Source organism: Corvus hawaiiensis, chromosome 4 (genome assembly GCF_020740725.1).
Source record: "Corvus hawaiiensis isolate bCorHaw1 chromosome 4, bCorHaw1.pri.cur, whole genome shotgun sequence".
In the NCBI taxonomy this organism is placed as follows: domain Eukaryota; kingdom Metazoa; phylum Chordata; class Aves; order Passeriformes; family Corvidae; genus Corvus; species Corvus hawaiiensis.
Window position 1 is genome coordinate 18,164,396 of NC_063216.1, and position 116,645 is coordinate 18,281,040.

The 116,645-nt window shown below is 46.1% G+C and overlaps 2 protein-coding genes across 16 annotated transcripts; both read left to right on the top strand.

The window, feature by feature from the left end:
• The first annotated feature begins 5,295 nt into the window (after positions 1-5,295).
• PPFIBP1 (PPFIA binding protein 1) lies at positions 5,296-107,943 on the top strand. 15 transcript variants are annotated; one of them, XM_048300524.1, is made up of 31 exons: positions 5,296-5,387; positions 34,818-34,893; positions 60,568-60,728; positions 62,578-62,783; positions 73,510-73,596; positions 74,799-74,912; positions 75,457-75,588; positions 80,102-80,194; positions 80,671-80,763; positions 82,524-82,638; positions 83,845-83,877; positions 85,190-85,251; positions 85,984-86,068; positions 87,197-87,351; positions 88,276-88,406; positions 89,725-89,778; positions 90,398-90,458; positions 91,519-91,548; positions 93,298-93,472; positions 94,853-94,885; positions 97,123-97,264; positions 97,542-97,670; positions 98,242-98,392; positions 99,624-99,735; positions 99,866-99,954; positions 101,750-101,872; positions 102,655-102,780; positions 103,587-103,775; positions 104,270-104,449; positions 105,053-105,118; positions 105,591-107,943. In XM_048300524.1, exons 3-31 carry the CDS (start codon positions 60,665-60,667, stop codon positions 105,675-105,677), a joined length of 3,117 nt encoding a protein of 1,038 aa, XP_048156481.1. In that variant the 5' UTR covers positions 5,296-5,387; positions 34,818-34,893; positions 60,568-60,664; the 3' UTR covers positions 105,678-107,943. The 15 variants fall into 15 exon arrangements, with proteins under 15 accessions (XP_048156481.1, XP_048156484.1, XP_048156485.1 ...); XM_048300527.1 differs by having other exon boundaries at positions 93,301-93,472; XM_048300528.1 differs by lacking the exon at positions 94,853-94,885.
• A 92-nt stretch (positions 107,944-108,035) lies between these two features.
• Positions 108,036-111,156, top strand: REP15 (RAB15 effector protein). Its single transcript, XM_048300540.1, has one exon. It carries the CDS (start codon positions 108,731-108,733, stop codon positions 109,286-109,288), a length of 558 nt encoding a protein of 185 aa, XP_048156497.1. The 5' UTR covers positions 108,036-108,730; the 3' UTR covers positions 109,289-111,156.
• Positions 111,157-116,645: the final 5,489 nt, after the last annotated feature.

The window sequence follows — 116,645 nt, forward strand, 5'->3', positions numbered from 1 at the left end:
TGAAGCGCGTTGTTTTCCGCTCCCGAAGGCCACTTAAAGCCTGAGCCCAGGGCCCGACTGGCCGAGCCGGCTCTGACACTGCCTCATTGTGCCGGCTGCGCTGAGAGGCTGCGGTTGTGTCGCAGCGTGCCGGGCAGCGACATCCGCGCTCAGCGAGCGGGGCTGGCACCGCTGCACGGCTGCTCCTGCAGGGGATGCACGGCGGGGGTGAACCCTTCGGCTGCTCTGCGGCATCACAGCCCCGCCCTGGTATTCGCACTGTTTGAGATTCTCTCCGGAAAGGTGCTTTATAGCTGTCCCAGTGCTGGAGGGATCTGGGGAGCGCCTGTCAGCCTGGTTCTGTCAGGACTGTGAAAAGACTGCCTTGAGCAGCACTTCGGGTGGTTCTTCATGAGCAGCTACAACTTGATGCCAAGAACAAACCAGGAGATGTGCTTGGGTATCTGAGAAACTTGAGGAAAATTTAAGGAAAGTATTCACACAATTCCCCAGGCAATTGGGATGTGAAAGTCATTTTGGAAGGAATGAAAGCAATATGTGCTCAGAATTAGTGGGAAGTGGAAAGTGAGAGCCTGGTGGTTGGGGAGCAAAGCTTAGGTGTAGGATGCCATCAGCAGCCAGGCATGGATGAAGGGTGGCAGTGAGGTCAGCCATGATTAACAGTGTGAGTTGTGCAAGGGATGAGTTTGGCTGTGGCTAGAAGGAAAGCGTCCTCCAGATTAGGCAGATGCTACAAAGGGAGTTTCTGGTAGGGTTGTTATGTCCTGCTGCCTCCAGCAAGCCTGCTTTGCTCTGATAACACTTTGCACTGCTTCACAGACTCGGGTATGTGCCTTGCTGTGCCAGCCACGTGTGTGCATTTCAGTAGAGAGGTGCTTATCTGGGACATTCCAGTGCGGGGGCTACCAGGAAAAGTTATTGCTGGCACCTCTATGCCAGTTCCTGACTCCTCTGGTGAACATTTTGTCCCATGTTTGAAGTTAAACACTTTGAGTACCCAAAGGGCTTCTCTTCAGCTCCATCAAGCTCTGACTATATCAGAAAGCCTCTCCTGAGTGTAAGCAACAATTATCTGCTGATACTGAAATTGAGAGAATGCTGTAACAAGTACATGAACGTGAACCTAATGAGGATTTCAGCCCAGTTAAGGTGCACTTATATCTAAATTAGTGAGTGTGAAACCTCCAGGGAGAGGGAAAAAAAAAAGGTTGGTAGGCCTGCAGAAATTTAAGAATGTAAAACTTTCTCGAAGTGTAACCTTTCCTTTCCTGCTTTTAATGACAGCAGTGATTCAGAGCAATGGGAAGACAATGGTCTGGAACACCCAATCTTTTCAAGCAGCTGTGCTACTGCCATGGTATGGATTCCCCCGGGTGAGCCTGAGGTGATTCCTGCTCACATCAGGAGGTTTTCTCTTGCTCACATTTTACATAAAATACACAGCATCTTCTGATTTGTAATACTGCTCTCTGTGATTTCCAGGTCCACGCTGACACATCTCTGAGGTTCACCTCAGTATTCATGCTGGACAGGTTTCTGCAGCTAATTCCTTTTTCCCCCTCTTGGGTATGTGAAATTTTATGGAAAGCTTCCTTGTCCACTCAAAAAGGAAGTAGAGTTTGCTTTTTCTTGATTTTCAGGGGCCAATTACACAAGGTTCCAGATGAAACACACAAGACTGATCACCTGAAACCGGGCACCTGAAAGAATCCCAAGTGCTGGGGCAGATTGGTCATTTCTTAAACGGCCTTGTGCTTTTTGGGGGCTTTAAACCAGAAACTCCAGGACAGAGAAACTTTAGACCAGAAACTTTGCAGCAGAGCCAAGACAGGACAGCATCTCTTTCATCAGTTCAGCAGCAGGTTCAATGTGCTTTTCTTGGTGTTCTCAAACACTGTGGGAAGAGCCAGCGATGGGACAGCCAAGGTCAGGAGTTTGACTGTTTGGGGGGTACGGTTTGGGAGCATTTTGTACTTCAGCTGCTGTGGATTATGAATCCTTTGGGCACTGAATCTCTCCTCTCCTTTTTAGGAAGGGATTGGAGGGGAATTTAAACATGAGGAGAAAGGTTCAGTTATGGATTTGACAGATAGAAATTGCTTGTGCAGTGCGTTGTTCCAGGACTGAACATGGTGTCATGCCAAAGCTCAAGGCTAAAACAGTTTGCTCTGTTGAATATTTAACAATCAGGATACTTCAGGTAGAAATCCAGGACAGCTTTGACAGCCCAGCTACAATAGTTGGTCAGAAGAGCAAACATTTCAAAGATAATGGCTTCTAGCAGTAAAACTGTGCTGCTGCTGCTGCTGCTGCTGAGAGAGCGGATTCCAGCTCCCTCACGTGAAAGAAGCTCCCAGGACAAAAGCGCCGTTTTCTCTGCTTATACCTCCATCTGCACAAGGTGCTTTTGCTGGCACAGCTCTGCTTTCAGAGGATCCTTATCTCATCACAGCCCTGACTGACACAACTGTGCCAGGAGCGTCGGTGGTGGAGCCCTGACCTGAGAACACCCTGCTTCAGCTGCGGGGTTAATACCCGGCTGGGAATAAAAAGAGGGACTCACTGAATCCACTTTCTGAGCTGTCCTGAAGTGAAAGCCATACACAGCCTGGGTGGGAAGCCATTGTTCTTTGGGAAGGAGATCCCTCAGCTCTTTCAGATGTTGTATTTTGGGGAATGGGTTTGGTCTAAGGGAAAACCTTTGGGGTGCAACAAAGTACTGAATTTATTTACCAAAAATCGTTAAAAATTGGCTGTGATGTACATGGCTTGTTATTGTTGTTTCAGCGCCCTCCCCATGAGCTAGCACTGACAGAATCATAGAATTATAGCATAGGTTGGGTTGGAAGGCACCTCAAGGATCATCCAGTTCCACTCCCTGCCATGGGCAGGGACACCTTCCATTATCCCAGCTTGCTCAGAGCCCCATCCAGCCTGGCCTTGGACACTTCCAGGGATGGGGCAGCCACAGCTTCTCTGGGCAACCTGTGCCAGGGCCTCCCCACCCTCACAGGGAAGAATTTTTTCTTAATATCACCTGCTTTGTGCCAGGGATTTTGGAGGTCGTCTGCTCACCCCACTGATCCAGCTGAAAATTACCTGCACTAGGACAATACTCCTGGCTGTACGACGCTGTGAGTGTGTGGGAGATGGGAAGTACTACCCAAAGAAAATCCTGTCAGAAAGTGCACACTGTTCCTTCACAATGCCTCTGACAGCTCTTGAAATACTGGGCTTAATGCCATTTATTGATTTGTAACCACGGAGACGGTGCGTATTCCCAGTGCAAAGTGAGGGAAAAGCTCTTTTCCTTCACCTCCTCGAGGAGTGAACAATGCTGGAAAATGCTCTTACCCCTCATAACCTCCCCAAGCCTTCACAGGAGCGACGAGCAAGTTGTTTGCCTTCTCAGAGGCTGCTGCATTTTCACAAAGGTGAAGAAAATCAACCATTTCTTGCAAACCAGCCTGGAGCAAAAAGAGCTAAGCTATTCTGGGAGATGAGAGATAAGCACACCAGAAGGCCTTATCAGAGATTTGTCTTAACTTGCAAAGGTATTTTCTTTGATGAAAGAATCCAAACAGTTGTTTGAAATGTTCTGTCTGCTCAGATTTGTTTTCAGAGATCTCTCTCACGCCATCCTGACAAATGAAGGCCTTCTGCATTAGGTTTTTAAATAAAGATCTTCGCTTTCTGAATTAAAATTTCAAAGTGCAAAAAAAGCAATCAACAGAAAACTCAATTCAAAAAACAAAGGCTGAAGAATAGTGGATCCATATTTGTTCCAAGTGCTTGTTACTGGGCAAGCCCAAGTCCAGCCATTTCAGGAAGGATGGAGTGCTGGAGTGGGATCCCCGTGATTCAGCCTGGTGTGACCTGGAGTGTGATCAGCACTTACCCATCAGCTGACAGCACACTGGTAACATTTGCTGGAAAACTGATGAAGATTTGAGAAAAATGGACAAAAAGACCAACTGCAGAGCATCAGAACCATAGGTAGGCACCAAAGTTTTGAAACAGAGGTACTAGAAGATACCAAAGAAACCTAGGTATTTTTTAAACTGCCTTTCTTTTCTCATAGCCTAAAACTCAGTCCTGTTGTTTAACCTGAGACACCCTGGAGCTGTGTGGCCAACATGACAGTCTGGTAACTTGCCAGAAAAAAAAGTGGTTTGGATTGACTTGTGCTCTTTGCAAATTGTGCTTAAAAAGCAAATTATACATTCCCATTTTTGTTGGGAATTCAAAATGTTTGCTTTCAACATGGCACCAATACTTTCCATTTTGAATGGAAACTTCCACTTTTTTGCATGTTATGGTCAGAAACAGAGTACAACCGAATTGTCTTTTCCATGTACAGAACATCAAAAGTGTTCTCTAACCCAGCCCTTGGAGAAGAGATGGAAGGAAGAGCTTTGAGTTAACTCCAAACAAGAGTTAGCTGGCTGAACCTGCCTGAACCCCTTGGTCTGTTATTTGTGTGGCTCCACTCCTGAAAGAGCAGCATCTCAGGCCTCTGAAGACCTTTCTGCCATGGAGCTGGTAAAGCTAAGGTTATTTTTTGGCGTGGCTGCGAGGCTGTTGGTGGAGTGCACTGAGTCCCTTACTCTGTATAAATGAGAGAGTAATGCTCGTGCGAATATAGCAATGATCGCTGCATTAAAACCTGCACGATGTTTATCCTCAGCACTGAGGCAAACGCCTGGCATGGGTGCACTGCAGATTTAACCAGGGTGTCACTCCCTGCTGCGGTGCTTGGCGGTAGGGGTGATGCCTCCTGCCAGCTGCAGCCCCGGGCTCGCTGCTCGGGGGCCGCGGCCAGACCCGACCCCTTCCCTTCCCGAGCAGCGATTCGGGGAGATCTCGGGCTGCTTCAGCCCAGCGCAGACCTGGGACACTCGTCGGGATCCCGAGGTGGGCAGGGAAGGCCCGGGGAGAGCACCCCGGGCTGTTCCCAGGGAGGTGGCAGAGCCACCGTCCCTGGCGGTGTTTTAAGCCTGGACGTGTCCCTCGGTACCAGGGTGAGGCCGGCGCGGTGGCGCTCGGTCACAGGCTGCACTCCATGATCTCTGAGGTCTCTTCCAGCCTCAGCGATGCTGGGATTCCGCGTGAGGGGCACTGGGAACTCGGGGGCTCGCAGACCCACGCCGGCTCCCCCACGGCCAGCCCCGGCAGCGGCGGCGGGCGGTGCCTCGGCCGGGCGGGGCAGAGCGGCGGCTCGGGGCCGGTCCCGGGGCCGCGGGCGGGGCGGGGCGGAGCGGGGCCGGTCCCGGGGCGGAGCGGGGCGGGCCCCGAGCGGAGCGGCGCGGGCGGGACGGCGGCGGGGGCTGCCCGGAGCCGGCGGAGGCGCTGCCGCCCCGGGAGGGCTCTGCGCGGTTCGGCCGCAGGTAAGCCAAGTTCCCGGGACGCGCTCCGAGACCGCTCGGAGCCGACTGCGGCAACTTCGTGTCCCGGCGGGATGAGCCCCGCCGTGCCCTGCCCCGGCGGCTCCTCCTCTGCCGCCGCCATGGCCCGGGGCCCCCCGGCAGCGGGGCCGGGAGCCGCCCCGAGCCCGGGCCCGGGAACGGGAGCGCCGCGTGTGCCCGGAGCCGGGGGCAGCGGGGAGCCTGCCCCGCCACATCCCGCCAGCCTCTTGTCCCCGCTTGGTGTCCTTGTTCCCGTGCCGTGTCCCAGCCCGCCAGCCTCTGTCCCCCCTGCGTGCCCGTGTTCCCCGCTGCGTGTCCCTGTTCCCGTGCCGCCTCGCAGTGCTTTCGGCACTCCCGATCTTCTGTGCCTTGTTTCTGTACTGGACCCGACATAACTTTTCGGGAAGTTTTGGGGAGAGGTTGGCGGTCTCCGGTTTAATCTTTTCAGGCTCTAGTAGGACGCTTCAGGCACTGATGCTGTGAAACTGCAGTTATGGGTTTTATCTGGAGCTGACAAATGTGGTTTGATTTAAGGCCTGGGGTTCTTACATCCTGTAATTACTTTTTCGAGGTCTGTTTCTGTTCGAGCCGCGACTTCTAAAAGCTGGAATAGCTGTGCTTGCTCACACCGTGGCTGGGGTGCAGCTGGAGCTGTAAAAAGGTGCTTTACACCTCCGTGGCTGTTTCTGGGGGGAAGGGAAGCTTTGGCATTAAACGCTTGGCTGTGGTGTAACACGTGTGTGCTCCCTCGTGTGAGTGAGGAACACAGAGGAAGAGTTTCAGGCTGGGGCTTGGCTGTGCCTGAGCCTTCAGAGACTCTGCTGGCTCTCCTTATTCTGGCCCGAGCACAGCCACTACAGCAGCACCGCGTGTAGGCTCTGTGTGGATTGCACTGGCAGCATATTGAGCAATACAAGTGTCGCTGCATTCCAAAAAGTAAACAGCAGAAATGGGGCACGGAGTGGGAATATTCTCCGTGATTACACCGTGGAGCTTCGAAGAGGAAGATGTCCCAGTGTGTCAGCTTGGGATTTATTGCCTCTATTAAAGGTAGCAGCTGTATCCTGAGGATTTACATTTCTGAAGGCATGTAAGTAGAGGTTTCAGTCAAACTGGTGCTCTCAGTGAGGCAGCATGACAGGTTGGTTTGAGAGGCATTCAGGAAAGTAGGAAAGCAGAAATCTGCTTAAACTCTCTGTTTCAAGTGCAGCAAAGATTTTGGCCTCTTAACTTCTTCGCATCGGTAAGAAACAAAGAGCCAGGGCACTCCCTACTTCAGCTTAGTACTCACCCAGTGGAGTTTGGATTTAGCACAGCTTCTTGAAAAGCTGTATTGGAGAGATCATCTCCTGGCAGTGACAGTGACTGTCAGTGGCTGTTGTGTTGCTCACACATTAAGATCAATGTTCCCATGCCAGGAGAGTGAAGTTGGTGTTTCTCTCCTCCCCAAAGGCAGCGGGAGCCCCACCTCTTTGCCTGGCTGTGAGGGGGCCCTGAGGAGCAAGTTCCCTCTTCGGCAGCCCATGTCTTGCTTTGAGCCCTGGGATTTCATCCATTTGCTGCATCTGGGTGTAAGAGTTGTGCTGAGGAAGGTTTAAGTTGGTTTGTCCTGTGCACATGTGTCTGCAGCAGATCCGGGCTCTGGAAGAAACTCGGTGAGTAACATTTCTGCTTGTCCCTGAAATGTAGGGTGGAGTGCCTTGAAATCAGGGATGTCACATGGGGCAGGGAACCGTGGTGAAAATCATCTTTTTTCCTACTTAGATGTGAGTCCTGTTTCCTTTCTGGGCTGTGCTGACACACCTTGCAGGAAGGAGAGAGGTGCCAGTGAAGATATCTGTGGAGGTATATGGGGAGGCTTTACCTGTGACCCGTGGCAACACGAGGATAATTGTTAACATTCCTGAAATGACAGCCATTCCCAGGAGACTGAGGTTCCCAGGTGGTGCTGCCGGCCTGTCTGGTCCCATTGCTCCCTGGTGATGAGCAGGACAAAGTCTGGTCACTGCTCACTGGCCGGGTCAGGGTGGCCTGAGGACAGGCAGTGCTGTGTGTGATGAGGTGCTGGGTGCAGTGTCCTTCAGGAGGTTTTGTCTCTTTAATCCATCCGAGTGGGGGTTCTCTGATGTTTCTTTCACCACTTAAAGGAACACTTTCAGTGAAGTGGAAATCCTTCCCCTGAAGAGCTTTGAAACCAACGAAGGTTTAGTCACTTTCTTGTCGGTGGTGCGATTGCATCAAACCCGGCCTTTGGCTTACTGAGCACAAGGGAGTGTTGCTGTCAACTGCTTTGAGGAGCTGCCTGATTTTCTGTGTTGTGCTTTGCATTATGTGTTTTTCTGTGAAGGTGGAGGGAGCACAGAGAGGGTGCCAGATCCTAAATCTGGTACAGATGGTCCAAAAACATATCCCTGGCTCCTGAGGTGGTTCAAAAGGAGTGCAAAAACCCCAAAGTGCCTCTGATGGGGGAGTCTGTTGTTTTGCAGTAGTTTTCAACAGAGAAAGTAGGAGCCCAAATATTAGGCAGGATTTAGGGGGCTGATAAAACATCCTGTGGTGTTAGGGGTGGTCAGTAAAGCCCCTGTCCCACTGCTGAATTTGCATGCCCTTAAGGAGGTGCTGGTAACTTCTGCCTCAGCTACTGAATGGTGATGTACAAGTTAGGTTGGTATATCTGAGACAGCTTCTTCTCATACTTTCCTTGGTTGCTGTCAGGGCTTCAAAGCAAAACTGAAGTGATGTGGCTGCTTTAAAGCGTACAATTATGATCTGACTTATTTCTGCCTGGCCAAACCACATCTGTAAACTTACAAAAGCAAGGAACAGGTTTATTGGAAGGTTCAGGCAGGTTTTGTTGTTCACTCCTCTTGTGTGGAACGTGTGCATACAGCTGTGCATTGAGGATACATAAAAACACTTAATACCTTCATAACTAAAGCCACTTAATACCTTCCTGTACTTAGGCTGAATAGTGAACCCCTTCCCCCATTAGTAATTGTGAGATCCCATTAGTCATCCCATTAGTCATCCCATTAGTGACTTTGCTTTCGGATCCAGCCCAGCAGAGGTGAACTACATTGCCTTGCCTCATGCTTACTGCTGGTGTTTATGCCCACATGTTTATTTAGCATTTACTATAAACTCCTGCCCTGGCTTGAGTGAAGACAGAGTGGTCATTTAATGACAGCTTCAGAAATCACAGGCAGCTCCTCAGAGATGTCTGGTTTGCAAGCATTAACCTTTGCATCACACAGAAAAGGCTCCATGCTATTCCCCAGAGATTACATCTCTTGCCCTGTGTTTGGAAAAGTCAGCATCTAATCCAGAATGAAACCTTGGTCCTCTTGGAGGTCAGTGTTTCTCTTGCCGTGGGTTTGTTACCTGCACTTGTTGTATGTTTCCAATTTGAGGCAACTTCAGCAGGAGATCACGGTAAATCCTGACATCTCTCGGTGGGTTTCTGGTGGGATCTTTGCTTTGGATCTCCCTTCCCTAGGGAGGGTGTTCAGCTGGGAACATACCTTGAGATGTAGGGAATGATGCATTTTTCTTTTCTCTCCTTTTTATTCCCCCACCTCTTTCTCACAATTTGACCTGTGTGTTGGCTCAGCTCATACTGAAGACAGTGGCTGTTTGTTACTTTTCTAGTAGTGTTTGCTGCCAAAATAGTACTTTATTTGTGCTTAAAGGATGGAATTTTCCATTAATAATTCAGTCATCACATTGAATTCACAGTTGGTTGCCCATGCTGTGTATTGCCCTTGCTATGGGCACATAAAATTTCCTGGTGTCCTTTAGCTTCCAGAGCACTTTGTTCCTCTGTGACTTCTGCTGTACACGAGGAAAGTGTGCTGGGTTAAAGCTTTCTCCTTTTTCCATTGGCCATACTTCTGGTTCTGTTAAAAGGCCAAGATAAACCAATTGTGTTAAAATCTGATTTCTTTCCTCAGTGGAACTATATTTAGACACAGGTTTTGCAGCCCATTGTAGGTAAAGCCTTTCTGTTCCCTGCCCCTGCCTGGGTCATGTTTGTCATTAATCATAGAATCACAGCATCTGTTAGGTTGGAAAAGTCCTCCAAGGTCAATGAGCCCAACCTTTGACCAATCCCCACCTTGACAACCAGCCCAGAGCACTGAGTGCCACATCCAGGCCTTCCTTGGACACCTCCAGGGATGGGGGCTCCAAACCTCCCTGGGCAGCCCCTGCCAAGGCCTGACCACCTTTTCCATGAAGAAATTCCTCCTGATGTCCAACCTGACCTTCCCCTGGCACAACTCCAGGCCGTTCCCTCTCCTCCTGTCCCTTGTTCCCTGGGAGCAGGGCCTGAGTTCCCCTGGCTGCCCCCTCCTGTCAGGGAGTTGGGCAGAGCCAGAAGGTCCCGTCTGAGCCTTCTTTTCTCCTGGCTGAGCCCCCCTAGTTCCCTCAGCCACTTGCTGCTCCAGCCCCTTCCCCAGCTCCGTTCCCTTCCCCAGACTCACTCCAGCCCCTCAGTGTCCATCTTGCAGTGACAGGCCCAGAACAGGACACAGCACTTGGGGTGAGGCCTCACCAGTGCCCATGACAGGGGGACAGCCACTGCCCTGGTCCTGCTGGCCACACTGTTGCTGACCCAGCCCAGGAGCCATTGACCTTCTTGTCCACCTGAGCAGGTGTTGGCTCATGTTCAGCTGCTGTTGATCAGCACCTCCAGGTCCTTTTCTGCTGGGCACTTTCCAGACACTCTGCCCTAGCCTTGAGCGATGCAATGGGGGAAGCAGGTGGAGAACTTGGGAGAGGTTGGGCTGTGTAGTCCAGCCTTGCCAAACCAACATATCTGCTGGCTGTGAGTCCTGTGAGCTCTTGCCATGGAGTGCTTGGTCCCTTTGTGCTGACAGAGCTGATACTTTGGGAGAGTGCTCCTCACTAGAGGTGCTGGCTGGGAGGAATTGTTTGTGGTAAGGTGAAGATGCTTCTGTTCCTTTCTGTGGCTCTGCATCATTAAGCAGAGCAAGTTGTGTTAAGGAACAGGACCAGAGGCCACTTCAGCACTTTCTGGCTTGTGGTGTTTGAGGGGAGATAAAAATAACAAAACCAGTGACTTTAAGCAGCCCTCTGCATACATTTTGATGGTAATCCCTGTTCCAGTAGGCACAGTGTTGTAACTCTTGCATGAATAAAATCCCCTTGCCAAATGGTACCTGTGCATAAAAGGCTCCAAGGTCAGGTATGCTGATCCAAAAGTTAGTTTGCACTTGCATTTTTCTTTATAGGCTTTTTCCCTAAATATGAGGGGAGAACTGAAGGCTGAGACTTGAGCCGGCTGTTGCAGCATCTGAACTCCAAAGTGGAGACTCTCTTTGCTGCCAGACAGCTGTCAAATTGTGTCACAGATGGGAAAAATCTGATAACCACTAGCATGAATCAGCATCTTTTAAATCCAACAGTTCTCACGGCTCCAAATGTGATGGATTTGGGAGAATAGCTTTACTTTCTTGCTCCGTTACAGACACATCAAAATAAGAGGAAATGATAATGGTCTGGTCTTCCCTGCCTTGTCTCAGACTGATCAGCTCTGAAGCAAAAACATAGGGTAAAACAGGGTATGTTTTATATGTCAGTGTAGAATATAACCCCAGATAGTTCACAGGCACTGCAATGGTTGCAAAGGGATGTACAACACACACAATTCGTAGTTGGTAACAGAAAAATAACTGTGAAAGCAAACAAACTGCCAAACAAACAACCCCCCAACCTCCTCATTCTCAAATCTTCCCTTGTGGTGCTCTGTTATGGAGGACAGAAACAAGAACACATATGCATTTACCCAATCAGCACCAGGATGTGTTTTGAGGACAAGGAAGGGTAGTTCCTTTCCTTGGTGCTGTGACAGCTGTGCACACAGCTGCCCATCTTCTGTTAGCAGGTGTGGCCATGGGGGTCTGGTTCTCTCCCAGCTTTGTGGTTGCTGGACTGAGTCTGTTCAAAGAGTCCATAGTTATCCAGAAAGGCTGTTTTACTGAATCTTGGCTTGATATTTTCTCTCTAAAGTGTTTGTACTCACTAGCTACAGCTGCATAAGAAGTTTTGACAGAAATACAGCCCTTGCGAAACATGAGAAAGGTCTGAGCACTGTTGAAGGAAATTAGCTACTTAGACTAGCCCAGGTCTTGCAGAGTGTGAGGGATGGGGAGAAGAACCCACAGCCCATTTGAAGGCTGGCCTTCATGTTTTTGGGTGTCGTGAGGTTGGCATGTGAAGATGTCTGTAGGATCAAATTAAGGTTCTGCAAAGTGTAATGCTGCTAATTAATGTCTGTCTTGAAGAGCAGGTGAGAAGAGTATCTTTTTTGTGAAAACACCCTGAGCTGTTGGTGTGTTTCTGAAAATAGTTATGATCTCACATGGTTGTAGTCCTTGTGATCCTGGGTTCTGTACAGCTTTGCTGTGTTCTTACACACTTGCCATGGGTTGGTAGAAACCCCTCTGGCCGTATGGAGACTGGCAGAGTCTGTTCTCTGTTAGGCTTGGATCAGGTGGACTACTCCTATAGAAGGAGTGCTGTGGAGACAGGGAAAGGGAGCAAATGCCTTGGGATCTTCTCAGCATGAGCGGGTATTCATAGATGTCAGCTGTGCAGTTGTGTTTTGCATGATTTTGGAACGTTCTCTTGTGGCTTTGAAGCATCTCCTCTACTCTCCTGGTTTAGGTTTTAGACTTGTGCTAAAAGTAGGATGGATTCGTCTTTGTCCATCCCCAGCCTCGGGGGGGGGGAGTGTGCTGTCTCTGAGAGCTGCTGTGTGCAGGATGCAGGGGCAGGCAGGGGCTGAGTTGTGGGTGAGGCTGTGGCTATGTGGGATCAGGGAACATTCCTGGTGCTGGAACCTGCATTCCAAACTGGAAAACACGTGGGAGGTGGTGGTTTGATGGCCATGATGCTCAACCTTTTCGCTCTTCTTGTGCACTGGAAGCATTTCTGGTAGACTTTGTTAAATGGTTGGGGAAGGATGGTACCCAGAGCTCCCTTTGGAAGAACCAGACAGAAATTTCATCCTCCCCAGGAAAAGCAAGGTGCTCCATCCCACAGCTGACAAATACTTTGTGTGATCTACACCCTGGGGACCTCTGTGCTGCGAGGGGAACCTCCACATTGCAGCTGGAGGCTGAAGTAGCCGTCCCTGGTGGCTTTCCTCAAGATCCAAGTTGAAATGTCTGTTCTCCTGGACCTGGGTGTGCATCACAGGCAGTGTCATTGGGTTGGTGGCCTACAGAGAGTGAGGGGAGGATGTGCTGAGTGTTCCCCATTCCTGCCCACAGCTGTTGGCACAGTGGAGCAGGGGTCTTGCTGAGGAAGAGGTGGGTGTGTTGAGCAGCTAATCTCCAGGAAAGACTTGTGGCAGCTGGATGGCTCCTGGTGGGTTCAGGTGCTGGCTTTGTTGTAGTATCCTCTGTCCTGCTTCCAAACCAGGATTAAGCCAAGGAAAATATTTCTTTACTCTTAATTTAAATCCCTGGGAAGTTGGTTTTGCATCAGAGCAGACTTGAAAAGGCTTGTCAGTTGGATCTCAGAGCCATCAGCATTTTTTTCCCCTCCACTTAACCAAAGCTCGTTTAATTTGTGACAGCACTTTTAATTTGTTACGTTTGTAAAGGAAACATCACAGAGGAAAGTTCAGAAATGCATATTTATATTTCTTGCTTGCCTAAGCTTAAATTGGCTCTAAGAATTTGTTTTTGTATTTTTATAAAGAAAGGTTGAATTTTTTTTTTCTATATCACACGATTTTTTATTTGGTTTATTGTTTGTTCTCTTCCAGAAGAAGCATATAGTGGCTTACCTTGGTGTACACCTTCTCTTGGATGTGAAACATGTAACTAGCAGGTCCTAACCAAAAGCATCTTCTCAGAGGTTTCCACACTCGTGGTGGAGCTGGTGTTGGACCTCCTGTGCTGGGCAGGGCCACTGCAATCTCTGGTGGTGCTGAGCAGAACTGTATTTTCTGGAATATTTTTAGGATGTGCAGCAGGAATTTGGATGCTGTGGGGGAGTTGCACCATGCCCTGCCTCCCTTCTTGGTGAGGGGTCCCAGGGAGGCGTGTGCCCTGCTCTGGGTGAGTGGGAGGACTGCTGCTGGGTTTGGGGTGCAGATGTGCCCCCTTCCCTCCCCAGTCCCCTGTTGTGGCATGTAGCCATCCAGCAGCAGTAGCTGAGTCTGGCCTGTGCCCCTGTGACACTGCAATCTCATGGCTTGCCTCTGGCAGCTGGTGGGTAGTGCAGCCTGATTTGTGGTACTGCTCTAAAGCTGGGATGCTGCTGGCAGTGTTGGGGTGGTGGAAACATCTGGGAGCACCTGGCTGCGAGATGGGGCGAGTCCAGGGGCTGCCCCATGGCATTGCCTGTCCTCAGCCAGTTTCTTGGGGAGCTTAGAGGATGATTAATTATTCTCCCCTTTCAAGCCTTCCCACAGGTTAAAATAGCAGCATTGAAGATGTGGCTGCATATCTGGATGGACATTAGGTGGACAGAACAGACACGGATTTGTTCTGCAGCAGCAACATCTCACTCACTTTCCATTTGCAGTAGACCTTGAGAGTGTCCTTTTGGTGAGCAGTCATGAGGCTGTAAACACAGCATGGAGATGAGAAGATTGAGATTTGCTTTCAGGGTGGTGCCGGTAAACTTCCTGCAGTTTGTGGTAGAGATAATTCTGTGGGTTCTGGCTCCATTGTTGTGACTGGGTCTAAGGTGAATTTAAGAAAAATGTTTTGGTTGAACAGGCTTTCCTTTCTGTTTTATCCAAAGGGAAGTATCTGTTCAGAGCCTGTCTGTTGTTCTCATTACCAAGGGAGTTTCTGAATGAGGCCTAAATCCATGATCATTTGTATGTCCTTATCTGTGTGACACAGAGTTTTCCAGGTCGGTATCTCATGTTTCAGACTCTCTTGTCGTGGTGATCGGTCTTAAATCTGCATATGCAGGAATGATTTATCTTAAAGGGTCAATAAGGTGAAAGGCATTTCTCTCAGCATCGTTTTTGGCAGAATCAGCTGCTGAGGACCAGCAGTGCTGAGCTCACAGCAAGCTCTTGGGCTATTGTTGGAAGGAGAGTGAAATGCAGAGTTGTCCATCACAAAGCTGTAATGCCTGGTGGGGGTGCAGAGGAGGCACTGATTACCTGCAAGGCCTGTCCGGGATGAGACTTCATGTAACCTGCTTAGAGGGAGAGGGAAACATCTTGCAGCCCAGCATGACTGCGAGGACAGAGTCCTACCATGCCTCCAGAGAGAGTGTTGGAGCAAAACCACAGCCTGGCCTTGGGGAGGGCCTCCTTTTGTGCAGGGTGATGGCAGTGGGAGCTGGAAATGTTTTTCCTTTTGGAGCTTGTTGGAAGACAATCCCTGTTACATGTGTGTATGTTTACCTTCTTTCTTGCAGAAGTACCAAAGCAGGACCAGGTTCAAGGCTATCTTTTGCAAGGAGCCTCCGTGCTGACTCTCCATCTGAAATCTGTTCCCATTTTCTTCAGCTTGTTGCTCTCAGACCTCACGGTGCTTGAAACTCCCCCTCCCTTCCCCACTCTTTCAAGGAATTTTGCAAAGAAATCAATAGCTGTCTAGTTATGACAGCAAAATGAAAAAGGCTGTAACATCTCCATAGCTACCTAAGAAGTACTTGTAAAATGCCGGTGGAAGAGAGTGCCCTGGAATTATCCCATGCATTCCTTGCACGCAGACTGAAAATCGTTTGCATTAGTTAAGTAATCGCTGCACGCTTGTCCGGTGAGCAATGTTTGGTTACTGCAATAAATTTTTGTTCCTTAAACCCTGTAAAGCTGAAAACAGGAATTTGTTTTACAGAGAAAACGAACTGACCTGAACTCTCAGTAGATGAACTGATTGTAAACGGACCAGCTTAATCCAGCTTGGTTTTTTTCTTGTGTTTCATGTAGCATCTGAAAAGAGACAGCTTGTGGCAAATTAGCCAGGGTGAGACTACAAAAAGATTGAATTATTCCTGTTTGAACAGTTCCCAGCATGCGAGCACTTGCTGCTTGGCTTGTGCATCATCTAGCTTGCCAGGGCTGCTGTGATTGAGGTGAAAGTAAATAACCTCCAACTGGAAATCTCGCTTTTGCTGTAAATGATATTTTATTCATTCACCAGTGAAAATACCACAGAGAGATGATGAACAAAAACTGTAATTGCTGTGTGTTTGGCTTTCTTGCAACAAATGTCTCTCCCTGTTGCGTTTCTGTGCAGAGAAGCTGTTTGACACTGTCTTGTGCTGTCCTAGGAAGTCATTTTGCTCCTGGTGGAACCTGGTGCTGGTGTGGAAATGCAGCTGTCAGAACACAGGTGTTGTGCTTGGTGTGTATGCATGCTTCACTCTGTAGCATGGCAGCAGAAAAACAGGCAGCAGAGTTGGGCCCTGTTTAGGCAGGGCTGAGCTGACTGTGGGCCACCTGGAAATGCAGAAGGAGTTGTAACAAGGGGATGTTTCTGTAGGGGCTTGCCTTGATACGCTGGTGTATCTCCATGCCTCTTTCAGAGGGGAAGGACTCTGCAGTTTTGAGAGCTGCAATGTAAGAAGGATGTAAAGCTCTCAGAGAATGTCCAAAGGAGAGACATGAAGATGGTGAAGGGCCTGGAGGGGAAGCCACACGAGGAGCAGCTGAGGGCACTGGGTCTGTTCAGCTGGAGAGGAGGAGACTGAGGTCAGAGCTCACAGCAGTTCTGCAGCTTCCTCACCTGGGGAAGAGGAGGGGCAGGCCCTGATCTCTGCTCTGTGTGACCAGGGACAGGACCTGAGGGAACGGCTGGAGCTGTGTCAGGGGAGGGTTAGGCTGGATATCGGGAAAAGGTTCTTCCCCCAGAGGCACTGAACAGGCTCTCCAAGGAACGGTGACAGCCCCAAGGCTGCCAGAGCTCCAGGAGCATTTGGACAACAAGCTCAGGTGTGGGGAGGATTCTTGGGGCTGTCCTGTGCAGGCCAGGAATTGGACTTTAATGGTCCTTGTGGGTCCCTTCCTACTCAGCTCATTCTATGACTAAAAAGGGTAAGGAAGCTACAGCACACGTGGCAGTAGTTTGGGATCGGCTTCCCACTTGTTTAGGACAGTGTATCCAGCTGGACTGCTGATGATAAATTGGAATTTGGCTGTGATATTGCAGTTAATTTCTCTTCTTACTAAAAATGTTCCATATAATTTTCCTATGGCTGTGGTAATTAGGCCTGGCTTTACTGTTGCACATGGTGAGGAACAACATTTCCGTTCCTCAGATCCAGCTGTGTTCATGTAGTTCCTGCAGAGTGTGCATTTAGGAGCAAAACAGGGCGTCTGTCTCTGTTTGTGTTAAAAGGAAGGAATGGGGAAGGAACCACATTCCCTCTGAGCCTTACTTTGTTCTCTCTTTGCCCTAAGACTTGGAGCCCTTTGTGGGAGAGGTGTTATTTGCTGTAAGCAGAGTGAGAAGTAAGAGTGCTGTCCATAAAATACCTGCTAGACCCAATGAAAGTACCACTTCTGCTTCTAGTGAGAGTTCCACTTGGCGTTGTTTGACCTGCCATGTGGTTTTGGAAGAGAGAGGTTGTTGGGGATGGAGACCTAGTGATGGTCTAAATGGAGATGCCTTTGCTCATGTCCTTTTTGTTGGGGCAAGCTGTTAGGGTCATGGTTGGGAAGGGAGGAGGACACCCTGGTACTGAAAGGGCGGTGGGGTCTCTGCTGCTGAAGTCCTTGGGCGTGGAAGTGAGGGGCAAGGAAACAGGTCCCCCAGGGAACGTAGAGGGTCTGGGCTGGGCTTGTTGGGTGGTGAGAGCGCAACCTGAGCTGCTGCAGAGCAGGGGACCCTGCTGGCTTTTGGAGTTGGCAGTGCCACCTGCCATGGGGTCCATCCTCCCAGTGCGTGTCCCTACCCTCCCATGGGCACACAGGGAAATTCAGAGTGCTGTAATTTGCAGTGTCCTTCCTTCAATCCTTCCTGTCTTGCCTGTGCTGCAAAGTTTTGAGGCAGACATTTTCCTCCGGTATCTAGATCCTCATGCCTGGATTTTGTTGATGTTTATACAGAAGCGTGAGGGCAGCCAGAGGTTCTGCCGGGTCTGATAGAAGCCATACGTGAAATTAATCCAAATTAAACTGTTAGTCGTTCCCTGATAAACAGGAGGTTACAGCACAGACTCAACATGTTGCATAGCTTTGAGACTATGAAAAATGAAACGTGAATCCTCCTCTAAAAGTTGGCCGTCCCTGTTTGGGGCCTGATGAGGTTTTGAGACAAGCCAGTACGCCAAGCTCGCCGTGTAGGCGTTTGTGGGAAATGAGGCAGATTTCTGGGAGAGGACTGTGGGTATAGGGAGGCAGAGGAGTACTGGAGATGAACTAAAGTAACTAAAAACCCATGGGGCTGCTCAGGGTGAATCTGCGGACCTGCACACTCCTCCCTGTGGAGGAGGGAGAGGTCAGGTTGTGTGTCCTGCTGGTGTGGGCCAAACTGGAGCTGCTTTGCCTACCTGGTGGGATTTTGCATGCCAGTGTGTATGCCAGCTTCCTCGTGGTGCTCCAGAGCAGTGGAGCATGTGGCAGGGATGTGGAAGGCAGGGGAGAACAGTCTGGTCAGGGCAGCTTTCCAGGGGGTGGGTGAGAGCACTGTTCTTGTTGCAGAGCCTCTGGTCAGGCTCAGGAAGTGCTGGAGGTTGGTTGATGGCCAGACTCTCAGCAGGAAGCTTGGCATTCCCCAGGACAGTGGGAAAGTGCGTTGCTGGGACTGGCTCTGGCTGTTGCCTCCTTTTCCAAGCACTGTGGTGAGGGTGTATTGGGCTTCCCAGCAGTGGTGGCATTAAGGAGCCATTGTAGGCTGGAATGGTTTTCCCTGGATGGAGTCAGAGACAGCTCCCAGAAGCATGGGGCTTTGCTGGTTCATGTTTTTGGAGTGGGCAGATTTCTCCCAATGAGGTTTTTAGGCTTCTCCAGGAGCAAAAAGTGTACAAAAATGTGCATGTTCAGGAAGGTGTGCTGGGAGCAGTGGAGGCAAGAGCTGGAGCAGTGTAATTTTGCAGATGAGTTCATTCTGGCCTTGAACTGTGCTGCTCTGGAAGGTTTGCAATGCCACCTGCTTCTTGTAGGGCTGGGAGTGGGGGGGGCTGGATGCTGCCGAGGAGTCTGAAACTGCAGGCCAGCCCAGGAATGCAGCAGTGCTTCTCCAAGGGAAGGAGCTGTCTCTCCTGCCCACATGGAGCTTGTGTTGGTCTGGTGGCTGTAAACAGACCTGCAGCCTTTCTGCAGAGCTGTGATGGCCAAGGAGAGGCAGCTTCTGAGTGGGACACTGATTCCTAGCTGTGCTCCTGTGTGCAAATGGAGCCTGGAGAAAAGGAGCTATTCTGTATTTCAGTCTTTAAGCCATGCATATTGATCTTTTTTAACACTGCTTAGTAATAAAGGATCGAGGGGATACTGCTGGTGGCAAGGAAGGAACTTTCTAACTCTGCGCTCATGGGTCCCTCCTTCCCATGGGCTGTATGCTTGGCGCTTGGACCATGTTAACTACATGTGTTTGGAATTCCAGAGAAGAGGCTTCCCCTCCTCAAGACTTCCTATTGTAATTCACATCTGTGAAGCTGAATGCAGATGCTGCTGGCCAGGCTGTGGGGATTCATGTCCAGCTGTGTATGTACAGAGGGGGAGAGATGTTCTTTTGGCATCTGCAAAGGCAGCTTACTAAAAATAGGCTAAAACTCATGAACCCGGGAGTGAAAGTATTTGTCCATAAGTCTCACTTGATGCATCTTTGTTTTTTTTTCTCCCCTAAGGAATATTTGTTTGGAATATGCTCCATGTCTCAGCGTTTGCAGAAAAGCCAGTTAATGCTCATGCTGGAGCTGCTGCTGTGTGGACGAGGCCAGACTGAGCTCTTAGCTTCACCACTCATTCCCTTTGAGGCTGGGATAAGTTGCCTTCCTTGTTTTCACTGCTTCCCTGCTATCAGGGCTTTTGTCTGGCTTCCTGAAGCCCTTGTGCTGTATGAGGGCAGACAGAACTCCTGTCAGAGCAGGAGCAACACTTTTTGGGAAGGCACTTCCAGTCAAGTGGCATGTGAAGAGGTCGGTGTGTCACAGCAAGGCCTTTCCTGTGGCTTGGGCTGCTGGCCCTGGCCATGTTTTATGGGGTTGGTAGGGGCAATTCCTCACACACACATAGTACCCTTTGTCCCTGAGCTACTTTGTGGTTTCGAGTCCTTTCCATACCTTGATGCTGTCTTTCCCTGCATCTCTTCCTCTTGTGTGTGTATCCTGTGAGCTGACCTGTGCTGAGGAGTCCCTGCCAAGACCTCGTGCAGGTTTTGGGAGTGGAACCGCCAGGCTCCCTCCTACGCGAGGCTGGGGCCTCTGGCAGTGCAGAGCTGGCTTCATTTTCAGGGAAACAGAATGAAGCAGGTCCGTATTAGCGTGTCTTCACAGAGCTGATCCTGGCTGCAGCTCAGTTGGGTTGTAGCTGGGAGAGAGACTTCCAGATTTTAATGCTGTGAAGAGAGAGCATGTGCTTGGCTGTGTCTCATAACTGTTTTCTGTCATTGACTGCACGCCTGGAATAGTAGGAGGTAGTGTTACATTTCTGGACAAGGCTTTGAACAAGATCTGCTGTCAGAACAGCTTGATAAACTGCTTACTGTGATGCAGAATGCTGGTCTGTCATTTTGCAAATTGAATTGCTGGAAAGCTTTTATGATTATTAAAAGATACTTTGTGTTAATTTAATTTCCTGTAAAAGACACAAGCTGGGTAATTTAAAGAAACAAAACAAATGCTCAATCAAGGTAAAAGCAAAAATTTCATATCTGTGCATATGCAATGCTTAAATATTGCGTACTTCCAATGGCATCCTGTGCAGGGACAAAGTAAAAAATTATACATAAAACCCCTGATACTTTAAAATTTGTCAGTTTTAAAGAAAGCTGGAAAATGAATAATGAAATCCAGGCAAAGCAGGAATGAAGAAAACATTGGTTTAATATCTTCTCTGAGTGATGAGAAGCAGGAAATTTCCCCCCCCGTTATATTTTAAATGAGTTTAAAACTGTGTTCCAGACAGCTTGTGAACAATCAAGATTCAGGGGTGGTTTTGTGAGCAGAAGGGCTATTATTTGGGCTTTCTGGCTGGGTTCCAGCTCAAGGGATCTCAGTTGGGGTGAAATGCCTCCTTGTTATAAGCAAGCATAACTGTTGCCTCCCCCTCCTGTTCCTCAGGGACCAGCAGCCTCTCCTCCCATTTTTTTCATGCTGATGTCCTTCAGAACTGAGTTAAGCTCGAGTGATCTCGTCCACATATATTGAACTTGACTCCTGCTAGCAGTGAAGGGCTTGTGTGCCCAAAATGCTTAATGATTGTCTTGCCACTCTTCCAGTGGTGCGGGGCAGAGGAGACATGTTCCAGCTGTGTGTCCCTCTCAAATGAATCAAACATGAGCGATCTTGGGCATCCTTTGAAGGAAGGATGCTGCTCTGGATAGCAGTAACTGTGCTTTTAAGGATGCCAAGGGGTTTGAAAGTTCTGCTGTAATTATATATAGCACTAAACTTTTAAAACAAATATATATAAATACGTGTACGTATGTTGTGTTGCTTTCTGAGTTTGTCCACAGGGTATGATGGAGTTGTGTTGAAAATAGTGGGGAATACTTGGAGGGCTTTGGGGTCCCTGAGTGTTGCCTGCCTGCAGCAGTGCTTAGGCACTGCTTAAATGTGCTTAATCAAATATTTGCCTGTGTCTCCTGCCAACTAAAGTTAAGCGCTGTGCTCTAATTCAAGATGTAGATGGGAGGGCAAGTCAGGGACAGTGCTTGAGTTAATTCCTCAGTGTGGACAAACTCTCGGGTAATTGGTCTGTTTATCTAAGTCCTGCAGCAGTTTAGCATTCCTGTTCTGTTGTTCCCTTCGCTTGTACTCTCCCCTCCTGCTGCAGTGCTGTTCAAAGTCTGTGCCGCCTCAGAAGTGGCTCTGCCTATCAATAATACATCAAGCAATGTTCCTGGGGCTGTGTGTGCTTTATAAAGTGTATTGTGTCATTTCCAAATGTTTTTCCTTGCAAGAAGCCTGCTAATGTGGCCTGGTTCATTGTGGGCTGAATTTATCACTTAGTGATATTTCTCTTACAAATACCCAACTTGCCTGACCGTGGGAGCGAGGTTGGTGTGTTGTATCCAGGTGGTGTTTTATTAACTGTGTGTTGTTAGCGAGCTTTGCTGTCTCCTGTTGCTGCTGACTCTGCTCTAAAGGAGTCCTAGAATGGCCTGGGTTAGAAGGGACCTTAAACATCCCCCAGTTCCAACCTTCCTGCCAAGTGGACACCTTCCACTATCCCAGGTTGTTCCAAGCCCCATCCAACCTGGCCTTGGACACTTCCAGGGGTGGGGCAGCCACAGCTTCTCTGGGCAGCCTGTGCCAGGGCCTCCCCACCCTCCCAGGGAACAATTTCTTCCTAATTTCTGGTGTAACCCCATACTCTTTCAGTTTAAAGCCATTCTCCCTTGCCCTGTCACTACATGCCTGTGTCAAAAGTCCCTCTCCAGCTCTCTCATAGCCCATGAAGGTGCTATAAGGTCTCCCTGGAGCCTTCTTTTCTGCAGGGTGAGCAACCCCAGCTCTGAGTCCTGAGAGAATCCTGCTGCCATGTGTGACTTGAGCGGGTCCCCTTTGCAGGCCAGCTCCAAAGCTGTGCAGTTCCCTGCCCCTGCAGCCCAGCATGTCTCAGCTGGTGTGAGGTGTTCCCGTGCTGGGCGCTCTGTGTGTGCAGCGTGGCTGTACCGAGCTGTCCCCAGGCCGTGACCCTCCTTGTGTTCCCAAATGGAACGCTGCAGGTCACAGGAAGTACAGCTGCATTGCTTGGAGTCTCCTCAATTCTTTAAAAGGATTTCCTGGGAACAAAGGCTCTTATTGCTCTTTTTCTTCAATTTGGTTTGGTTTGGGTTTTTTTTTCCTTCTTCTGGCTGCTAATAATCTTGGCTTCTTGTTCACTGTTCTGTCCCTTTTTAAGGAGGCTGGGGAAATAATGATTTCCTTGTTTTTTTTTAATTCTGAACTAAGTTTGCCGTGGTATCTGTAGGGCAAATAAATCTCCTTTTTGCCTCTTCCTGGCATAAGAATACCTTTCATTTAAGAGAAACTATAAATCTTAAATAACAAAAATTACGGTTTGATCTTTATTAGTTAGGAAAATAGTGATGTAATGAAATGACTACTGAGAAGGATCAGTGGGAACAATCATATAGGCATTTACTTGTTGTTTTCCTGGCTCTGCCTTCCAGAAAGCCCCATGCTTTGCCAAAATGGGTTCTTAACCATTGCAGATGTAATGCAATGTGGGGCTTTAAGTTTGCTTTGACGTCTGTACGCACCCAAATGATCAGTTCCATCAAATTTAGATGCAGCAAAGGTGGAGGGGATGACTGGTGAGGGCTTGCAGCAGAGTTCCCTGCTGCCCCATCTGTCCCAGAGCAATATCACCCTACTGGAGCTAGTGGCTGCCCATGGGAGCTGCCTGCCAGATGTGCCTGCCTGCAGCACAGCCCTTCCTCCCCCTGGCCAGGCACTCTGGAGCATGGATGCCATGCCATGGGGAGAATCTCTCCCTGCAGCCCAGGTTAAGGGCAGCATCCTCAGGGAGGGCTCTCAGATAGCCAAACAGCCACCTTGCTTCCTTTTCCCATCCCACCCTGCCCCTTCACATCATCTTGGGGATAATTGCAGCTGTTTGGGGGAGCAGAGAGCTCCAGCTGCTGAATCAGTGGGCACACACATGTCTGGATCATTCTCCCTCAGGGTTTGGGACTAGACTGCATCTTCACAACGCTGACTATAAAGGATCTGTGACTGACATGAAAGGACTTGGAAAATATTAAAAATTGGTTTAGCCCTGCCCTGGCACCTTCTCCCTCTGCTTTCATGACATGCAAGTGTGAGCATCAGAACTTGGCTTTCTGGGACTAATCCAGCCTTGGCTCGAGGAAATGGATATTTAGGTGGTCCTCCATGAAGTCAGTGCTCTAACTTTGTAAAAAGTGCCCTTTGAATCAAACCTGGTTCCTTTATGCTCAGACAGAGAGAATGGTCGGTGTTGGCCTGGGTTAGCAGACTCCCCTGCTTATCTTGTTCAATGCTCTCTTCCCTCCCTGACTTTACAGTGCTGTTGGGTCTTACCTCACTTGGGTCCTGGGGTTTGCATGGCTGCCATGTGGGAAATCAGCTGCAGTCCTCAAATCTGCTGCAAATCTGATGGAAAACTTTGTTGTTCAGCTTAAACAAGGAGTTGAGGAGACTTGTAGTGGCTCATTGACCCTTTGAAAACATACTGAGGATGGATTGTGCAAAGTTCAGCCTTCAAAACCATATCCTGCACTCTGGTGTGTTTGTTTGGTTATATCTGTACTAACAAAGCTTATTTTAAACTCTGTTTCAGGATCCTTGTATGGAGGCTCCAGTATTACCTCTGGATTTATTAGAGCCAACTTCACAGTGTTGGATTTGCATAGGCTTAACAAGGTTACAACGTACAAGTTTAATTAAAAGTAGTAGAGCCCTTGGATAGGAAGTCAAAACCTCAGTTGTTAATACAGTACAATTAAGTTTCTCAGTACCTAGCTAGTAATTACACAAAATTCGTTGCAGTATGGAAAGACTGTTTGGAAACAGAAGCATAGAGGTATGTAGAAGGAGGCTTTTGCAAATACCAACTGCCTGAATTGTTCTACTCTTAGAAAACCATTTTCTCCCTTTTGTCTTGAGTAGTACTATTTTTGCTGTTTGGAGTTTGTAACTACAGCCTGTTCCTTTGCTCGGTGTGGGTGGTTTTAAGCAGCTAAAGCTTTGAGGTTTGTGTGTCATGAGGTGCTGCAATCCAATCATTCATTTTCTCTTCCTTGGTGAGTGTTTACGGAAATTTTGAGGGCTCAGCAAGGACTCATCCAGAAGCAAAATAATCTGTCGTGAACACTCTTGGATTACAGGGAAGGCTGGATATAAATCTGTATTCCCTGTTTTCAGCTAATGTGTAAGGAGTGGTAGTCAGTGCAAGACAGTGATTATTTCAGCAGTGACCTTTTCAGCATCCAGCATATTTATTGTCCCAAAACTGTTGGAAAAGCTATAGTGAGATGGGCCTTTAAAGTCTGGATTGCACGCACAGGACTGGAGTCTAAGCACAGAAAACCAGCTCTGGGTTTAGACTGTCTTTTGTTGCTTTCTCTGAGGGAAGCCTGGAACAACGAGGTGAAGAGATGTGCTGGAGCCCCCAAATGGGTTGGCAGCAGAGCCCTGAACCCGAAGCCAGACCCTGCTGTAGTGTGATCACCAGACAGTAATTCCGGAGCCACAGCTCTGGGCAGACACACAAGTGCATCGCTCTCGTGCTGCATGTGGTGCAGGTATCTGTCCTGCTCTCCTGTCCTGTGCTCATTCTGCACGGGTACAGCTCCTTCTGAGCGTTAGGTAGACTCCATTTACCCTGCTCTGCGTGGAGAGTTGAATTCTTCAGTGCTGCAGTGGTGGTTGTTTTTTTTTAAGGAAGAAGTTCATGGATTTCTTTTGGCAAGCAACTCGAAGTAAACTCGGAGATGTAAAGCTTCCTAAATTACTCATCTTTTCCACACAAAACTGGGTGAAACGTAGGGCTTGTCTCAGACATTTTCTAATGATCAAATGTATCTGGCTTCAGACTGAACATCTGAAAGAAACTTCTGGGAAGGAGAGCCTTGGAATAAACAGCAAATGAAATCACTTTACAGCCCTCTTTTGTATTACCGGAGGAGGAAGAGAGTGATTACTTCTTAGCAAATTAGGCTACATAAACGAACTCTATATAAGGATTATAAGTGCCCTAATGAGTAATAATCAGTGATGCAAGCAGAAAGGGGAAATGCATTATCACCAGCTGCATTGCTGTCATGGCTGTGAGGATTACTGGGGTTTAATGAGGACCTGCGGGAAGCTCTTTTAGTAATTCCATCTTGCAGATGATCTCTCAGCCTGCAGGTCCTCAGCTTGCATGAAGAGCAGGGGGAAATCCTGAATTAAAAAAGAATGTGGTGTGTTGCATGTTGGGAGCCCTGTGCTTGAGATGTCTTCTCTGCAGAAGAGAGCTAGCAGGCATCTCCACATGGCAAGCTGTGCAGTGCTGCACACACAGCTCGTACAGGTCTTCCCAGTTTGTCCTTCTCTTCCCTGCACGTCATTTCTTGTGTTCTCCTGGTTCATCTAGACCACCCTCTGTAGAGCACTGCATTGATGTAGTCCTCTCTTACACTCGTCTTGACCTGCAGAGCCCCAGATTTAGAAGAGGATGCCAGTTCAGTGTCTCCTAGACCTTGTCTTTGCTGGGTTAGAAAGATGCTAGGTACCTAAGGATGGTAAACAAGGAATGTGTGGGAAGTGAAGGTTGTGTTGCAGCTCAGCAGCTAGGGGCTTTCATAGAAATCAAAATTTTTGCAAGTGATGACTTGCCCTCTAGATAGAGCAGGAGCTGTGTTTTATTATTTGGTCAGGTACAGAATGCTGTTTTCTCCCCCCATAATTTTATAGGATTCTTAGAGGAAATTTCAGGATAAAAGGAGCTGAGACAGAAGCCCCATCATTGAATCAGTCTCTCATGTTGTGTGTGGAGGGGTCTCTGACAGACTAAATGACTGTACAGTAATGAGGGTGGGTTTGGATTGCAGGAGGTGAGAGATATGGTGGTGACTTTCCCTGAAAAGACCTCTTGGAAAGACCTTCTCCCATCTCCATTGCTTCCACCATCCCCTCCATGGGACAGCAGCACATGCTCCTGGGTACAGCTCAAAGGGACAGACCCTGCAGCCTTCCAGTGAGAGGCTTAGGTTTCGCCCAGCCCTTCTGCACAGGGGATGGATCTCCCTGTGCTTCACTACCTCTCCTGAAGATGGTCCCTTCCCCAGTTTCCCTGGTGGGAAATAATTAATTTAAGTGATATTGAAGTCTTTTTTGCTGTCTCCCAAATTTTACACAGGAGTTAAAAATCTGTTTGGCTGAATTATTGGATTCTAGGAACATCTGTTTGTAGGATGTTTAATAGAAACATCCTTGTTTGGGATGTATCCTGCTTCTAATATTAGCTCTTCCCTGTGGGAAAGATGGTTATTAGGTGATTTCTAAATGAAGATATAACACAACAAATACTTAATGGTGCACTTGTTGACCCTCAGCATCTTCTAAATAGTTCTTTCATGCCTGACCTTTCATTTTGGAGTCTAAACAAAGTTTGCCTCTTTCCTTAAAAAAAAAACAAAACCAACTGCTCTTCCACAAAACAAACCAACCAGTTAAGTATGAAATATTTATTTATCCATATTTCATGTGAAATATGAAAGTGGCTCTCACTGAGCTGGTTTCTGCCTGGCTGCTATGGTGGCTGGGGCTTGTTCTTCCATGAGAGGGAAAACTGGGTGGGTGAAGTAGGAGAGTTTATTGGACTAAGTTGAGTGGAAAGCTCATAGGTGAAGATGCTGCCTTCTGGGGTCAGATATACAATCACAGACTGGTTTGGGTTGGAAGAGACCTCAAAGCCCATCCAGTTCCAACACCCTGTTGTGGGCAGGGACACCTCTCACTATCCCAGCTTGCTCAGAGCCCCATCCAGCCTGGTCTTGATATCCCCACCTGACTCTGTTTCGGGATGTGGTACAATGAATTTTGTTGGTTGAAATTCATTGTGATTTAAGGCTTATTGTTTTTGTGGGGTAACTTTACTTTTATGCCCAGGCTGTGTCTTCTTGTTCCCAGGTGCAGTGTTGAAAAGCTCTTTTCCATAAACCTCACCACCTTGCTCCTGACACACTGCAGTGCTTGGTTCAGAGCCCTGGGCTGTGGATGCCAGCACCTGCTATTAATAAGTGGAGCCAGACTATCCCAACTGGAAAGAGGTCCTCTCATCACAGGACACATCTGTGCTCCTGGCAGGACCAGCATTTCCTCTATGCTGCCTTCAGGACACATGTTGCTCTTGACCTGGAGTGTTTGCAGGAGCAATGGAACTGTTGTGGCTGTCCTCCTGTCTGGAGGCTGGCTAAAGTGCCCTCTGACAAGTGGCTGACATAGTTTTGCATATTATGACCCTGGAGAGCTTGAGGGGAAGCTGCTGCTGGTGACTTTTTAACTCGCTGTGTAATTGGTCTGCACTTGAAGTGGTGGTCTAGAAGTGGAAAATGATTTTGCATCTTGTTTAGCCCCTGAGTCTTGTACTCTGCCTGCATCTTTTCTGTGTCATGAACTGCCTCCTTGCTATTTTCCCTGAGAGAAAAGCTGTTTCTCCGTTGTTACAAGACACTGACCCCTTTAAAAAAGGGCAGACTGAAAGCTAATGAAGTTTTTCCTCTGAGAATAATGCTAATTGTTAGTGAAAGGGTTTTTAATATTGGTGGCAACATCCTTGTTTGTTCCTTAACTAAAGTGCTGTAACAGGTTAATTATAAAGCAAATTCCTGAATAATATTAGGAAGTGGGACTAACTGTGTTTGCTGCTGGTGGCTGTGGGACTTGCCCTGAGGTTGCTGATGGAGCAGCTGCTGGGCCAGCCAAAGGAGGGAATCGCTGCGTTCCTGCAGCAGAATATGATCCTGTGAGAGGCTGATTTGGATGTGTCTCCTCTACCTGCATAATAATTTCCCCCAAAGGTGCAGGAATGTGACAACTGTTTGGATCTCTTCATTTTCTGCCAAATGTGGTCAAAACTGACAAGCAAGTTGAAAATTTAATGGGGTGAGGACTGACAAACAACACTACCACATAAACTTAATTTCCTTAAGAATCTAGGCCAGAAATATGTGCTGAGGGTTTTGTTCTGCAATCATGTGCTTTAAAACTGGGTGGAACAATGTGATTGGTAGAAATGGTATTTTCAGGATTATTTGCAGTGCGTATGAAAGCATGACAGCTGAATCCTGTTGTGTGCATGTGTATTAGCATGTAACCAACTTAAATGGGCTGAAACAACCCAAGTGTCCTCATGGAGAAAAAGCAAAGTACATGTATAAAACTTACTTGTGAAGCTGGCAAGACATCTAATTATCTTGATCCTAATTTCTAGGGTTTTCAACTCTAATCCTTTGGCTGCCTCTTCTTTACAGCTGCAAAAAGGATGTTATTTTGTTCCTTTTCCTGGAAAGTGCTTTTGAGTTTTGCTTCTTGCAAAGCTTCCTCCTCACTTCCCAGCTCTGGAAACAGAGTTGGGCTGTGTGTGCTTCAGTAATAGGATTCTGTAAGTTTGTGGTGATTGGAGCGACTTAAGTTCCTTCGAGGAATGTCAAAGTATTGCTGCGAATGAACTTCAATGTGAAGGATGCCTAGAACAATTAAGGGTAATTGAAGGGCAAGCATGTTCCTGGAAAGTGTTATGGGAAACCTTATGTGAGAGCCTGATGCCTTTTTGTCAAGGAATATCTTGTGCTTATTTTGAGCAGAGTTGGGAAGGAAGACAGGAAACAGCGTGTGGCAACACCAGTGAGGTTTAGGAGATGAGCACCACTGATAGAGCAGTGCCTTTTGCATTTGATGGAGCGTGCCAGGGTTGAAGGGATGAGGGACAGGGAGGCTTTTCCTGGCTCTTTTGCATATGTAGTAGAATAAAACCAAAGCGGTGCCTGAGAGAAAGCACTTTGATAATCTTCCCGTGTTAATTCAGTGATAACAGTGCTTCACTGTGGTAGCTTGCCCTAAAAAAAAGCAGTCTCCTCTAACAGAACTCTTGCAGCTTCTGTGTGCTTTGGGTTGCTGTCTGATTAACAGGACCCATGGATTTAGTCACTTCAGTGTCAGCAAATGTGACACAGCTATGAAGGGAGAACACTGGCAGCACCAGCACTTGGTGCTCTCAGGTCTGTCATTCTCTCATACCTGATTCCACAGGTTTATCATCACCCTGCTTCAATAACATGGGTTTTGGGGCATGAGCTCTTCAGTTGAATTGATGCAGTAGTCATCCATATCTTTCAGTCACTTCTGCATCTTCCATCGACTGACATCTGCATTTTCACAGATAATGAACTGCATAATCTGTTGCTTTGGCTTTGGCTTGTAGAATTAAAACAAAGCGCTGGCTGACAGAAACTGCATACAGTGGCACTCCAATTCAGAGATGGACACAGTGATTAATATAAAATTAGTCACAGATTAGTCATATTTTTTCTTTGTGTAAATCATGTCTAGTTTCACTCAATATCTGATAAGTTACTGATTTGAAGGCTTTTATTTAAACCTTCTGCAGTTTGTTCTTGCTGCTGGTCTTACAAATACTTCATTGAATGGTCTGTCTCATGTTATTCATCTCTGACTCATGAGATTATTCAGAATATTTTATTATGCTTCCAGAAAGTGTTTCTTTGCTGTGGTGATTGGCTATGTTGTCTGTATCCTCCTGTGCTGTTGTGTTGATTCAGTGACTTCTGTACATGTACATTGTTCAAATGTGCTGTTTTGTGGTAGGAAATGTTGTGTGAGCTATCAGCTGCTTGGGTCACTGGAGTTAATGATGTGGTTAGTTTTGTTCAGGCCCCTTTAGTTGTGCCAGACCTCTAGGTTTGGATTGAAACTTGTTTTTTAAGCTCAAGGCTGGCACTTGCAATGCACAAGTTTTGGGTTTCAGCTGTGGGTGCAGTAAGACCCCAAACCAGACTGACTTGTTACCGTGGATGCTGTGTGATTTTTGTCTGTGTCAAAATGTCTGCAGCCTTCTAGAAACCAAAAATAAAGATAAGGGCTGAAGCATCTGTGTTCTCTGTTCTTGTCTAGTTTGTCTGAGTGTAGCTAGCCTGTCCCAGCATAAATAAGAGGTCTGCTACATGGTCTGCAGCATCCTGAAAAATGCATCCTGGGAAGGGGTGATTTAAAGGTGAAAGTGGCTGGTGGGTGGGAAGGGGTGATTTAAAGGTGAAAGTGGCTGTGTTGGCGGCTGGTGCTTGGCATGGATGGATAGTGTATACAGATGTGAGGAAACCATTCAAGCTGCAGTCCTGATTGCTTCCATTCAGATTCAAACCAGCCTTTGCCCAAAGGCCTTTTACAAAAAACTGTGCCATTCGTGTTCCAAAATAAGACATGCATCAATGGCTTTTTCTGTGGAAAACCATTAGCTCTCCAGATCATTGAAACTGTTAGTGTTTCTTCATTGCTTTGCTTCTTGGCTTTAAATCCTCCTCCCAACCTTTCCAAGGCAAGATAGCTGGACACAATCAGTTTGCATCAGTGACTTCCTTGGAAGTGTATATGTGAATAATTTTTCCTTAGTAATTTTGAATCCTGTTGCCTGTGGAAATTTCTTTTAAAAACATAGGAAGAATGTCAAAGTAGCTTTTTAACTGAAACACAAACAGGCACACATGAAGCAAGTGTGTGGGAAGGAGCAGTAATTGGAACTGTGCTGTGACTACCTGGGTCCCATGTTACAGAGTCATTTTTTAGCTTTTAGTAGAGAGGAGGGGCTCTTTCAGATCTTGTATCTCAAAGCCCTGCTTTTCTTGATCAGAAATTATTAGGCAAAGCAGATCTTTATTTTTGTCTAGTAAAGAACAGACATGAATCAGACTATTTGCTTGCAGTGCTCTTGCATTCGTCTGAAAATTTTCCTGAAACAAAGCTCGTAGGAGTCAGAAAGCAAAGAAATAGTGCTGCACCTTTCATGTTAAGATGTGCCCCTAAACACGGTGCAACATGTGAATTTTTCAGGTCTTTGAACACAGGGCTGTGTCCTGTTTAAATTCACACAGTGTGTAATTAATTGCATGCAGTTATGCATCTTGAATTTGAAAAAAAAATGGGTGGCTATTGCAGAAAACATTTGATTGGCAAGGTAAAATATTACTGCTGAATGTGCAAGGTTGTGAGATTAGGATTTGCATTTTCTTCCTGGTTAAGAAATTAGAGTCTGGAAAAGAAAAAGAAAATCATATCGTGCACCTTTCTTTCCTGGGGTTACTGGAGAGGTTCTCCCAGGGCATTCATACATGGTGATGTTCTCTCTATGAAAGCAAAAACCCAATTAACTCTCACCTGGTTTGCCTAGTCCTGCTCTTCTTAAATGATCATTCCTAATGACTGGCTCTTGGTTATGAGTGTGGTTTTCTGGGAGGTTGTTTTCGTGATCCTGAAAGTGAACTTGGATTGAACTCGTTGGAGAGCTCTGCTCTTGCTGTCGAGACTGGAGAGCCCCTGGCCGCCTGTGTGCCCTCAGGTCGGGGCTGTGTGTGTGACATGGGGGCGGCTATTCCCTCAGCTGTGTTCTTGGATGATAAATTACCCTTCCAGTTAAACCAGAAAAGCCCCACCCTTTCCCAGAAGTCCTGACAAGTCCCATATTTCACTCATCGTCCTGAGCTCCAGACTTTCTCTGGGAGCTGTCAGCCTTCCTGGCATCCCAATGCAGGGCACGGGGTGAAACCCCCTGATGTCCATGTCCTGTGCCCTGTTCAAGCTGGAGAAATGCTGGGATGAATATCACTGCCAGTCCTATAGGAAATACTTCTGTAACCAGTCTTCAGAGGTGAGGCTGTGCGAGGGAGGTTTCTTTAGCTTAGGGTTAGAGGGTGTCTGGTGGGGGTAGTGTCTGAGTTTAACCCTAGCCAGCAACTAAATCCCAAAAAGTCACTTGTTCACTCCTTTTCCTGGTGGGATTGGGGAGATGATTGGAAGGGTAAAAGTGAGAAAGCTCATGGGTTGGGATAAAGATGGTATAATAGGGAGAGCAAAAGCTGTGCACACAAGCAAAGCAAAGCAAAGCAAGGAATTCATTCCCCACTTTCTATGGGCAGGCAGGGGTTCAGCCATCCCCAGCAGTGCAGGGCCCCATCACAGGTAACAGTGACTTGAAAAGACAAATGCCAGCACTCTGAACATCCTCCCCCAGCTTTATATACTGAGCATGATGCCACATACTGTCTGGAATGTCCCTTTGGTCAGTTGGGGTCAGCAGTCCCAGCCGTGTCCCCTCCCAACTCCCTGTGCACCTCCAGCCCCTCACTGGGGTGGGGTGAGAGACAGAAAAGGCCTTGGCTGTGTGCAAGCCCTGCTCAGCAAGAACTAAACCATCCCTGTGTTATCCCCACTGTTCCCAGCACAAATCCAAAATTTAGCCCACACTACCTGCTGTGAAGAAAATTAACTCTATCCCAGCCAAAACCAGCACCGGAAGTTTATTCGTCAAAACTAAATTGAGTTTGAGGATGGAAGGAAGCGGGGGAATGGGAAATGAAGCCCACTTCCCTAGCAGCCTTGGGAACAAACTGAATCCTTGTGTTGCCAGGGTGTGAGGCAGTTAGTTCCCTTCTGAGGAATGCAGGGACATGTTCCCTTCCTCATCAGCCAGCCAGTGGCCGTACAGCTTGCCCGAGGTGTGGGCTGTGTGTGTGTAACTGACTCTGTCGAGAAGGAAATGACTAAACTTGCTGTCAAACCACGGTAACAAAGAACATCTTTGATTTACCAAAATAGTGGTGGTGGAGAGGCTTGGGAGTAGCTGTGGTGCTGCCACCCATGCTGGGAATAGCAAATCAGTCTGGAGAATGGCCCTCGTGGGGAGTGTGAGCCTCCTGCAGTGATGGAGGGAGACAGGCCCTGCAGGTTCTGAACAGCTGCTGGGGCTTCCCTGTGCCGCAGAGGATGCTGAGGGAGCTGGGGCAGGATTGGTGGCTGCAGCAGGAGGCCCAGGCCAGCTGAGACAGGCAGTGGTGGCCAGTCCCACGCAGCAAAGGTGCAGCAGCAGAATCCCGCCGCGTTCCGCGTCTCCTTCCCCCTGCCCGGCTGCTGTCTGTGTGTCCTGGCAGCCCGGGCAATGGGAATCCCAAAGGTCCTGTCAATCTGTGAGCCTCAGTTCCAGTCAGATATTTGTAATGAAGGGGAGAAGCTCCATCTAATTATAGGTTTTCCATTTCGGCCCTTCATATTACTTTAGGCAGGCTTAAAATAACACCGTTAACTAACTTCTTTCCCCTGGCTTTGCAGTTTCATACATGGCATTCTGCAGTGCCCTTTATAGAAACCTCAAATATTTTTTTTTCCCCGCCTACCACATTTTGTGTCTTTTTCCATCTGGCAGATGTTTTTTTCCTGCATTGCACAGGGCTCAGTACATAATTATTCTGTTGCAATAGCCTGGAGCCCCAGTCCTGTGACAGAGTCTGCTTGTACAGGCTCCTGTGTCCTGCTCAGTTCTGTGTCATTTTTTTTCCCCTGGTGGTTTTGTTCAACCTATTCTAAAAAACTGTTCTGAGAAGTAATGAGCTCCCAATCATGTGTTTGCCTTGAGATCATCTATTACAGCTTTATAGTGTATAGCCCTGAAAATGTATGGGGTTTTTTTCCCTCCCAGTCATACAAGGGTTGGATTCTCTCTCTTCCAGTTTACAACCTCTGGATATTTGCAGTTTGTTGCCACAAGTCAACGACTAGTTAGCCAGTGTGCCTTTATTCCTACATTTTTGAGCTGATTCTTTGCTTTCCAGTCACGTTACTTGCTTGTCTTAAACTCCTGCTCTTGCTCTTGGCATGATTTTTGTTTGGAGAGCAGTGTCTCAGTGTGCCAGTGAAGTGTCCCAGGTGGGGGTGCACTGGGGTGTTCCCGGTTGTTTCCATCCTTCTACCAACCATATTTCACTGAGCACTTGTATTTGAGTCACTGATTCTTAAGCCTCTTCTAAAGGGAGCTCATATAACTGCATAGGTTTGGAAGTTTTTAGTTATTAGGCTGAAGTTTTATTCCCCAAACTTCCCTTTTGCATTTCAAATTCAAAGCTTACTCAGAACCTTCTCCTGGAACAGTTTTGTCAAACTTCCCATACCAAATAGCTCTTCTTTTGTCCACAGTCTGTAGATGGGAGTATCTGAGACTAAAACTTCCTGTCAAGCCACAGTAACAGAGAACATCTTTGATTTGCCAAAATAGTCATAGTAAAGAGACTCATGAATAGTTGTTGGGAGTTGTGGGGTTGGTTCAGTTCTATGGGCTACTCTGACTTCCACTGGCTTTACTTCACACACTGATTTTCAGATGTTCAGCAACATTGGGTGCTTGTTTGGGGTTTGTTTAGGTCGCAGTAGTGAGAAGGAAGCCTTGCCAGGCATTATTCACCGTTGTTTTGTGCTGTATGTGTGTGATCAGCTGGGGAGGTCAAGGGCAGGCACAGGCCAACTATGTAATGTAGAGATACTGAGAAATAATGTTGCTGGGAATTATTTGGAATTAACAAGCTCATTTTCTTTTTGTACATCTGTTGTCATCCTTTAATCTCTTGGTATTAGCTTTTTTTAAATGGTATTATGTATCTCATCCACAGTGCTTCCTGTATCCTGTGTCTCTTGATAATAAACTTTTACAAGATATCACTTTTAAGTCATCTCAGACTTTGAGTGATTAATCAAAATCTCTGTTTCTCTTTTTCTCAGTGTTGGAAGTTTATATGGATCAGTGGTACTTGCTCAAGAGTGACAGTGGAGATCAACACTAAGTCTGCTCCTGTGGGTGAGTAATCTAAACCCACTGCATTGCTGATGTGTATTATCTACTATCTGCTGGTTTTTTGCTTTTTGATATCTTACACAACAGCTCCTTTGGGCTTTCATTTCAAATGTCATTAAAATGATGCTGTATATGACTTCTAGTAAGAGTTGTAGAAGAATGTCAGCGTGCTCCTGCAGATATCCATTCATTTTGTATCTTTTAAAGGATGGTCCTCACTTAACGCAGTCTAAGCTGTGTTTAGAGTCAGGGAAATGTAAAAACTGTGTTTCCATGTATTAATGACAGTGAATTTAGGGTTTACATGTGGACTGTGGCAGAGTAATGAAGTATATTTGGATTATCCAAGAACCAAAACTGAAATGAGCACTGGAGCTGTTCTCTGGCATATGAAGGGTTCAAGCAGTGCCAGTGCACCCCAGTTTGAAGGGTTCAGCTCCAGCACAAGATCCCCCTGGACATGCTGTGAGTGTGTGATGCAGTTGTGCATGTGCAGTAAATCCGACTCAGCAAGTCTATGGCAACATGCAGAGAAACTGCCAAGAGCTTTCAGATTACCGGGGCAAGTTCATGAGAAAATGCATTCAGCAAAACAGAGTATGTGTTGTGAGATCCTTTGGAAATGGCCCAGTTCTGGTGGCTTCAAGGAGCAGCATTTTGCATTCGGTCTAGACTGATTTGATCCAGGTAGCCTCGTGCATGTCAGAGCTGGCAGTCTTGTTTTGGGAATGGTTATCCCTCATCTACTTTGTTTTGGATGTTATGGTATGATTTAACATCCTAAATTCCAGCTGGAGAGCTGGGTCAGATTGCTGAGCCTGCACTTGATCCGTGCACCCTGTGGCTGGGATGTGCTCATCCCATAACTGCACAGCTGGGCTCCCAGTCCCACAGGATGTGAGGACTGGTGTCTCATTTGAAATACCATTTCCCTTCTTTTACTCCCTTACTCTCTCCATAGCCCTTGGAGTGCTTCTTTGTGGCTCTCCGAGCCTTCTCACACTAAATCACTGTGCCTGAGCTCTCTCTGGGATTCACAGCTGCCCAAGGTCTTGCACCAGACCTGGCAAGAAGTGGGTGGGTGTTGCTCCTTGTTTGTCAGAAGCCCTAAATTCCACTGCCAAAAGCTTTTATTCCCTGGGTTTTTAATCAGAGGTCTGATGGCTCCAGGAGTGGTTGTCACCCATTGTCTCCCATCCTGGTCACATTTGTTCAGTTTTATCACTGCTTATCAGGATTGGTGGGATTACACTCCAGCTGGATTTGTGTCCATCGTGGCTGTAAAAACATTGTTGAAAGTCTGATGCTGGCTGGCAGCCACGTTCTGCTGGATGTGTGTTTGGAGACTTTCAAGCTGCTGGCATCACCGTGTGAATGTCTTGCCTTTGCTGGAAGTCTCTCCCTCTTTGCTCCCCAGATTCTGTGCTAATTCCCCATCCCCAGGAGCCGCAGAAGGCCTGGGACATAAATCTGCCTGGTTTTCTCTGTCACTTGTGCTGCTGCTCCCTGGGAGGGGATGTGTGTATCCAAGGCTGTAGTAGCAGGTGCTCAGTCCTCCCTTCTCTGTTCCTGTGGCTCCAGTGCTGGCAGGTCTCTGGCATTTGGAGGAGTCAGACCTGTTGCCCTCAGCAATCGGTCTGAAAAGCCTGATTTCTCCAGCTGCTGCTTGCTTTCCCCATTAAACAGATAAATAAGAGCCTCTCCTAACGAGATGGCAGGAAATTCCTGTGCCTGAGTCAGTGCTGACAGGGGCAAGGGGCTGTTTTGGGCTTCCGGCTGCTTCTCCCACATGGGGAGGAACATGGCTTCTTTGCTGGGTTACCACAGCAATACCACATGATGTCTGATGACCTCCTCCAATCTCACCACACAGAATACTCACATGTGTTCACAGTGGAGTCTCAGTGCCTCTGCCCACGGCCTCTATTTGTCCCTAAAAGCATGGATTTCCATCCCGTTGTTCCCTCCCTGGCTTGCTCCGTGTTAAACATGCTGCTGCCAGTTGAGCCTTGCCCCACAGTAGGGGCAAAAGCTAAATAAGCTAAATAAAAGCTAAATAAGGCTTTTAAAATAAGCCTTAGCAGAGACAGCTGCTTCAGTGTGTTGCCATGAAGCACAGAAACCTGGCTAAGTCCATGTAGCCAGAGTCAGTCCCTGCAGCTCCTGCTCTTTCCTAGCAAAACCCTGCAGGTTTGCAGGTGTGTCTTCACCCTGCTCCACCAGCTCTGAGTTAGGTGCTTGGTGGCAGCAGATTTTTGGTGTGTCTAAAGCTGAGACAGAGCATCACACACAGCACTGAAATAGTGCCCAGCCCGCCCTCTTACAGTGCCTGTGTGCAAAAGGCAAAAATCAGTATTTGTTGGGTTTTCCCCCGTCAGTGTCACATTGAATACAGGAGGGAAAGAAGCACAAGGCTACTTCTATGTATTCCATTTATTGGCACTTGATGACTTGTCCTGTAGGGCCCACCCCACATGCAGCTTTTCTTGGGCTTTTAATAGTTGTGCTAAACCAAATTGTGCTCAAAATAGTAATAATTTCAAACATTTCCCCAGAGCCTGTGGCTGCTCTGCGTGTTTATGGGAGGTGCAGCACTGCCTGTGGTTGGGGCACGGGAGGGTCCCCAGGCAGGCTATGATGGGGATTTTCTGGTGTCTTTTTCCTCCCCCTCTTCTGAGAGGAAATAATGCTGCTTGCAGAAAAGAGGCGTGTTATTGTGCTTTTGCTCCTCACATGTTACGTGATGTGGTTTGGGTAACGTTAATGTAACTTAAAATTCTGCTCACCCACAGTTCAGATGGTGGCTCTTGAATACCCATAAGTCTCTGCAGAGAGGGGAGATGTATTTATCTCTAAACAGTGAGCAGCCTGCCCTGTTTATCCAGCATGTGTCCCCTCTGCTGCCCATGGCATTTTCCTGCCTCCCTCCCATCCAGTTCTTCCTATTTTATTGACTTTCCTAGTCCTGGAAATTGCTTTATATTCAGAAAACATTAATTCATCCCTCACAAAGCTTGCAAACCTGATTTCAGTTCTTCCCTTTTTCTTTGAAAAACTCTTTTTGCTCTCTTTAAGACCGAAAATGTACATTTCCCCTATTTGTTTAGACAAGCTTATTTTGTCTGCAGAAATCTTGTCAAAAGCTAAGTTTCTTTGCTTGCATTTATAATCCTCTGAGGTTTATGTATTGGGAATAATCTTTGCGAGCTGGAAAAAGATTGTCCAATCAGTTTTAAGATGTCCCACTTTTTGAGTATTGCATCTCATTAGAAATACAGTTGGCTGTTTGCATGGCTTTTTTCTTCCTCTGTGTAGCTTGGGGGAGAAAATACATCATTTCTTCATCCAGTAATAATGCTTGGCACTTTGCATCTTCAAAGAGCTCTATGGCTATGGATTGAATAATTCCCATAACCTTGTGTTGTAGTTTCTCATCATTTCCCCCATTTTACAGATGGGCAAAGCGAACAAGAAGTCAAGTGACCTTAGGCCATGGAAAGAGAAACAAGGGCAAGTTGAGTCCTCGCCTTCCTGACTTGTACTAGAGCAAAAGAAAGTTTGATTCAGGTTGACACAAAGGGAAATGTAATGATCTTTCCTAACCTTCTTAACTACTTATTTAGGTGCATTTGCTGGTGGTGGTTTTTGGTGGTTTTATTTTTTTTTCCCCCTAAATAAGTTTTCTCATTGAGGTGGTTGTCCCTTCCCTGTGAGTGGTTGGAGGTGTGCAAGGAATTGTCTGAAGTTTTCTTAAGATGAAGCGGCATGTTAATGGGGTTAGGTTTGTGGGGTGTCATTCACTGCTGTCTGGGGGATCTCTCTGCTCCTTCCCTCCTCTTTCCTCTCAAACCAGAGGCAGGGGAGACCTTTTCTGTATTATTTGGGAATGTTTTTTTCCCCATCTCGTTTTCCATCTGAGACTAAAATGGGAAAAGTGAGCCATCTCAAAATGTGGAAGCTGATCTTTCTTGCCCTCATCCACCACATGCCATGCTAAGATATTTTTTTTTCCCTCCCTTGGAATGTAGTGGAAGTTGTTAGCTCAGAGTGGTGTCTGGAATGATGTCATTGCAGAAATAATTTCATACAACTGCGCTAGGCTATAGGCCTTGATTTACAGCTACTAAAGGAACTGACAAGACCCCCAAATGTGTTGCATGGCTTATAGAAAAGGTGAGTGCTCTTGGCAGTGAACAGTGGAATTAGGCACTCTGTTACAGAGGAAGTTGTGGTAACAATTTTGTTGCCTACTTGCTAGAATTTAGTTAAAACTTCTTTTTTTTCAGGAATTCTGGCTTCTTACAAAGTTGCTTCGGAGCACTGGGCGGTGTTAGGGCAGTTTAGTCCTCCTGGGGAGAACAGATGATCTGCTAGGTGCAGAGGAGCATGGAAATCACATGAGGAATTCTTTCATCTTCCTTAGGAAAATCTCGTGGCTGCTTCTCTGCAGGCTCTCAAAGGTTCCCTGGCCACCTTCTGACTGGCTTCAGATGCCTTGCTTGATAAACTTTCGGGCAAAAAGCCTTGCATGGCTTAACACAACTTTATTCTGGGCATGCCCTGCTAATGAAGGCAGTGGAGAAAGCAGCTGTCTCCAGCCACATGCTCGTTTTGGGCATGCAAAACTTTGCAGAGCCTTTTTTAGGGGCTCAAGATTTAGTTCCAAGACTATATTTAGTTTTCTGTTCCTGATGGGTAGGACAGATATCCTGATGTCTTAGATGAGACCTTCAGCGATGGACAGCAGCACCAAGGTATCAGAGACAGTATTTTTATTTTCATTTTTCTTTGACTTTCTTATATAGCTGATACCTCATTTGTGTGTGCTCCTTCCCAGTGTTGGGCAGAGCTGTCCTGAACTACTCCATACTCCCAGGGCTCTGGTTTCATCCTCTGGTTTTCATGATATCCAAATTGCTCGTTACTTGCCTGCTGACTTTTTAAGGATTCGAATGTGGCTTTTTATGAATCTGGATGTTTTCCTCGCTGGGCTTGGGAAGCCCTCAGGGCTGAGCTGGGACCTGGAGTTTGCAGCAGTGAGTGCAGACCAACTTTCATGCCTTGCTTTTGCAGGGTGTGAGTACTTGTGGTGGGGTCTTGGTGTCTCTCCTTTGTCATCTGACAGCTTCTCTCACTAGGTTTTGATTTCAGCTGCTTAGGAAAAATGTCAGCAGCTCAATGTGTGGGGAACTGCATGCGCATCTTGGGCTCTTCTGTTGTGTTTGTTTTAATTTTGTGTTCTGGATTTTTTTTGAGGCATTGCATCCAAAAGTGGTGAGTGGCTCCAAGAATGTGTCCAGGGTGAATTGCTCGGATCATGCTGATACCAAAGGAATTTTGTTGAGATCCTTTAGGATCTCTGAGTGCTACTTAGATATTTGAGATTGAGAGGAAGGGACTAACTGGGGCATCCCTGGGCTGGAAGGTGATTGCACAGAAAGGGTTGGATGGGGCTTTTTTTTTTTCCTGGGGCATCAAACCACTGTCAGAAAGCACTGAGGTCTTCAGTGGAAAACCAGCTGTTGTTATCTTTTCAGCTCTCCTCACAGCAAATTGGCGAGCTCCCCATTTCTCCTGTGTTTGAAAGGCTGAGGTGGCGTGGCCCAAGTCTGACAAGTGATACCCAGGGAGCCTGGCTGTGTTCTCTGGGGGGATTCCAGTTGTAAGCTGGCTCTCTGAAATGAGCAAGGAAGTGGCTTCCAGGCTGAGGTATCTGGAAAATATCAAGGGGTAGGTGATGAGGTGTGAAAGGCAAGGGCCGCTCTGAGCAGTGAGAGCGCTCCAGAAACCTGGCAGTGAAGGCAGTAGGAGCGGTGCTGGATGCAGCTGGAGATGGGCTGGAGCAGGAGCTCTGTGTCCAATCCTTCCCCTCTTTCTAAAGGAGGCTCAGACCCACTCTGCATTAAAATGGTGTTTGTCTGAGCCTGCTTATCTGCTGGCCAGCCCATACACTCACTCCAGATGTTCTGTTATCTCAAAACTGGAGATGCACCTGAAATTGTCCTTCCAGGATTTGGAAGGTTTTTTGATAAAGCTGTCTGCCTGCCAGTGTTTTCAAGGACATGTCACACTTTGAAATCATGGTATTAAAATAATTGCCTTTGAAATGAAGGGGGGGTCATGTGCCCTACATCAGAAATTCCTTTTAGTGCTTATTAATCCGGTATATAAATGTCATGGCTTACATCCACAGGGTGTTTATATTGAATTTTTAGCTGCATCAGTATCTCTTGCTCCTCAGAATAAATGCCATATAATCTGGTAATGAGCAATATTCTTAATTTAGAAACCAAAAATAGGACATAGACAAATCTGAGTTACTGGAAGAAAGTAGGAAATAGCCTTACCTCATGAGGGGAGAGCAAATTCAGTTGAATCATCTAGTGTTTAGTGTAATGGTAAGGCCAGAGATTTCCATCTGTTTCCGTAGGATGGCACAATGATTGCCATATTCCAAAGGCCTGATCCTCCTCTGGTACACCTGTTCTGAGGTGTGTAACAAGGGGTAGTTGGGAAACACCCTTCTTTCCTCACCCTGAGTAGGTCAGTGCCCACCAATTGGAGGTACATTAAGCAGTAGGGATTTAGGCTTATGCCCTCCAACACCCTGTTTGAGGGATATGAAGTTGTTCTTCTGAGACCTACAGTGAGCAGCACTGGCCAGGACAAGATGAGAATTTGGGAGTAGAATCATTCTTGCTGTGGCAGGTGGGCATCATCTAAGAACTCTAATGTCTGGAGCACCTTCCAAGCCAATAGTCCTACACCTGGAGGAGGTGCTTTTTCTCATGCTCTTAGCAACTGTTCTTAAGGAACAGCAGTGGGACCAATAGCTGTATAAGCATCAGTGGCTAATAACAGTCAGTGCCTGATACACTGAGCATAGTAATACTGCAGGCTGTCCCCATGGGGTGATGACTCAATGGACAGTGTTTGTTTTCTCCTCACCATGAGGGGCACAGGCTGTTAACTTTTAGCTCGGGTGCTGTCTGTGTGCTGGGCAGATGGCTGAACTTTGTTCAGTGGAGGCTTGCCCTGACTCATTCCCTTTCCCAGACACAGCCTGCTCTCCCACCCTGTGAACTCTCTCAGTGCAACAGAGCAGCACTTGTTTTCCCTGATTCACTGAGTGATTTTTGGTTTGTGTTCTGTATGCAGTAACAGTGTCTCTATGTCACCCTATGTAAATTTTGCCTTGAAACGTCTTTGTGAAGAAGTTACTTTCTATGTGATGGTGGTGTCATATTGAACCAGAGTGATGTGGAGCAAGATCCATTTTGGAAGTGAACATGTCTTTGTTGCAGACTTGATGTGAGTTTTGTAGCTTCAGTGTTTCCCTTGGTCCCAACCAAACACACACAGACCTGTGCTCTGGTGGTGCCTCTAAGTGGAGAAGGAAGGCAGATTGTGGCCACAATGATCAGGATGTTTGTGGCAGAGGCCACATCTGGCAGCAGACGGTCTAAAGTCAGTCAAGGTGAGGAGAGCTGGTGTTTTAGTGGGGGACCTTACATAGAGGGCTGCTGTTTATTACTGATAGCAGCCACAGGTTGCACAAAGCTGCCAGGAACTATATTTTGAGGTCCTGTTTTGGTCACTTGGTCAAACAGGCAGCCAGCGTTAAGCACGTTCTCAGTACCATTGACTTCAGTGGCATTAGAAACATGCTTGACATCAAGTGTGGGCTTTTGCAACTTGCTGATCTCAGGCTGGGTGGGTCTTGCTGAAAAGCTCCTGTGCCAACAGAGAGACTGTCACTATTTCAGGCTGTGGTTCTGCTCGGTTGTCAATCCAATTTAAGGGGACCAGATTATAAACACTCTGAAATGCTGAGCTGGTGGAAAGCTGCTTTGCTGATAAGGAGCTGTTCAAAATATTTGGGAAGTTCAACTCTGCTGCGGGACTGGGCAAACATTCCTGGCTCCACTCCCAGGGCTCAGTGCCAGCAGTGTTTTGGCTGGTTTGCCCGCTTGGCTGGATGCCGAGTGGCCGAGGCTTGATGTGCCCTGGGTGTCACTGTGCCTGAGGGACACTGGGGGATGGCAGTGGTAAAGCAGCCATCCTGCTTCTGCCATCTGCACAGTGAACAGCTGTCTGTCCCTGTGGGGACAGAAAACAGAGTGGTGCATCCCATCAGGTGATGCAGCATTGCTGGGAATACCAAAACGGAGCTGACGGCAGCTCTGGTCCCCTTGTATCTGTTCCCAGCTCCTAACAGGAGATGAAAATCTGATAGGTGGGAATGCCACATCTCTGTCTGGGGAAGAGCTTTTTTGACTGTCAGTATTTCAGCCCCAGAACAGTCTGGCAACAGAGCAAATTGCCAGCTTGCAACTGCTTGCAGGAGCCTCTTTGTGGATTTGATTGCCTTTTGCTCCAAGACCTCAGCAGAGATTTCCACGGTTCCTCCCTTGCCCTGGCCCTGGCCCTTGCCCTTTCCCCCCCATCCTTCGCAGTGCAACAATGTGCTAGTGTTTATTGCTTCCCTTGCAGATTTGGGCACTGATGGAATTCACAGAATCATAGAATGGTTTGGGTTAGAAAGGGCTTCAAAGATCATTTCATTCCAACCCTCTGCCATGGGCAGGGACACCTTCCACTATCCCTGCTTGCTCAGAGCCCCATCCAACCTGGCCTTGGACACTGCCAGGGCTGCGGCAGCCACAGCTTCTCTGGGCAGCCTGTGCCTCAACACCCTCACAGGGAACAATTTCTTCATATCCAATCTAAACCTGCTCTCTGTCAGTGTGAAGCCATTCCTCCTTGTGTCTCACTCCAGTTCCTAATGAAGACTCCCTCTCCAGTTTTCTTGTAGGCCCCCTTCAGATACTGGAAGGCTGCTATGAGATATGTATGAAACCTTCTCTTCTCATATTTTTGTTATCAAAGGGTTGTGTCATGCATAAACTTAACACCTTTGCATCCTGTTAGTATCTAGAGTAGCTCCACTTGCATTTTCCCACTCCTCTGTAGCCTATCTCAGTAATTTCCCTTAGGGACCTTCTTTGCAGCTGTGCTGCTGTTCACAGAATCTCTGCCAGCTGTGCTGCAGTGCTCTGGGCAGGGAATTAGGAGGAGTGATGTGCACAGTCCAGCATGAACGTGGTATTGCATGCTCTGGATAGTTCATGCAAGCGCTCACCTGGATCAGATGCCTGGAGCCAAGGGGTTTCTTGGTGTCTGGGTGTGATATTAAGGTGTGTTTTCCTGTTGAGCAGGGTGTTGTCAGCCAGTGATAATCCTCCTGTCACTAAAGGTAGGGGCAGTGCTGCTTTGAGCAACTGAAATAGCTGCCTGTTGGGAGGATGGGAAAGGGAAGCCCAACAACATTGCTGCATCAGGAGAAACTATGAGTGCAGTCTGACAGCAGGAAACTGTGTAGGTACACAACCAACAGTAGTAATGGGCTGCATCTGTCTCCTCTAATGCTTCCCCTATCTGATCAGTTGTCAACATCTGTTAATCTCTGCTGCCACAGAACAAGGAGACAGCTCTGAGGTTTGTGTTGTTAAGGGTGTGGGCTGTGTATAATTTACAGTGTTGTGACAGCCGTAGTGAATGCCGTGATCCATGCCGGGGAGCGCTGAGATATGGCTGCGTTATCTCCTGTTATCCAGGAGGAGTTTGGAGCCTTGCTGGTGTTACAGCAGGAGAGGGAACGTGTGTGGTCATGTTACCCTCATTAGACATTTGCATGTGGCTCCTTGGAGCACCAGGTTGCTGGCCCGCAGCCACACCAGCATCTTGAGATCTTGTCAGATCTTGCAAGCAAAGGAGCACCAGGCTGGGTCACAGTTCTTGGACAAGAAGCTTCCAAGGAACAGGCTGCTGATGCAGAGATACCACCAATGTCTTTGTGGTGCCCTGTGTGTTCTGACATGCATGCTGGGTGTGTTTCTCTTTTTCTGTTGTTACTTGGTATTTTCTGACTTCAGAAGAACACTACAAATTCTAGTGTCAGTGAGAAATAAGTTGATTCTCCTCTCCCCCATACTGTGGCCAGTTGTAAAGGATTTGAAATGAGTGTTTTGAAATCTGCAGAGGGGTATAGCGGTGGTTGTTTATGAGATAAAAATTGCTCCGGCAAAAATTGAATATCCACTTGCACTGAGCTTGGTTTTAGCAGCACTGTGGAGCCGTGCTTCAGATTCCTGGATGCTATTGCCCTGTGGAGTGCTCTTTTTTCCACACTGGTGCAAAGCTCCCACGAGTGACAAGTTCCTGTTGGTGAGAATTTTGCACTAAGTTGAATGTGTGTTCTACCTGCATAGGCTCACCCCTTAAAATAGCCATGAGGACCAGAGTAACAGGAGCCCCAGCTCAGGTGAGCAATTTTTAACAAGCCCTTCAGGGTGACTTGTTTAGGTAAGCTGGTTTTTTTTGATTTAATGCTCAGTTTACTTTACCTTCATGTCTGTCTTCAGTCAGGTTAGCTCTCTTGAGTTTGGCAGCTGGACTTAGGAAAAGAATGGCTGTTTTACAGCATATTATTGGCACACTGCTGTGTACAAGTTCAAAATTGTTGACCCCACCTAAGATGGAAGTTTCCTACCTTGGCCCGCAGTGCTGCAGTGCCAGGAGAGCCTCTTGGGCAGGGTTGCCACAGGTTGAGGTGTTGTGTGAGTACAGAGCAGGTGGTCTCAGCTGCCAGAACCACTGCTGAGTACAAACTGAGGAGTGCCTGTGGCATGGGAACTCACCAGCAACCATGTGGAATTGTTTCCTGTGGCTGGAAGGAAGATCACAGCTGTCTGGCCGTGGCCTGGCTTCTCAGTATTGGTTTCAGGCCTGAAGAAGTCCTCTATCCCACAATCTGTTGGGTTTCCTCCTTCCCCCTGCAGGCTCCCTGAGCAGCCCAGGTAGCCAGAGTGCTGCCCTCTGGGCACTAGTCACTGGTCACTCACTGTAAGGCCGGTAGTAAATATCTCCTCCTGAAACCCTCAGATGCATGGTCGGATCAGGTTGGCTGTTTAGGCAGCAGGCTGCCTTTGGAGACATCCCAGGTACCTTACTCACACCTCTTTCTTCCTTGACAAATGCACACTTGTGCTAAATCGCTTCCTTCCACTCCTCATCAATGGTTAGGAGTGTGACTGGGCATCAGCTCTTGTTTCGTTGATACTGAGACTTAGTTTAGAAAAACAGGATGCCATGGAAGTAATTGTTTTGTTCATGTTATTTTCCTAAGTCTTGATTTTTTAGACACAATAGTGTGACAGGGAATTAAACCCTTACTTTCTGGAAGGTTTTTAATCAGCTGACAGTATTAATTAAGATCTTGCAATCTGTAAAATACAGCACATCATGCTACTATCTCTTGGCCAACACTCCATTTTCTTTTTAAAGACAATTTAAATAGAATATTAGAGGAGAGGAAAAAAAAACCCCACCCCTAGCCAGAGCACAGAAATGGCAATTTAGTATTCTTGGCATTTCTCAGAAAGCTGCTTAAGATTATCTCCTTAAAATGGCAGATTTTGCCTGCAAGTCAAGTAGAGGAACAGGAACTGGTATTTCATTAAAATACTAGGAGAGGCCTGAATGCATTTATGATCTTTGAGACATTTGCAGGAAACACAAACTTGCTCTTTAGAACTGCCGAAAGTTTTAATAAAGGGCAAAACACAAATCCCAAAATCCAACAGCATGATTCGGATACTTCCTCTGCCAGAGAGCTCTGCTTGTTACCACACAGAGATACCTGTTCTGGCTTTTTTTCCCCTTCTTTTTCTGTGTATACTTGTAAAATTTCCTAGCCTAAACTTCCCAACACAGGTCCGTGCTGCTCCCTCAGGTCCTGTCCCTGGTCACCAGAGAAGAGATCAGTGTCTGAAACACACAAAATAGCATTTCAGTGGCCCAGGATTTCGAAGGTAATTTAGTACTTGCAAAGCTGTAGTGAATACCAGGAGTGAGCACACTCATGTTGAGGGATGCATCCTGGGCAGAGCCCAGAGCCCCAGCGTGGGCAGCAGGGGAGGGGGGATTCTGCCCCTCTGCCCCGCTCTGCTGAGACCCCCCTGCAGGGCTGCATCCAGCCCTGGGATCCCAGCACAGGAAGGACAGGGAGCTGCTGGAGCCAGTCCAGAGCAGGGACACCAAGGGGAGCAGAGGGATGGAGCAGCTCTGCTGGGAGGAGAGGCTGAGGGAACTGGGATTGTTGTGCCTGGAGAAGAGAAGGCTTTGGGGTGACCTCACTGTGGCCTTGCAGTGCCTGAAGGGAGCCCACAGGAAAGATGGAGAGAGACTCTTCGCAAGGGCCTGGATTGACAGGACAAGGGGGAATGGCTTCACACTGACAGAGAGCAGGTTTAGATTGGATATGAGGAAGAAATTTTTCCCAGTGAGGGTGGGGAGGCCCTGGTGCACGTTGCCCAGAGAAGCTGTGGCTGCCCCATTCCTGGCAGTGTCCAAGGCCAGGTTGGATGGGGCTCTGAGACACCTGGGATAGTGGAAGGTGTCCCTGCCCATGGCAGGGGGTTGGAACTGAATGGGCTTTCATGTCCCTTCTAACCCAAACCATTCCCTGATTCTGTGATAGGAGTTGATTTGCAATAATAACAGAGTTTATCAACAAGACCTGAACCTCTCTGAGGTAAATCACCATGGTAGCTGTGTCTTACCAGCAAAACCTTGAAGTGGATGAATCCATGTAGGCAAGTGGCGGCTTGGTGCTGTAAGGAGGGTGGTGACCGAAGGGGTTTTGTAGCACTGCTGGAGGGGTGGGTGCAGCAATGGAAACTTGTGAGCAGTTCTATGTGCTTGTGATGTAGAGCTGTCCCCATTTCTGTCCAGTGACTGAAGTGGCAGCTGTGCAGAGCTGCCAAAATGCCCTTGCTGCAGCCTGTTTCCATGGAGTGGTGAACAAACATTGAGCTGTCCCCGAGGGGAGCTGTATTTTGCCACGAGCTCTGCGTGAAGATGTGACAATTTCCAACCTGAAATAAGTGATGTTTCTTTTCCTAAATAGGGATGAAATTGTAGTTCTATTGTATATGTAAAGCAAACATTCGTGCCAGTTTTGGATTTACTTTTCCCATTTTAAGCAACAGGATCATCATGGCTGAGGCCTTGGCATCACCGGTGCCTTCTGCAAGCCCAGACTAGACTTGTTTCAGTGCTTTTTTATGTGCAGCAGAGTTAGTGTAAGATCCTCCTCTAAGGGAGGATCTCTTCCTAACTTTAGCCAGGGAAAAAACATCTTTAGTCCTTCCGAGCTAAATATAATGTCCCAGAAACCATCCCTCCAATGATGGCTCAGTAAAGACATGGAAAAATACTCAGCCCGAAAAAGGGAAGCACAGGAGGCAATAGTTAGAAATAGTTTTTTGTATAGATCTGTTATATATGAGGCAAGAACCAACATTTTAAAACTTATTTAGTGCTTGAGAACATGCAAGATTATCTCCAGTGTCTCCTTGTATATCACAAAGGATGTTCACATGGTTGCTGAGGAAGCTGCTAGTTCATAATGACAAAATGCAATGATTTCTTTACTTCTTTTATTTGAGGTGGGGTTTTGCATACTTCTGGTTGGTTTGTTTTCTGTGGGTTCTTCTGGCATGGTAGTAGAGGACAGTTCTAGGATCATCCTTTTTTTTCAATCCTTCCAAAAAGGTCTTCAATTGAAGCGCAGAACCTGGTACATCTTGCCAGCCACCCCGTATCCCTTTCCCTGGCAACTTTTGCAGTGTTTGGGAGTCGGGTTGAGTTTTTCCCTTTGCCTCTTAAGAAAACCATTAAAGATGAGCAGCTCACCCCAATTAAACCACTTTTTTTTTTTTTTTATTTTTTGCCAATGCTGGTGTACCTTGGTTTTGTCCCTGGCACAGCCTCTTCCCTCCTGTTGCCTTCATGCACTGGGCACTTCTATTAGTCACAAATTCCCACCTGATGGCAGCAAATCAGTTTGCATTCTACAGCTTAACACAGGTTACTACATCCTGTGTTGTTCTTTGGGATCAGGATCTTCAGCCACAGGTGGGGACTGGAGGTGTACCCTGGTTCTGTTTGACCTTTAATACATGAAGAACTCCTCTTTGGCCAGCTACTATAGTGAAAATCAACCTATGGTTAGTATATACCTTTCTTTCTATGAGACTGAGTCTTGCCCCACCACCCCCAAAGGTTGGGAAAGTGAGAAGCAGCTTTTAGTGTCTGCTTCTTTTAGCAGCAGATGTCTTATTTGATTTGTATGTAAGTAGGAAAACTTTGAAGCGTGGTCAAAATACAAAGGGAAAAGTACTTCAAAGAGATGTAACACTGTAAGTGTATCTGATCCCTCGAGGTTTTTGAAGTTTTATTGTGAGATTATGTATTCAGAGGAAGATTTGTATGGAAATACTGAAGGTCATTAATGCATCGAAGCCTTTATGAGTGTTGGCCTTGAACTATTCTGTGCTAGTTTTGCTTTCACATGGTGGCAGGCGAGTGGTCCTTCACCCGTCTGTCTGCACTGCCAGTGTGCCCAACACAACAAAAGTTAGCATGGTCACTGAGGGGAAAACCAAAGCAAAAGGCTCTTACAGAGTGAGACGTGTTCAGCAAAGTTATCCCATGATCAGCAGAGATCTGTGGTATGGCTGAACAAAACCACAGTGAGTTAAACTCCCCAAACTTCTGATTTGCATCTCTCGCTCTGCTGGAGTGGAGTCCAAGGTGGTCCTTGGTGCTGGATTACAGGTTTCTAATAAATACCTTGAACTTTGGGAGAGTTCACATCTTGGAGCTGAGCTTTGTTTTAGGGTTGGGCATCCACTCCTGTACAAACATGCCCAGCTGTGCTGGAGGAGAGTGGTTGTTGTTTTTCCTTTTGGCAGACAAGGATTCTGGCATTGAAGTTTTTAATTGCAGGAATTATATTAGCAGTTCCCAGTGCTCAAGGCGGGGGGTGTGTGTGTGTGTATTTGTGTGCCGGAGGAGCTAATTAGATGTGTATAAATAATGGGCTTGGGAGCTTTTAATCCTAGATGTATTGTTTCGTCCTTGCTATCATCTCTTGCAGTGGAACGGTGGAAAGTCAGAAAACTATAAAGTTACACAAGAGCCACTTTTTCCCAATATAACTTTGAAACAGCAGTGAGGTTACTTTTGGTCTTTTTATGTCATAAAAACATCTTTGAATTTATTCAGTGTTTTAATAAAAACATCTTAAAATATTATTACATTTTTTATATTTTTGAAGGTTTATTTTAATTAGAGCTGTAGGTCGAGGGAGGGGAAACAGTTAAGCAGTCTAGGATTTCTTTGCTCTATTACAGACTTAAAAAAAAAAGTCAGGTGATCCTGCTTCCCCATGTCTTCCTTCCTTCCTTTCTATGCCTTACTGTATTTCATGTCAAATAAGGGCCTTTCTGTGTTCAAACCTTCAGGATATTTGTAGATCACGAAACTTCCTGCAGCAACTATGTGCCTCAATAATGCTGTTCTTTCTTAATGAAAACTAATATCCTAGTGAAGTTACTTCTGTGGAAGACCTCGAGTTTTGAGAGATTATGTGGGGTAAAACTGGCTTTGCAGAAGAGTCTGTAAACCTGACTGGCTTAAACATGTGGCAGATACTTAATAATGGAGAGGGGCAGTTCAGCTCTTGCATGTGATGATATTTCTACATTATTGTTGTTGTCGTGTGATTTAGCCACACCTAAGTTTGCTTCAGACTTGTTGACTTGGATCGTGGCTCCACTGGTGGTGTGTGCTAACCCATCCACTGCTGATCCTTGCCTACAAAGAAAGTTTTGTAGCCCCTTGTTTCAATTAGACTGCTATGGATACCCAAACGAGGTGATTTATAGGTGTATTCACACTGAACTGCTGCAATTGGGCTGTAAACTTCCTTGCAGACTGCTCTTAAAAGTTATCTTCTTCTCCATTTTAATGTGTTATAGCCCTGTCTGATAAAGGCAGCCCACTATTGGTAAGGTCAGTAATAAACCAGTTCATTGCTGTATCTAAAGAAACAGGCATTTTTCATTGTTCTGTATAATAAAAAAAATTGTTTCACGCTTACAATATCTGTAGTGAGTAACCTCAGTCTCAGTGCCTTGTTATCCCACAGAAATCCAGGTGGATTTGCAGCAGCTGCAGTTCTGCCCCAGCTGGGCATCAGACATGTCTTGATGCAAGCATGTCTTAGTTTTCTGAGTGCTAAGATTTGTCTTCGTCTCCTGGGCTGCATCTTCCTCACTTGCAAAGCCAGCACTTTCTGCTCATCTTGCTGATGGGGCGAGGGGGTGAGATATTCCCCACTCCTGCACATGCCCAGAGGCTTGGCCATGGCAGGGAGAGTGGCTGCTCCCTTCCATCCCTAGACCTTTCTCTCTTACAGGGGAAGTGGCAGAAAGAAGACAGTCTCTTCTCTTCTGCCCCTTCCCCCCCTGCCAGTTTCTCTCCTCTTCCTGCTGCAGAAGAAAGGAGAGAGTGTAGGGCTGGGACCTTGTGTTGTGTTTAAAGCTCTGTTCCTGCAGAGGCCACAGCTCTGGCTTGCTGCTGATCTGCTGCCTCCCTCTGCCTTGCTGGTGAAGCCGTCCTACCCTTCAATATCAACCAAGAACATTTTATCCTTACCCATGTAGCCCTCCAGCCCACCCCAGCATTGTTTCCATTCCTCTAGCACTGCTGATGTCTTTGTCTTGTGAGCTCCTCTGAGCCCCAGGTACAGCTCAGCCACTGCTCTGCCTGAGTTTTTTAGCCTTGGGTGATGCTGGAAGCTGCAGGGCACCAGGACTGAAACCATCTCTCTGCAAAGGATGGTGAGGAGGTGTCAGTTGTGCAAGAGGAGGAGGGGTTGAGATGGGATGGAGAGGACAACATCTCTACCCCGAAGAACCATCTGTAGGCTTTCAGGAGAAAGGAATGAGCAGCGAAAGAGCTGTGTCCTGGCTGCTAAGTTGTCTCTGTGCTGAGGAGCAAAGCTGGCACAAGGGTAGGCAGGACACACGGCTCCCCAGCCAAGCAATGGTGTGGGCAGCATATGGTTCCTTAAAGCTGCACTGTAGTAGTATTGGGGCTTTTGGGATTTGTTTGCTTGCTACTCACCAGTGCAGCATTCAGAAGAGAAAGGCCCTCTCTTGGAGCTGAGAGCACATAGCTTTTGTCCTTCATCTCTTAGCACTGGGACTTTGGTGTTGAAAAAGCAAGACAAAATCAACAGCACTCTGCTCCCTGGCTGAAAATAAAAAAGAATAAAATCTTTGCTTACTCCAGCGTTACTGAAATCCCTGGGGCTGTGCTTTCCCTAGGGATTGGAGAAAGGGTGTGGGGAAGAGAAGTGGATGAGAGAAAGTGTGGGAAGGGCAGCGCTGGGAAAACACCCTGTGTGTGCCTCTTCTTCACCCTGACATCAACGAGTGACTCTGGAGTTGAGCAGTCAGCACAGGCTGTGTCCCAGAGCAAGGAGAGGATGGTCCTGAGGGGATGAGGGAGAGCATCCCAGCAGAGCCACGCTGCCTGGGCAAGAGAAATCCCCTCGTTCTGCAGCCGGGCAGTGCCTTGCTCTGCAGGGCCTGTGGCAGCTCTGGCTGGCTGTGGGATAGTGCACTCCACAGTTATCAAACATCAGAGCTCACTGTTTGAGGAGAACAAGCACACATTTCAGAGTGTTTTGCCCATGAACCACTTGTACCTTTTCAAAGCTGAGAACTAATGCAAAATTTGAACTCTGCATTTTGAACTCACATCTACTATTTCAGGAATGTCAAAGGTCGAGCGTCCATTTTCAATAGTGATTCAAGTCCATGTGCTGCCTCAAGCAGCTTGTCTTGACGTGGACTCTCTCAGATTCCCAGTTGTGCTACCTAAACAAAGGCTGTTGGCAAAACTCCAGTGTGAGTTATTGGCAAAGGGCTTTAGTTTAGGAGAAGATGAAGAGGTCCACAAGCTTTTGAGGAGAAAAAGAGAAAATCAGAGGGAAAGCTGGCTTACAATTTGTGGTTTTTCACTTTTCCCGTACTTTTTACTCATTGAAATTCAGTCCCGCTCTATTACATGGCAAAAAAAAGATTCCTTAACCAAGTTGAATTTTACCCTGCTTCATTTTTAAAATGCCAGGAGAGTTGAGATGGCAAATCATGTGTCAGTGGTGCAGTGGTGGTACTGGCAGCCTCACATTCTGAGAGATCATGAGTCTTTGAGAAACAAAAGTATCCTCACGCACAAATGTGTGCTTCAGATGTCGCACTCTTGTTTTACATATTGCTCCTGAAAGGTAAATCTTAACACAGCAAATTCAGAGGCAGATAGAAGGGGAAGGATGCAGTATATACACAGATTTTCCATATGTAACAGTTGGTGCTGCAAAATTACAAGGCATAGGATTTTTTGTTGTTTTCTGCAGACACTTACTAAGACACTGTTCAAGCTAAATATATTTTATTTATTTATGGACTTTTTATGGGTGGTGCCCTCTACTTCTGCTCTATGCGGTGTCAGCACTGAAGGTGTGCATCTGGAAACTCTTAGACCTGAAGGTGCAAAATCTAGAGCCAAATCCTTTTTGGTTCTGGAGGGTTGTGAACCTTTGGATCCAGCTCATTGAAAGACAGTGGCACGAGCTATGAAATGGTATCTAAATGTGGGTCAGTGCTCAGGACTCGGTGGGTTTTAAGGTATTTTTAAGAACTACCTTTTGGCCTGTCACCCAACAGTGCCCCTTTTGTTTTGTAGCCTGTGTGGCCACAGCGTGTCAGTAACATGTTGCTGGGGAATGTGAGGCATTTCCTTGCTTGCATTAGCAGTCTTGGAGTCAGGGATGAATATCTCATTTGTTTTTCTAATCAGTGGACCCAAGCAAAACAAGTGAGAAAACAATGTATTGGTTCTCAGGCTCTCTGAGGTGAGAAGTTGAATACTATTAAATGGTTAACCAGTAAAACAGGAACAGCCTGAAGGGGTCTGTAGGGGGTTTTTTTGGTTTGTTTGTTTTTTTTTTTACAAGACTTCATTTGACCTTGGATTGCTTGTGAGAAAAGAGTGAAAGTGAGTGAGTCTGAACAGGGTGTGCAGACAGGTATTAGCATCACACAGCTGCTGGGCAGGTAAGGAGCTGCCTCCCTGTCACCCAGCACTCGCAGAGCCCACAAAACAACATCACCTGTCAGCGTCAAACCCGGGTTTTTAAATTTCCTTTCGGTTGCAACAACAACGACAAAAGAGCTGCTGGAGAGCAGGGTAGCAGAGATAAGCAGCCAGAGTGATTTCAGTGCTAGAGACCCAAATAAAGGGTTTGTTTAGTAACTGGATATGAATCTAAGCCATAAACCTTGACTCAGAGACTTTGGATGTTTAGATAAGCTGTTTGCTGTGTATGCATCTCTGTCAAAGGATCTCAAGGATGCTTATCTTGTCGAGGCTTAGCTTTTGATTTACGACCAGAGTGTTTAACAAATTTTAAGGCAAAGTGCGGAATGCGACTCAGCTGGTTGGTAGTAAAGGTTGTGTGAATTGAGGTAAGTTTTTCCCAGGTATAAACATTTATATTTTGGAAGGACTTCTGTGTTTTGTGCTCTTAAAGTACTTTAAAGTAATTTCTACAGCTTGAAACCTTTGATCTCGAGATGTTTCTTACGTTCTGTGGGATGGGCTTTTATCCTCAGTGTGCTTCCATTCATTTTTATCAGTTAAAGGAAATAAATAGTGCTTGTTGTATAATAAAGAAATAATGAAATTCAGGGAACAAAGAAAGGATCTAGACTTAGGGAACAAAGGGACATTTGTTGATTTTTTTGTAGTCCTGCGTAATAGGAGAGCAGTATTGCTTTGATGTCATTGACTAGAGCTCAGCAAATTCAAAAAGAATTTTATTTATAGATACAAAAATAAATAGACATTATGAGTTTAAAGTAAGCCTTTGCCAACATTTGGGTTGTTTTTATCCGTAATAATGTTATGGATACACCTGGTTCCACATGGTGACATCAGATAAGGGGGGCAATGTCTGAATTACTTGGCCAAAAGCATATCTGGGACCTTACTAGATGGCCATCCCTGCCTCAAACTAAGATATTTCACTATATTATTCTCATTAAGGTATTTCTGGCATTTCCTAATTTGACTTTTTAAATTTAATTTGTTGTTTTCTTGCAAAACACCAGAGCAATATATTCAACTAGGATCCATTTTCTTTTTTAGTTTCTTCTTCCAGGCCTGGAAGGAATGAAATGGAGTCGTCATTTACATTAGAAGAAATGTTAATGACTCCAAGTGTAAATTACCCGAATATATTCATTAGTATGTGTAAAACTGCTACTGACTGGTGGCACTGTAGTTGAGCATCTTCAAAACATCCCATGAGAAACTGTGCCAGGGATTTGGATTGAATTCATTTGAAACTGTTTGTAATTGTGATTGAAATGTATTTTGTAAATAAGTCTCTGTGTGTTTGTGTTTCTCTTCTGGCCTGCCAGAAAAAGCAGAAATAGATGTGTCTGAAATGACATTTGTCTTCATGAAATAGAGCTTCATTTTGTAAAAATTAATTGCTAAGGATGTGTTGTTTTAGTGTAGTGAGGCAAGAGAGATGAATTCAGAAGCTGCTTTAGACCTCTCATGCAGTCATCTGGTACATGCAGGACTGAGAATGCAGGACATGGATTTTGACAGCATTTAGGGTCTTACTTTTGCTGTGGAACAGGTTCTTTCCCTCCACCCTCCCCGGAAAAGATGACTGCAACTTCTTTTTCATTTTACTTTCATGGTAGGCTGCTCTGGGGTGACAGCCAGCTCTTGGGGGTCCTTTTTTACTCTCAACAGCTCTCAGAAACAAGCCCTAATCAAGGTTTTTAATTTCTGTGTATCAAAATTTCCTGGCTTAAGGAGTGTTACATGTGAATGGGAGAGCTGGGAAACCTAAGTCATCCATCTTATTGCATCATGTTATAAAAATAATCTGTAGCTGATGCTTTATTTCCCAGAACTGAGCATTTGCAGCCCATGTGCACAAAGGGGAAGGCGAGTGGGACAAAAGGCCAGCCCTCCCTTCCTCAGAGCGGTGACATCCAGGGCACGGTGTGTCCTCTGGGCCTCCAGACCTGCCAGCAGGCAGCTGATTCCCTTTAACTCTGCAAACCTCTGGGCTTTAAAGCGTGGTGTGTTTTGCAGGTGGAGATCCAAAATGAGACCACCCCCAAAACAACAAAAAAATGGGCTCAAAGATGTTGCCCCTCGATGCCTCTGTGTGTGCTGTTTGATCTAGGAAAGAGGCAGCCTCTGGGTGGGAAAACTATCACTTCCTACATATGTAAAATGCTTAAGCACTTTTTTTTCCCCCTTCTTTTTTGAAGTCTGCCATCTTAATTAAATATCAGATTTTGAAATCTATATCCAGGCAGCTTTCCTGTTTGTATCCAACAGACTACAGTTCCGTTCACAGAGCCCCTTGTTGGGGTTTTTTTTCCAGCTTTCCTTGTGTTTGTTTGCAGGGCAGCATTTTGTTTTCTCTGTAAGCCGTTCGGAATACGTCTTCACCAGCGCTGTAGCCAGAGGGTTTGTATGTCATTCAAAAATAAAAATAAAAAATCTCCACCTACTGAAAAGTGAACAGCACAGCCCTAGCAACCGGCTGGTGCGTTCGAACCAGAGGAAGGGACATTAAACAAGTAAGACCAAATTATGTCTTCTCTGTTATAGCCAGGGATGTGGTAGAAATGACAGCTAGTGATAAGATTAATCATAAATTATAGTGGAGAGAGCTGCATTTGTATTTTATTTTTGTTTTGTTTAATGGTGGGCTGTAAACACGGGCTTGATGAAGCAATGCTTGTTCTTGTCGGCATGAGCAAGGTATTCAGCTGGGAGCTCTAAAAGGGGGATCTGCCTCTGTCAAAACAGCCCCCCACACCCCACCTGGCACTGGTTGTGCACACAGGAAGGTAAGTGTTGTCATTTTCTTGGAGAGCAAGAGAAAACTTATTTTAAATAGTCTGTCAGGCAGGGCACTGCCAGTGCTTTCCTCTCAGGTGTGTTGTCGGTGACGTTATGCCAGGGGTGGATTTCATTCATCTGCCTCTCTGTCTCCTGTGTGCACGTTGATATCTCATTTATCTGCCATGCCATAGATCCATCTGTGTTAAAATGATGATTTTTCCCCTTCCTGTTTCTGTGGATGAAGGGAATTTAAACTGCTTGTCATCATTAGCTATGCATTCTTTTCCTAAGGAGCTCCATTGCACCCCTCCAAGATGGATTTCTGTTCATGTTACCTGCATGGTTTTCCTTAATCACTGCCAAGAAACAAAACCCAAAGCCTTGAGTTTTCCCTTAGGTTTTATTTGTATTAGACAAAAGCCATAAAGAGGAAAGAGTGGAACATACATATTGGAAAAGCTCTGCTGCGTCAGTGGCCCACTGAGCTTCTCTCAAAGTTTGTGAAGTCAGAGGGTGCCCTTCAGGAGGCACAGGGATTAATCTGCTGGTGCCTTATTGTTGTCCCCTTTCCTTTAGTCCAGAGAGAGCTGTTGATTGCTGATTCGTGTTTCTTTGGCTCCCTCTGCACCTCCCTTTTCCATCCTCTTCCTCCTGGGGTTTGTTGTCTTTTCTGGTTCCATGGTTCCATGCAGTTTGGTCCTTTGCTCCCCTGGCATATGAGGTCCTCTTTGCCCTCTTCCCACCTCTTTCCTGCATGCTGGTGATGGTTGTGCAAAGCCCAAACCAATTCTACTCCTTTGCTAGGGAAGGATACTTCCAATATTATTTTTCTATCACAGCAATTTTACTTCCTGACTGCTGGATGTGCTGCACTGTGCTGGGAAGGTGGCCAGAGCAGGATGTGCTGTTCCAGGCAAGTTTTCAATGACCACTTTTAGGACCAAATAACCAGGGAAGTGGGATTTTGTTGCATCATCCCCAGCTGTTCGGCTCAGGGGCTTTTTGTTCTTTTTGATTTCACCTCTTCCAAGTTTCTCAGCTGTGGGCTTGGTGAGGCTGCTAACAGATGCTCCATGAGTGGTGGAAGGGTTTTTGGAGGTCTGTGTGTTTGCGGGGTCTTGCTTCAGTAAGTTTTATCTTAAAATTTCTCCCTGCTGCTCTCATCAGCACAGCTCCTTTGAGAGTAGCAGTGGAGGAAGCTCTGTGCAAACCTGCGTGTCTTTCCTTGGAGGCAGAGCCAGGTAACCTGGATGCTGTTGGTAGCACTGTCTGCTCCTATCAGCAGACCTGTCTTAGGGATTTCTGACAACCACGGACAAGCCCCTTGTTTAGGGAAAGCAAGGAGTGCTTTTGGAAACATGAGGGGTGGTTGTGCCTGGATGAAGCGCAAGGATAGTGATTTTTCTGTGCCTATGAGCCATGGCTATATTGCACAAGTACAAATTAGCAGTTCCTTGTACCCATTTCATGCATTTCCTAGCCACAAGGTGAGAATCAAGGGGTGCACTGTAAACAAATGTGGTTAGGGAGCACTCTGCTCCTTTGTGTATTTTTAGCCTACATAGACTTTTCCTACCAGCCTCCAGTACTGTGTTTAATGCTTGATCGTGAGCTGCACTGAGCTCGCTGATGGTGAGGTGGGAGGGCACCACTGGAAGTCTCCAGCCCAGCCCCTGCCCAAAGCAGGGATGCCCAGGACAGGCTGTGCCATGTAGGGTCCAGTTGGGCTGTGAGTAGCTCCAAGGTTGGTGACCCCAAAAGGGCAATCCTTTCTATTGCTTGCCGTCCTCATAGCAAAAAAGCTTTTAAAAATGATTTCTTTTTATTTAGGCATTTTTTTCTCCCCCTTTTTTAATTCTAAAGTGAACTTCCCTGTGTTTTTATGTGTGCCCAATGCCTCTTGCCATGTCACTGGGCACCACTGAGAAGAGCCTGGCTCTGTCTTCTTTACTTGCCCCGTGAGGTGTTTATGCGCTTTGAAAAGCTCATGTGCACTTCTGATTCCCAAACACTGATTGGCTGCTGTGGGTTTGTGGTTGCTTTGTGCTGTTGGTCTTTTTCCACTTAGAGCTGTGAGGAATCAGTGTTTTGCCTGGGGCTACAGAAGCCCCGGGCTTTCTCGTGTGTTCTTTGCCCTTTGAGGGAAATCCACAGCAGATTGTTCACACTCTGCCTTCATAGATACCCATATTTGAGCAGGACCTGATATCAGAGCCAGGAAATCTTAAGCAGAAAAAAAAAAGGAGACTGTCTTCAGTGTTGTCCAAGTGAATGTGTATGCAAAAGCTGCATTATCTGCTCATTTTTATCAGATGTGAAGGCACCAAACCAATTGTCTTGTAGTGTCTGCGTATTCTGGCAGGTCTTATACTGATTGAAGCTGAATATTTGTGTTGTGTTTAAAACTGCGGTCTTTCTCCTTGAAGGCTGAAAGTCTTCAGTTATGATGCTACTGCATTTTTTAAGATTTGCAGCATCTTCACTTACAGGTATTTTGACTGTTTAAAGTTCTCTTGGTTTTTCTGACTCCGATAACCATGTAATAAAACCAGGCATTTGCCAAAAGCGCAGCAGTCTTTGTGCTGTCGTTAAGAGGTTACCTTAGGGTTTGGACCTACTTCATAAATAAAACTGTTGTTGTGGAAGATGAAATGTTTATTGGCATTTAAAGGATAACATTTCAGCAAAGCTGGCTGGCAGCCTCCAATAAGAGCTACTTCCCAGCTAGGTCAGACCAATAAGGTGACTCGTAGGAGGGAAAAATCAGTCTATAATGGGGATTTTTGTTTAGGTTTGTTTTTTAGTAGAGTCTCTTCCAGGACTTATGCCAGAGATACTGTGAACTACTTTCTTAATTGGTCTTGTCGGGGCAAATGTCAGCAGTGGTGCAGCCTAATACAAAACCCAAATGGCAGGGTATGCAAAGGTTAAAGCGAGTTTTCCTTCCTGGTGTTTGTTTAGTTCTGTTCCCTAGCTGTATTTATAACAGAGGCAGTCTCATGTGTATTAGATTAAAGCCAAGGCAATCTGGGCTGTGTAGGTGGTTTGTGTGTCCACTGTGCTGGGCTGGAGGGATTGGGAATGCCTCTGACCCCTGCAGATCCACTTCAGCCAAGTTCCTAAGCACCTGCTTAAATTAACTTGTAGCCTATCAGGATTTCTGGTCTGCTAGTTCACCTATGGGCAGCATGTTGGGCAGGCTTACTTTTCCAGCCTGGTGGAAATATTCCTTTGGGAACCACTTCTGGTTTGTAGAAGTTTGAAAGTGAGATCAGATTGCATTGTTACCATGTGAATCTGCTAAACTCAGAGCAGGGATAGTCCGTGCATGCACACTACATCCAGTGAGTTGTGGGCATCTGAGAGATCCTGCCTGTAGGCAGAAAGTTCCATGCCTGAAACTTCTGGATTGTCAGACATCCAAAATCTCAGACAAGTGAGTCAGACTTCTTCTATTTCTTGGGGAGAAAATTACAGCAGACACGCACATGGTTTATTGCTGAATTGCAGCTCCCTTTCAGTGGTAGAAGGCCTATGTCTTCCCTGTGAGCTTCCTGGAAGTGCCATGTGGGATTTCTGAGGTGTTCTGTGGGATGCCCTGTCAGTAGCATGGACCTGTGGGCAGAGCAGGCCATGGGCCACTAGAAACTGGGTCATCAGGCTGGTGCTTTGATTCCTCGATCCCAGTCCATGCCTGGTGGTGAGCACCTCTGAGTTTTGTTGTGGCCAGCAAATGGCCCCAGTCTTCTTGCTGATCTGACAACAGTGATGCCTGAATTCAGAGAACACACAGTGAAATTAAATTCTCTTTTGCAGATTAAATTGCAGAATTGAGACTCTGGACCAACTCACACCGTCAGCGTTTTACTGCTCCTTATGGTGTAGCTGGTGATTGTTCCTGAGAAGAGAGAAGATGATGAGTGATGCAAGTGACATGCTCGCTGCAGCCCTGGAGCAGATGGATGGCATTATAGCAGGTAAACACCTGGGGCAGGGGTTTATTTTGCTTTTTGGGTCCTCCTTTCTCGCACTGGGAGGACAGAGTTCCAGGCGGAGAAGGGAGTATGCTGAGAATTGCTTTTGGTGCCTTCCATTATAGCTTAGAGTTAACAAATAACCATAATGGAGGGATTGCACAGACTCTCACAGGCTCCATGGATTGGGTTTTCTCCTGCCCTCTCTCAAAGGGCTGATGGAAGTGGCTGAGTGGTGCAGTTCAGCTTCTGCATGGAGCACCAGGAGAGTCAAGGACAATAGTGGCTACTCTGAACTTCCCTCAACTTGGAAGAGTTATAACATGAATTTTCTTTTCTTTTTTTTTTCTTTTCAAAATTGGAATGCTTTGGGTCCAAACACTTGGTTTGGAGCTGCCTTGAACATCTGGATTTTTTATAAGTACCTGTAAATTGTAAGTTGCCCAGGGAGAGGCATCACAAAGAATACAACCTCTGCTTTTAAGCAGAGGCTAGTAAGTTAGAAAATAATGTAAATACCCAACACATAGGAGGGAAAGAGCAAGAAGTCAATAGTCAAAAACACCCTTGCAAGTATAGCAACACAGTTATAAAGTTTTTAGTAGTTCCACTTAAACAATTTTCCTTAGAGAAATATACAGTGTGTGCTTTGTTTGAACAATGACTCTTCTCTGCTTAAAGATATTAAGGACACATAGCAGGAGCACATGTAAAGGGGATTCAGTTTGATCATGATGATCTCTAAAAATACATGTAAGCTGTGACTTCAGTAATTTCCATAAGTAGACACTGGTATTTGGATCCGATCATGTATTTGTGTTTCCAAGAGCCCAAGCTGGTTATGGCAGGATGAGGTTTAATATAAAAACAAAATGCGATGTTGGAAGATTTAAATCACCACAGACTTCATTTACCCCTGTCTGTGAATGGATCTATAAAGGAATATAACAAAGGGATATCAGCTCCTGTGCTTTTGAGGTTATTTTTCTCTTTATTGTTTTCAGTGGGAATTTAGCAGAATACTTGGATTTTTGTGGCTTTCCAGATGGGGTGAATAAAAGTTCATGGAAGTGCATATATGGCATATCCTTATGGTTTCTAAAAGTTGACAGCACAAATGAAGGTCTGTCATGAACACGTCTCATTGTGCCAAGGTATTACAGAATTAAGGTCAAAAATCAGTGTACTGGAATTACAGTTGGAATTAGCTAGGTTGACTTAAATCAACCTTAATCCTAAATTGATGGTTTCCTTTCTTAATATATAGCAACTTCTAATGTAGGTCAAATATGCATCCTGTGAGTTTATGCAAATGAGAGATTTTTCTCTTTATTAACATGCAAATGTCAGTGCTACCGTGTCAAATTGCTGGGTTTAAAATTTATTCCCTTGCAGAAGCGATTTGGTCTTTTAATTTATCTTCATCTTTTTCTTCATTATTTTAAAAAATTTCCGGTACCTTGGAGCAGCATAACATATTCCTGCATGGAAAACTCAGGGCATGCTTTTCTCTGGACGCCATCACTGGAATGTGACTTGGATCATTCAGTGCCTGCAGGGTGACTCAGGGCCTTGGCAGAGGATGTTCCATCCCTGGCAGCACCTTCTGCCTTGGGAATTCATCCCGGGGAGCAGAAGCCCAGCCCACACCTCGACCCCATGGGCAGGTTGTGGCATTCCCATTCCCTGTGGACCAGCCCACCTCCTCCCTGCTGGAGCTTCCCTCTCCGAGCACCAGCGCTGAGTCTGGCTGGGATAAATCCTGCCAGGAACAACCCTTGCCCTTTCCCAGCCTCGGGGTGCGCCCGACCCACAGCCCGTGCCTCACCCCGTGCGGTTTTGCTCCCTGCAGGTTCCAAGGCACTGGAATACTCCAATGGCATCTTTGACTGCCAGTCCCCCACCTCCCCCTTCATGGGGGGCCTGCGGGCACTGCACCTCGTGGAGGACTTGCGGGGCCTGCTGGAGATGATGGAAGCGGACGAGAGGGAGGGGCTGCGCTGCCAGGTCCCGGACTCCACGGCGGAGGCTCTCATCGAATGGCTCCAAAGTCAAATGGTACAGTCTCACCTTGTTTTACCTGCACCAGGCTCATTTTGGATGTTGGCTAGACTGACTCCATTTTACACAGCTATTTATAAAGCTTGGATTGGGTATCAGGGAAGAGATTTTGGTTTGGAGATACTGCTGTGGAGTCTTGGAAAGGCTGTTGCTCAAATGCCTCGTGCAGTGGGTTGGCCTCTGCTGTCTTTGATGTACCACTGTGCCTCAATCTAGGGAGCAAACAATACTTGGTAACTGCAGTTTCATCTCAGAAAAAGATGGGCAGAGACTTTCTTTTAAGAATCAGATGCTTAGGTGGGGGGAAAATAGTTGGTTTGAATACTTTTCAGTAAAAAGTGGTTTTGGCAGCGTTTTTTCTATGGGGACCACTGTTACTGCTGAGCTTCCTTACCTGATTTATAACATAAATGAGTGGTGTAAGCTCTGCATCCCTTTAATCTGGATACCAAACCAAACTTTTATTTTCTGTGTTTGAGAATTGGCCAGTTTTTGTCACCTTACTTTAAAAATACACAGAAATATAAATGACAAGGCAGTTCTTTCCCCAAGACTTGGTTTTCCCAAAAAATCAGTTATATGAGTGTAGGTTACCCAAAGACTGCCCTGGGAAATAAAATGTTGTACTCACCAAAAGGTGAGTCAAAACAGCATCATTTTTGAAGGAGCTGCTGATTTTGCCTCCAGGTGCCCTGTGACTGGTGAGTTCCAAGCAGGGCCAAGGAAGAGTCCTTGTGCATATGGTGTGTGGCGGGGTTGTGTGGTGGAGGTCTAGGTATGTGCAGGTTTTGGGGAAGCTCCAGCAGTGGAATTCAAGACTTGCTCCCAGAGGCCAAGCTTTGGGTTTTAAGCCAGCCTTGCAGCAGCTGTCACAGCGACAGCGGCGGGTGGGCACTTCTGCATATTCTGTCAAATCCATCCTGCAGCCATGGCCAGGTCCTGCTGTCTCACACACTGGGTGTTGGCCAGGGTGACACCGTGCTGCTGAAATTGGGGTGCCAGCCCTGGTGAAGGCTGGGGCTGCTGCAGGGCTGTGGTGGCTCTGTGTTCCATGTGCCCCGTGTGCTGCTGCCGTTGGGACAGATGGCCACCATCGCCTGCTCCCTTCCCAGGATGGGCACTGCATCCCCTGGGAAGGACTCAATCTCCCTGGAGCCATGGCTGATCTTGCAGAAAGTGTTCTTATCTCGACGAATGGATTTGTCTCAGTGCTCAGTTGCAGCCCAGAGGACTGCTGTGTGCAGGGCCGTGTTTGCTGTGGCTGGCGCTGGGCAGCCCTTTGTGCCATCTGCTGTCGTGGGGGCTGAGCACAGCAATGCAGGGACAGATGGGCATCTTGGACTTGCTACTGTAGCCCTTGCAGAAAGATCTGAAGGGAGAGCCTTCTTTTTTCCTTTTTCTTAATCTTTGCTTTGAACTACTCATTTGGAAATGCCTGAAACTTAATGAAGCACGTGGGAGCTCTCCCACTGCCTCCAGTGGGATTTGGATCTCGTCCCCACTGTCAAAGTGTGGCAGCCAACGCTGAGATCAGGAGGAGGAGACAGGAGTGACATTGAAGTCAGATCTTTAAAACAGGCAGAGTTCCTGCTAACATCAGCATTCCCTGCCTGTGTAACATACAGCCGTGAACATCGCTGTAACTACTCACTGCTCTCTGGACATAACAGGTTTCATGCAACTATGGCCTTTATAAACAAAAAAAATATGCCAAGTAAACAGTCTTGGAAACTGCACTCTCCCATGGTGTTCACAGTCATCTGTAGTCCATGTTTAGTGGTGCTGATCCCCTGCAGGTTGTTGTGGAGTAAAGGGGCCCAGCAGCATGGCTGAGGCTGCAGTGCCTGCTCAGATGCATGAGGTAGAGACCAGTCATTGCCCCTTATGATGGCAAATGTGTGATTTAGGGGTACCTGGCTGGCGGGGTCTGGAGTGGGGTCCTTCAGACGTGCACGCTGTGGATCACCTAATGGCAGTGAGGCAGCAGTGGGTTTTTATTGCATCCATGGGCTCCGTGGGAGAGGAGGGGCTGTGTTGTGCCATTCGGTTTAGTGCCTCCCAACCACTGGAAAAGATGTGCAGGGGTTGTGAGTACCAAAGATTGCAGAAAATAGCTACTCCACCTATGCCTCAATTACTCCTTGTTCTGCTTCAAATTACTCCCCTGTACCCTCTGTCATCCTTGAAGCCCCTCGTAGGAAAGACTTAACATTCCATTTAGAGTGTGCTACAGCCACGGGATTTGCAGGTGTCACCAGTGTCACCAGTCCCTGTCTGAGCAGGGAGGTGTCACATTAAGTGCCTGGATGATTTGCAGGAAGGTTTTTTGCAACTTTGCCCCTCCTTGCAGGGGAGGGGCATACACCTTCTTTGTTTGAAACTGGTTTAATCCTCTGTGTGTGAAGTTGGGTCCAGCAGGATGCTGGATCTGGTGTGTGACATCCCATGCGGGGCTGTAAGGAAGCCTCTTGTGTCTCAGAGGAAAACAAAAATAGTGTTTGCTGCTGCCAGACAGTGCGTCACAGGAGAAAAATCCTCCCCTGGCTCCTGCAGCCAAACCACTGGTGCCCACATTGGGAAAAGGGGATGACAGCAGTCTCCCAAAGTTTCTGTAAAATAGGGCAGAGCATTCAGTCCTGCCATGCCAGAATGGGCTGCCACACGTCCTTGATCCTCTTCCTTTCTGCTCCTCTCAATGGGTCTGTGCACGCACTCAAAAAGGGCCAGTGGGTTAAAACACCTCGTGCTGCTTTTTGATTTTTTAACGGGTGGGTGCCAGATGGCCGCGTGACACCAGAGCGCACGTACGGTGCCCGGACATCTGGCACAGCTCTTCCAAGAGAATCCATCGTGTGGTCCCCATGGGGAGCTGGGAAAACTTGTACATGCAGCTCTGCTGCACAAGGAAGTCAATTTAACTATAACATGTCATTGCAGCTCAAAGCTGATCTCTGCTGCTGAAACCCTGCTCATGTCTCCTTGTGCAAATGGAGGGCAGGTGAATGTCATGGGTGAAATTACAAATGAGGACATTTGTTCCAAGTCTGGAAAAGGACTGAGACCTTTCTGAGCTCAAACATGTTTGGATTCCGTGCTTTCACTGGGAACCAGGCCTGAAATCCATAACCAGGTTAGAACTATTCCAAAGTCCTGGAGTTTTTTCGGAATACTCTTGATCAGCAGAGATGTTTAGTGTATTCCAGTGTGTGCCTTAATAAAGCATGTGCTGTACTCTGTGAAAATGGAGCTTCTGGCTTCGGTACAGGCAGTCTGTGAGTAATCTCTAACATCAGCACCGGTAGCAAAACCATTTTAAATGAAACTCCACATTTTGCAAGACCAAGGCATCCCCGTTGTGTCCAGCTGGAAGCTGGTAGATCCGTGTCTTGAAGAGTAGTTCTCGTAAACCTTGCTCCCAGCCATGAGCACTGCTCCAATTTTTCTTCAGTTGAAACAAACAAGAGACAGTTTTCCTTCTGGTTATTACTTTTCTTGAAAGTGGTTGGGAGTTTTTTTGCATTTTTTTAAAAATACATCTTATGCAACAACTTTCCCAGAAAAAAGAAACCAACTGTGTCTTGTTAAAAAGAGGAGTGAAGGGTAGGAGTGGGTGGACAGTGCCTTCCCACACCTCAGAGCCATTTTCCCCATGCTCCTGATCTGAACTTGTGTATATGGGTCCTGGTGTGTGCCTTCTCCTCTTTAAAGGGTGTGCCCCTGAAGTGAAAAATCCAGGATAATACAATATTTTTTCTTTAAAATCCTCAGCAAGTGCAGCTGTGGCTTTGGCTTTGGAAGTGACTTTCCCTCCATAAGTGAATTTCTGAAACTGACTTTCAGATCAAGCAAAACTTTATGGCCTCCAAAGGTTTCTTGAATCATATAGAAAAATAGAATCATTAAGGTTGGAAAAGACCTTTAAGATCATCATCAGGTCCAACCACAGAACATTTTCAGCTCATCTGAGAATGATGGTTGAGCTGTGATATCCATAGTGGCTTGTGCAATCCAGTGTGTTGCTGCTGTCTCACAGACCAGCTTCAGATTTTGACATTTTAAGTTGGTTCTTCCAGAGAGTAGCTGGGAGTAAAGAGCGTTAATATGAGGGGATATTAGCGTTCAGAGAGAAATTTTCCTTGCTGGATAGACATAGCTTGTAATCTTACAGAGATATATGCTGACCTGTTTGGACAAGAGCGTGATTCCCAAGTGGGGGAAGCGGTTTGGTTAGCCAGAAATCATCTCTTATTCATGGGAAAAAAAAAATCTTGTCTTCAAACCCAAGTTTGTTGTTTGATTATCCTGGTGTGGGTGTACAGTGCAGTCATTTGATTCAGCTTCTGCTTATGTTGAGTTTAGGTATCAAAAGGTCCTATGCTAATGTGTGGCACCAGGGTGTTACCACCAAGCAGTTTGAGATCTCTCCTCAAGTTGCAATGTGAAAGGAGTCTTGTGATACCGTGTCAGCCTGTCATCATCCACTCCCTGCTGGCAATGCTTTTGTCCCTGAGAGATCCGCCTCCCAAAGTTCTGGAAACACAGGACCCTGCTTCTTGCTAAAGGTGATCATCCAGATTGCTGTGTTTTTAACACTGGGAGATAATACGGGCTTGTTTATGGTACGCCTTGGCGTGGCATCCTCATATATCTGGGATGAGTTCTTTGGCAGTAAGAACAACCCATCAAAAATCCCCATTCTCAATGCAAAATGAATCGGTTTGGCTTTAAAAGCCCAGCTTCTGATCATCCTTTGCTCTCATGATGTCTCCTGGGTTATTCAGCATTCATGGTTTTGAGATTTTTCTCTATCAGTAGTAGTTGTAGATAATCACAGGACTCTCGGAGCTGGGCTCTGTGGTCAAAAATACTAAGAATTTGTCATGCTACTGCTGGTAGTGGGTCAATTAAAACTTGAACCCGAGGACAGAGGTTGGTTGTTAATGTTGCTTGTTGCATCATTTTGAAGTATGACGTAAACTTGGGACAAGCCACTTGAGAGACCTGGGACAGCTGAGTCAATTTTTTCTTCCATTTTCTCTTGGTGTCTGCAAGTGAATTAATTACTTGTGTTCCTGCAGCTTTTACAATTAATAGGAAAGACCCTCCTGTTTACTTTGTGGTCAGGTGAAGGGGTGGGAGTTGCTTTTTTCTCCTGTGTTGTTGGGTCAGATGCTTTCTGGGAGGGTCCAGAGGAGGGGGCTGCGCTAGTGACAAGAGGGAGGGTGGAGATGCCCGGGCGCCACCTGCGTGGGGCTGTCCTTGCTCCCGGTCAGGTTTATGCTGCTCTGCACCTCCCTGCCTGCATCCTTCTCCTGTGTGTGCTGGGTTGGAGGAGTTTCTTGCCGGGCTTTGATGTGTTAATTCCCCAGAGCTGCTTGCTCCGCCTGAGGAGCGCTGCTGCTCCACGGGCTCCGCTTCCCACATCTCCCACTCTGCTCGCCTCCATCCTGGCTGGGTGAGGGGACCTGCTGTCACTTAACCTCGGCTCAGAGGAGCCCGGAGCACTCAGCCTCGGCTTCTGGCGTCCGTGAATGCATGAAAATAGTCATGACCAGCATGGAGTATAGCTGGGACATTCACGGGCACTGCGTCTGGCTAAATAAGGTAAGGAGATCTCTGCTTATGCTGGCTCCTGCGTTTCTCCCAGTGACAAGCCATAGCTGGGCAACGCTGGGAACGAGCCTCTCATCCTTCTCTTGTACCAGGCACCAGCTGGGCTGCTGTTAGGAAACGGAATATTGTGGAAAGGTTGCATCTTCCCTGTTCAGCAGCGTGTTATTTATGATTACAAAATGCTTCAGGTAAATGCCTCAGAGTGAAGGGCTGTGTTCAGCTGCTTTTTTTTCAGAATTCACTTTTATTGTAATGAAGCCTTTAAAATACAATGTGGGGGCTTGGAGTGGGTTTGTGGTTGGGTTTTTTTTCCCCCTTCTCATTCTGTGAGGAGGAAGTAACCTGTAAACTTTAGGAAAAGATTAGCAGCAGGTCTGCTGCTGGAGTGTGTGGAGCAGGCTGCAAATATTCCGAGCAGGGAAGCGGGAAATGCAGGAGAGGCTGGTTTGGGAGGGCAGAGGGGAGCTGCCACACAAACTGGTTACACACCAGCTCAGACAGTATGACCAGTAGGAATTTGGAATGGGATCGATGCTGACAGAGGGTAAAGCTGTCATGGGTCTGTATCACAGGTGGTGGATACTTGGCTTGGGAAACCCGGAGGCTCTGCCCAAAGCACACCAAATGATGCTGAGGTAGCTGAGGCTGGAGGAACCCTCTTGCAAGGGACTCTAAAGCTGAGGGAACAAGCAGAACAGCAGCAGCTTTGTTTAACTGAGCATAGGTAATGTGTATTGTAATGATCTGAACCATGTAAGCATGTTGATGAGCTCTAATTTAACTCCAGATGGTCAGGAAAGAGGTGTTGGGAAAGGCTCACTTGCCCAACTGTTGACTTGACTGTGGTGGTCAAAACAGTCAATGTTTCCCTGCTGTACAGGGAGATGATGCTGTGGAGTGGCAGCTCCTTCTATACAAACCAAACTGCACATACAGCAAGAGCAGTGTGATTTGTGCTGCTTATTTCATCTCCAAAGCAGAAGAGAAAATGAAGGAAAATGAGGGTATCAGCTGTGGTAGGCTAAAAATGAGGTTTATTTTTGAAAGGAGAATTCAGCAACTGAGAGGAAACAGATTTTTTAAATAATTTTTTTTTATTATTAGGAGGTTTAAACCAGCAGCTATTAGAAACTTTCCTGCTGTTTGGAATGCTAACTCACTTCCAGGGAAAAGGGATTAAAGACTGAAGGCAGGCAAGCTGTGAAAGTTTGGTGATGCATCTACTTACTACAGGAATAATTCCCTCCAGAGCAGCATGGATTTTTACACTTAGATGATTGCAGACAAAGCTATACACATGTGTATAGATTAGCTGTGGATTGATCTTGCAGAGTTTATAAGTGCACTGGGTCTGATCTTACAAGGCGTTTTAAGTAAATGCTTGACCTCAAACTTTTGTGAAGCCTCAGTGGCATTGTGACAGTTGTTCTTTTGTTTTTAGGATTAAAATCGGTGTTGGAAAATCTGCACTCTCTTCCCATAGAGCGTTTCGCAATTAATCCCTAAAATTGAAAACACATATAAAATCTAATTAATTGAAGATAGATTTTAAGTTGCTGATGAAAAGGGCCTTCACTGGAAAATGGAAAGCCTTTCTTTCACAGCTAGTAAAATACGTTAATCCTTTATTGGCTTAAATCATACAAATTTGATCCAGAACTACCAAGTGCTCTTAATATGCTTGCAGTTGTTGTTCAGTCAAGTATTTGCTTTTCTTTTTTGCTCCTCTATTTGTTTTATTTCTTTCCTTTTCCCCCCAAAGAGCAGCTGTTGCTCTGCAGGGTGAGTAGTTGTTGGGCTCAGTCTCAGGGGAGGTTGCAGGTTCCCAGGTGGAGAGATGCTCCTGAGGAACACACCGAGTGTTGCTCACCCAGGTTTTGCACACACCAGGTCTGCTGGCATTTTTCAGACCTCCCTGCAGCCCATTCCTTCCCGTTGGGGCTTCCTCCACCCCGGGTCCTGATGCACTGCTTTCCTTAATCCGGTGTTTGAGCATATTCCCTCTCCATTTCTCTCTCTTCAGTGCTGCCCACTACCATCATTGCTCTGTTCTTTTCATATGTTTCACCTCCCCTCTTCCTTCCTCATCTCTCTGGGAAGAATATCATGCCCAGAATGAACTTTTTACCTTTGAAGACAGTCCAGAGCAAAGATCTGGGAAGGTGGTGTGTGTCCAGTGCCTGCACATCCTGCGTCTCTGCACCACTGTAAGCAGTGCTTAGGCTGCTGCTCTTGGAAATAGCTGCCATGGTCTTTCTCTATCATCCATTCTCCAGCTATCATCATTTTTTCCACTGAAACCAAAGTCAGGGGCTTTCTTGCCTTTTTGTGCCTCATATTAAGAGTCCGTCCCAGGTATTATACAGAAGTTACAACACTTCAGGCAAAAAAGTAAACAATTCTTGTGTTGCACACAGAATTTTCTGGGTTTGGTGGGCTACAGGAGGTCTGGTTTTATGCAGATTTTAGAAAATATTTCTGGCAATAGCCAGAAAAGAGATCTTTGCACCCCAGTACACACAGCTTGCAAAACTAAGACATCTCTGCAAGGTTTCTCCCAAAGAATAGATGGACTGCCCTAAGTGTTTGACAGGATGAGAGGAAATGGCCTCAGGTTGTGCCAGGGGTGGGATTAGGTCAGATATTATGAAAACTTTCTTTCCTAAAGGGGTTATTAAACATTGGAACAGGCTGTCTAGGGATGTGGTGGAGTCACCCTCCCTGGAGGGATTTAGAAATGTGTGGATATGGCACTTGAGGACATGGTTTAGTGATGAACATGGTGGTGGTGCTGAGTTGATGGTTGGGCTTGATGATTTTAGAGGTGTTTTCCAACCTTAACCAGTCTGTGATTCTGTTTGCACTAATTTTTGTTTTGTGGGAGAGCAGGCTTTGCCCTTGTCCTGTCTGGGGTTCCCATCACCTCTCTGTGATGGCAGTGTGCAGCTGCAGCCTGAGCTCTCCCTCTCTAAATGCTCCTATTTTAAAGCCAAGGCTGACGTGCTGAGCCAAGTGCATTTTTCCTGAGAAATGTGAACGGAGTTTAACAACAAAGGTGCCTTGGCAAGATGCTGTGCACAATGACTAACGTTCTGCTTTCACACCTCGTTGGTTTTCACAGCATCCTAAAGACATTTTCATCGTGCTGTGAGACCAAGACTTCCCTCCCCACATTTTCTTCCTGCAGTCTTTGGTTTTAGTTAATTTGTGTCTGGTTTCGCTGACCGGAGCTATCAGGATGGTCAGTGGTTCGGGTGTTGATGAGGTGGCCGGGAGGCAGGGAGTGGAGTCTGTGCTTTGGCAAGGAATTCCATGTTAGCCCCAGCAGCATGGAGGGGTGTCTTTGCAGCTCTGGTGCCTGTAGTGAGGGATGGATACCACTTTCCTACATCAGACACATGCACTGGATTGATAAATGTGTTGTATATTACAAAATACGGATGCTGTTCTTATGGAGGCTGAGAAAGTGCTTGAGATGTGCTGGAGGACTTAAAGGACAAGGGAGCTGCAGAGCAGCAAAAGTAGACAAAACCTTCAGTTCTGTTTTCACATACAACTCAGGTCACAAAATCTGAGGCATAATCCAGTAGTTGAACTGCTAAAAGGTTTATTTCATTTTGAATTCTTTCACCTAAATTAAAGTGTTACAAAATGGAAGATCTCACTAATCTTGAGTGGCATGAGCTAAATTCTGGTAGAGGTCAAGGGGAAGATATGGCATACTCAGAAGTTTAGAAGAATTTTGCCCTGGGGCTTAGTGTCTGGTGGTCAGGGGCTTAGTGCTGTGCTGCTAAATAGTTCAGATACAGGGTTGTAATTCAGATCATTGTGATGAGGTACTGGTACAAATTACGGGAGAGCATCCTTTCTTAGTCTGCTGGAGCAAATTTTGGGGGAGATACTATGGTCACCAAGTGAAATTTAATGCTTGGGAGACACTTCTGGTACTGCTTAGTGATTCAAGACTTGCCAGGACACAGCCTGATTTCGAGAGCACTGAGGTGAGGTCAAACACTTTTATCTCCTCCTGTTTGCTTTAGGTTGGATCTTTAAGTGATGCTGGGGGCAGTTTTATTCTTTCAGGCTCAAACAAGGCAGCTTCTCCCACCACCCAAGGTCAGACATGTAACTTAGAAAAGGAGTTTTAGCCAGGAGGTTTCCTGAAGTATGCTCTGTAATAAGGGGAGATTCAAAGCAGGAGCTGGAGCCTTGGAGCTCCTGAGTGGTGGTGGCCTCTCAAGGCAGGGTTGTGCTGCAAGCTCACAGGGGCACGAGGATCAGTCACCCAGTTTCTTTTCATCACATATTCAGGAGGAAATCAGGCCCCCTCAACCTTGTTGGGTGTCTCTGCTGAGCACCCAGGATTTCAGAGCAGTTTCTCAGACTCCTCTAAGCGATTTATGCCATGATTGGAACAAGACTTGCTTTTCTGAGCCGAGATCTGATTGTGGCATGGATCACAAAGTGCTTTGAGACAGCTTTGAATATGGATAGAATAAAATCCTTCCTGCTGCTCAAGAGCATTGAGGTTATTATGAGGAAAGTTGCTGATTCCTCTGAACTCTCCGATAGCATTAACATGTATTCTTGTTTCTCTTTAGCCTCAGGCAGCTTTACAAAGAGATGTGTTTAGAGTGCAGACGTTCACCCATACCCAGTAAAATGTGCCTGATGTTAAAGGATGTCTCTGACTGTGTGTATGACTTGCATGAGGCATAATACACATTTTGTAGATTGTATGTTTGGCTTTTTTCACTTGCTGAATGTCTCAGGGTATTTGTCTCTTTGCAAGTATGGCTTAGTGTTGTATAGCAATGAGTCCAAGTTTTGTTAGCAAAATGCTGAATGCACAGTAAGTGAATTTTGCAGAACTGGGTCACCAGAAGGTTCTTCCTTTCTCATCTTTAAGCCCCTGAACAATCGTCTCCTGAATGGTGGTCGTGTGTCCTTTGTTGACAGTTTATTTGATTTGTAACCCTTAGGGGGCTGGAGAATACATTGAATCTGTTCTTAAACAGTGCAGACTGAAAATGCTCATTAAGGGTGTTGATAACGTTTCATGACACTGTGGTACAATAGCTGACTATGCAATATTTGTTGTCTTTTCCAGACTAATGGGCACATATCTGGGAATGGAGATGTTTATCAAGAAAGGCTGGCTCGTCTGGAAAATGATAAGGAATCTCTTGTTCTGCAAGTGAGTTGTCACCCAAATTATTTTTTTCTACTCTTGCATTCACAAGACTTTCTGATAGTATGTGATAAGACCTCTGAGAATTTGTTTGCAGTTGTGATGTGTTGGACAGTGTTCAGAAGACTTGCTGGTACCTGAGAACTAACCCACATTAGGGAGAGGTGTGAATTTAGATTGCAGGGAAAATCTAAAGGCCCTTCTGTCTGTGTATCTGTTCTCTTTGAATTTTGTTAGCGGAGCAGGTCTGTTGAGCAGCCACCTACTTACATCCATGTGTATCCTTAAGATCACCATTTCCCAGAACCATTCACAGGATGTCTGCATCAGGACACAGTTGTCCTGTCCTTAGGAAAGGTGACAAAAGCTGCAGGACTGGCCAGCGGGCAGGAGACAAGCGGCTCCCTGGCAGTCCTGCTCATGTGCTGCTGGGCTGGACGGGGTCGGCCCTGGCTGTTCTGGCAGCTGGTTTCCTCTTGCTGTTGGAGCTGGGAATACCTGGCGCCCCTTGCACTGCACAGGGGGCATTCTGTATGTGGAGCCAGCCTAGGGGCTGTGACAGCACTGAGCTCTGCTTCAGGCAGCTCACCCTCCTCCCCAGCAGTACTGCAGGAAGAGCCTGTTGACAACGAAAAAATGCATTCAGAAAAGGCAGAATGGGAATCTGTCTGCAGTCTCAAAGGTGTTGTCTTGGTCTTGCCCAGCCTCTGGCTGTGTGTTTTAACCACCTTTGCTTTTGTTGTTCTGAAAAGGGGAAAGTGCTTGTTATGGTACACTGTGTGCAATCACTTGGGAAGGAGAATAAATTACAAGCAGCGAGGTTTATGTGGTGGTTAAGGTAGGAGCTAATGGGTTGAGTTAATGTATTGTCACAGCAAAGGCATAATAATTGGTAGTAAAATGCAGCAGCAACCCCTCGTGAAAACTTCCAGGCAGGAGGGGAGCTGCAGAATTGCAATGTATCTGCCAGAAGTTTGGCTGAAATTCTGGTGTGAGGGGAGAGCTTTCCCTTCTCTCCTGTTTCCTTTGCCAAGTGTTGTGTCCACTGCAGAGCTCTGCTCCTCCTCCTCCTCCTCTTCCTCCTCCCTGCACAGTCCCAGCTAATCTTTGGCCTGAGCAGCACTGTTGCTCACCTACAGTTCTTCAGCTGACACATATGGCACAGGGGCAAGGCGCTAAACATGCATCCCTTTTTCCCTGCTGTCCAGGTAAGCGTGCTTACGGACCAGGTGGAGGCCCAAGGAGAAAAGATCCGGGATCTGGAGTTCTGCCTGGAGGAGCACAGGGAGAAGCTGAATGCCACGGAGGAGATGCTGCAGCAGGTATTTCACAGCTCCACGTCTGTCTTGCTGTCTTGTCTTCCTTCTGTCTTAAACTTTGGTGAGAGCAGTGCCCTTCCAGGTGTTGCAGCCCTTGATGTCTCTTCACTAAGGGGTAATTTTCTACCGTATTGGCTTTAAAGCCTTTGTACGTAGTAATGTCAGTGCTGCTTTATGCTGCAGGAATCCCGTTCTGCTCTCCTTTGAGTCCTTCCCCACTGAACTTCAAAGAGCCTTAGATTAAAGCCTCTGGCAGGATGGGTGGATTCCCCTCACAGCTCCATGCTGCCCAGAGCAACTGTGATGACAGACAGGCTTTTTTCTCATCCTGGCAGCCAGCCCGAGATAGTGCCCCTGTGATCCCAGATGCATCCTAGGTGCCTGGAATCTGTCAGGTGGATAATAGCTGTGTCTCAGGGCTTCAGATAGTGCAAGGAAAAGGGTGATGCTATTCCCCGTGAAGGAGACCTTTAGCTGTCAAAATAAATCACTGATTTCTTCCCCTTGGGTAAATAATTCCGTTCTCTTCCTCTTTATCTTGAATCAGGAGCTTTTAAGCAGAACAACCCTTGAAACTCAGAAACTGGATCTTATGGCAGAGATTTCCACTCTGAAATTAAAGCTTACATCTGTAGAGAAGGATAGATTGGACTATGAGGACAGGTTCAGAGACACAGAGGTGAGTAAACCCCAACAGAATAAATTGTGAAAGCTGTGTGTGTCTTCACATTACCTGAACATTTTTTGGGATTTTTTTTTGTCGGGCAAGAAGGGGACTCCTCTTTAAGGTTAGAACATGTGCCTTTTAAAGCAGAAAGTATCCTCTTTGTTAAACTCTGGTTTTACAAAGGAAGATTTCCAAAGGCAGTTTTTGATTCTGGCTGCCAGGTCTCGGGAGGGATGGATTTAGGTTGGAGTTAAATAAAATCATGAACATACTGCATTCTCCTGACCCCACATGAAACTGTCACCTTCTGAGTAAGGCATGTCTGAGGCAAGTGTTTCAGCCCAGTGCAGGTGCAAAAAGCATCCGTGTGCAGAGACACAGCACCGTAAAAGACAGAACTTTTGGAGCTGGTAACAGAGAATGAGGTGACTCGGTGTGGGGCTGTTGTGAAGCCTGACTTCAGAGCACAGCCTTCAGGGAGCCCAGGACCAGAGGCCAGGGGGGAACACTGCTAGGCAGAGCTGCCATCATCCCTGGCAGTGCTCTCCCGAGGCATTTCCCTCTGTGCTGTAGGTCTGTGTAGATGAACCTTGGTCATGTTGGAAGCCAGAAAGCCTCAAAGCAGGTGGGCAAACCCAGGAAACCCCAAGTATCAGCTGAGCTGTGCTGACAGGATGATAGAGCTCCTATGAGAAATACCTTGGAGTCTGCCTATGAAGCAGAACGAAATTTCCAGTTCTGGATTTGTAAATGAGCTGAAATGTCAGGTGTTTGTATGATTGTGGATGTTCCAGATGTCATTTCCTAGAAGGAAAGAAGCCATATTGCCATGACAGGAGACAAAATTGCCCTTTCCACTTCTGTTAGTGGTTTCCCAACTCCTCAGTTTCCAGTGAAGCACCATTCCTCACTTGTATTGCAAGCACAGGAACAAAAGTCAGTCTTCCTTTTGAATTGCTCTTTGGGCCTGTCTGAAGTAATCGGCAGACCCAAAGAAGTCCACAGGTTGAAAACTAATGACTTGGATCATTTTCAGATTTGAAAGTGATTCTTTAGGTAGTGACAGTAGTGTTTATTCCCTCAGTGCTGCACATTTCCTTGGGTGCTGCCAAGCTGTGGGATGGACTCATGTTGCTTCCTGTTACTTTTCCCTCTAGTTTGGTAACAGGTGTTATGTGAAGGATCACAGCACGGCCTTCAAGGCAGCTGATTTTGCAGTGCAGACGAGCTCTGTGCTTGGCATTGCTGCAGAAATTGGCAGGGGAAGGGGTGGAGGGAATCACTGGAGGTCTCCTGCATCCGTGGGAGGTGTGTGAAAGAGCTGGCTGCTCTCACAGCTCCCCTGGGACTCTGCCCACACGGAGCTCGGCTCTTTCATGAATTACAGCACACAGCAGGCAGGTCTCTGTGGACTGACACTCCAAGCAGCCCAAATGAGGGATAAACGAGCTGGCACCAGCAGTAAATGGCCTTGGGGAGGCAAGGTTTGGTCCAGACGAGCACAGGGAGCAAGTGCTCTCCGACCTGGGTTCTGTTGTATCTTCATTTGCAAACACCCTGTGGTTTCTTGTGCTTTCCAGAACTGGTAGCAAAAGTGATTGGGCTTTGGGATTTGCTTCCTCCATTTCTATCCTTATATTTACTGAATACTGTAGAGTTCTCCTGGACTCCTCCTTTCTTTGTTTCCCCCTGAACTGCAGTCTCTCCATAACTTCATAGCAGAGCTCAGCATACCAAGAAGGTGCACATGGAGCTACCAGAAAAATGGTTCTGGTGTGGGGAGTACACCACAAACTGCAAATCTATAACCTCTGTGCAAGAGGCTTATCCGCTATGAAGACCATTCTATTTGCAATACTTTGAAATACACTAAATGCCTTTGATAAAAATAACCTAAATTATATTTAAAAAGTAGTTACCGTAATTAGCGACTATATGGATTTATATCATGCGTATTTATGCCAGAACTAATGAACTACTACTAAAATGTTTCTCCCTCCATTTGAAATCCAGAATGATGTAGTTTAGTGTGATATATATTATTATATTGTTTCTTCTTTATTTCGACACTTTATAGCTGTAAAAATGCTTAGGCTTAAACCCTGGAAGGGATAGTATATCTTGATTTCCATTTGGTTCAGTGAAAATATGAATGTCTAATTAGTTGTAAGGGTCTCAGCCCTTACAAAATTTCTAAGAGATATTTTGGAGGCAGTACTTATTCAGAAGTGCACAGTATTTTATTCAGTGTTGATCTAATTATATTACTGTTTATCAATTACTTTAGAAGAGCTGAGTATTTAAATGAATGTTTTAAATATTTGACCCTAAAACACGTTATGACTCGAAATGGAAAAAGATTCCTATCCAAACAAGGAAAGAAAAAGTGTGAATATTGCTTCTGGTTTCATTTAGGGAAAAGAAAGGGAAAAGAAAAAAACTGATGTCTGACAACTTGTGGAGCTACTGTCTCCTACAGAATTACCATTCTGATTCAATCCTTCATATTATCCATTTGTTACTTATGTCTGTCGCTGCAACTTCCCATCATTCCAGCTTGGTTGGTTACTCATATTCCCCATTCTCTGTCTAAACAGATGCCTCACTAGATCTTTGTGCTCTAGGATTTGCTGTCTAGATGTTCACAAACACACAGCTTTTTCAAAGCTAATTGTGTACTTAATAGAGATTTGTAATTGTTCTGTTCTTTGAATCATTCCAGTATTTCCACTTTCTCAGCAGACACTAGCATTATTTTCCTTGAGGAACACGGGTGGTCTGAGTTGGGCTGAGTTTATGTAAGAAAATACCCTGCAAGGGAGTTTATTTAGGGAGGAGTCCGTAGCCAGACAGGGCCTTTGAAGCAGCAGCCAGAGGGTAAAACTGGCTCGCTCACAGGGAATTCTTTGTGATTTATCCACCACCACCTCCAATCTGGTTGCAAGATTGCTCTGTTTTCTGTGTCACACTGAGCATTTTAAAAGTCACGTGGTTCAAGTGACAAATATGTGGACAACAGCCTCAGCAGTGTTACTCAGAGTACCACACAGCAAATTTTGACTTTGGATCATGCTGCAGGAGAGAAAAGCCCCAAACAAATCAATTGTCAAGGAATTTCAGGTGTACCTGAATTAGAAGGTCATAGATTAGAAGTAGTAATTACTAAAAGCATTAAAATGTTCTGTATTTTCACTTTCCTCGTAGTTCTGATAATTGAACTTGGATCTTTCTGAAGAAATACAGATGCTGCTCTGTTAGCATCAGGTTCATTAAGCACAAAATAATAACCAGAGGCTTGTAAGCTTAGCAAGTGTGGTGTGGGGCTGGAAGGCAGGTGTTACCAGGGACCCATGAATACCCTCTAAATGTCAGCTACTGACTTGTTAATTTATAAATATAAATCTCTATTAATTTTATTATTAGCTCTGAAAAATTGTGCTTAGAGCTGTTAGCTCAACGTACCACACTGCTTGACATGGATTGGGTTTGCCTCAGATGTAGGAAGGAAAGCAAACACAAGGATCATACAAGTGCCTTATTTGAGGGTGCTGAGGTCCTGGCACAGGCTGCCCAGAGAAGCTGTGGCTGCCCCATCCCTGGCAGTGTCCAAGGCTAGGTTGGATGGGGCTCTGAGCAAGCAGGGATAGTGGAAGGTGTCCCTGCCCATGGCAGGGGGTGGAACTGCATGGGCTTTAAGGCCCCTCCCAACCCAAACCATTCTCTGACCTAGAGGATGAGGAGGCTTGGAGAAAGAGTGCCTTGCACCTTGGTGCACCAGTCAAACTCAGGGTTTGTTTGACCAAGGGGGCTGGGGGCGCTCAGGTCTGACCCCCAAACCTGGCAGGATCCATCGGTATGGCCAGGAGGTCGAGCTGGTCTCCTGAAGAGCTCAGATGTGAGTTGGTGATGGCTCCGAGTTTCTTCCAAGTCAGGCTGTATCTGCAAAGCCCAGATGCAGTGGTGCCATTGATGCTTAAACACAGGTGCCTTTGCCTGTAGAAACCTGTGATAGCTCCTCTGTTGAGCCCTCAGTGAGAGGGCTCTTTTAAGTGGTGGGAACATGGACTTTTACACTGCAATCACTTCATATTTTGAAAATTCAGGTGATGGCTGCTGAGCCTGGGGTGGGAGGGACTGCAGCAGGGAGGATGTGGCTGCTACGTATTGAGGGATGTGTGCCACTGTTTTCCATTGCCCATCCTTAGTACTGGGCATCCAGGAAGCTGAACAGACGAGTAGGAGGCCTTTCCTGGCTCTCAGCACAGGGAACACAACTTCAATTTATGTCTCCCTTTGTCCTCTGCCGTCTTACATTTGGTGCAGTAACACAGAAACTGAGAAACTCAGTCCCTGGATGTTAGGAAGCTCTGAGTTGCTTGACTTAGTGATGGATTTGGGTGGTGTGGTTTTGTGTGCTGAGTCCCTTTTCTGCCTGCTTTTCTTGTTGTTACAGTCCTAGCTATTGTTCTGTTTTGTTTACTGAATTTCTTTGTTGTTTCTGGTTGTCTTTTTCCCCTCCACTCAGGATTTGATCCAGGAAATAAACGAATTGCGGTTGAGGGTGGGAGAAATGGACAATGAAAGACTCCAGTATGAGAAAAAGCTGAAAACAACTAAAGTAAGTGAGGCTGAGGGGAAGAGGCAGGGATGGGCGTAAATCAGGCTTTAGGAATTCATTCTTTTCCCTACTTCTTGCCTGCACCCTGCAAAATCCTGAGTACTCTCAGGCCCTGGGGTTTCATGGCTCTTACTTAGCAGCAGAGGCTATTCCCAAATTTCATGCTGTGGTTTTCAGCTTGAGCATTGTTTTTTATGCAGGGTAACTTACCATGCTGTTAACAGTAAATTTGTTACCTGTTTAGACTTTTGTTTCACATGTGTGTCAAGAAACACCAGTTGCAATATGTAAGGTGTATGCCATAGGTTAAAAACAGCATTTATTTTCTCCTAACTGTGCTAAAAATAAACCACTTCTGAAGAGAAGGCATTCACCTAAGTATTTCTAGCAGCCTGTTTCTCTAACTTCTCTTTGCCATTTAGCCTTGTCTCTTTTCTACCTTTAGTTTTCTCTCACTCCTCTGTCTCTGTTACCAGTCTTTAATGGCCAAACTTTCTAGCATGAAAATCAAAGTGGGTCAGATGCAGTATGAAAAGCAGCGGATGGAGCAAAAAAGCCAGATGCTAAAGGTGTGGTGGTTTCTGGGTAACGCCGGGCCTGTTTTGAATCCTTCATGTTCCACCCTTCACTGGTGTGTCCTGCATTGTGCTGTCATGCTCTGTCCTTCATTAATTGCTGTGTGTTGATATGCAGTGTGCCCTTCCTCATTAGATGTGGAAAGCTCTTTATGTAGATGTTCCTTGTAAACAGCTTTTCTATTGCAGGGGAGAGGATTTTCGTGCTCCTAATGGCACATAATGGCATTAGACTTGGGTTAAAATCACTCCCCTTCCAAGGGAGGATTGCCTTGTCTGTAGCTTACATCCATTATTCAAACAGAACTTTTTATCACCCTTTTAGAGAAAATGTATTCATGAAAACTAGCTGGGAAATAGTGATTCTTTTATGCTGTCCCCTCTCCCACATGTAAATTTGCATATCGTGTTTCTAATTCAGGGGAAGAAATACACATTGACAGCCACATGCAGCTCTAGTTGCCTGTGGGTATAACAGCAGCTTCTCAAGTGACCAAGAAATGGTCTTGTTTTGGAGTAGCATGGATCCTACACTGGCAGGAATCCCATCATAATCAGTGCCAACTTGGAGCACTGGAGAATTGTAATTATTGCCCAGCCACTGTTGTGGAAAAAGCTTTGATTTCTTGACAATTTTAAGATTGATCTATTTTTCTGATGATGCTTTAGGGCAAACAGGAACCAGTTTCAGGAGATTCCATAGCTGGGGCATAGTTTGGGTTGCAGACATGACTATGTATTTGCAACAGATCTTCTGAGGGTAGCTCAGGAAAATACCTAAGCCACAGTATTCCAGTTTGGTTTATTCCATTACGGATTTAAAACGTCATTTAGAAGCTGTAAATGCCAAAATGATGAGTCTTGCCTTGTTTTGCTTTGTTTACAAACTGAACAAATTAAATTTTCAGTGTTGGGTACAGTTGCAGTGAGGGTCCTGTCTTGATGATGCTGTTGCACAAGATATCCTCGGACATCAAAGAAACATGTTACTAAACTGGGTAGGATTTGACTCAAATTTTAAAAAGTTAAATGCATGGATCTGTGCCAGTCACTTGCTAGTGCAGATGGTTAGATCTAAGTTAAAACTTGACAGCATTTTTCTAATACACCCCAACTCCCCCAAACACCATCTGTCTTATTCTCAAGAATCTCAGCTCCAAGCTTTCTTTCCTAATGCTTGATCAGCAAACCCAAACTGTGGCAGAGGTACCACGTTTTTGTCTGAACTGCTTTCCAGTATGTGTCCATGTGCTTGCTGGTGTTGTGAGTGATTTTTCTTCCATAGAAGCAGTGGTTATTTCTGAAACTCTCCTCAGCCTGCTATAAGCACAGTTTCGGAATTGTTCGGCTTCGAACATGCAAAATGCCAAAAGAAATGTGTGGAAATGTTAGCATTCAGCTTTGTCACCTGCACTTTTTTCTATCTCTGCAAGGTCAAATAAATAAGAAAACTGCCTTTTTTTTTTTCCCTTTTGCTCTTCTTTATATTTTGATGTGAAATTTCTTTGCAATTACACACAAGACAACAATTTCAGACCACAGGCCCCCTGATTTTGCTCTGTTATGGGCTCAGAGGTCTGTTGGGATGTTCAGAGTCACTTTGGTGGGCGCATCCTCAGGCAATGTTAAATGTCAGGGGACCTCAGTCATTTCCACCAGCTGAGGACGTGTCCACTGTGCTTCCTAGGAGGGAATTGTGGAAACGTCTCAGCTGCCTGTGGAAGCTGTCACTGAGTGGCTCTGTGTCTTTACAGGATGAACTGTCAGCTCTGAAAGACAAACTAGAGCAGAAGGAAGCCGAGGTGAAAAGGTTGCACGAAAAGTTGGTTTGCAAGCTGAAAGGAGAAGGAATTGAAATACTGGACAGAGGTAAGAAAAAGGGAGGCTCTGTCACCGTGTCCTCCTCAGTCGCCTCATCTGAGGTCGTGTTTCCTCATACAGGAAATAACTGATAAAAGCCTCACTTTTTCTAAACTTTGTCTTCATGTTTACCTCTTGAAATATATTTAGAGGGTGTTGACGATGCAAGTGCTGAACTTACTGTCACAGCAAGCTCTTGATCAAATTTAAACAAGACAAAAAATCCCGAATTAGCTCCCTATGTAGCTTATGGGGCCTCAAAAAAACCAGGTTATACTGGCTGAGGAATTTTTAAACTAATTTCAACAAATGCCCCAAAACCGTTGTGTTGAAAAGGAAGCTTCCGGCAAGCTAGGGGAAAAACCATACTAGAGACCAAAGTATGATATGGACCTAGCTGTGAGTAGGTGAAATCAAGGATTGATTCTGGATTTGTGTACTGGTTAAGTCTAAATCTTAATTAAGCTTGAATTAGCACAAAATTTTTACATGCTGGGTAAATTCTTTTATTGGTTTGTAAAGAAGAAACTGAATTAGTATTTATTAGAGGGAAACTTAGATTGAGGATTTATCTTACTTAAAACCAGAAATTTTTGGTTAAAACATCATAGAAGTTTTCCACAGCCTTTTTCGACCTGATGCCATTTCAATTCTAAATATATCTTACTGATAGTTATTGCTGATTTTAAGATTGTGCTTTTAAAGTATGATTTTTAGAAAAAGAAATGCACAAGAGATTAGTCTCCTCCCCTGACCTGAGGAGGAAAATGCTGTGTGTAGATTATCACATTTTATTTCATGAAATGGTGTTTTCAAAACCACTGCCCAAGATCACTGAAAGTGACCACAATGAACTGTGATTCCATTTTTTTGAAAGAACATTTGAATGTGAACAGGGTCTGACTTTATTGCAGTCATGACTACTTATATAGGGCTTCTTTCCCTGGGGAACTACTTGAACTCTCATTACCCTCTGGTCCTCAGCTTTATGGTTTTCAGTATAGCTCAGCAGCAGATCTTTTGCTGTGATGAAACATGTTTTATCTGCCTTGGACTGATACTAAAAAATGCTGTTTGCAGATAACAAGTTATCTGCCTCATTAGCTGAATGAAGTGAGGATGAGTTGATTCCTTAAGTATCAGTAATGTCTTAAAAGTTATTTCATGTCATAACCTTCATGCTAATTTCCAATCCAATGGATTTTCCCTGCACAGATGAAAATTGTAAAAAGAAGCTCAAAGATAAAAGTAAGGTTCCTGGTGTCTTTCCATGAGCATTTACATTCCAGAAGTGCTTTCCAGAATAGCTTTCTGCATGTGTGTGCAAAACTGCTTTAACAAACATTGTTAGGTTGCATCATCTATAACCCTTAGTTACACTTACAGTAAAACTGGAGAGCAAGGGTGGGTACATCACACTGGAAACACAAAGTTTCCTGAAGAAAGTCTGATTGATAAAGGAAGATTGGGTCTCAGGAAGGCTCACAAAGCAGTTGCCTCTCGGTGAAATGCAGCTGCAATCCAGTAGACCAGATTTTCAGCCAGCATAACTGAGGGAAAATCACTAGAACTGGATCAGTTGCTGGTTTAGCCTGATGTGTCTAAACATCTTTCATCTAGAAAGCCAGCCAGGCAGCTTCTTTTCTTCTTGCATTTCATTAAGGAGGAGAATGTTCTTCCTGCTCTGTTTGCTTTCCATTAATTTTTAGGAAGCTGAAACAAGGCTTTTTTGCCTGTGAGTTTGGACACCTGCCTACATTTGTACTAAATTTGAATTTTACTTCATTTATGCAAGGTAGATCTTTAGGAAAAAATGGAGAATATTTCCATTCTTTTTGAATTCCTAGTCCAGAACACCTCCAGAATATACATGTTCCCATGTATTTGTACTTCCTGATAAATAAGGATTATAGATGAAGCACAGAACACTGTTGTCTGTGTTAGGAACCTTTCCCAGGTCTGAACTGCAATGTAATATTCCAGCATGACTGCTCATCACAGCAAGTACCTGTATCATTCCACTGTGCCCTCCTCATTCCTCCATCCATGCTGGATTAGGGCTGAGCATCACTGCACGGTGCTTCCTTCATCACATCCATTAATCCCATGGCTTTGTTGAGTGGGTTTGTGAGATGCCATTTGGGGTGGTTGTTGAGTCTTGTAATGAGGATGTGTTTCACTGCATTCCAAATGTAGTATTTATTTTATGTTGAACTTCTTGTTTTGCAGATATTTGGTTATTTGAAAGATGGAGATAGTGGAAGTCAAGCAGTAGTTTTACTCTCGAGTTTTCCATTCTTCTAAGGCTTGGAGAGGGGTGGGGGGAGGAAGGAAATTTCCTGAATTTCATCATTTCCTTGATAAAAATGTCAGAGAAGAGGTTTTGAAGAAAAATAGCTTTCCTCTTTGTGTTTGCATCTAAAATAGAATTCAAGTGGGTTATGTTTTGTCTGTAAACTTGTAAATCTACTTTCAGATATTACTGAGTTGCTTCTAGGTATTTTATTTTTCTTATTTCCTTACACTTAAATTGACTTGGAGAACTGTATTGTGTTTTTAGATATAGAGGTACAGAAAATGAAGAAGGCGGTAGAATCTCTAATGGCAGCAAATGAAGAGAAGGTAGCAAAGTCATTATTTTTTTCAGTAATCATTCATCAGATTGATTTAAATCTCCAAGGAAACCTTCATGTGTGAGCTTTTCATAATTCAGTTAAAAATCAGACTTGTAAGAATCAATGATTTTCTGCAGTCAGAAAAATCAGGTCTGTACAAATCGATGATTTTCTGCAGTCAGAAGCACTGCAGTGCCTTTAAGGGGCTATGAGCATTTATGAGCTCTGTGCATGTGCACAGGATCTGTACAGAGTCCTTACACTGTTGTTTTGTTGAATTCAGTGTGATTAATTTTGCACTGTGTTCTGCAAATGCAAAGAGCTCCATACAAGTGCCAAATCACAGGCTGCATTTCCAAAAGAGCTTTTCTGTGAAGTATGAATTATTTTCATACATGGTTGTGTTCTTTCATATGCATGTGCATTTTGTAGGATGTTTTCTTTTGATCACCAAAGCCCTAAATCCTTTTGTACATGGCAAATTTATTATGCTCTGCCTTTGACTTAACAGGGGAGCTGAAATCCACTTTCAAGGCTAGGACAGTTCTGGTGGTTAATCAGATGACAGTTTTTGCTAAATACAATTTTTGGTATTTCAAAGCCTCTCAGCATTCTGAGTCCTGTCCCATCCACACTTCCCATTTCTTTTAGTCTCACAGCCAGTTAAACTAAAGGATCTAGTATTTGTACTTCTTATTTCTGGGGGAGGAAGCACAGTCACAACTTCCTTTTATTTTAGGATCGGAAGATAGAAGAGCTTCGGCAATCTCTGAATAGGTACAAGAAAGTCCAAGACATGGTGATACTGGCTCAAGGTAAAAAAGGTATTGTACAACCAAAAAAAAAAAATGAAGCTCTTCTGTCATTGAAACTCCAGGTGTGTTGTGGTGCTGAGCTTAACTGTGTGGCTGAAGCAGAAGCTGTATCTGTACCACAACATGTAATGGCCCATTCCATGTATTCTAAGACTGGTGGAGGTTTCCAGACCCCTTCAGAGAGGGAAGATTGTCAATAGCCCAACTAGAGGGAAGAAGCAAAATATGTATTTCCGTGGTGTTGGGTTCTCACCGCGCTGAGTGTTGAAGGGAGAGCAATTTTTAAATGGGTATTGCCTTTTCTTGCAGTGCTGTGGCTTCAAGAACAAGAGGGTGTTAGAACAGACCTTGATTCTCTGGGAACTGTGCTCCATGGCCACTTCCTGGAGCATGGACAGAGATTTCAGGCAGTGAAAAATGGCCAAGAGAGGTTTTTGCTGTGAACAGACTTTGGTTTGTGTTTGCCTCAGGCCTTTGGCAATGAGCACTGGATTTCTGGTCACCTTTTCAAAAGTACTGTCTTTCACAACCAGTCCAAGCCTTTTGGTAGCACTGAGGCAGTTCAGGAGCATCCAGGGTGGACAGGGTGGAAGGAGCAGAGGATACCAGTGGTGGTGTGGGCTTCAGCAGTACCTAAATGAGACACACTGAGTTTGTGGCAGGCTGCAGACCTGATGTGGTCACTTCTAGGCTGGTGATAGACTCCTGAGCAGTGAGCTGCATTTTTCCTCAGGGTACCTTGAAGATACCACAGAGACATCTTAAATTTCAGGCAGACTCGACCATCAGGTCTTTTCCTTAGTGAATAAGGGAAACAAAGTATTTAGAATGAAATTCCAGAACAGACAGGAAAGAAGTACTCCAGTTTATTCAGCTTGTTGAAACTGATGCCACTAAATGCCCTGAGGGTGGTTGCTGGGCTTTTTGGCCTCCCTCGGTTCCAACCCTGCTGTGTTGTGGTGGTTGAATTGGGAAGTGACACTTGGCCATGACTCCCTTTCTCCTACTGTAGTCTGTCCTAAAAAACCCCAGCAATCAAATCCTTCCATTTTTGGCCCATAACTGAGCACACTGGCTGCACCTTGTGTGGGAGCAAGGGTTGTAAAACCAACAAGGTTCCATGTTCTCTCCCTTCAGGCAAGGAAAGTGAAAGTGAAGACTTGAATTCAGGGTCTGTTTCCATGGGTGTATTGGACACACCAAGTCTGACTGACCCAGAGAAAAGCCCATCCCCAACCCCGGTAACAGCATCTCCAATCCACGATGAGTTCAACATGAATATTCACGAAGAGGTACCTTTTTTTCTTCTTTTTATTTAATGCCATTGTTCCTTGAAAACACTGCTTGGGCTGGATTCATACTGCAGATGACAAAACTCGAGCTCCTGAAGAGATTTTTTGCTGGGTTGCACAGTTTTTTGTAATGTCTCATATCCTTTTGGAGAAAGTAGTTTTCTTGTGAAAGCTGCTGAGGAATTCAATTAAACTTCTTTTTCTTAATGCTCAAATGGAATCAGAAGGCAGCAAATAGCTGTGTTCATCATGAGAACAGATCTAAATGACTTTCTATTAGACATAGAAATTATTTTTCTTATCAAACATAGCTGCTTTAGGAGCTACATTTAATTTGTCACAAACTTGAAGTAAATATGTTGGAACTTATTAAATGCATCTTGTCATATTTAAAAGGATGCAATCATAATTGCATCTATTCAGATAAATGATAAGTAGGTTGTAGTCCAGTCTCTGATTTTTGCAATCAGATTTTCCAGTAATAAAATTATAGACCTCTTCTCTAAGCTCCCAGTCAAGGCAGGGTCTTGACTTAATTAAACAGCATGAACATGCTATGAAGAAAATGAAATTAAATTAAATGTTTAGCAGCTTTTTGGTCTTCTCTGGGTGTCTGAGGACAGGATTAAACCTGAAAAGTGAGCTACCCTTCATGGTGTCTGTGGTAGAGACAGATTTAGCAGGAAGCCTTGGGAGACTTGTGAGATTTTTGTCTATGCTATAGCTTAACTGTGCAATGATTCATGTTTTATCTGCAGTGCCATCTTTCAAGGAGTAAATCATTCTATTACAACAGGGAAAAAATCACTTTTGAAACCTTATTTCAGATCCTTCTTTTCAGGGTTTATCTGTTACTCTTTTTTCATTTATGATTGCTTCATTTCAGCTCAGAAGATTGTAACACATATTCTTCATTCTTTTCAGAATTCCTTACAGATCCACACCAGCATTTTACAGATTTCAATCCCTTCCCTTTCATCAACTTCCAAGAGCTCAGAAACTGTTGCAGAGAGACTGAAAATACACCCTAGGCCAGAGCCTGCCAGTGAAATGGGGTATTATGGTTTCCATGTATTTTTCAATTGTAAATCAAATCTTCTGTGATGTTTAAGGAGGGCAATAATTTGTCAGTCACTGAATTATCAAGTCATTAGCCAGGTAAACAAGGCCAGAAGTCCCTTGGCTAGCTGCAGCAAGCTAAGCTAATGTTCCTCAAGTGCATTGATTAAATCCTGCGTAAGCAAGGGCCGGTTTGGTTGCTGTTGTAGCAGCGCTCATGGTCTGTACCAGCTGCTTCACAAGGAATGAACAGAAGGAGAGGGAAGCTGATCTAATGCAATGAAAGCCACAGAATCATTATTTTGGCCTAGGTTTGCATCATCGAGGCCTGGCTGGGCTGGCATTGGCTGTGCCAGCCCTGGTGATTTGCACTCAGACATTTTTCACAGCTGCTAAAGATGGTTGTAAGGCACTGCCAGAACTAAAGGGCTTCCAGCTCTAACCTGAGGAGGGTGGGAAACTCAAGGGATATGTGGCTGCACCCTGGGGCTGTGGCTGAGCTGTGGCACCCAGGGGTGTCCCCGTGCTGGGAACCAGTGGCAGCTCCTTGGTGAGGAGTAGCTGTCACCTTCCACCACCATTTCTAATCCTGCACCCTCCTTGTCCTGGGAGGAAACCAAATCCCTGCAGACCTGCACTGGCACTGCAGGGAGTACAGAAAAGCACCCCAGAGTCACAGCTAAACAAAGGCTGTGCTTGGGTTTTTTTCTTCTGGGTCCAAATCCCTGGCTTTATCTTAAAGAGTACCAAATACTAAGAATCCAGAGGCAAGGAAATGTTGTTGACTTAAAACAATCATCAATCTCAATGTGAAACATCAGTGCAAGCACAATTTGATGTGTGATTTTTCCAGTTCCAATTGAGGAAAGCATCCTATCCAGAAGCCCAGTTTTGCTGGGTTTGTGTTGTACATGTTCCTCCTGCAGCTCAAGCCATCACCAGCAGGGATTTCACCTGTGTCTCCTCTTGGAAAAAACCAAAGCAAGCACTGAACTGCAGCAAAGTGCCCTGTGCATTGGTGGTGACAGGGAAATGGTGACCTCCACTCCTTGTGCTGCTGCAGATCCTGCTGGAATCTCTGCATTTATTTAAGCTGAATAGTTCAGTATTGTCATCATCTTACAGTGAGAGTTGGCTTTCCTGGGGCTCTTGAGCTCACCTTTGTCCTTTATCTTTTACAAGACATGCTGCCATAGAGGGGAAAATTTGCCATGTGTTAGTACCATAAGAGCTGAAGTGAAAACAGAATTAAAGCAGGCTGAGATCATAGGATTTCTGTCTCAGCCTTTTTTCATAATTTTTTTGTTTTTACAGCGAAGGAAGATCAACAGGTTCTTCCCCTGAAACTCATCTGTGTGATAGTCCAGTGTAAGTGTCATGATCAAAACTGTTCAGGGGAGATATTGAAATGTGATGGTCAATTTGAAACCCCCCAAGGCACTCCCCATATTTTACATACACATGGAAATAGGTCAGTTAATTCTAGCCAAGATGGTTTTTGCTGATGGTTGGTTTCTGCTCATGTCCCATGCTTTCATGATCATTATTTTCATATTAATGCTTATCTGGGCACAGGGTACTTCCTGTTGCATTGTGAAGCATCTCTAATTTGATGGTAGTCAATATACTTTGAAATTTGTAGTTTTCCGTAGTGCATGCTTGATTTGCTTTTTTCTTGTGACAGTGGGGGGAAGATGATCAGCTGACTACAATGAGAAAATAATTTTCGTTTCTGCCACATATCCATATTCCCTAAAGCAGCAGTTATTACAGTGTGGAAGTTCTTACAGTGTCTCATTAAATTGGATGGGCTCTGATGACTGCATTTACTGCACTGATTACTGCATCTTAATTCAAAATATCACTGGGTTTAGTACATCTCATCATGTATTATAATGCTTTCTGTAAAGCTGATTCCTGTGAGTGTCTTTATCTTAGCAAGTTTAATTCTAATAACTGAGCTTGGTTTTTATGTTGTTTTTTTCAGAACTTCCTCGCTGCAGAAGTCCTGCAGTCTGAGCAGTTTGAGGAAAGAGGCATCTGAAATGGTATGTTTGGTCTCTTCTTCCCATCTCCTTGCAGATAGGGGTGACATCTCTGTTGTGACCCTGTGGCTGTTGTGTTGCCTTCTGAGAAATTCAGAGTCAAAGCAGGGCTCCTTGTGGCATGTGTTGGCAGTGGTCACACACATGTGACATCTTCCACATTTTATTAAAGGAGAAAATCTGTCCTTGAAAACAGAGGTGCTTTTTTTGTCCTCTTTGTATGAGGCTTTTACCTGAGACTCTCTTGCTGTGTTTTTCCTCAGATAATGAGGTGAGATTTTTTTACTGGATATGCTTTTCTGATTTAAGACAAGAAAAAGATAACTCCCACCACCACTTCCTACCTGTGTTTAAGGTGAATAATATTGGAAGGCCATGTAATTAATGCACTGTAAAATACAGTCTGGGCTGACTATATTTTGGATAGTCAGGAACAAAATACTGAGCTGTTGGATGTCTGGGGATAGCTTCAGTGTAGGTTTCTGTGGAAGTGACCAAAAGCAGCTAATCTCTAGTGATGCCATCAAATCAGGGCAATTTGTGGGCTCTTTTGTGACAGCCTGAACTCCTCGAAACTCCTGAATCCCCGATACCTCCTGTGCCTTACAGGGGGAGGCTGACAGGACTGAAAATGTCCCCAGAATCTGATAAGAGCTGGAGTTCATGGGTTGGGGGTCTTTGGTTTTTTGTTTGTTTGGACAGACAAGGAGTAGAGGCTGTGGGTGTTTTATCTACTTGGCTTCTACCCTGTCTGGTTCCAGCTTAGGGTCCCCTCAGGCAGCTCTGCCCGTGAGTGCCTTAATGTTCTGTGCGTCACTAATCATGTGCACAGCTAACCCTTCACAAAGTGAACCAAAGCAACCCTATTTCCATGTCAGCTCACTGACCTCAAAGCAAGCAAGGATTAATCTATGTGAAGTACAGCTCTGAAGAGATTTATTTTGGGGGAAGGAAGCAGTCAGGGAAGGGTATTTGAGTCAGAACTTTACTCAGGGTAACAATAATGAATTGAACCCTGGCTATAAACCATGACTTTTTAAACATCTTAATCTTTCCCAAACAGGACAGAGACTGTGCACAGAAGCCAGCAGAGGTAATGTGTGTGTGTGGTGATGTGTGTCCTTGGAGAAACATGGGCAGGTTTTGGAGGAGGAGGTGCTGGGAGGTGTGGAACTGCGCACGGTTCCGGAGGGGGAATAGCAGTCCTGCAGGCAGGATGGTGAGGAGTCTCTGGTGGGTGTCCCCATCAGTGCCACTGCTCAGTGCTCAGCCTCCTCACACATGGATTATCTTCCAGTCTAATTGAGCATAAGGTCACCAGCTAAGATAATGTTTTTCCCCCACTAGAAAATTAGCAAAGCTAACCATTAAGTATTTTACTGACTCTGTAATTATCTTTGATTAGTGTCTCTTTAAAAACCTTCGGGTTTCTCAATTGTTGTCTGTGAGTAGCAAGTGTGTTTCTGAAAAGGCTGTCACTGCAGAACAGTCACCCTGTGGTACCTTAAGGCCACAGCTTGCAGTTCTTACCTCTAGGAACACCTGACAGAGGTGACAGACCTCAGTTACCACTCGTAGGATGAATGCTGTATTGATTCAGCAAAAGCCAAAGGATTATATTTGGGCTGTGAATGGTTTTACTTCCATCTTCTTTCAAAGCGACAGTGAAACAGCTGACAAGGTTAAAGTACTGCTTTAAATTGGCTAACTGGAGTGTCTGATATCTCTCTTGGCATTTATACTCCTTGCTTGGTATGTAATTTCCTCTTTGCTTTGGCAGTGGACACAGTCAATTAATCCATTAATTAAGAAATTGCAGAGCTGTGACGGACAGAAAGAGCTCTCTGACATTCAGCAGAGAACCAATGTACTGTGGGGCCTTGTCTCTCTGCTTTCCACTTACTGCCCCTACAGCTGCCAGTGGGGGAGACCGAGACCCTGGAAAGCTTTCCAGGACTGTATTTTTACCTTTTCCATACCTCTAAGTCAGCCTTACAGAAACTGAGGAACATCTTAAAGAATAAAATTTACTCTTAGCAGGTAGTGATAGTAATCCTGGATCCTGAACATAGGTCAGGGTTTAATCCCAGCTGACAACAAAGGTCTCACAGCTGGTCCCCCTTGCTGCTCCAGTGGGATGGGGAGGAGAATCAGCAAAAAAAAAGACAGAACTTGGGGGTTGAGATATGAACAGTTTAATAATTGAAACAAAGTAAAATCAGAATAACAATAATACAATAATAATAACAAAACTAATAGTAAAATGGAGAAGAAGACAGAGAGAAAACACAAAAAAGATGAGTAATGCACCACAGGATTATTGCTCATCCCCCACTGACCAATGCCCAGCCCATTCCCAAGCTACGATTGGCTCCCCTTCCCAGTAACCCCCCCAGTTTATACACTGGGCATGGTATCCTGTGGTGTGGAATATTCCTTTGGTAGCTCAGGTCAGCTGTCCTGGACATGCTCCATCCCAGCTTCCTGTGCACTTCCTCTCTGGCAGAGCATGGGAAAATGGGAAGTCCTTGACTCACGGCTCAGCAACAACCCAAACATCCCAGTGTTATCCGCATTATTCCCTACTAAATCCAAAACACAGCACTGCACCATTTCACCGTGCTGAGCAAAGAAAAAATTAACTCCATCCCAGCCCAAACCAGGACAACATGTTCAAATGAAGATCTTGTTTATGTTTTTCTTTATGGTTTTCACATTCTGTATTCTTGTAGTGACAGATGAGAAGGACTTCCCAGATCATCTGCCAGCAGTCACTTTGCGGTCTCTCTCGAAAGGCTTTCTGCAATTCCCTTACACTGACTCTTTATTTCCCTAATTCAAGCAGGTGAAACCTCCTCTGGAAGGCAATAATTTCGCAACCCTCCCTCCCAAGTCTCCGTCTCACGGTGCCACAGGCGACGAGGACAGTTTCGGCACCCGCAAAGCCAGATCTTCCTTTGGCCGAGGCTTTTTCAAGATCAAAAATAATAAGAGGACTGCCAGTGCCCCCAATCTGGGTAGGTACTGTGCCTCTGCATTCAGATTCTTTGTATTTTGAAGCATCTTCACAACAGCTGTAACAGCCCCAAGAAGCAGCAAGGCCAGCCTTAATCTCACCATGACTCGGTGGCACTTTTGTCAGTAGAATGTTTGGAAAAGATCAAACAGCAAGAAAAAAAAAAAAAAATCAGTGATGTAATGAAGTATTTGATGTGGTTCAGACCCTGCTGTGGTATCTCCCCTGGGACCTTGCAGGGGCTTGCTGCTGTATGAAATGCTGGCTGTCTGGCAGTAGTTCACACATGGGATTTGTGGGCTTTTTTTCCCCTGGCTCCATCCTCAGTTTATCTTTTTTCAGATACACAAAAATAGGGCAGCAGCACTCAGTCTTCCTCTTTATTTATATTTTTCACAAGCAGCCTTGCAAAAGAGATGGTGACAACAGGAACAGGATTGGCAAGTCATTCAAGCCCACATTTATTTTTTACCTGTGCGGGGGGTAATTAGGTATTGAAAATGTTCTGCTTAATGCAGAAGTCGCTGTTGCCACCAGCTGGAATCCTGCTTACATTTATTGCTCTGCTCTAGTAGTCTTTCCACTGATCCAGTTCAAGCATCCAGTGAGTCTGCATCAGATCTACTGCCAGTCATCTGAGGTTTTTGTTTTTCTCTTGCACGAGGTTTAGGAATTTAACTCTTTATTTCAGAAGCCTGAAGGGGGATAGCTTCTGCTTTGTTACTTAGTCCAAGACAGTTTTAAACTTTTGTTCAAAACAAGTAACATACCTACACATTGATGATACACTGCCCGTATTTGCCTGTGATATATAGCCTGGGCACTTCCTAGCTTACGTGGAATAGATGTACAGTCTGTTCTGAGGGTTGGACTCTTTGTTTTGGTTTATTTCATGTGTGCTTTTGTGTAATCCCCTGTTTTGTCCTGAAATTAACTTGTCTAACAAAGCGCAGTACTTGTGGCTTTCATAAAGGAGTGGAAGATGGGCCATCAGAATCAGGGTGCTGTGACTTTGAGTAAGTTGTGATGTTACCCAGATTTCAGTGCTTCCACCTGTACAGCTGCTGGCCAGCTATTTGCCACCTCACAGGAGCAGTGGGTCCTGGAGCAGGTGACCTCCTTGCACCAAAGCGACTGCGGTGCTGTTCTTCCCTCCCCACCACAGAGCTCTACTCCATTCCTTTGTTGTGAAAGGGCGTTTCCCAGTGATCCGAACCCTGTGTGAATTCAGCGTTTGCGTGGTGCTTGTGTCTCACGTCCCTCCCTCCTTTTGTCCCCTACTTTGTTGCCGTGACTTTGGAATTGTGTTTGACCTTGTACCTCTGCGTGTTCTCTCCCGTTGTGCTGCGTGTGGGTTTGTGCCTTGTGTGGATATCTGAAGATCGCAGTCGAAGTGCCAGTGCACCTACTTTAGGTACAGTAATCCTGCATGTCTGCCCATGCCAGCCCTGTGCCCTGACTGCTGCTAACAGCTGGCTGTGGCCACACACTTCCCAAACCACAGCCAGGCACCAGAGCTCTGCAGCAGAACTTCTGCCCATCGCTAAAAGGAGTTTTCACGTAACATCTGCCCTCGCTAAAAGTCACCTGTGCTGTTCTGAGTAGCTGCTACTAATGAGAGAGATTGCGGGTCAATTTGCAGAGACCTTTGCTGTAACTTTGAGCACAAAGTTACCACAGACTGAGGTACCAGGTGAGAATTGGTGATGCTTAGTTACCTTTGTGCTGCCACCTGTCCTGCATCCACTGGAAGAGTTTAAAGGGTGGTGACATAGGGAATGAGCTGTATTTCCCAGGCATTCATTTCAGGGAGTTCTGAGGGAAAGCATGTGTAATTCCTCTTCTAGATGTAGTTGTATTTATGATATAATAAAACAAATGAGAAATAATTGGGGCAGATGGGGAAGGAGCCATTCACATAGTAAATAAAAACCAGTTTTGTGATGTGAGCATTCCCTGGGTGGTTCTGGCAAGGGCAGGTGAGCCCTGCCTTAGGAATCAGAGCTGTGTCAGTGGGGTGGTGGTACAGCCACCTAGGGTGACAAAGAGACCAAGTGCTCTGGGCCCTTTCTTTTTCCCACATGGCCCCCTAAATGTTTTCTGTTCTGCAGGATAGTGTCAGTGCATGAAAAGGAGCCAGCTATGAGGAGCAAACAGCGCAATTCCCACAAATCTCTGCTTCTAATGCACCCAGCCTTGTCCTGGTGTTCTCTCTCTAGAATGCCATTTACATGTTTTTGGGTTTTTTCTAAGCTAGCACTTTACCTTCTACAAGTTAAGCAAAAACCACGAATGCCACAGCCTGGTTCGATGTTAGTGCTGTCTCTCTCACTGGCAGGATCCCCGTGCTCAATAGTGGCCAAACCAAAGTGCCAGGAAATGATCTTTTGTGTGACCTGGTTGCTTCACTGCAAGGTTTGACAAGGTGGAAGATGGGACATGTTCATAGGTGTTCTGGCTGAATCATCTAAAGGTTGCCCAGCAGAAGGACACACTGGCAAAGTTTACAGTTTCTTGCTGGTCATGGCACTTTTGTGGCCATCTCAGCATTAACTCTGTGGCTTGAGACCGCATGTCCCAGCAATATAAGCTCTGCCTTAGTGCTTTCTTTACTTTTCTCCTGGAAGTCTGAAAGTCCATTTCAAACACAAGTGATGGTCATTTAATTACAGAGCTATATTAAAAGATGCTGCAAGTGATTCCAGGCCTGACTGCCTTGCCACGGCTGCTTCAGCTGAACAAGCTCATGCTCTCCCTCTTCCCCAGCAAGCAACTGGCATAATCTCCACGTGGTAGTTTTATTCAGCTATCTGGCACTTGCTGGCACATCTCTGCTTATGTAGTTTAGTAGATACTGCAATTCTATTAGTTTTCTTTTTAAATGATCTTAAAATTGTTTTTTCCTTTAATAGTTTAGCTTTTGTGACAACTTCCCCTTTGGGGACAAGAACCCTCAGGTTCATTGTCATGGAAAACAGCTACAGATCAAGGATTTAATGCTTTTAGAGTGGGTGGTAACGTTGAGGGTCTCTGATCAGAGGTGTTTTGTTCATCACTCAGAAGATACTGTTCAGACAGAGCCTAAACTCCGTGGTGTTCCTCTGAGGAGGAACAAAATACTCCACAGTTTGCAGAAGTGAGCGGAAGAGGGCCCTCCTGCTGGGGCAGGAGTTTTGTTGCTGGAATTTCCTGGCCAGGGAATGAAATACTACAGGTTATTGGGAAGGGTATCTGCAGGGAAGTTATTTGTTTTTTCTGTGCTTTGGGGACTCCTGGTTTAGTTCCCTTCCACTGCACTGAATTGTTTCTGGGCACCCACGTGCCTTGGCTCTGTCTGGGGAAGCACTGTAGGAGCACTCCCTGAGGAGGAGTAAATTTGGGATTTAATTCACTGCTTGATTCATAAGGTGGATTTTCCCACCTTGGATGCAAGGCACTTAACCAGAGCAGAGCATTACCTTGGAGCGTTACCAGCCAGGCCCATGAAGAAGGAACATGTGGCACTTCTCACGGATTTTCCCATCCGTCCTTGCCCCATTTTCTTGGCATGGTGGCTGTCAATAATTTTAGCAGGAGTTATTCCCAAGGTCAGGAGCACGTCTGTACAGTCCTGCACAGGAAGGTCTTGACAGAACTTACATTTTCTAACAGCTGAAACGGAGAAGGGATCTGCAGACCACTTGGATCTGGCTGGCTTGCCCCCCCGCCCAAAAGAAGCAGATAGTCTGCAGATGGCACCACCTTCTCCAGATTCCAGGAAAAAGGCCAGGGGAATCAAGAAGTTGTTTGGAAGGTAAGTAAAAGATGAGAGATGACCATTCTCCAGAGCTGGGGCTTGGGTGAGGTTTGCTAGGAACACACCTTCCCTTTCTCCCCCGCCAGCGGTTGGCTCGATAGTTTAATATCCCAGGAGCAGGAGCCTGTGTGGTATTTGGGAGAGATAACACTAGGCTGGGGGCAGGTGGAAGAGGAGCTACAAGCCCTGGGAGAGATCTTGCCTGTGTTGCTTGCAGTGGCAGCAGCAACGTGCCTTTTCCTTAGCCAAATGTGAATGTGCTTTCTTCCTGTAGGCTTAAAAGAAGTCAGTCCACCACCTTCAACCCAGACGACATGTCCGAGACGGAGTTCAAGAGAGGAGGGACGAGAGCGACTGCGGGGCCCCGGCTGGGCTGGTCACGGGACCTGGGGCAGTCCCACAAGTAAGACACGAGTGGGGCTCCTGTGGTGGTGCTTGGATCCCGATGGCTCCAGCCGAGCAGGAGGGCAGTGCCTAAATGGAACATCCCCTCTCCTGGCTAAGCAAAACCAGGCAGATCCAGGCCACTTCCTCCTGTGAGAGAGGGTCTCTGCAGGGTTGAGGCGGGCTGGGTGGTGGAGTCATGCTGCTGAGCTCTCGCCCTCGCAGGATGAGGCCATGAAGCAGCACGTGAGCCCTCATGTGGCAGCGACAGATACTCCTCCTGTGCCTTTCCTGCTGCACTTCCAGGGATTAAAGGAGAAAATGAAACATTATGGTCTCGGTCCAGAGCTGTAGCCACACTAGGCAGCAGAGGTTCTTTTCAGTAGGATTAGTAGGCCGTGTTTATTGTGGCAGTGGCAACAGATCAGCAGCACCCAGAACTTCATCGTGCTTATGGTTCCCCCTCAGAGATTGTCCCAGCTCCCACAAGATGTGAATTAGGCTTAACTTTTGGCTTTCTTATTATTTATGAGAAAAGGAGATTGGAAGCACGGGATTTATCAGGGTTTTTTGGGTAAAATCTCCTGCAGTGAGCTGGACATGCCATTCGCAAAGTGGACCAAGGAGCAGGTTTGCAACTGGCTCCAGGACCAAGGGCTTGGCTCTTACATCAATAATGGCAGGCACTGGATACTGTCTGGGCAAACACTTCTGCAGGCTTCTCAGCAGGATCTGGAAAAGGTGAGGAATACTGGAAACACTCCTTTCAAATAAAGGTACAAAAAAATCACTGTTTCTGTGCATGTAGATTAGGTCTGTAAAGTGCACCTGGCAAAAAAATGTAAACAAGATGAGTTTTCAAAATACTGTCACCTGCAGTGATGCCACATCTATTTCTTTTTAGGTGAAGTTTTGTAGAAATTTAATGCTCTGTAATGAAGCTAATAATTACAAATATGTGATTTAACTTCATTAAGCATGGACACATAAATTGACGATGGCACCTTCTAAAAATATGCATGTGAGAGTGCCTCATTATCATACGGGTTTGTAGCCCTGCTTCATTAGCACTCGTATGTGCCACAGTTGTTTTATGCCTGTGTGAGAAGGGTGTAAAAAGGTGCTGTTTTGGTCTGATTGTATTTTCTGTCCATTTTATACAAAGAGGAACGAGGATTTGTTACACACAGCTTGATCAGTCTGTCTTTAATTGTTGCAGAATTGTTTGTCTCTTTTTTTAAAATGGGAAACACAGAAGAAATTGATTCAATTTATACTTTTAATCCATAGTATTTGCTAAAGTTTGAATTTTCAGCTTTTAAAAAACCACTCTCCTCACCAAATAGTAAGCCTGTTTTCTCAGTTGGGTAGTTACACTACAACTGGAATAAGAGAAGTGTATTATGAACATAATGGCTTGCAGTAGTGTTATCAGAGGTAACATTAACCAGCAGGCACTGGTGAAAGTGAAAATGGGATTAAAGAGATCCTGGAATGGCTGCACTTGCAACTAAACTGGGGAATAATGTTATGCATTTGGAAGCATTAATGAATTTCAGTAATTCCTGGGACATTCCTGTGCTCTTAATTAAATAAGTATTTTAACTTTACCTGCCTAAGTGGGAGGGGTGGAATTAATCCCAGCAAGTATTATTTTGAATGCTAACATTTTTATTATGTTGTGGGATTTTTTTAAACCTGGTATGAGAGTATTGTGGCCGACACTTCCATACAATTTGGAGTCCATCACTCCTTTAAATGAATCTACCACACTGTGAAACTAACCCACCACAGCAAGTGGGCCTTTGGTGCTGAACATGTGCTAACACGACGCTGAAATTCAACAAATAAAAAATGCACCTGCCAGGTCTCCAGCAATGCTGTGAAAGTGTGACTCTCAGAAACCCTTTGTCATTCAGCAGAGGGAAGAATAAAATTGTCTCTAGATTTACTGCTTTTCTTCCTTTCACAGGAGCTTGGGATAAAGCACCCTTTGCATCGGAAGAAGCTCCAGCTTGCTCTGCAGGCACTGGGATCTGAAGAGGAAAACAACCATGGAAAACTGGATTACCACTGGGTTACCAGTAAGCTTTTATTGCATGCTTGAAGCAGTGACTTTGGACAGTGGCTCATTTGGGGCTCTGAGGATGGGAGCAGGAAGTGGTGCTGGGTAACTTGGCCGCCACTCTAACAGGAGTGTCTGTCCTGCCCTAGGGTGGCTGGATGACATTGGCCTGCCCCAGTATAAGACCCAGTTTGATGAGGGGAAGGTGGACGGCCGCATGCTCCATTACATGAGTGTGGTGAGTAAATGGTTTCCTTCTTTCCTGACAACTTTTCCATGTTCTTGGCTTCTCAGTGTTTAGAGGACCCCTTGAAACTCTAGTGGGTGTCCTGGGTTAATGCTAACAGCTGTAACCTATAGAAATCAGATAGTACTGCTCACCTGCAAGTATTTCCAAAGTTCTTTCCGTCTTTAGAGCTGCTAGATTCAGGTGGAAGAGCAAACACAGTAAGCAAGAACTTGGACTCATGCATGAGAAATGGGCAATCCCGAGCTTAACAGCTGTGTGTGACACTGGTGTGCTCAGGCAGGGCTGGTACACAAAGGTGTGCAAATGCTGTGGTGGCCATTCCTGCTTTTGCTGTTCATGTTGTTATTAATTAATAGAAGCGGGTGGAATCTTTTTCTTCAGTGAGCAAGCATTCTGTCAGCTTGCTTATTCATGTGGATGCTTAGGTGAAGAAAACCCAAACAATTTCCTTGGAAGAAAACTGCAGTTTTAAGAGCCAGCTTGTTTGAAAGCAGGCTACACTTAACAGCTTTTGCATTTCAAAGTGCTCAGCACAGGCATCACCTCCCCACTTCACAGCCAGTCAGGTGAAGGCAACCCAGCAGGTTTCCTTTGTGTAAGGGCTCAGGTGAGATGAGATAAGACCTTCCTTCTCTGGGGACACAAATGCAAACTGAACATGGCTAATATTAATTATTTCTGTACAACAAAGAAGAAATCAATCATAGCCCTGCTCTCTCATGAGCCATGAGTTACCTTTTCATGCCGCACTTACATGTGTTTTGCATAGGCTTCATGTCATGGTTTGCAATTTTATTCATTATAAGATTGTTTCTTCTCCTTCTTAACCCTTGGAAGTGTGATGCCAGCAGCCTCCACTGAGCTTGATGTTGTGTTGGGAGACTACTACCATTGTCACTGCCCTGTAATTGTAGATCACTGGGGATATTTTTAGAGCAAGGTTAACCATCAAATTATGACAACAGATTCGCCGTAAAACCAACAAAATACGCAAAGTATTAAGCTAATACTTATGATCTTTTGAAGTTACTCTGACTCCAAATAAACAATAGTGAATATTATTATTTTATAATAAATGAAATAGCAAACCATGACATAGTAACCTACTGTTAGATTCATCACAAAGTTAGCTGAATACAGTGGGATGTTTGGGTAAGCAAAGAATCTTGTCTTAAATATCTGACAAAATAGATTCCAGTGTTCATAACATATAAGTAATACTGAAACATTAGGCCAGGCTAACCCTGGGACAAGGGTGCATAAATTTGTTTAAGTTAGCTAAATTGCACTTGGACTTTTAGACACTTTTCTTCTTCCCTCTTTTTTTTTTTTTTTTAATTCTAATAATAGAGAATGCCCCAGTTTTCAGGGTAATTTATTGTTTTCAGTTGAACTTCTAGCTGGACATTTGAGGTATTAAAACTTCTGGCAGGATTAAATGCCAGGTGGGTCTAGTGTAGTGTGTCAGTGCTGCCCTGGCTCTAATCCTGTCCCTGAGGTTGTGTCATCTCACCCTTTTTCCCTCCTTGTTACCTCAGGTTTCTTGTACTCTGTATCCTATGTGAGAAACATCCCCTAAGAGCTAGTATAGTGCAACACAGGAAGTTTTTATTTTGGGGTAGATGGTTTGATGTTAATTCCCTGTCTGGCACACTAAAGTCTTCCCCCAGAAGTGTCAGATGTGCCATTTTAAGCCAGGGGCCAAAGCAGTCTCTTCCAGGAGGATGCTGGTGCCATGAATAAGCACGACCGTGTTTATTGACTCCCTCTTGCTCTTTGACAGGATGACCTGCTGTCCTTGAAGGTTGTCAGTGTCCTTCACCACCTCAGCATCAAAAGAGCCATTCAGGTTTTGAGAATAAACAACTTTGAGCCCAATTGCCTGCGCAGGAGGCCGTCTGATGAGGTATTGCTTTACAAGGAAGCTGTGAAGAGGAATCCTCTAGAGTTTTATCCCTGGTGTTTCTGATTATTCCTGCTCTGCTGTCTCCTCCTGTCTCCTCGTTCTGCTTCATTTTTAGTTTCCTTTTTCTCATGCTGTTCTTTTAACCTCAAGCTCTGACATCATTTTCTTTCCTCTACGTGCCATGACCCCAAACTCATGTCCCCTTTTCCAAGTCTCCCGCTTCTCCTCCAAGCCAACTGCTGGCTGTTTAGGCCCAGTCTCTGATGTGTGATCATCTTGAACTCAGTGCACTGTTGCCACGAGTCTTGTGCAACTCTCTGGAAAACTGATGGCTGTGTCAAAATTTCCTGTGTAAAAGGAGTTTGGCCCCAGTGCCAGGTGGGACACTGCCATCATTGTGTTTTGGAAGCAGCAAATGCTGGACAGGGCAATAGATGACAAAACGACCCAGACTCTTGGATTTAGATTCACAATGTGTATCTGCAAGAACAGCACAGCAGCTCAAGGAACCAGCTGAATTTTCAGCTCTACTGGTAGAAATGGCAAATAATGCTAATGCACAGCACGATAATCAAATGACCTAACACACCCCTGCCCCCTGCCCAGACCCATCTCCAGGCTGCTCTTGCTGCAAGGTAGCAATCCAGGAAGAGATCTTTTTCTCAAGTGCAAAGTAGGATTATATTCCTTAAGGGCAGGAGAGGTTTGTTTCAGTTAAGATTGGGGCTGGGATTTGGCTGATTTGGGATGTGTCCTTACCTGCCTGTTCCTCCTGTTGGCAGAATAATGTGACACCTTCTGAGGTCACCCAGTGGACCAACCACCGCGTGATGGAGTGGCTGCGCTCCGTGGATCTGGCAGAGTACGCACCCAACCTGCGGGGCAGCGGAGTGCACGGGGGGCTGATGGTGAGCTTTTGGGGTGGCTTCTTCCATTTTATTCAAAAGAAGATGTCTGGGAACCACTAGGTCAATGTTCTGGCATTATCTTTGCTGCACACGCCTTGTCTGCTTATTCTGCTTAATAAGAAGTTTCTTACCTTATGGTTTAAAGGATATGAATGTCCTGAGGGGAAGGACTGTGGTTTAATACTCTGTATTCCCCTCACAATGCTATTTTGGTACGGCATTCTCCACCTCCTGTCCACCTCCTGTCCTCCAATGCTGCTGTGCTGTTAACAGCCATGTTCTGCCTTCCTAGACCTGGATATGGTTTTATTTTGTGAGGGAAGCTTGTTACTTTCGTAGAATTTGGGATTACACTGTCAAACCAGGATTGTTTTTAATTGCTCTAGCATCACATACTCCAGACAAGAGATTTATACCTGCAGAGGTTTGTTGTGGTGATTAGGAGTTATATCCCTGCTCCAAACATTTTATGTCTGTTTATTTTCCAGAATTGGAAGAAGATGCTGGGTAAACATTTTGTGGCAGCTTTGCACAAGTAGTTCAGTTAAGGGTGGATTTATCTGTTCATTTCTTCTTACCTGCCAATTTGTTCCTGTTTATAACTCCAGAAGGAAATCCTGGAGGTAGCATTTTAGGAATCCTTTAACTAGTTAACTCTCTTTCCTCCTTCTTTGTTGTATATTTCCTCTAAAATACAAACAAAAATCCCAAAGGGGCCTTAGGGAGTGACCAAGATAGGCCTGGATGTCTTTGAGATCTCATCAGACTGTACTGGCTTCAGCTGGATTCTCTGGTTGGATTCCCAGGTTTTGGAGCCGCGTTTCAATGTAGAAACCATGGCACAGCTGCTGAACATCCCACCCAACAAGACGCTGCTGAGGCGGCACTTGGCCACTCATTTCAACCTCCTGGTGGGGCAGGAGGCCCAGCAGCAGAAACGTGAAGCCATGGAGTCCCCAGACTACGTCCTCCTGACAGCAACTGCCAAAGTCAAGGTAGGCCACTTGTTCTGGGAGGGGTGTGAGGTTCCAGGGAGGCATTTGGATCTCCAGTTTTATCCATGCTGGGAGGGTGCTTCAGTAAGGTCTGAGAAAAGGGGTTGGTTCACAAAGCAAGAAGCATGAGAGCAGGACCTGGCAGATCTGCGTTTGACACTTGTGTCTACCATGAACAGGCCACTTCTCAGCCTCTCTAACGTGCACAGACAAGAGGTAGCACTCGTGTTGTCCTTCTGTCTGTACTGAGAGATGTTTGGGGGAAGACTGTCCCTTACTCATGGTTTAATGTGGAATTTTGACCTCATTTGGGATCTGTTAAATGGTGGTGTCTTAACAGTGGTGGAATGAGAGGACACATTGTCCTTTCAGATCTGTGTAGGAGAGCACTGAGGTTTTGACCCTTCAACATGGAAACACCAGAGGGCACGAGTAGGCCTCTTAATTATTTGCTGATTCTCTAACTCCTTGGCAAATTTCTCTTCACTTTTAAGCCAAAGAAACTTACCTTCAGCAATTTTGGGAGCCTGAGGAAGAAGAAGCAGGATGATGTGGAGGAGTATGTGTGTCCTATGGAGCTGGGGCGGGCATCTGGCAGTGGATCAAAGAAGGGCTTTAAGCCTGGCCTGGATATCCGAGTATATGATGATGATGATTTGGACAGGCTGGAGCAGGTAAGCCAGTTCTAACAATTCCAAGTCTTTGTGCTGTCAGGTTTGGTGGGAAAACCTTCCATTTCCCAGGGAAGCCTCCCTTTTGTTTTGGCCCCTGACTTCTTGCTGTCACACAGCTTTACTGACAAAAGGGTCTGCTCCTGAGGAGGTTGAAGCTGTGAATGCAGCACCTTTAGGGCCTGCTCTGGAGTTACTCTCCTCTCCTGACAGGCCACGCTTCTCCCTTGGTCTGAACATCTCAGTAAATTGTGTTGCCACTCTGTGGTAGCAGGGCAAGGGGGAATGGCTTCACACTGACAGAGAGTGGGTTTAGATATTAGTAGGTTTAGGATATTAGAAAAAGGTTCTTCCCTGTGACGATGGTGAGGCCCTGGCACAGGTTGCCCAGAGAAGCTGTGGCTGCCCCTGGATCCCTGGAAGTGTCCAAGGCCAGGCTGGATAGGGCTTGGAGCAACCTGGGATAGTGGAAGGTGACCCTGCCCATGGCAGGGAGGTTGGACCAAGGTGATTTTTAAGGTCTTTTCCAACCCAATCCATTCTGTGATTCCACTCTATGATACAAAGAAGTTATTATTAATTCATGATGCATTCTGGTTTTTTAAGATGGAAGATTCAGAAGGGACGGTGAGGCAAATAGGAGCATTTTCTGAAGGCATCAACAACTTGACAGTAAGTGTGTAAATGGGTCTGTGCAGTAAGATCTCTGCTTCTGCAGGATGGGTGTAGGCCCCTTGGCAGTCGCTTGCGATAAACAGGGTCAGTGAGGTCCTTTGAGTCTTCTACTGGGACAGAGGGCACAACTGAATGGTTCAGGAAGGTACCTGCCCATGCTGGTGGAGAGGTTTGGTGGCCTGTGCTGGCTTCCCACACACTGGGGAGGGCAGGGGACATGGCCCCCATTGCCCATGGTAAGTGGGTTTCCAGCTGGGGGTCAGGCTGCATTTTCTGGGTGGAAGCCCCGAGCCACTGGGGCCAGCGCCAGCAGTGAGCTGGTTTTGCAGGAGGGTGGGTGAAAACTTCCCTCAGCAGAACAAAGCAGTGGCTGGCAGTCAGTGTTTGCTGCCCAGCACGGGCCAGGACCGTGCCAGATGACTGCTGCCAGTTGTGAGAAACCTTGACTCTGCCCTCCTTTCCTTTCCAGCACATGTTGAAGGAAGATGAAATGTTTAAAGACTTTGCCACTCGCTCTCCTAGCACCAGTATAACAGATGAGGACTCCAACGTGTGACAGTCACCACCAGGCACTGACAAAGGCTCGCTCTCCTGTGTGCAAGGACATCCCCGTTCCACATGACAGGCAGCAGATCATGTACTTTACATTGCTCTTGCTTCTGTTTGTTAGAAGTAACACTGAGGGGTGGAGAATTTTAAAGAGAAAAGGAGAAAAAACAAGGTGCCTCTACTCTAAGTTGCCATAAAAACCACCCAGACACTGGTGAATGGTAATCATTTTAACTCTATTTAATGTACAAACTGGTGATGTGTTTCAGAGTGTTGCATTTAAATTGATGTGGTATGATAGTGCTCCTTGTGCTTCTTCATGGCCTCAGATAATCCTTTATACTGTTTGAAAAGAACAGAAGATGTTAGGTGAAAGTGTTGCGTCTGTAGATACCGCGCATCAGCTCTCTCTGCACTCTCAGCTGAAAGATAGAAGTTACTGCTCTTTTTTAAGTGCTTTTCTTTGGCACAAACACCAGTTCAGCCCTATCCAATGTAGGATTTTAGTCATCTGTGCCCTGCATAAGCTCCCCCATAGCTCTTGACTGTTGCTCCTATTTTTATACTGTTTTATAAAAAAAAAAAAGAAAAAAATAAAAGAAAAAAGAAGTATATGAAGTACATATAAAAGCAAAAATTTAAATTTTGTGAGATAGAGTGATGGAAAGTTGCAGGTGTGTGAGGGAAGGGGAGAAGGTTGTAAAAAAATTATGCCAGTTTGCAAACCAGCTGGTTACTGGGAAAGGCAGGCTGACCTTTGGAACTGTTTGCTTTCGTTGCTTTTTATTGAGTGCACAGTTTAATGATCTTCCATTTGAGATGAAACAATTCTAAAGCACGTTCCTTCTGGCAGTGGCTCATACAGAAACTGCACATTTTAAAATGTCTTCTTTCTTGTCCCCCCAGCAGTAGTTAGTGCATTCAACAAGGTTATTAACACTTCCATGACTTAAAAAATTTCCTTAAAGTTGAGAGTACTCCCTGCATATGGAAGGGACATTTCTGTGCTGTGACTAACGTGAAGATGGTGTAGTTGCAAAAAAACAAATAAAGTTATATAGAGAAATGTATAGGAAATATATTATTTCATATTATTAAGCCTAAGGTTGGACTTTTCCTCCAAAATTCAGATATCAAATGTGTTGTTCATCATTTTACCTTCTTAAAGCATAGCTCCTCTGCTCTTGAGCATCATCAGGTTTTAAAACTCCTAACTAGCCAGTGGAAATCTTATGTCAGACTTTGGGTATTGCGAGGTGTCCTAGCCGAAAGCAAACAAACAAAAGTAGCTTTTTATTCCAGTGGTCATTTGTATGGTGTTGAACGTTGCATGTATTTTAGCACAATGGCATGAAGCTGCTTTGCTCTGTAAAGGCAAACCAAAATCCAGCTGGAATTGTTCCTTGCAGTGGTGTTGCTTTGCCAAGCGTTTTGTCGCTCGTTTTGTCGCTCTCCTTGCTGGAAGTGAGACCATTCCTGGTGTCCCGCAGGGGATTTGGGGTTTGTGCTGACTTTGTGGGTGTTTCTAAAACACTCTTAACAAAGCTAGGAAAGGAAGAAAGGTTCTTCCCAGGATTTTCAGGGAACTCCCCTCAGATCAGAGGCATATTCCAGCATTATAATGATGTAGCCTGATAACCTGGACCTTTGAAGGGTGTACAGTGTGGGTGATTATTAATGTACCAAGATGCAAAATTTAATGTGGGCAGGTTTAGGGTGCAGATGCTTGGGATGTGGATTCAGGCCTCCCTTTCTGTGAATACTCTGCAATATTGTTATTATTTACATGGAAGTTGAACGTGAAACCCTGTGGAAGCACTGGGAAATGTGGTGCAGGCTTCCAAACAAAAGTTTTCGTCCGGATGGCTCTCGCTAGTCACCGGCTACTGGACAGGACTGGATATTCACAGGAGGGAAAAAAGGGAGCTAGTGACACAATACTGTGTGCTGAAATAGCCACAAACACTCTCCAGTTTCTCTGGAGTGTTACCAGTGAGGGCAGTGATAGTTTATTTAAGTGCAGTGTAAGCAGCATTCTGCTCCAAACAATCCTTTCCTGGCAGCCAGGTCATCCCCTCGGAGCTGCCACCTGAACCCTGGTTCTCTTACGGGGTGGGGACACAAGAGAGGTGATGAAGTCAGGAGGTTTTTATGTGTGCGTGTGCACACCGTCGATACCGTCGGGGTGTTTTAATTGGTGCCTGTTTGGAGAGGGCAACGTAACTGCTGTGTATTGCCATGTGAAATCCAATAAAGTCTGTGGAAAATGCCAAGTGTTTCTGGAAGCCAGCTCCCTTTTTCACACATCCTCTGGTTTTTTTTCCTTTTAATTTTCCTAGGAAGCTTATTTTGTTCTATTTAAAAAGCAAAGGAGGGAAAGGGGACAAAATCACACATCTTTTTGTTGACTTGTTAGTTCATTTGTCAGTAGTGCCTGCAGCAGGGCTTGACTAACAACTAAGAAATCAACTATATCAAGATTTTTTAGTTATTTCTGGGATCCAGATTTGAACAATCTTGGGTTGTTTGGTGTGGTGAGAAGTGGCATCATCATTGCTCAGTGTGTGCTCCACTGGGAGCCCTCTCAGGGTGCTCTGTTCCTTCTTGCTGTGAAAAGGACTCTCTGCTCCCAGGTGTCTTTCCCTTCTCTAGGAGATTAAAAGAAAATGGTGGTTTCATCTCTGGGCAACACCCTGTGCGAAAAAATGGTTCCTCTGCAATAGTCCTAGAAAGGAGATCCAAGGAGATAAGATCAGACTGGAATGAGATAACATCAGCCAAAGAAATGGTGCCGGAATTAACAATAAGGAAAACAAGCACAGATGAATTCAGTAGGTGTGAAAGCTACAGGGCCTGTTGGGCTGGTCCCTGCTCAGTCAGCTGTGGAGAAACACACCCAGGAGAAAGCCTGGCTGCCTCACAGGCTCACAGAGCTCAGCTCTGCCGTCACCTTCACCAGGTAGGCTGCAGGTATCCATGTGCAGCTGAATAGGTCTGGCTGAGCCCGGCACCTGCAGAGCTTCCGCTGGAAAATAAAGATTCTTCCCCGAGGCAGTCTGCATGTGGAAACGACCTCCTCCGGCACAGAAAATGGGCCAGAAGGTCTCCCAGGAGGACAACCAGGAGAACAAGGCTGAAACTCTGGTCATCTGTGAAGTCTTCAGCCAGGGCGTGCTCCATGCATCTCAAAGGCTGAAGGACTATCTCGGTTTTGTGGATCCTCAGAGCAAATTCCAGCCAGCCACGAATACACTGAGCGAGATCTTCCTGGTCAACTTCATCAGCTTCTGCATAGGAAAGGGCGTGGAGGAGCGGATCATGACCAGCAAAATGACCAAGCAGCAGTCCTCCCTCTTCGGGGTGGACTGGGTCTGGACTCTGTGTGGGTCTGACAAGGAGATCAAGCTCCAGCTCGCCGTGCAGGCTCTGCAGCCGGCCGAGCTGTTCCACAGCGAGGGCCCTGCCGAGGATTGCTGCCGGGAGGCCGCGCTGGCTGACGAGTGCTTCCAGAACATGAGCAGGTTTGAGAAGCTGGCCGAGTTCTGCCGCCTGGTGGGACGGGACTGCCTGGGCTTGTTCGTCATGTTCGGCGTGCCAGGGAAGCCCAAGGACATCTGAGGAGTCCTGCTGGACAGCGTTGCCAAGGAGGAGCAAAAATGCCGCCTGTCGGGCAGGAATGCGCTGCGGCAATTTGTCACCAGCACTGACAGCTTTCTGCCCACAAAAGACATGCTGGAAAATTGCCTGGGCACCAAAAATGGGCTGAAGGATGTGGGCAATGTGTACATAAACTTTGTGTGAGCAGCTGAGCAGGAGCAGTGGCTCCATGCAGCACCAGGGCCTGCACGGGGCTTGGCTCTGCCCCTGTCTTTCCTCCCCACACTCCGTTTCCTCCACCTTCCCCTCAACCTGTCGTGTTCCCTTAGCTCCTGCAGAAGCCAGGCTGAGTCAGCCTCTCCAGGTTTTAAAACAACTGGATGGACCTGCCAGAAAAATGTGTTTATAGAAGGCCCAGCGTTTTTCCAGAACATTTTGTTCGCCAGACATTAAGTCTTGGCTGGAGCTGCTGGAAGCTTTATCAGCCAGAGCTCTGGGGAGGTCCTGGTAGATTTGACTCACTGCCTTTGTTTGCTGTGTGGCAGATTTTTTTCTGTCCTAGGAGGGTGAGTCTGTAAAAATGAAAATGTGCTGGTGCTGGTCAGAAGAGTTGCAGTGAGCTTGAAAGGCCTTAAAATGACTGATTTGGAGGAGTGAGCTGGTTTCAGTTAAGAGGAAAAGCTCTTCCAAGTGCTAGAAATGGGATCTGCGAGACACTTACTAATTACCTGTCCCCTAACTGGTGCCAGGCTCCACAGGGCCTTGGAGCTGTGAACAAAAGGCAGGGCCGGGACCAACTGCAAACTTTTCTCGCTGAGTGGCTGTGTCAGAGCAAGGTGTGGCAAAAGCTAGGGGCAGGTGTTCAAGAAAAATTGGGAAAAATCGAGCAATGGGGACAAAAACCAGGCCTGATGTGGGTGGGACCTTTTCCTCTTCGTAGCAACAGAGGCAGCTCCTGACCACTCACAGCAGAGAGCAAATCTGGAGGAGGCAAGATTATTTCACTTGGAATTTCTTTTCAGTAGCTTAGCAGCTGATGGCATTTATGGGCTTGATTTATTCTATTTCTCTCAGCTTTTACTGCACTAAGTGGGGCTTTTGGGTTATACAATTACAATTACTTTCTTTACTGTTAATCAGTGAAGGAGGACCTGATCCATAGTCAAACTGGTAAAATCACTTTGGTTATAGCTGTCTGAATAGTCTTGTCAGTGCAAAACTCATCTGCCTCTAGTTTTTGTATAAATTTAGTCATTTAACAGAACAAAAATAATTTTGAAAACTCATTCATCTTTCACTATTTACTATTTGAATTGTAAGATGGGGGCAGCTGTGAGAGTTGAGAATCAGAGGCTGTTACTTAAAGAGCCATTAAAAAAGAGCCCAAAAAGGCTGAGACATCAGTGCCATGAGTGTTTGCAGCATTCCATGGCAGAGGCAGGGAGTCTGAAAGGGGAACTGAAATAAACACAGAGAACTCTGACATTTTTGCTGAGTCACAAATGTAGCTGGGTTTGGAGAAGGGTGGCCTTTCAGTACTGAAACAGTTCATTGAGACAGAATTGTTTTTAAAGAGCTGCTGTCACTGTATTCTCTGTGTGGCTGGGTTTGGTGGGACAGAGGGGACAGTTCTGGTGTGTTGCATAGAGCACCTGCACAGCTGTGGGGGATTGGGGTTTTTTTTGCCTGTTTGAGCTAACAAAATAATCAATACTGCAGCAGGATTGATAACGGTTTATAAAAGAGCTGCAGAAAACTTTAATTTTGCATTAAATTGGTATGTTACAACTAGTGTGACTTCAGCTATCCCGTTCTGTAGAAAAGCTCACTTGAAAACTGGGCTTTTTTTCCTTTGGATGCTTTCTCAATAATAGAAGGGGAATATCAAAGTGTCTTGACTGTACAGAGTTCGAACTATGAGAGTTACACACTGGGGCAGTTGTTGATTTGTGTCCTTCAAAGGGCTCTGGTACCTCAGAGATGTCACATAGGCTTGGTAAGTTGGGAGCTGGGTCATGTTGCCCAGCCTGCACCACACTCTGGCCCGTTCCCTTGTGGGCTTTAGCTCAGGCCCCTGGGCCCTCAGCCATGGTGGGAATTGGCCAAGGCTCTGGATTCTGGCTAACAACAGTGAAAAGTATTTAACCATGTAAATCTGACCATGTTCATCCACTCAGCCAAGCTGGAGCCTCAGCTCAGGTGACTCACAGCCATCCCCAGGCTTCTGTGACTGCACGTGCTGATGGACCAGGTAAGGTGCAGCCCTCTGCCAGTGAAATCCCAGGGCAATTTGTGTAGTAACATGACAAAAGGTTTGTCCTGGGTTCTGAGGAACCTGGAATTCACACCTTTGTCCCTTGGCAGTGTTTTCTGCTCGAATTTCCCTCTAAGCACTCACTGCTGGGATACACGGGGAAAAGCCCTGTCCCTGCATGGGATGGAAACTCCTCCATGTCTTACCAAGGAGTTAAAAGCCCGTTGGGTTTTCTGGAAGCAGTCGATGAACTCGGCCTCGCTCGGGGGTCTTGCTCGGAGGGTCAGCATTCCCTCTGCCCGGAGAAGGGGCAGAGAAGGACACGGCCCGTTAGTGAGAGCATCCCTTTGGGAAGGTTCCATCTGCCTGCCGTGCAGAAGGCACAGCAGAAGTGGGTGTTGGCACCAGAACTACCGAGAATCAGGGCTTCAGGGCAAGGCAAACTCCCTGTGTGTGCCCGAGGCTCCGTGTGCTCTACCAGAGGTGCCCCCGGAGCAGCGGCACCTCCCGAGCTGCTGTGCCCGGATCCGTGGCTGTGCCCGGCCTCGATCCGGCCTTGCTGGGCCGGGAGCTGAGGTGTCCCCCCCACCTTCATCCGTGCCCCTCTGCGCTCCCCGTTTGTTCCAGCACTGCCCCTGCTGGCCCTTTCTTCTTGTTCTGCCTCCCCTTCTTCCCTTGGCTGAGCTGTCGGAATGCCTCTGCAGCTGTCTGGAGCCGGGTGATGAACACTGGGATGTCATCCGGGGTGCAGCCCAGCATTTGCTGTGAGGACAGAAACCCAAGGGACTGAGGTGAAAGCGAGCTTGGGCTGCGCACGTCTGGGAGCCTGAGTCCCAGAGCCTGCTGCATTTCCTGGGAGAATGCACAGGAGAGGCAAATCCAGGCATGAAACAGAGCTGAATGCATTCCTTTGTAAGCACAGAGCTGCTGGGCCTGGCTGAGTGCTGTCCTTACCAATGTGACAAGTGACCCCTGCTAATGGATGGCAGGAAAATAACCCAGGTGGGATGGGGAGGAGCAGACCTGGAGAGCAGAACTACCTCAGGTCAGAGGACACTGTCAGTGATCCCGTGATGGAGATTTGCCTTTGCTCACCTTATCTTTGTGCACAGCAGGTATCAGTTGGAAAAATGATAAGATGATGGATTAAATGTCTGCTCAGGGAGGAGCCCCTTGCTCTCTGCCTCTCTTCTCCCTCTGCTCCTGCCTAGGGATGGTGCAGTGTCCTTGTTTCCCACCATTTCCTTTGCCATCTCCTGTGCTAATGTGGCTCCAGACTCCTCGTGCTCCCCAGAGTTGGAGCTTCATCGTTCAGGGTCTGCAAATGAGGGACAGAAAAATACATTTGCTCTCCGAGGCTGGAAATAGGCTCCATGAAAGGCAGGGATCCAAGGGGTGGTACCTTCCAGCTTGGGTGTTTGTTCTGGGTTGTGAGGGCACCTCGAGACACCCCAAGGAGCAGGAGGCGATCCGAGTTGCTGATTAAATCCTCTGGGGGCACAGCACCTGCCTGCCAGCCCCGTGTCCATCCCCTCCCGTCTTTCAGCTGCAGACAGGGAATGAATGATGAGGAGCAGCCAGCAGAGACCTGCCAGCCCTGGCTCCTGCTGCTCCAGGTCACCAATGCCTGAGCCTTTGATGGATCTATGCTGAGGAGCTGAAGAACCAGATGTCAAGTGGGATTAGATGAACTCTGCTCTCCCTGCAAACCTCCACTTCTCCATGGGAGCCTTCCATCTCCCAGTGGTTGCAGTTTAACCAAGTGGTAGTGGAGAAAGAAGGAACAAGCCCTGGAATTCTGCATGATGGGTGTTCAGGCAGGCCTGGGCACAAACCACCATTTTTGTACAAACTCATATGCAGTCCCTCAAGTGCTTGCAGTAGGTGCTAAATCCCAATCATCCTGCAAAAAACCCAACCCTGAGGCACCTCCCAGCTTCCAGAAGCCACACACCCAGTGTGGGGGGGATATTCCAGCAGGAACAATCACTGGGGTGCCCCCTGGTCATCACCATGTCTTGCATTTTTTCTGTCTGTTTTTATCTCTGCCGGGGATGTGAGTTTTTCTTCCGGTCTTTTGGCAAAGCTCCTGGCTAACTCCACGAGCTCCAAGGTTCATCCCTTTCTCTTCTTTTGCAGGAATGGCCTCTGGCAGCAATGCCCTGGACAAGGTGGCCCCAGGGGCGGGGCCGGGCCCGGCTCAGGTGCGCGGGCGGGGCCGAGGAGCTCTGAGCCGGGAACGGCCCCGCCCGCCAGGTGCTTGCTCAGAGCAGGGTGCGAGCAGGTCACTCTGCAGCGTGGACACACAGAAGAGATCACCAGCCAAACAAACGGCCCCCATTCCCCCCTGCTTCGCTCGGTGCCCGCCCCGAGGTACCCTCCAATCCCTTCCTACAAAGGAGAGGAGATTCAGTGCTCCCAAACCGTACCCCCCAAACAGTCAAACTCCTGACCTTGGCTGTCCCATGGCTGGCTCTTCCCACAGTGTTTGAGAACACCAAGAAAAGCCCTGCACACTGAACCTGCTGCTGAACTGATGGAAGAGATGCTGTCCTGTCTTGGCTCTGCTGCAATGTTTCTGGTCTAAAGTTTCTCTGTCCTGGAGTTTCTGGTTTAAAGCCCCCAAAAAGCACAAGGCCGTTTAAGAAATGACCAATCTGCCCCAGCGCTTGGGATTCTTTCAGGTGCCCGGTTTCAGGTGATCAGTCTTGTGTGTTTCATCTGGAACCTTGTGTAATTGGCCCCTGAAAATCAAGAAAAAGCAAACTCTACTTCCTTTTTGAGTGGACAAGGAAGCTTTCCATAAAATTTCACATACCCAAGAGGGGGAAAAAGGAATTAGCTGCAGAAACCTGTCCAGCATGAATACTGAGGTGAACCTCAGAGATGTGTCAGCGTGGACCTGGAAATCACAGAGAGCAGTATTACAAATCAGAAGATGCTGTGTATTTTATGTAAAATGTGAGCAAGAGAAAACCTCCTGATGTGAGCAGGAATCACCTCAGGCTCACCCGGGGGAATCCATACCATGGCAGTAGCACAGCTGCTTGAAAAGATTGGGTGTTCCAGACCATTGTCTTCCCATTGCTCTGAATCACTGCTGTCATTAAAAGCAGGAAAGGAAAGGTTAAACTTCGAGAAACCTATTTTGTTTTTTTTTAAGACAATCTAGGAGCAGGCAGTAAATTACTGTAATAAACCACAAGCGAGACAGGCCTGAAAACTGTTGTGATTTAAAAAGTTCTAAAGCTGGGGGTTCATAAAGGAGCACTGTCATAAAGGCCTAAGTGGTCACGAGTAAGAGAGAGACAGAAGATAAGAAACAACTCTTTGCTGTCTCTTCCAGCCCCAGAAGCAGCAATCCATAAGTAAAACAGTAATCTGCAGATGAAACTACCAGGAGCCCAGAAGAGGAGAAGCAGCTCTTCCTGCAACAATTTCCTTAGGAGTCAGCCTGTGTCCATTGCTGCCCACAGCAGAATGGGCATCCTGAGCACCAGAGGGGCTGGAACACAAATTCCTTGGAGAATGAAGTGCAGGCAGCCCAGAGCTACTGTTCAGAGTAAATCTTTAGAAGCTGATTGTATCTTACTGAAAACAACACTAAGCTCACCTGCCTTTCTGTTTGTTAAAGGATTTATCATCTCTTCAACAATAATGAAAACAGTATCTGACACTGGAAGTGCATTTGCAGATTAAAAAAAAAAAGTATTAAAATTCTTAAAGATCTGGCAAATCAAATGTATATAAAGCACAAGGGAAGAGGAGGGGCAGACACCGATCTTTTCTCTCTGGTGACAAGACCCAGGAGACTGGAGCTGGGCCAGGCCAGGGTTAGGGTGGATATCAGGACAAGGTTCCTTCCCCCAGAGGGTGGTGGGGCACTGAACAGGCTCCCCAGGGAATGGTCACAGCCTCAAGGCTGCCAGAACTCCAGGAGTTTGGACAATGCTCCTAGACACAGGGTGGGTTTGTTGGGGTGTCTGTGCAGGGTCATGAGCTGGATTCTATGATCCTGATAGGTCCCTCCCACCTTAGGAGATTCTATGATTGAATAATTAAGAAATCAATTTGCTTAACCTATTGTGACAAGATGAGGTCTAAGGATGGAACCACTCCTCTCAAAAAATTTCTATCCACTCATCTGAAAGTATTTTGCTAAATACTAAAGGCTCAGTAGTATTGTCTTCTCTGCAACACAGCCCTATCTGTAAGGTTTGTGAAAGCAGCAATGTTTGAAGTCAGATTTTTTGTTTAAAAGCACTGCACGTTACCTGAGCTGTTGTAGAGTTCAGAGTTCTGCTGCTCACCTTAGAGGGCCTTCCAGGAACACCCTGATAAACCTCACTGTTACCCATTAACACTGTTAACCAAGAGCCCATTAATTACGTGACTTTCTTTCCATTGTGCCAAGGTTCCCTGAGTGGTGTAGGACATGTTATGGATGTTGGGTCACGTACACTTGGAATCTGCAAATGCCAGGGAAGAAAAGTTACCACCCAGACAGGGTCAACACTATGGCAGCAACAGCCAAGCAAAAGCTTTCCCACAAAACCTTTTACCATTTCCAAAGATTGTGCCATTATTTGTAATGGTTTTGACATGAAAACAAATGAGTAATAGAAAGTTATGTGCAGTGCCCACATACCTGAACTTACCTTTAAGAGATCAGGCAGGCTGAGGTAGTGTATTCCCTTTTCTGTCCCATTTAAGCTCTTTTCCCTGAGATAAAAGCACTTCACAGGAGCTGACACATACAGAGCTTTTAGGGCCCTTGCTCATTTGTATGTTTGTTGACTGTTTTTTTTTTTAAATCCTCAGTGTGGTAGGCTGGTATAATGTGGCAGGAATTCCCCAGGAGCAGAGGAAGTGCACCAGTAAAACTGACTACTTCCAAAGGACATAGTTTAGTGGCTCATTCCCCACCTCACTGGCTTTTCCTCCTGGATCCTAATTCATCAGGAATGGGGAATAAAATTATCATCTTCAGGGAAGTCCTAAGTGACACAAAAAGTTTTCCAGCTGGTGGTGACTTCCTGGGATTCCAGGACATTTTATGAATCTAAATGAAGCAAAAGACTGAAAAGTGAAAAAGTGAAAAGCAAAAGTGGAAAAGGCCAGAAA

What these genes read in the sequence shown, in the direction of transcription:
- PPFIBP1 (XM_048300524.1), top strand. Translation starts at nt 60,665, where the DNA reads ATGATGAGTGATGCAAGTGACATGCTCGCTGCAGCCCTGGAGCAGATG. An exon ending in TGGCAGCAAATGAAGAGAAG is followed by an intron (nt 85,252 to 85,983) that starts GTAGCAAAGTCA and finishes CTTTTATTTTAG; the next exon opens with GATCGGAAGATAGAAGAGCT. An exon ending in GTGCACAGAAGCCAGCAGAG is followed by an intron (nt 91,549 to 93,297) that starts GTAATGTGTGTG and finishes CCCTAATTCAAG; the next exon opens with CAGGTGAAACCTCCTCTGGA.
- REP15 (XM_048300540.1), top strand. Translation starts at nt 108,731, where the DNA reads ATGTGGAAACGACCTCCTCCGGCACAGAAAATGGGCCAGAAGGTCTCC.